At 44.2% G+C, this 121,896-nt stretch overlaps 8 protein-coding genes across 10 annotated transcripts; 5 read left to right on the forward strand and 3 right to left on the reverse strand.

Moving 5' to 3' along the window:
* The first annotated feature begins 23,528 nt into the window (after window positions 1-23,528).
* On the forward strand, window positions 23,529-45,125 carry nr4a3 (nuclear receptor subfamily 4, group A, member 3). 2 transcript variants are annotated; one of them, XM_080500627.1, is made up of 9 exons: window positions 23,529-23,868; window positions 26,956-27,126; window positions 28,061-28,142; window positions 30,943-31,778; window positions 36,845-36,974; window positions 37,998-38,161; window positions 38,264-38,463; window positions 41,882-42,060; window positions 44,201-45,125. In XM_080500627.1, exons 3-9 carry the CDS (start codon window positions 28,079-28,081, stop codon window positions 44,461-44,463), a joined length of 1,836 nt encoding a protein of 611 aa, XP_080356753.1. In that variant the 5' UTR covers window positions 23,529-23,868; window positions 26,956-27,126; window positions 28,061-28,078; the 3' UTR covers window positions 44,464-45,125. The 2 variants fall into 2 exon arrangements, with proteins under 2 accessions (XP_080356753.1, XP_080356752.1); XM_080500626.1 differs by lacking the exons at window positions 23,529-23,868; window positions 28,061-28,142 and adding an exon at window positions 25,890-26,215.
* A 4,414-nt stretch (window positions 45,126-49,539) lies between these two features.
* stx17 (syntaxin 17) lies at window positions 49,540-60,801 on the forward strand. Its single transcript, XM_080501111.1, has 7 exons — window positions 49,540-49,704; window positions 51,235-51,428; window positions 51,551-51,616; window positions 54,231-54,524; window positions 55,171-55,221; window positions 56,847-56,933; window positions 59,450-60,801. The coding sequence occupies exons 2-7, from the start codon at window positions 51,306-51,308 to the stop codon at window positions 59,699-59,701; spliced, it is 873 nt and encodes a 290-aa protein (XP_080357237.1). The 5' UTR covers window positions 49,540-49,704; window positions 51,235-51,305; the 3' UTR covers window positions 59,702-60,801.
* Window positions 60,802-63,239: 2,438 nt separating this feature from the next.
* Window positions 63,240-72,403, reverse strand: erp44 (endoplasmic reticulum protein 44). Its single transcript, XM_080501483.1, has 11 exons — window positions 72,268-72,403; window positions 68,842-68,914; window positions 68,113-68,152; window positions 67,805-67,920; window positions 66,800-66,984; window positions 66,211-66,326; window positions 65,937-66,111; window positions 65,422-65,533; window positions 65,165-65,306; window positions 63,485-63,587; window positions 63,240-63,390 (listed from the first exon to the last, which is right to left on the reverse strand). Exons 1-11 carry the CDS (start codon window positions 72,325-72,327, stop codon window positions 63,280-63,282), a joined length of 1,233 nt encoding a protein of 410 aa, XP_080357609.1. The 5' UTR covers window positions 72,328-72,403; the 3' UTR covers window positions 63,240-63,279.
* A 133-nt stretch (window positions 72,404-72,536) lies between these two features.
* invs (inversin) lies at window positions 72,537-94,376 on the forward strand. Its single transcript, XM_080500982.1, has 19 exons — window positions 72,537-72,661; window positions 73,402-73,508; window positions 79,626-79,725; window positions 80,129-80,295; window positions 81,618-81,791; window positions 82,382-82,549; window positions 82,771-82,951; window positions 83,243-83,352; window positions 84,262-84,433; window positions 85,313-85,468; window positions 85,562-85,683; window positions 86,706-86,813; window positions 86,902-87,008; window positions 87,092-87,301; window positions 88,392-88,603; window positions 88,765-89,323; window positions 89,885-90,036; window positions 93,592-93,678; window positions 93,773-94,376. The coding sequence occupies exons 2-19, from the start codon at window positions 73,506-73,508 to the stop codon at window positions 93,886-93,888; spliced, it is 2,904 nt and encodes a 967-aa protein (XP_080357108.1). The 5' UTR covers window positions 72,537-72,661; window positions 73,402-73,505; the 3' UTR covers window positions 93,889-94,376.
* An 88-nt stretch (window positions 94,377-94,464) lies between these two features.
* tex10 (testis expressed 10) lies at window positions 94,465-103,528 on the reverse strand. Its single transcript, XM_080500983.1, has 16 exons — window positions 103,399-103,528; window positions 102,959-103,158; window positions 102,685-102,872; window positions 101,963-102,289; window positions 101,667-101,879; window positions 101,305-101,557; window positions 101,085-101,197; window positions 100,231-100,478; window positions 99,609-99,744; window positions 98,971-99,140; window positions 97,995-98,172; window positions 96,878-97,094; window positions 95,709-95,789; window positions 95,395-95,579; window positions 95,000-95,210; window positions 94,465-94,915 (listed from the first exon to the last, which is right to left on the reverse strand). The coding sequence occupies exons 2-16, from the start codon at window positions 103,139-103,141 to the stop codon at window positions 94,793-94,795; spliced, it is 2,826 nt and encodes a 941-aa protein (XP_080357109.1). The 5' UTR covers window positions 103,142-103,158; window positions 103,399-103,528; the 3' UTR covers window positions 94,465-94,792.
* Window positions 103,529-103,997: 469 nt separating this feature from the next.
* Window positions 103,998-110,514, forward strand: LOC308133942 (uncharacterized protein). 2 transcript variants are annotated; one of them, XM_080501505.1, is made up of 12 exons: window positions 103,998-104,086; window positions 105,134-105,221; window positions 106,204-106,234; window positions 107,138-107,215; window positions 107,502-107,641; window positions 107,734-107,859; window positions 107,969-108,014; window positions 108,257-108,319; window positions 109,295-109,677; window positions 109,778-109,882; window positions 110,035-110,134; window positions 110,221-110,514. In XM_080501505.1, the coding sequence occupies exons 2-12, from the start codon at window positions 105,150-105,152 to the stop codon at window positions 110,262-110,264; spliced, it is 1,188 nt and encodes a 395-aa protein (XP_080357631.1). In that variant the 5' UTR covers window positions 103,998-104,086; window positions 105,134-105,149; the 3' UTR covers window positions 110,265-110,514. The 2 variants fall into 2 exon arrangements, with proteins under 2 accessions (XP_080357631.1, XP_080357632.1); XM_080501506.1 differs by lacking the exon at window positions 106,204-106,234 and having other exon boundaries at window positions 104,034-104,086.
* Window positions 110,515-110,805: 291 nt separating this feature from the next.
* rbm12ba (RNA binding motif protein 12Ba) lies at window positions 110,806-112,664 on the reverse strand (the record flags this gene model as incomplete). The annotated part of the gene is made up of 1 exon (XM_080500334.1): window positions 110,806-112,664. The coding sequence occupies one exon, from the start codon at window positions 112,662-112,664 to the stop codon at window positions 110,931-110,933; it is 1,734 nt and encodes a 577-aa protein (XP_080356460.1). The 3' UTR covers window positions 110,806-110,930.
* A 1,722-nt stretch (window positions 112,665-114,386) lies between these two features.
* tmem67 (transmembrane protein 67) lies at window positions 114,387-121,552 on the forward strand (the record flags this gene model as incomplete). Its single annotated transcript, XM_080501333.1, has 28 exons — window positions 114,387-114,591; window positions 115,393-115,481; window positions 115,569-115,659; window positions 115,764-115,863; window positions 116,475-116,538; window positions 116,615-116,686; window positions 116,787-116,849; window positions 116,948-117,102; window positions 117,209-117,317; window positions 117,431-117,517; window positions 117,741-117,806; window positions 117,914-118,067; window positions 118,158-118,278; window positions 118,373-118,478; window positions 118,561-118,617; window positions 118,705-118,803; window positions 118,886-118,984; window positions 119,293-119,379; window positions 119,493-119,592; window positions 119,690-119,829; window positions 119,916-120,056; window positions 120,140-120,220; window positions 120,307-120,423; window positions 120,521-120,637; window positions 120,728-120,835; window positions 120,939-121,041; window positions 121,132-121,274; window positions 121,358-121,552. The coding sequence occupies 28 exons, from the start codon at window positions 114,387-114,389 to the stop codon at window positions 121,436-121,438; spliced, it is 2,955 nt and encodes a 984-aa protein (XP_080357459.1). The 3' UTR covers window positions 121,439-121,552.
* Between the last annotated feature and the right edge of the window lie 344 nt (window positions 121,553-121,896).

Raw genomic sequence — 121,896 nt, forward strand, 5'->3', positions numbered from 1 at the left:
GTGTGTGCGTGTGTGTGTGTGTCTGTGTGTGTGTGCGTGTGTGTGTATGTGTGTGTGTGTGTATAGATGCAGATATCAAAGTAAAAAAAACCTACTAAATGTGACTTTGAAGAACACATTGCAGACATTAAGTTCAGGAATTATTAAACCTTGAGATTAGCAACTTGAAATTCAATTTGAGGAATTTAAATTTTACTGTTGAAACAATTTGAAAAGTCAACATTAGTAATTAAAAAGATGTACACAACAAGCAGAAAGTCTGCAGACAGTACCAGAGGAGGGGAAACACACACTCAGACAGACAGACACAGAGGATGCTGCTTTCTACACAAACACTGATTCTTTTTTTTTTTTTTTTTCCAGAAGTCAAGTCTCACACATACACGTACACAAAAACACGAGCTAATCCTCAAACCGTCCTGAGGTGCCCCTCCAGGGGGGTTAATGGATGCACTCACTCACCCTGATAGTTTCCTCCCCCAAGCTCATCTTCCATTGCCCCTGTCTTCCCACTCCCCTCCCCCCCCCCCACTCCACAAGTATTTTCCACCCCAGTGGAAACAGGGAAGGGTGGGCAGCAGCGGGGCTACTCACCAACGTGTCTCCAGTGAGCACAGGAAAAATGGGTCAGATACAGGATAGCATGGGAGGGGTGTGGGGAGGGGGTGCCTACCCGGAGGGTGGCATCACCTCCAGGCCCATGCTGCGAGGACTTCTCCCACAAAGACGCAGTCTTGATGTTTTTGATAATAAAAGAAAAACATCTCAATAAAAGAAATGTCGTCATGTAAAGAAACACCAAATTTGAAATATGGGTACGCTGCTGTTTTATAGATTAAACAGAGTGAAGGATTTAGGAGCTGAATTTCTTTCATCTCTTGCATCAGTGTAAGCAGGGAAAACAACACAAAAAATGTTACCTCCCAAACATATAACTCTATTTTGACACTTTGTGTGTGTGTGTGTGTGTGTGCGTGCGTGCATGCATGCGTGCGTGCGTGTGTATGTGTGCGTGTGTGAGTGCGCATGAGTGAATGTGTGAATAGTGTTGATGCGTAGGAGACAGCTACGTGTTTTGGCTTATAACATGGCTGTCAATTGAGTTGTCATGACAATTTTTAGAAGGACTTCACCATGGTGACCATGACTGGACACACACACACACACACACACATAAACACACACACTTTTAATCCAATGCCATAGAATATTTCTTCAATAGGCAAATGACACACTTTTGTGTATTATTTCTTTTTTCTTTGATTTTTTTTTTCTTTTCTAAATGTAGTTTTGAGTGACCCACTTTTTAGCGTAGATCTTTCTATTCTTTTTTATTATTAAAAACAGCTCCTTGTGCCCAAAATCAACTCCAGTTACGATGGAAAGATTTTAACTCCTTCATATATATAGATATGAACTGTAGCTCATTATTTGCTCAGTCTGTGCCCAGTAATAAACATCTCGGCCTGGAGCCGAGCTGGCCAGGTCTTAGTCATCTAAAGTGTAATCAGCCACCATTGTAAAGATCGCCTTAAGTCTGAAGTGCAAGTGTCCGGATGCCACATCTATAAAATGAGTCGATCAACGATGACTTGTTTCTTTGAACACATGGAAAATAAGAAAAAAATCTTGAAAGCTGCCACATTTGAACTTGTAAGACTTTGGTACCTGTGCTCATTCAACGTGATACAATGTTCATGAAAACCAATTCAAAAATGGATTGGAACACACCAGTCACCCTTCACTCCCAACAAGTATCAGTAAGTGTTGGTTGCCTATGACCCTCCTGCCAGGTCACTGCCACTGACCACTACAGACCGGAAACACTGTTGACGCCTGAGTGTTTGAGATGCTCCCGTCCAGTTTCCAAGCCATACCATCAGAAATTCTCAAATACCGTCAAGTCCTTGCACTTGCCTCCTTTTCTGCTGCCTGATAAATCCCACCCACTATTATGTGCCATGATCAGGAGATAGTGTAAGTGGTCACATTGCTATGGCTGATTGGTGTTTGTATATAGTCTTCTGAGTCTGGAGAGAGCTGGAAATAAATTTGATACACATGATTGAATGTTATAAGAACTAAAAGTTTGAAAGCAGAAAAACCCAATTACTTTGATATTTACGGCTCATCCCTGGTTGGTCAAACCACCAGTAACGCAGCAACCCTAAATTTCAGAGGTAATTTTGGGAAAATGTGAATAAATATCAAATGTTTCCACTGAAGTCAAGCTTACTTTATATTAAAAGACAATCTTTTCAAACTGAATACAGTCTTGCAGCCCATCTCAAAAGCTTGATTATAACTTTTTGTTTTTCTTCATGTACCATTCAGAACATGTGCTCAAGACATGTGACCTTAACTTCAAACCACTATGGTTGTGTTTCATCTGCATGGGGACCGGGTGACTACCGTGTGTGCCCCGCCACTGTGACACACGTAATCCACAGCAAACGTAAGAACTGCAGCGTGGGGTAGAAGGTCACAGCTCAGTTCACCATTTTGTCCGAAACCATGACTCTTTGTGGCACAGGGTGCAACAGGCACCTACATCACAGCTCCCACATGTGCGAGAGATGCTCAGGCGTCAGCCAATCACACACAACAGACCTCTGACATCATGGCTGACATGACAGCTAAGCAGGGACAGCTGTGTAGTAGTTACGGACCACACCACAGGACAGTGACGCAACAGCGTGTGCGTGTGTGAAGTGAGTGCGTGTACGCGTAGGAGTGTGTGCATGTAAATGTGTGTGTTTTTTTATATGTCCATGAGACTCTAGGTCAGCAGTGAGTCTGTACAGGATCGGCGGCACTGGTGTGGTCAGTGTGGGAGAGATGAGTCACAAGGTCAAATCAAAGTTACATTCCAGTGTAGGGGGAAGAAGAGGAAAAGAGAGAAGAAGAAAAAAGTCAGAGAAACTGAGTGCAGGAAAAGTCAGAATCAGACAGGGAGGAAAAAGACAGAGTTGAAACACTGTCTAGATTTTTGTGATTTGGTAGCACATCCTCGTGTAAATCAATCTTTTGGTCGAGATGGCCGAAGCAAATATGCGCACACAGACAGATGTGTGTTTCCATGCTGTGCTACGTGTTCATGCTGCGTACCGATGGTTGTGTGTGTGAATGGTCGTCTCCGCTGGGGGAAAAGAGGGAATCCTGCCCGGACATTCCATGGCACAGATTCCCAAAGAGTTTCCACTACAAGCAAGACACACACACATACACACACACACATACACAGGCAGCCTCTCAGGATGAATTCCTGTCTAAAGTTCTATGAGAAACAAGGAAAAAAAAAATGAGCACAAGGACAAACGAGAGGCACAGGACACACTCTGGCCGCTAATGGCCTTTCTGTCAGTGTCATGAAAAGAGACACGTAAGAAGAAAATCCTGCAAGTCACAAGAGAGGAATTGTACACGGTGCTGCAGCCTGTGCACAGCATGCAAATCCCTGCCGAAGATCGACTCCAGAAGGGGCTTCCCACCATGCAAAGTGAGGGCAGTCCCTTCTGAGCAGAGGAAACACTTCATTCTGCATTGTGAAACACACCGCATCAAAACACATAACCACTTTCATGTTTCATCAAACAAATAACGAGGGGAAAAAAAAAACCTAAAGAATATTGTTTTTAGATGTCTTATCTTAATCTGTAAAACTCAATCGGAACAAATAGACGACTAAATCATGATCGGTATGATTAATTGTTTTCTGTGGTAGGCATAGTGCTGTTGCCTCACTGCAAAAACATTCCTGGTTGATGCCCAGGCCTCTCAGATTTCTGTGTGGAGTTTGCATGTTCCCTCTGTGTGATGTCTGTTTAATAGCTATAATTTAGAAGCAAATACTTTTAGCTTCTTTCTTTTACCACCTAAACTTTTACGCAAACTATCACTATCATATCAGTACGTACAACACTAGTTTTGGTTTGACTCGGTATTGGATCGGAATGGATATTGGTGGTATCGCACATCACGAGTGGACTGATTGAATGTAGAATAGCGCAGGGTGTGTAGCTTCTGAACTCAAAGAGTTTACAAGGAATGCAGCTTGCTTTCGGGTCAAAGAGGCTCCGAAAACTAAACCCGACAACGAAATGGACAGTGACAGTGACTGGAAACAAGGTGTTTGCATCAGACTGAAATGAGCATAACTTTCCCCCTCTTATTCTGCACATGCCTTGAGATCTGTAGCACTGTTGAACAACTTCTCTAATCCACTCAGTGCTCCCATCCATCCATCCATCCATCCATCCATCCATCCAACCATCCATCCATCCATCCATCCATCCATCCATCCATCCATCCATCCATCACTCTGCTGGGTGGAGGTGAGGGGCTTGTAGGGCATTTCCACAGCTGCGGCCAGGAGAGCTTCCAAGACGTCAGAGGCCCACAACTGGAAAAGACTCAAATACTCAAACAGAAACATGAAGCACCAAGAATTATGTAAGGATACCTTATGTAAAGACCCAGATTTTCATCAAGAGAAAGAAAAGTTTCACTTTGGAAAAAGCATTTGCACACCTTCATAATTCGAGCTACTGGTTATTGTTGAGGTAACGGCACGGCGGTTACCTCATGCTTCCTGTTTCTATTCCTGTCTGCTTTGAATGTGATGCATCCTGTGTTTCCTCTGGGTGTGTGTGTGTGTGTGTGTGTGTGTGTGTGTGTGTGTGTGTGTGTGTGTGTGTGTGTGTGTGTGTGTGTGTGTGTGTGTGTGTGTGTGTGTGTGTGTGTGTGTGTGTGTGTGTGTGTGTGCATGTGAACTCCTACCTACGTGTCTTGGTTATCCATTAATGGGAGCCATTTATAGCAACTGTCTTTCAGAAGTCTATCAGGAATAACATGCACAGAGGGACAAATAAAGACCTCTGCTTTGCATGTCACAATCTCCATCGGGATCTTTGTCATTTGCGTGCGAGTGCCCATAACTGCACACCTAAAATACAATCATTTAAATAAACAAGAAAAGTAAATATAGCAGCAAAAAAGTCAGCACGTGATAAACAGTTTTTTTTTTTGTTTTTTGCACCAGCAGCTGAAATGAATGCAAGAATAACTATCAGATGTTGGGAATTACACTCACTCATAGTTTTTTATGTTGGCAGTTTGGTGAAACCTGACTCAAAGAGATCAAGAGTCTCTGAGGGCCGAGCCTCCTTGTTCCCCTCGTCAATAAAGATTGCTCCTATTAACCATGACTGTATGTTTGCAGTCATTGGCAGGCTGCAGAATGAATTTAGGATAGATCTGATGTGTCCCCAGTGGTATTGCAGGGAGAATTAGAATCCAACAATTCAGCCCCAGCTCCCCCTCCTTCCCTGTTTGGTGTGGAAAGCAGTTAGGAGAGTGATTATGTTGCTGTGTTTCCACAGTGGAAGCCTGTTCTTGGAGAGAGGCTGCAGTGGAAGTTCCCCCCTCAATGGAGCGAGGGAACACAGGGAAGGAAAGACAGAGCAAAGGAAGAAGTGAGTGGCGAGTTTAAAGAAAGGGCAGCAGGGAGAAAGGAGACTTCACCGGGTGACAACAAGACAGCGACAGGAGAACAAAGAGCGAGTGGGAAGGAGAGTGGAGCAGAGGGGCTAAGTGGTTTAGTCTGAGGTCGTGACCCGCCGTTGACCTGCGTCTGGTCTGGCAACTGTCTGAGAGATTACAAGAGAGGCCTCTCTGCTTCACCAGCATGTGCAAATACACATAGAGAGAAGAAATTAAACGTATTCTTTGGGGGTTTGGACCACAAATGGAGCAATGGTTTGATTGGCAGGCTGGGTTTTTGTTTGGCTGTGCGCTCCGGTAGCACAGATACAGCAAAATGAAGGCAACCACTAAAACAAGACATTATTTTCTAAGACATTGGAGTGCATACAAATGTTCCAACACACAACGCAAACACTACAAACAGAATAGAAAATTCTTTCACCTGGTGAAAATCATTGATTTTAATGTTTGTCAATATGATATCTTTTGGTCTTCTTTTTTTTTATAGTTTAGTTTACTGATCACACAGAGACAACAAGGCATGTTTGATGACTACAGTGCAATACTCCATCCATCCATCCAGATTCCACCTTGGACCGGTCACCAGTCCATCACAGGGAGACACAGTGAATTAACATGCACTTCAGGTGATCAGATCACATGTGGCGAGCCCCGACTGTTTACACTTGTCCGTATCATACGTTCCAGGCACCACTTGAGATCAGATTGTGTTTTGACCTCTACTTCACTTCCACTAAATGGCCAGGCGCACAATTGTGAGCCATCCAGCTCGTTCTGGACGGTATCTTCTGCCCAGGTACAAGCATAAGGCACCGTGTCTCTGCAGACCCCCAGGCATGGTCATCCACGTTCTTTATCAGAGTTTCGTTGGAACGTTTTAAAGACTGTAAAACTCACTGTGCGCACTGATGATGTTCACATGGTCCCGGGACACATTCGCAACACATGTTGTTCACACTACAAAGGCAATGTGGTCAGATGTGTGCCCGATCACCTCTAGAAGTGGTTTGAGTGAAAGCACTTTTGTGCCGGTTCACACCTGACTGGAGGCCTCGCCACAAGTCATCAGTTCAGACGAAATGCATGTTAACACCAGGTCTGAATGGGCCCTTAGTGTCACCAACTATCCTCAAATGCTTGTCTATAATCTGTGATAAAAATCCAGAATACCTTGGTGGGAAAAAAAATTCCCACGCATGCAGAGGGCAAATCATGCAAACTTCCTTCCGTCCACAAAACCAACCTGGACTTGATAGAGGAACATTGCTTCTGTGAGGCGATAGTGTTCACCACTACACCACTGTGCATTTATTCTCAACATGTGTCACTAATTACCATAATGTTCACACATACTCATATGCTGATTAAACTGTGGTTTATTAGTAATATCTGTACTTGATATAACACTTGAGTCAGTTTTTGTCCTCATAGAAACAAACTAAAGACAGTGAAGCATTCAGTGTCAATCTTGTGTGAGAGGAGGTAAATATGATCTGTATCCAGCATAGATATGAGTCTTTCCCACGTACTTTCTTCTGTCTTATTCAAACGTCGTCAAAAAAAGATCTTTCATGCGCCTTTAAATCAAAGCTGTTGATTTTCCTAAATCAAAAGAATTTAGCATTTTAATGAGAAGCCTGCAAGTGACCTCAGTTTTTGCTCAAGAGTAGATTGAAAACTGAACCGCATACCTGACCCACATATCTCCGGGCAGAGTGTGTCGGGCAGGGTGTGTCTATCTTTTGCATATCTGAAAGTGTTTTGGTTAACACAAAGCCAGAGGGGGTTTAGCAGCGAGACAGTAGCATGAAAATGAATAAGACTGCGCACTTCACTTCAACCATGCCAGCATGAGTCTGAACAGGTTTGATCTGTGGTTTTTTTTTTTTTAGTTTAAAATATAATATTGATAACGCACTTTACATTTAAAACATTCTCAAAGTGCTACAGGAAAAATTTAAATGGTAAGTTTAAAAAAAAAAAAAAACCTGTTAAAAATGTAGGGGTTATTGAATACAAAAGGTTTTTCAAAAAGGTAGGTTTTTAGTTTTTGTTTAAATTATTTGTTTTGTTTAAAACATGTGCATTTGTATGTACGAATAGAAAAACAAAAACTCCATAAAGTCACCAAAGCCACAGAAGTTATGCAACTAAGCAAAATGTTTGAAGTGGGAGACAACAATGGACAATGTGCCAAGTACTGTGATGAAAAAGAAATGTGACTAAAGAATAAAATGTCAATGATCAACAATATAAGTGATCATGAAATCTTTCTCAATGTAATTCATTAAAAGTACACAACACAAGTACCCAACAGTTAGTTAAATCTCAAGGACACAATCTATACTGGGACACAGCAGAGTGTTCTAGGAAACTCTGCGGTGTACTGGAAGACACCCAAACTTTTGATCAGAGGACAACCACCGATGATCAAGACCATTACCAAAAATACTACAAACACAGTGGACATTATTCGTAATAACTCCCTCCTTTGAATTATGTTATCAAGCTCATGTCACGGCCATTTAGCAGCCGTCAACACTGTAAACATCTCCTCAAGTAAGTTGTTCCCTGAACAAACAGAGACTTTGTCATGTCGGGATAAATGCTCCTTTACAGCTGCAGCATGGAGGGTGAGCAGAGGTTTCACTTGATAAAACAAGAAGCCTCACAACGTAGTTGACCACGACATCTGAGTGACGCTCGCACTCCAGCCAATGGGGATTTTCTTCCCCCCGCGGTCAAGATATGAGCTTAAACAAAAAACGTCACCCTGCGTGAGCAAACGCATCCATGCTTTCCTTAATGACCCACGCAGCTCCTTACTGAGGGACGATATCAAAGCAGAACAGCAGCCGGCCGGGCCGAGGCTCTGATGGAGTTATTTATCTCACTGGCGCACAACTTTCCAAACATTACACAACATTACTGACCAAACATTTAGACGACAGAACCTTCTTCCCTAACGGAGTGAGTTAGGTGAATCACATCCGGTGAGTAAGCAGATTATTCAACCCAACGGGAGGGGAGGATGGCTGACTCCATCGTCCCAGCGACAGAGTTGAAGCTGCTCTAATTTTCACTCCTACTATCGCCACAGGACTAATAGCGCACGGTTATGGTCACAGATATCTCACTGGTGACTGCAGCATTAATAATAGCTTTTGAAATAAATGTAGTCCTCTGATGTTTTTGCTTTTTGGTGTAATGCATGTATCCCCCACCTCAAGGTGTGATACAGACAACGGCCTGAGAGCGACGCTGCAAAGACTAATGGTTTCACTAATCATATAGTAATTGTCCAGCTTCATATCATGGACTTGTTGAAAATAAAGAGAGGTCCCTGTATTGCTGAGTATTTGTTGTTTGGTTATTTTACCTGCTATTAGTTGTGGTGGGAAAGCAAAAAATATAGCGGGTGAGCAGTTAGTGGAATCTTGTGAATTCAGCTGTTATTTAAAGTGAAACTTTAAATCTCAGTGAAAATTTACGTTCTGTGCCTCACTATGTTCTCCCAGTGTGCACATGGGTTTTCTCCATGCCGGGTTCCGTCCACAGTCCGGTATCCTTCCTTCCCCTCCAGCTAGCTGGGATTGGCTCCAGTTTATTGTTGTCCAACTATACATTTGATAAAGTGGTATATAAGATCTTTCATTAAACTATAACTGGAACAATGTCCTGCAGATCTGTCTTGTGTTTAAGACAAAAACCAAAACAAAAAATTATAATAATAATAATGTAGAGTAGCTGAAGTTTGCCAGTGCTCAATAAGTAGTTATTTGGTCATTTTTCTTTTTTCTGTGTTTTTTTTTAAGTAAAATTCCATATATGGTTTAGTTAGTGCTCAGATTCAATTTCCCCCTCCTAAGTCCTCTGTTACTGTACGTTTCAGGATGTCTATGAGGAGTGTGAGAGGAAAATCAGTGTCCTAAAATGATGCAAAAAGAGATGCTGGGTTTTTATTCGTTAAAAAAAAAAGAAGAAGATTATACTTGGCTTCGGCTGCGCAGGCTCGTGGGCGTACTCACAATGGAACAGATTTTCAATTTCCAATATTCCTGAAAATGATTGCATGACGGTGGAACTCTCTGATCTTCTTACATCAGCATGAAACTATGTCAACATTTTTGGACAGTGCACATCCTCCCACACACACACCAAGTCAGCACTTCCAGTCATGGGAGCGGCATGCGTAAATACTTGCTCTTCAGGTATGCTGCTGGCTCAGGATCAGAAGGGAAGTCCTGATGTGGCTCATTCATTGAAGGAAAACTTTTTTGGATGATTTTATGGGAGTGTCTTGAGCACCGAGGGCTTTCGGGAAGATGACAATGGCACCCATGGGCGCTTTGAGGTAATTGCTGGTTGGTGCCCACGCAGCTGCCAGGATAAGCCAATATGCATATGTCGGATTCCCGCACACAGGCAACTGAACCCAATTCCTCGGCCGTGAGAAGGAGTTGAAATTTAAATGTCAAAGTTGAGAGGAGGAGATTCATAATAGGTGAAGTTTTTCAAACAAAGGTCAGAGGTAAGCCTGAACTAACATAATGCATTCACTGTTGCAAGACACGGCGAGATTTCATTAAAAAAACAGGATGTCTCAATGTTTCTGCAAAACCAACAACTGGGAGTGCGGTTACAGGACAGATACAAAGCAAAACGAGGTTGACAGGCGTTAAAAGTCAGAGTTTAAAACACGACAATTCTTGTTGGCAGTTGTGGCGATGACGCTGGCCATAATGAAGGCACCAGCAAGAGGTTACTCAGGGTCATTCTACTCATTTGAGGTCACATCAAACATTTTGTCTATAATTACCCTATAATGCAGATGCATTACATTTGAACCGCTTGATATGCTTTATATATATATATATACATTTTGTGTACGTGTTGCTGTAAACAATAATGACAAATGCATAAAAACCAATGGATTATCAGTTTTTCAAGATTGGTTAAAAAAAATTTTGTGTAAGGTGAATTATCATAATCAGTGTCATTTGAAGGATGTTCTGATGTTCTGAGCAATTATCTTATTAAGTACATTTTGTGTTTATATGCCCACTCTTCACACAGTAGATGATTTTTCGAAATTTCACCCAATGCAGAGCTGAAAGCAACTGGAGAACTAAATGTCCACGACAAATGAAAGCATCCTAAAGATTACGCACAAAAAAAATATTTAATTTACATTTACAGATAGTAGTAACAGCATTACTTTTAATGAACAACTCTAATAAATATCCACCTGGGTTACTGTACCTGTGGATATGAGTCAGCCATCAGCAAACTTTCCACTGCGCTTCAGTGTTGACCATAAAACTATACTGATGCATTACAAATTAAGATCAATCTCATCCACCCACACCAAGTTAAATATCAACATGTAATTGGGATTGTGACAAATCACTATACATAATGAGTCAACTCACAAAAATGATAAAGTTTTAAAGTGCATGTAGAAGCAGGCATCCCGGTTCATATTCTCAGACAGCCACAGGCAAAGACGTGAAGAGGCAGGTTTCTCTCTAAACTCTGAAATTTGCTCTTGCTTCTCACTGAGCAGAGGTGCACAGATCTGTTGTAGAAACTGATCAAGTCTTCATAACATACGAAGTAAACATTTGTTGTTGGATCTACAAAGGATTTTGGAAAATACCCCAAAAATATTATAATATTAATAGAAATGTTCACACAGATATTAAGTGTGCAAAGTACAATCAAATGGGAAATTAAATCAAATTGTTATTTATAAAAAAAAAATGTCCGCCACTGTTAAGATACATGCTGTGATGCAACACACGAGGGACATGATTCCTCTTATTCGCAGCGTGGGATATTTTATTGCAAAATGATTTTGACCTTTCTGAGTTTTGGGAGATTCACCTTTTATTGCCGTGATGCTTGTTCACACAGTTTCCCACCTGAAGCGCGCGTCACATTGAGATTTTTACGTGATGAGCAGCTCGGCTGGAGCCGGGGAGTCGAAATGGCAACCATTTTCCTAAATATATTCAGATCATTGAAAGATCAACTGATTTTTATAAAAACAGCTCGATTCACTTCAAAAACAAACAAGGCAATATTTTTATATTACAACAACAATGGGCAAAAAAAAAGCTAAAAATGAGGAGAATTTTTGGGGCGGTTATTTTGTTTGGAAGATTTCTGCTTCAATTAAAAATGATTCAGGAAAGTACTTTTTTGATTTGTAAATTATTTATTTGAAACCCATCTGTTTAAACTGACAAACTTCCTGGAATTATTCTTTCTGTTGCAATTTATCATTTCATTACACTCTTCATTTTTATTTTACTTTAGCGATGCCTGCAGTGTCCTTGAGTGTCCTTGAACGTGCTTTTAGATTTAAAAAAAATGTGTTATATAATTTCACAAATTGGTCCCAAAATGTTTTGAAGTTACTTTGCCATTCAATAAAGTGACTCGTATACGAATCCGTCTATCTTTGTAAAATATAATTCTTTTTATTGTGTGTGTGTGTGTGTGTGTGTGTGTGTGTGTGTGTGTGTGTGTGTGTGTGTGTGTGTGTGTGTGTGAGTGTGTGTGTGTGTGTGTGTGTGTGTGTGTGTGTGTGTGTGTGTGTGTGTGTGTGTGTGTGTGTGTGTGTGTGTGCAAGACTACAACAGTCATTCCCAAAATTTTGATTTGATTAGAAAACACTTGATGAACATGTTAATGATCAACAATGAAACTATGTAACAAAGCATTAAGGTAGAAATGGAAAATAATCTGTAAATGCATGAAAACGTGAGATAAACAAGTGCTAAACAAGGATATTATTGTAAGTACGAGTCAGGATAATTCTGAAATGTAATTATTGAATATTGAGGAAATGGAATCTTATTCCAAGTCTGGTACTATTAATTAATATTATAATTTGATTGATTTTATAACCAGTGCTATTTATTATTCATTCAAGACTGAGAATAACAAGCTTGTATATTATTTTTCCGAGACTTTGTTTTATTTTGTAGTGTCTTGTTTTGTATTTTCATTAATTTTCTTTTTTTTCCTCTGTATTTATATTTGGACTAAATGATCATCCACCACCCATCATTTCATACTGGCATTGACAATAAACAAAATATAAAAGTAAAAATATAAAATAAAATTCTCATGTAAAGTGTGTAAATTAAGTAGTTGAATTAGTGACGCTGAATTGAATGCGGCTGCTTTAGCGTGTCAGAGGTCAGGTTTTGTTTGTGCAAGGTTTCTGTCGTGACTTATAGTGTTCATGACTCACTTGAATAAATCAGCGAAACCATTAAGGTTAGCTGTTACAACAATTTTCCTTGTATGACAAGACAGAATGACTGCTGTGAAAAAAATCTATGACAAACCAACATGCATAACACAGTTCAGGGAATCGCCCTCAAAAAGAAAATTGTCAGGAGGAAAAGTGATTGCAACAGCTGGCTCTGCAGTGTATGTGCATATGCGTCGACTTGTTTGAATGTTATTTGTTAAAATAGCAAAGTGAAAAAAAAAAGAGAGATAGGATGTCTGTTCTCTGCTGATTCGACTGAAATCAACTGTCCACCACAAGCCGATCAGATATTGCACTGAAGTATCAAAGTAGGGAATAGCCCCAAAAAGGGAACTTTCCACCTCTGCCCACGACTGTGACTCACGCAAAAACGCAACCACTCGATCATCTATGTTGCATGCGGGCGTTTGCCCATGTACATGCCCAGGTTGTCAGCGTGTGACCCGCGCTGACACAGTAATGATCCGCTTGCAGCACGTCAAACACCAAGCACATATTTATACGCCATACGCTGAGTAAAAATTCACAGAATACCCACACGCAGACACACTCTGCTGCTCAAGTGTTGAATCTTTGAAGGGTGACAAAGACACTGACTCAGCGCCCAAAATGTCATCACTCCTTTATACTAAGTCAGGCTGAACTGCAAGCTGCCAAGCAGATACCTGGGCTGAAGACGTGGGTGTGGAATGAGCGGAGATGAAACTAATGGAGGCGTGCAGGGCAGCCAGCCAGATGGCACAAGCGTCTCTGCAAAATCTCGGCCCAGATGTGAAGGACAAAGCATCAACGGTTTCTCACACAGATAGATATATAAATGCACAAATGCATAAATACCATAATGCATGAATCCAATCATGTAAAACATGAAAAAAAAAAAACTTTTTTTTTTTTTTCTGGATGATTGCAGGTGATCATGTACTGATTGTATACTTGTTTTTAGTTTTACTTGTTGCATTGTTCATCGTGTGTTTTCAAAAGCCACTTATTACATCTGAGCAGAAACTGCCTTTTTGTCTGACATTCTACAACCTTTGATCTGATAAGGCAAAGGCAAAACCTCACTGCCCACACTGGTAGACAGGCACCACCTTGAACCATAACAATATAACCACCGAAAGGGTAAGTAATTAACAGTGGTCATCTCTTCACCGCGGCACTCTTCACTGAGTATCATTTATTTGACAGTCCATGTGTTAGAAACAGGAAAATTGGGCCGTTCTAAGGAGTTGAGCCTCGTCCATATATTCCAATCCCCCCCCCCCCCCCCCAAAAAAAAAGAAAAATACTCACTGCAGGAGTCAATTCTAGATTGACTGTGCAAGAATGCAGTTTGCAATATGCAGTTAGTTGCATATGGGGCAGCAACAGGGGGACTTACAAAATATTAGACTGGTGGTTTTAATGTTACGGCTGGTTTGTTGTATACGCCGATGCATGTTATTGTTTCTTTGGTGTCCTAGAAAATGCCCTTTAAACAACTGCCCACACAAAGGTGACTCATACACCCACGGTTCACATATTTCCACACACGATCTTAAGAATTACACCCACTCACACTTATATTCACTACCAGGTCTTAAGTTGTAAAGTTAATAACAGCGGTGATGCAACTTTATGCTTCCAGTAACCTTGCATGACATGGCACCGGTTTGGCTTTTGATCAGCAGGTGCACAGGTATTGTCGAGTGGGATCTTTCTTTTTTTTTTTTCTTTCTAATGACGGGAGGGATGATAGATATGAAGCAATGTTTTGGAAGACAAGAGATTCGATATTCAAACATAAGTCTAAAACTCAAAACAACTGGAGGGCATGTCCTCAAAAAACTTCACCTGATGGAATTCCTCAAACAAAGGTTAGTAAATCTCAAAATCCCGTTCGGGTGCATATGATCAGCGTTGCTTTTACAGTGTGCATTCAGACAGTAGAGACTGAACAAAGACGACAAGCTCTCAGCATCCTGTATGTGAAGTTCTTATTAAGGTATATTAATCAGATAAAATATTTATTTTAGTGAGGAAAAAAAATAATCTAGGTCTCCTTCATAAAACTGAAGATGGTGTTGTTATTGTTAACTGAATTTTTTGAGTTTTCCTGTTGCATTTTTTTTTTTACACATGTACACTGGTCTAAACAGTTTTGTAATTTTCAGTGAGTATACAGCTATCCTTTCACATTCCAATGAAGCCAAACAGTAACTCTCAGGAATAAACAAAAGCACACATTTGTAATTAAAGTAAAGGCCACTTTTCAAGATCGACTCTATATTTTAAAGGCTAATTCAGTTTTGTTTTTTTTGTTTTTTTACACCTTACAGTAGGAGAAGTCCTTCACTTCCACCTAACATTGTTTGTGGGGTCAGGACAAGACATACAGTAACCTTAATGACTTATGACAGAGGAGGAGTTCCCTCCTCAAACAAGCCTTTCTTACCCCACCTAGAAGAATTCCCTATCATCAAGCCGAGGGAGGGAAAGCCCTTCCAGTCCATCCGAACTTAGCAGAGATAAAGTGCAATTAAACTAATAACTGTTAATGTCCTCGTGTCACGCTGTCCTGCTGTCATGACTCATTGGGCTGTAATTAAAAATTGGTGGACAGAAACGCCTTTTAACTTGCTGGTGTGAAAAACACAGCCGAGTGTTGACGCCACTGAATGTGTAACTTTCGCTTTCAGGGGATGGATACAGGTCAAACTCCTCACACACAGAAAGTCAAATTCTGTGTGACTTCAGGTGAGCATCTCTCATGCTTTCATGATAAAATCTTGCTCAATTTGTTTCTGCCACTTATTTACCGTCAATGCTTTTTGTTTGTTTTTTTTTTTAACCGATGAGGCATCTCTGTTGTTCATAGCCTGTTTAATCCGTTTAAACAGGCTCCGAACAATGAATGACATGTCTGACAAGCCAGTCCATCAACAATCCATACTGCACAATGCATCTTCACTATAAAGATGGCCCTCCTGCAGAACCTGGTCAAATGCACAATGACTGGGATTTTCAATTAAATCCCAAACTAACTGCACCGGTCTAAGATGTCGACTGCACACTTTTGCAGACTGGACAATGGTGGAGACCTGTACGTGTGCAGGCATACCCACTCTGGAGGTGAATAGGCAAGTTGTATTGAAAGTCAAGCTGATTTATTTGGGGGGGTAACAGGAGAATAAGTGGCTCCTTAAGAGGGTTTGAAATAGAATACACTATCATGTGCTGTGGCGTGCTGAATCCTGCCTGACGCACACCTGCGGCACACAACTGAGTGTGCTCGTGCGTCTGATATTGCAAGATATGTGTACAGCTCCTTTCATGCAAAAGCTTAAAGAAGCTTCTGTGTAAGTGCTTCAGGAAAGATTTCTGGGCTGATGTAAAGAGGTTGTCTAGTCACACAACATAAGGTCCTTTTGGCAATATTATATTCACTGCTGTCAGAAAAAAGCCTTCCAGTCTATTTCGCCTAATGCTGCACAAGTGTAGCAGAGATGATCTGGTCTAGAGAGTAGAAATGCATGCTCACATTCACAAAGAAAAAAACAAACAAAGCAAAGTAAACAATAACACTGCTGCTTACGTACCAAAATTAATTTACACATACAGCAGTCTCTCAAGTCACCATCCTTCAATTGTAATACTCGATGAACATTTAATGAGACTGCAGATATTTTGGGTTAATTATTTTTTTAATTAAACATTCCCACATCAGTAGAAATATGATCTCGTTTTTACAGAACTAACTGTTTTGTGAGGTCCTTCACTGAAATGAGTGCTAAATGCTGTGCACTCACTCAAGCTCGTCTGCTTTCCATGGCAGCAACAAGCACTGAATGACTGAGTGCAGTTGGGGATGATGCTAAAAAGATTAATAATGTGAAAGAGCAGAGTCCCTCACCACAAGGAGACGGGGAAATTAGGCGTAGAAGCTCAATGGATGACGATTACTTGGCTTGTTTTTGGACGTAGAATTAAAGATTTGCGGTTTCTGTCGATTCTCACATCTCCCTGCCTTAACTTGAACTTCAGTTGGAAATCAAAGTTTTTTTTTATTGACCCTAATAATTATAAACACGGCTATTCGAAAAGACATCAGCTCGATGTAGGCACAAAGTAAATGAACCAACACGGGGCCGGGTAGTGTTCACACTGCCACCCCTAGAATCCTGCAGTGATATACAGTGTACCTCCTGTGTCAGGGTTCATGGAAACACTTCTCTACACTCCTTCCTCCTGTTTTTGGTCACTGGTGTGATAAGGCAGCGCTGGCTTGTATTACTTGGGTACTCCTGAGGGGAATCCCCTGTGGTAGCAGTGTGTGTGTGTGTGTGTGTGTGTGTGTGTCCCTGCAGAAGAGGAAGAATGCCACCATTGAGCGTCCTGCCATTGCGCGAGCATTGCTCTCCCCCGCATCCACACCCCCTCCCGTCCTCACTTGCACTCTGACGTACAGTTGGAGCAGATTTGGTGACACGGAGATAAAAGCCTTCCACTGTTTCTCTCTTTCCTCTTTCTCCAGTGTCACCAGAGCGCTGAGTGCTGGTGCCTTGGCCGTGGACATAGAGAGCTCATTCAAAGTGACACAATCACTTTTTTACTTCTGCTTTGTGATAAGACAAAGTTCACTGTGTCCCAGTGCAATATGTCCGCCAGCAGCTCAGCATAGGAAGCCCACACATGCTTGACCGCTGTATGTACAATAACTGAGATGGGCAACGCCTCAAAGCATTTTTTAATAAGAAATACGCAACTTCCGCTGCCATCAATCAGAGAAGTGACAAACACTGAATGGTTCTATAGAGAAGCTTGCAGACTGCCTCTCCATAGACGTCACTCAGCCCTTCACTTGTGGACAACGACCTGTAAACACAAGCACAAAGGTACGTTTCCTTCAATTCGACCGCCACGAGACACACGGAGCATTCATTTAACATGTTACTGAGGTTCGGGGCAAAAGATCATCTAGGTTCTATTTGACTCTAAAGAAAAAGAAATCCAAGACAAATGTCAAGAAAATGTCACCTGCAGGAAATGTTGATGTTTGGCTATTTTTGTTCATGCACTGTGCCAACATGGATGTGCGGATTATGCTCAAAAGCTTCACCTGACTTTAATGTCATCTGGACAATCTAATTCTAATCTGGCTGAAGTATAATTCTGCAGTGTGGACCAAGATGTGAGCCAGAGTCCAAGACGTTGATTTCCAAAGTTGTACACACACCAACAGCACACAGACTTAACTCCAGGGAGAATTTGAACACAATGTTTGGTCCCTAAACTGCTCCACTGGGATTAAGCATGTATTATTTATCCTCCAGACCCTACGAGGAACTAGTGCCAACCAAAACAATTTCCTCACAAGTGGTTATTTGTTTTGCTTGTGTGTGTGTGTGTGTGTGTGTGTGTGTGTGTGTGTGTGGGTGGGTGGGTGAGGGTGTGAGTAAGTCACCTGACGCGCGACGCTGGTGGACGCAGTTGATAACCCACAACGTCCAATTCTATTAAAAGGACACGGCCATAATCTCTAATCACTTCCATGTCTGGTGGAATAAGAGAGCAGGTTAATCTGGATTACACGTCACCGTTATGAGGTCCCACAGCTGGGACGGCTGACGAGGCCAGAGAGAGCAGGGGAGGGACCAGGTGAAAAACAAGGGATGTGGGAAAAAGTTGAAATTGGTGACAAATAAAAAACATTCCCAGCGACGGATGGAGAAGGAAGGAGTTACTGACAGGTGAATGTAATGTAAGACAGAAGGGCAGCATTGGTGGAGTATTTTCACCCAAAACAATATCACGAGTAGGAAGGTCCCTTCTGACAAAAAATCACAATAATAAAAGATCCATTTATAAACGCTCACCCGAAAAGACCCAGATGTTAATTTATAGTGCTGAGAAGAGACAGCAGCATAGGCCATGCAGAGAAACTTGTGATCTATGCCTATAGGACACATTTCCCTCTAAAAGCCGTCGGGATTGAATGGTCCCGACTCAAAATTTGTTGAAGATTCCCATGATAGGATGACACGTGAGGCTCAGATAAACAGACACAGCTGAAAAAGACAGAATGATCTATTGCTGGTGACAAATGTAATATTTATACAGCATTTACCCACTCAACCAGAAACAGTGGAATCCAACGAAGTAGACTACAAAACACTGCAAACTATTCACAACAATGAAGGAGTGAGAATGTGTATTACGAGGGGGAAGTATTTAAAAATTAATCCCAAATAAAAATAAATAAATTAAAAAAATAGACTCCCTGGAAGACTGCGACTTGGTGGCATGTGATCTGCATTCCTCCTGGCTTATCGTGGCACGGTGGGAATGACCAGCGTTTGGCAGGATGAAGCACAATTCATACTTTCAGATTGTTGAAAACAAACGTCAGGAAAACATTGGAGTCCGGGATCCCCTGCTCACGTAGCTGCAGCTTACCTCGGCAAGGAGCCAGGAGGGTTTGAGTCACGACCCGTTTCGCTGGACCAACTTGCCGTTTTCAGAAAATCTTTGGCTTTTCGATCAGAAGCTCCAAAGAGCGTTAAATTCAAGGTACAACACAGCACAGATTACAGGGCTTACAGGGAACACATGAGCCAGGTGCATTTATATTTATTGCTTAAACATGAGGAGTTATATGTCCTTCCTCTAAAGCACATTTTGCACCTAAAGTTTATATTATATTACGTTAAATATAATTTTACATACGTTTTTTTTTTTAGATAGTGATAATCTGATGCTTTCTCGACTACAGGTGCTATATAATACCAGAATGATCACCAGTATTTGGCTCCCGCAGGCTTTTGTTTTTGTATTTTCACACATACTTTAATTCCACGGGAGAGACTATTTCAAGTTTGACTGTCATTGTGCAGTTTGATGAGACAAGGATGACGCAAAAATGTAAGAATATATATTAATAATTCATATAGCCTTTTACACATACATTGCATTGTTTCACCTGCAAGGGGCCTTTCTCTGAAGGTGAGTAAGGCCTGCTACAAAACGGTGTGATTTTTAACAATTAAAAACGTAAGCCTCCACATATGTGAGTCGAAGTGATTGCTCAATAAATAAAACGTTCTAAGCGTGCCGCCGTCCATTCACGAAACAGAAACTAGCGAAACATGAACCGCCGAGTAGTTTCATTAGTGCGTTTGGAGCGAAATCCCCCAAAAGAGGCGAGGCTTCTGCTGCCACTCCTCTAACGAGGCCGTCTTCTTGGGTTCCAGCTCACATTCTAGTTGCAAAGCAACTATTTGGGTTTAGCGCTGATCAGGTCGTCATTTCATACTGCATTTCTATTGGGTGGGTAGCTGACGTAGGTCTCGGCAGCGGCCGCGATCACCCCAAATTGCTGACACAGTCCGAATTTGTATTGCAGGTGATCTTTGGTCGCAAGGTCATGACAATGGCCGTCCTTGAGCGGGTCTCACAGTGTGATGTCGGCCCACCGATTTAGAGCCAAGACCAAAGATATCGCAACAATTCTCACACGATTGTCTTTTTTTTTTTTATTTTGTGACAATGGGAATCGCCTTGTGTAGCAGCGTTAAAGTCGCACACCTAAACATGGATAAATCCACCCATTCAGCTATTTCCTTCAGTACCTTTTCAAACTAAAGGCCGCACGGTGTGGCAGCACCCAGGTCACTATAGGTGAAGGCAGGATATAACTTTGCCGGTCACCATCGCAGGGCAAAGACAGTGAGACCAATACGCACGTCCATTCACGTCAACACCTTTTTTGGAACACTTTCATCCATCATCCTGCTCGTTCCACCTCAGAGTGACGGGACGCTGGAGGAGGTCCCAGCGAACTCCGGGTGAAGCGAGGGCACACCAATCCATCACGCCCAGGTAAACGCAGAGGCAGTCAAACACACCCTTCCTCACTCCTGAGGACAATTTATGCCCACAAATTCTTGTCAAGCACATGTTTTTGGACTGTGAATTACAGAGCAAGCCACACAAATATGCAAGGGGATCATGTAAACTAAAGAAAGGCCCCTAAAGCCATTTCTTGAGTGACGTTTATTTGTGTTCTCCCATCAATGTGTGGATGACAGAGAGTTTATTTGATATGGACAGGTTTATTTGCTGGCAGAATATTGGCTGGTTTTTACTGTGTTTGATATTTGGTGAGAAATTAGCAAAGTACTCATGGACAACTAAAAGAGCTGAAACCCTTAATAAATATCATCAATGTATAAGTTACACTCAATTCTTCAATTTCACATATGAAACTTTCAAGTTTGGGATAGGGAAAAAATGAGACTTTTACACTTATAAAAGTTTTGTAAAGCATGTTTCCCCCTCATACTATTTACATCCTCAGCTCGAGTTGTGCGGCTTGGCTAACTTCCAAGGTGGATTTTAAATAGCGAGTGTGCGTTATTCCACGTCGCAGGAGAGCTGGAAGCAGCGTTGGGCAAAACTTTTGGTTGCGGCGCGTGCAGCCTCGGCTCAAAGTGTGAAGAAGCGGCGGGTGCTGTGCGAAGCTGCAAAGCCATCCATCACATCCACAAACCTGTTGAGTGTCTGTTTGACGCCTCTATGGTGCTTTCCACCCCTTATCCCTCCCCGGGGAGACTAAAGTCGGGGAGGAAGAAGGAGAGCCTGCGCCTGCCTCCCTCCACAGCTCCTCTCTCTTTCTCTCTCTCTCTCTCTCTCTCTCTCTGACTGGACTGACCATCACCTGACTGTAAAACTACCCTGCTGCTGCTGGATCACACGTTAAGATACTCTTTGCCACAGCTCATGGCAAAGAGTATCCTATATCAGCCAGGTCGCCTTCGCCGAAAGAAAACGGGGACACGCTTTACGGCTAAAAATACCTGTCTACGACTATATTTGGCTTGGCTGGATCACAATCGCGGGGCTAAAATAGCCGGGGCCCGCCCCGGCACAATGAATGGGCTCTCTCTCGCTATCTCACTCTGCCTCGGTCCAGGGGCTAAATTTAGCAACAAGGCTTGCGTCAATCACGAGCCTCAGTGCGTCAAGGCTTGCCCCGCCCCCCGAGACTCGTCATTGGACAGAATGAGGACGTTGGCTGAAAAAAAAAAAACGCGCCTCGTGATTGGCCGTCGAGGATTATTGTGCTCGGCATCGGCAGCGGCGCCTTTTAACTTTGAGGTTGCCGAGTCCGCTGGCGGGGTGGCCGCGCGCCACTATTCCGATTCTGCCTTACCACGTTGTTTACCTTATTTCCTCACGCGACAACGTTTGTTTAGACTATTTTCAAAACCACTTTCAGGCCTCCGGCCAAGAAAAGCTTACTTTGGCACACTTTCTGTAGGTTTAAAGGTGTTGGCTGATGGGTCTCGAGGCTGTTTTACATGATAACTTTATGTATAAACATAAAATCAATGTTTAAAGTATAATAGCTATTTTTAAATAGATAAATAGATAATTATAGATCACCCCTTTGACATCCTAATAGTTAACCACTTTAGAACTACTGTAATTTTGTTAACAAATCCTGAACACATGCCAGTGTTCTGACGTGTTAAGACAGGAAAACACTATTTAATTCTAGTTGATAATCACATTTAAATAAGCCTATTTGTATTCAAAATAGGATTAGATCATTTATCACTACAATTACAGTTCTTGCAATGATAAAATAGCATAACAGACTAAATATCATGTATCATCAAAGACTTGGGTTTCAGAATAGTCCATTTTTGAAAGAAATTGATTAATATTAGCTGCATTGATACTCTGTGCCTTGACAGGCTAATACATGACCCATAACTATGACTGAGTCTGGATTTCAATATGCACATCCAATCTAAATAATAGCTCAGGTGTCTAAGGTTTTACCTAAGTAGTTAACTGATATATGTACTATCAGGTAATTCAATGTTGATGTTTTGATTTTGGTGTTTGATTGAGGTCAGCCTTGTACACATTACAACACAATGACACATTAACTGAATATTCCAAAAAGGTACAACACAAATGAAATAGGATCAGGACAAGATTACATTTATGTTCCCATATATACACACACTTTGTTCAATCGATGGTCATAATAATTACTCACACTTTGTGGTTTATGAAAGGTGATGAATTAACTAGGACATAATGCACCATCTCCATGTTATTTCAATGTTCTTTATATAGACTATATATTCTTTATATATGTATAAGTATTGTAAATTCATATTTGCGTATTTTTTTACTCACCATTGTGTCCCTATAGTTCGAGTTTTGGATGGTTTTTTTGTATGAGTTTATTTATTTTTAATCATAACCTGGCTCAAGTCCAAAACATACTTGGCATTTAAAAAACCAAAAACGGATTGGCTGAGAAAGGATTGTTGAGTCTCTTTGAACATGTGTTTTATGTATTAATATTTTATATCCGTTATGAACTAGTAAAAAAGGCAAACGGTGTGGTTTGTGATGTGAGGTAGCGCGTGAGCTCGCCCGCCTGCTGGATCCCCCTCGGCTTCCTCCGCTGCAACCATCAAACCAACTGCCTCTCTCTCTCTCGCTCTGCGCGATGCTCTCTCGGCCGCCCTCGCTCTCTTTCTCTCTGGCACGGCGCGCGGGGTTTATGTGTGTCCAGTACTGTACGGAGGGAGAGAGAGAGAGAGAGAGCGAGGGGCGGTGACGTCACCTCTCCCATGGCGTCACATTGACGTAGCGCATACCAGGCGCTCTATGTGGAGGCAGAGCCCACATAAATGCTCTATTTGACTTTCTCCCCTCAGACGGCGCACATAAACAAACCCGCGTTACAACCTCACACTTTGCAAAGCACCCATCAGCACCGACACGCTCGGTGCACGGGGACGGACGCAGACACGCTCCTCACACTCCGGAGTCTGATTTTTATTTTTATTTTTTTAGATTTCATTTTCTTTCTACTTTTTTTTCTACTTTTAGAAAAAAGTAAGAGGAAGAGCGCGAAACTTTTTAATCTTATGCCTCGCTAAAATAAGTCATTATTCTTTTTTTATATTTTTTTATATCACTTCAAACTTTCGGTGATATTCTGGATGGAGATAGGATATTTCATACGAGGTTATTACCACATGTAAAGACGGAACCGCTACAGCAGACCAGTAAGTCAACTGAATGAATGAATGAATGAATGAATGAATGAATGGATGGATGGATGGATGGATGGATGGATTGATGGTGGACTGCCAGACTCGTGCAGAACACGATTACCGTCTCGTGTGCTTGTGTGTTCATGCCTTTTTAATAATTTAATGCTGTTTCGTGCTGATGTTGCACTCTGTCTTCCACGAGTCTAACTTTGAGCGCCTCTAACCTGTTGATATGTCAGGCTCCGCGTACAGCTGCTCACGCTGCCTGTGCGCCTGTGAGAGCAAACCAGGCTGGAACTGAATTTAATTTGCGGCAGGGAAGGTATCATATCCTTTCCGGTTGTCATGGAAATGAGATGTCTCTCATTCGCACAGTGAATAGTGGAGTTAGACACACAAATGGTCTGAGTGGTCTAACCCACATTCAGACAGGAGCCCAGAGAGAAGAGTTAATGCTTTTTCTTTTTTTTTTTTTCATTTTATCCCATGTATGTGTGGGTTTGTTTTGTTTTATTTTATTTTAATGCGATATGTGTTTTCAAGGAAGGTCTGGACTCAAATGAGTGTTTTATATATACTGTGTGACGTGTGTATGCGAGTGTGTGGAAAAGTGGGTGTGTTTGTGTTGATAAACCATGCCGCTGATAACTCACTTTATGAGTCGCTTATCACGGAACACCTTTGATAAGCTCAGCCTGCAGCTTCTCGGGATTAAGACCGCAGCGCCAATCTCGATTCATATACACAATATTAATAAGCGGGTCAATCTGGTGATTGACTCCACGGGGGCACGGCCTCACTTCTTCCATGTGACGACACACTGAATAATAAAGCGATGCCCAGATATTTCCTGGTGTGATTTAGAGAAAACACGTGGTATTATTTAACAACTACGCGGTCACTTGCCTGTCAGTATAGTTTATGATAAGGTGCTGCCATTGCTGAGTTGAGGTAACTTCAGTAACTTGCTGATTTTACACCCCCCCTCCCCAAGCTCCTCTCACATCCTGAAGTTTACGCACGCACGCGCACGCAGCCACGCACACACGCAGGCACTTCTGACAGTCTCCGAGCTGATTTACAGTACTCACATATTTCCCTGGTCACCCCTTTATGTCCTCTCCTTTCTCTGTCTCTGTTTGCTGGAAGCCTTGCGCTGTCCGGGGTTATTGCTGCGAGGGGCTACCGGGGGCTACCGGCGCTCCGGGGCGCGTGCTTTGCAGCTCTTCTGCGGTTCTCTTGGTTACCGGTGCGCGCGGGGCCAGAGCCCCAGCGGCCAGCTCCTGTCTGAGAAGAAATCAAGAGGTGGATCCATTTGTTCATTAGAGAAGACATGCCGAATGTGTCAATTTACATCAAATTTAATTTCTCCTCCGACAAACACAATTTGGCTTCATTCCGTAAACCCACGACCCTTTTACGCACGAGTTTGTTCAAAAATAGAGGCACTGACTTATGACGATTTAATTTCTTCTGTTACGATGACAAATTGATTATTTCGGTCGTAGATGGTCTGTGTGTGTGTGTGTGTGTGTGTTGTCAAGTGGCTCCATACAGAATTAAATAATGGTTTAACTGTATTAAATCAGATTTAATAAAACACATGTTACACAGCTCAACTTGTTTGTTTACTCTTATTTGTTCAGTTTGTTTCAAAATACTTTGAGGTTCAATAGATCAGATATTTATCAAAAAAAACAACAACAAAAAACAAGGAATCATTAAAAGGGGTCACTGAGGTCTTGGTGGGGGTTTTTTTTCTTTCTTTCTTTCTTTCTGAGAACTGGTCTGCAAATTGAGAGTTCAGGGAAAAGTGGTTGTGCTGGATTAGTGTGATCAGTTAACAAAAAGCTAAAGTACACAGCAGGCTGCAGGTGCTGGTGAGTATATTGTGGTTTTAGACGCACACTGGAGGACTGAGTGGTCTCTCGCAATGCTGAGGTGTCTGTGTGTATACTGTATTTCAAGAAGAGAGGGAGAAAGAGACAGAGAGAGAGAGAGAGGAGAGAGAGAGAGAGAGAGAGAGAGAGAGAGAGAGAGAGAGAGAGAGAGCAAGAGAGGGAGGGAGAAGGAGGGAGAGAGAGTGCGTCTATATAACTGAGTGTGTGACAGAAAGGGGGCGCTCTGGGCCTTGAAATCCGACCGCCACGGCGAGTCCTTCTGCAGTCAGAGGGAGTTGGAGGCGCACGGCGCACCGGAGTCCGCTCGTGATAGTTTCGGGTCCGACTCTCCAAAACATTTCGAGGTTTTGCGTGTCTATCCTGGATGAACCCTGAGCAGGCGAATACGGTGTTTATCAGAGGCAAGAGAAACGATGGCCTGGCGCAAACTGCTTTCATAAAAGTTGTCACTTTTGTAGGTCTGTATTTTTCTTTTCTTTTCTTTTAGTACTTCGTTTGTCTGATTTAATGTATGCTTTGCAGAATTTAAGTTAAAAAATAATAATAATAATAACAGCGTAACACTTTAAAGTTAGAATGAAACTTGCCGCCCACGTAAATGTAAGTTTTGAAATGAGCCAAATGTCCTTAGTTGTGGGTTGTATTACACTTTGTTCGTAGCATAGATTTAATGACAGATCTAATGCCAACTTCAGTCTGTTAAATCCAAATGTGTAAATATTCACTTTTATTTAAGATTCAATCTGCACGAGCAGCCAGAGTCTCCTCTATAGATCACTGTTTCGGCGAGTACTATCTTGTTTTGACACGCGCTCAGTTTATGTCCACTTTCATCTCTCCCTCTATTTTTCACTCATTTGCTGACACTACCCGGTCGGCATGGTGGTTTGTTTTTATTCAGAGTCGTCTATTTTCAGATGAATAAACTATGTTTAATATTGTTAAAACTGCTGTCTGGCTATAATTGTGGTTTTATGGGTTAAGAATGTTTTCCAACCTCACCTGTACTCGCAAAGTTTGTAAAAATCAAAAGAAAGATGAGTTTTCATGTCTGGGGGGAAAAAATTGAAAAGATCGATTGTGGCATGGGAAAGACAGTTGCATATCTTTTTCTTTCTTTTTTTTTTTTTTTAATGTTTCTATCTTTTTATCTGAGACTCAAACCGGGGATTTAAAACAGATCTAATCTCTCCCGCAGGCACAGGTTCGGAAGAGCGCGCCCGGCCGAGCTTGGAGCCCCAGCGATCCGACACTCCCTCTGCGACGCCCGCCGAGTCCGCCTTGCTCCAGGAGCCCTGTCACGGCCGCAGCCACGCCACCCCTAAACCCCGGACACCCAGCACCATTCAGCGCGAAGCTCTTTCACCAGGTACACGGAGGAAACCGACGCTCACACACTTTCTTTAAACTTCAGCTTGGCTTTTTATCATTTTGCTTTCTTTCTTTCTTTCTTTCTTTCTTTCTTTCTTTCTTTCTTTCTTTCTTTCTTTCTTTCTTTCTTTCTTTCTCTCTCATGTTTTTAAGATCCATGTAGAAGCTGCTTATTTTCTTATACGCAATCAGTGTGGCGGGTTTGGTGACGTGAGTTTGGTGATAATTTATTCCACAAAAATGACCAATAGTCCAGAGTAAAATATACTATACAGGTCAAATTCAGTCAACAAGTACAGTTTTGTTAATTTTTTTTTTTTTAATTTTGGTAATTTCTTCTTTTGTAAAATCAAACTCGAGATGAGCATGTGCAGAGATTATTTTCTTTTAGTGTTAGGTTTCCGGTTTATGAGTCCGCGTGCGTTTGTGTGAGTTGGCGTTTGAGCTGGCAAGTGCGGACTGAGTTGACATTTTATTTTGACCTTTTACTCACCAAGATGAGATACTTGTGAGACTATGCACACCTAAATACATAATCTGCGGACTATAAAAGCAAGTCAGTCTTCGATCCTCTTTGTGACTCAACGAGGCTTTTGAAAAGTCCTTATGAAAACTTTAAATTGTGGATTATATTTATGTTGCAGCATTTCGGCAATATTTGTAATTGTAGCCTATTTTTACGCTTGGCAGAAGCGTTTGCATATAAATGTGGTCCTTGCTAAATTAAACACCTGATCTGGCTTCAATATAAATTACCCCAAAAACTCACTGATGATGTAATCTTGTCTTCGTCTGTTGTGTGTCGGCATGAATGAAATTGCTTCACTTTCTTTATTGGCGAGCATTGAATTCGAACGGTTTGCCTCGTGAATCACTGACAAAGAAATGCATTTTTATATTTATGTCTGCTGCTTCATGTTTTCATTTGTTAGATCTATGGCATTCTGACAATGAACAAGCGCACTCAGTTATTGGAACAGCTGCAGTTTGTCCAGTTGAAATGCACACCTCGAGGTTAGAGACTGTTTCCCTTCACCTCACTATGCTGCTCCACCTGTGTTGCTTGGGTTGTCTGTCTCCCCTGCTTATGCACGCACACGCACGCACACACACACACACACCCACACACACACCCACACCCACACACACACGGGTGCTGTTGAATGACAGATGATGCAAACCTGTCAGCGTGTGTGTGCGTGCGCGCGCGTGTGCGCCGTTTAGTGGAGGCCAGGTTTGTCGCCCAATGTAAAGGGTGAGACATTCGTAGACACAAGTGGTTTTACAGGTTCCTTTCAGGATAAGGGTGAATGTTTTTAGCAGGATCGGTACATACGGTCCTGTGTTTACATCTGGAACACCATTAACAATGGAAGTGTCTGTACATGTGTATCACACACACACACACACACACACACACACACACACACACACACACACACACACACACACACACACACACACACACACACACACACACACACACAGAATAAAAGTATTGAATTGTGCAATAGTTGCTGGTGAAATACCCTATATGACAGGTGCAATAATTCTTGAACACATGTACAAACACAGATGCCTGATGATCTGAGGTCTGACCTACTGACACAACACACTGAGCCACAAAGTTCACCACTGTACACGACCCCTCTCTCTCTCTCTCTCTCTCTCTCTCTCTCTCTCTCCCACCTGATTAGTTGAGGAAGTTTTTTTGGGTAACCCACAGCCCAAAGAGGCCCCATGACGCCATATGTCACTTCATGCGTGTACCCTTTTCCACGTGGGCTGGTCACTTAAAGACCAAAAAAAAAAAAAAAAAAAAAGTTGATGGCGTCACGTGCACGTATAGCCCACGGTTTGACTCGTATTGCGAATTTCGGATAATCCACCAATTAAGCTTGTTGATAAAATAATAAGAAAATATTATATCCACTTTATTTATGTTTGTTTTTCGTCCTTAAACAGAAAGCTTAGATTGAGATTTGGACCATATGCTTTTCATTTCTGACGTTCAAAGTCTCCACAGAAATAAATAAGAGAGGGGGGGAAACATAAAGTTAAGTCGGTGAATATGCTGTATTGAATTTTTTTTTCTTTACTTAATTAACGCTTTGAGTCATCCTTTTGTTTTCCGAGCCCCCAGAGCCGAAACGCACGCTACCCCCCCCCCCCCCCCCCCCCCCCCCCCAAAAAAAAAAAAAGACTTAACAGTTTAATTGTGTTCGAGCGAATAAATAAATGTGTCACTCTGCATGTATTCCCCGTAAGTGACGTGTGTTATTCAGAATATATGACCTCGCGTTGAAGGTTTCGGGCTGTCTTGAACATTTCCTATTATAACTGCATGTAAATTGCAATTCATGCAAAATAGAGTAATTGCGCTCTTATGACGCTTAAGGCAGATAAGTAGATGCTTTCTTTAAAATACCTAAAATGTCCTTTTATCCGCCCCCCGCCCCCCCATTTATGGGTCTAAGTGAGTCCGCATGGATGGAATTTGTGAGTGCTTCAACAACAGTAGGACCGATCGGTCCCGTATTTGACTAGACAAACATGACGCGCGGTGGAATAGGGGCGATTACGGCAGAGCGCGCGCATGCTGGGCGTCAATGGGAGCAGCGCTGTGTTGACAGTTCCCTGCTCAAGAGCGACGAGCAAACACCACAAAACCCCGGCTGCGCCGACACTCGGGACCGATTAAAGCCTCGCACACACTCAGCGCGCGGGCGCGCTCAGGAGGACGCAAGCAGACGCAGGTGTCTCGTATTACGTAAGAGGTTTGATAAGAGGAGGCCGCGTGCAGCACGCACACACTTAAGAGATGATGGGATGGGGTTGCCTGTTGCTGGGAGTTCAACTGAATGAAAGTGTGTGTGTGTGTGTGTGTGTGTGTGTGTGTGTGTGTGTGTGTGTGTGTGTGTGTGTGTGTGTGTGTGTGTGTGTGTGTGTGTGTGTGTGTGTGTGTGTGGCAAGCATCCAGCACCACCATGGGGTTCCATTGTTTTTTTTTAATGTTATCTCATCTGCTTTGCCATCTGACTAACCAGAGTGTGCACCCACACACGCACACACACACACACACACACACACACACACACACACACACACACACACACACACACACACACACACACACACACACACACACACACACACACACACACACACACACTTGCTTCGCGGGCTTTAACTCAGCATCGTGTGCCAATGAGCCACAGCTTCTCTAACCAAACTAACTGCGGGAGATTGAGTAGTGTTTGGGGATTGTGAGTGTGTCTGTGTGCTCCAAACCATTCTTCTATGCTTTTTTTTTTTCCAGTGTAAGTGTACGAAGAGTTAATGCAGGAAAGTGAGGCAATACATGGAAAGAGTTGTTCAAAGCCTGTCATTGAAAGGTGCATTCAGAAAACGTTATTAGCATCATGCAATCTGTCACTCCCCAAAAGCTGAAAAAAAAACCCCACTGCCTGTTCCAATAGAGCTGTGCAGAATTTTTTTTAGACGTTGAACGAATGATGGCACAGACTTGAAGTACCTCTGTATGCATGTGCCTGTAACGCAGTCTACATACACCCTGTAGTTTTACAGTAAAATCTTTTCTATGCTCTGCTTCTCTCAGTGATCTTTTTTTTTTTTTTTGTCAAGTCCTGCTTCTGTGTTCAAAAAAAAGTTTGTACGCTTGTACGTCAACGAGCTCTCTGACTAATGATTGCTGTGTCCTCACTAACATCGGAACCGTACTGTCAGAATGAAATGTTCGTGGTCTGATGTGCCACGCGGCTCTAACCGGTACGTGTGCTCTGTTTCCCGGCAGACATGCCCTGTGTGCAGGCTCAGTATGGGCCCGCCCCACCAGGCTCAGCCTACTCTGGCCAGTCCTTCAGTTACCAGGGCGACAGCTACGGCTCTGACCTTATGACCTCCGACTACACCAAGCTGGACTTGGGTGGGGGCGAGATCTCGGCCGCCGCCACCACCTCCCTCCCGAGCTTTAACGTCTTCGTGGAGGGGAGCTACGAGCCCAAGTCCTCATGCCTCTACCAGATGCCCACACACAGGCCCACCATCAAAAAGGAGGAGGAGAGTTACCCAACTGCTCCTCCACTGGAGACCATGGCCTCCTCCGCTATGTACTTTAAACAGTCCCCCCCTTCCACCCCCACCACCCCGTCTCTGCCACCCCAACCTGGCTCGTCCTTCCTGTGGGAGGAGCACTCGCTGGTCCCTCCGTCGCACCCCCACTCCCTGGGCTCCAGCCTGGACACGGGAGCCCTCAAGTCACCGCGCTTTCCGCATTTCTACCAGCACTCGCCGCCTCACAGCGGGGGCAGCATCGGTGGCTACGAGAGCCTGGGAGGAGGGCTGGTCCGCACCTCCTCTTCCTCCTCTTCCTCCTCCTCGTCGGTCTCCCATCCCCACGGTCCTCCTCTGGAGCAGCCCATGTACCAGCTGCACCGCGGTGCCGGTGGCAGCAGCCTCGCCTTCCGCTCCCTGGCCCTCGGGCCCTGCGGCCCCCTATTAGGAGACACCCTGCCCTCGCCTCCCCAACGCGGCCCCCAGGGAGAGGGAACCTGCGCAGTGTGCGGGGACAACGCAGCCTGCCAGCATTATGGCGTGCGCACCTGTGAGGGCTGCAAGGGCTTCTTCAAGGTAAATGTCTTTAACGATCAGAGGTTCCACTTTCATCTCCGCTTCCATTCTATTTCCATCTTGTTTCCTTTTTTTTTTTTTTGACCTTTGTAGAAACAAATGCACTCACCACAGACATAAACCTCCTCAAAATATCCCACAGTGTCTGTGACTCTACTGCACACTGACTGATGGGATTATTTGGAGCAACTCTGTTGCCTTCGTCGTTGCTCCCACACCGCGGCCTCTTCTGCATCGCGCCGATCACTTTCTGAAGTCACTGGGAACGTGCAACACGCCCATGGGTCGTGTCTCTCTCATCAGTCAAGTGGGCAAAGTGCGCACGTGCGTGGTCTCCGGGCTCGTAGGTCTTGCAAGAGAACGATTAAAAGTCATTGTCAGATTGTTTGACGCTCCGGAATGAATAGCGGTGAGAAGTGATCATGAAAGGAATCCTCTCTTGTAATCAAAGTTTCCTTTCGGCATGTTTGCTATGAATCAGTGGCCACAAAATTGACCACATTTCACTGACAGAATGCAGGGACTGATATGAGTCAGTCCGTAATTCAGGCCGTCGAATGAGTTAATCTCACACTTTCCTAGTTATTGTACACGTGCACACACACACTTGTCATTACCAAGAGACGGATTTTAGTCACTAATTTTTTTCCCTCTTTTCTTTTGTTCTTCATAAAGCACGACACACACATAAAAACAATCATGAAAATATATATTTCTCTACAGTAACGTCATATTTACATTCCCACTGTCAAATCATTTCTTTGCAGAACCCCCCCCCCCCCCCGTTTTATTTATTTATTTTAAATTATAACAATTTCCAGCACACTTGTTTAAGCATTCTACTGGTTGCATGGGACATGAGAGCGCAAATTAAGAGACAGCAAGAAGGAGGGTGCAAACACGGAGGTAATTGAATAATGCCTCTGGTAGGTGGAAATGAATTATCCTTCTTTTCAATTAGTTTCACAATTTGTTTTTATTTGGTAATTAATGAAAACATCGTCTGGTGGCAGCAGGCTGCGGGCTGTCTGCTCTCTGCCGCGCTCTGCAGCCACAACGCCTGTCGAGCCTCGCCATGTTTCCTCTATGCACGCATGCAAACGCAACCGACCATGCACTCAACATATGCGCACGGCCACGCAGGGAAAAAAAGAAACGTAAAACATGAAGGCGTTTTTCTGTCTGTTGCACAGCCAGTCGGGGATGCAACAGCAGAAACTGAAACATGCTATTCACACACCTGCTGTTTCTCATAAATTCTCAGGTACATTACCTCCATTATCCTGATGGTCTTATTGTTCCCCTAAAAATATTTTCCTGATTATATTTAATTATCCATGAATAGTTATTACACATTAAACTATAGTCGAAGCCCGCTGTGAATTATTCTTATTTCATTATTGCAATTTGATGCACATTTTCCTTGTGAATTAATTTAGGTCTTTAATAAGTGGTGTTTCCTGTGTTTGTTTTATTTTGTCTGAATAATGTGTTCCATTCACTGGTTTCCATTAATTTAGAGGACCTATTCAGAATTAGAATTTTTTAAAATTAAGGACTATCTTAGCTGCAAGTATAAAACATTTTGTTACAAACAGCAAGGACAATGAAGCCACCTGTTTTTATGCACTTACTCCCAACCGGGGACTTGCTTTAGCTGCTCTTTTATCCGCCAAAATTCACATTCACCTCAACTCAACTGCACAGTTTTTATATGCCATTGCTTGCACGGCACGTCAGGTACAGCTGAGAGTCGTCTGTCTAGTTTTGAAAGAAAAACAAGTTTTCATCACTTGAATGCACATATGGGGCGAGCACATTAATACACGTACCAACAGAACATACTGTTCGTATACGTCAGTGCATGCCTCTGGAGTTTGAATGAAAGTTATTACTACAAACAATTTTGGCTCATAGATGCTTACCTATGTTTTTTTTCCCACTTCAAACACTTTTTGCTAAGAGAGACAGAAAGAGAGAGAGAGACAGAGAGAGACAGAGAGACAGAGAGAGAGAGACAGAGAGAGACAGACAGACAGACAGAGAGAGAGACAGACAGACAGACAGACAGACAGACAGACAGACAGACAGACAGACAGACAGACAGACAGAGAGAGAGAGAGAGAGAGAGAGAGAGAGAGAGAGAGAGAGAGAGAGAGAGAGAGAGAGAGAGAGACAACAATAGATCTAAGGCAAGGGAGGGGATGGGATTCGGGGTGAGGGTGGACAAAGCCCCTAAAGGCATTTCATTTAAGCATAGGCTATTAGCACATGTTACATGTCAAGAATCTGTCTCTGCTTGCCTCCATGCAGCCCCTACGACGATCACTGCATGCTCGCCTCTGGTAGCATCGTGTGTGTGTGTGTGTGTGTGTGTGTGTGTGTGTGTGTGTGTGTGTGTGTGTGTGTGTGTGTGTGTGTGTGTGTGTGTGTGTGTGTGTGTGTGTGTGTGTGTGTGTGTGTGTGTGTGTGTGTGTGTGTGTGTGTGTGTATTTCTTAATGTGCTTCAAGTGCGCATAATTCATTGCTGCGTTCTGAGTCTCAACATTTTACTGAGCCGTTTTTTTACTTCATTTAATGTGTCCACGTGAAGTTGAAACAGAGAACAGATGAATGTGTAATTAAAATACTGCAAAGTATACCTTACACTGGCTCATTCACAAACTGCAATGAATGAGCATTCAACTTAGAATGTAGAAGAGTCATTTGCAGGGTTGATAATCATACTGACGTGATTTGTGTGTGAGACGCTCTTTACCTGTGCATGTGGAAGAAGCACACAGGAACCTCTGGCCCTAACTGGTTGTATTTGGTCAGACAGGTCGTTTCTCCGATGTGACACCAGCCACGTACCACTCTGCGTTCAGAGAGCAAAGAAAAGTCACATGAATTCAAGCCGACATGCACGCACGCATGCACGCATACGCCGAATAGATAAAGACAGTAAACAGCAGGAGACAGACCGGCACTAACTCATGAGAGCTCAATTTATCTGAATTGCAAACAGGCATTTCTAGGAAACTGTCTATCTTATAAATGAAGCCCTGGGGTCAGCAAGAAGAACAACGTCACCCTCACACAAGAACCACAACTCAGATACATCTCTTTCACCTGTGACCTTTGTACTCTGTGCACGGAAACACATGTTTTTTGATGCTTAAAACATTCCACCCTAAAATCCATTTAAAAAAAAAAAAAAAGATTTACAGTACTCGAGTATATTGGATTGAATGCGAATGGTCAAATAAATGCCTGTGTAGATAAACATCAGCATGGATTTTGTGCACATTTAACTCCTGATTTCAACAAAACAGATTAAATTTTCCCTCGACCATATTAATGACCATAACTAACTTATCCTTGCCTGCACGGGTCACTGACCAATGAAGGGATGAGAGGGAGACACTCACAGTGATCTGCAGTGCCATGACAACGACTCCCATCCGGCGCTTGCGCCTATTATGCGTCAGTTCCGCACTGGCGTCGGAGCATATGGAATAATTGGTGTCTTATTGGTTTCCCGGGGGCACCAGCATGTGTGGCGCAAGGGGTTCCTAATTGGATTTGTTTTGATGTGTTTTAGAGGCGTTAAAGAAAAGAGGATGCTGTAGCACTTTCCGGGTGTGGAGTTTGTTTAAATTACACTGTTTATCCAGGACTGGAGTCACAGCTTAACAGCATATGTAATGTAAACACTCTGCAAATCAGTGTATTTCCAGTGGAAATGTGAGTTGCCTATGTAATCAGTTTGTTCACAGATTTGCACCCCAGGTAAAAGCTTGCACTGGAGATGGAATGTCGTGTTGAGTCAATTGCAGGACTTTTAGTTACTGTGCAGTCAAACCCGCAAAGTTTGGTACAAAGTTGTAGCCAATCAATCACACTGGTGAATGTCAAAGAAACATGGAGAGAGGGACTAGATATGAAGGTTGGAGGTAAAAGAAATTGAAACATGGAAGTGGGGGAGTCAGTAGATAACAGACAGCCAAGGAAAGGGATCAGCTGATACATAAACAACAGAGCAACAGGCAGCCTGAAGCAGTAAAATGAATATGAACCGAACTAGGGTTAACCAATAATGGTTAAAAATAAACTACTATATCCAGAACAAGACTGTGATGTGGAAAGACAAGACTCACTGAGAGAAACGAGACTTGTTAAAACCCAGAAAACCCAGAAGACGACACATACCAGGCAGAACTCACTTCCTGAAACAATCCATCTTGTCAAAGGCACCTATAATCATTGGCAGCATGGCCTGCAGGCCTCACTTGGTTTGGTCCACAGCTCCACGCCAAACTGATCATATTAGTTTGTGGTTTCACATTAGGAACAATCAGCTGCTTCACAAAGAGCAGCCCTGTTCTTGCCCACCGCACCATGATAGACAAACCCAGGCTCCGTGTCCAACTATATAGACGCAACTTATTCCACTTCAAAGCTGCTCACTTCTTCCCTCTCCTTTTCCTCAATCAGATTTTACCCAGGGTAAAGGCATTTACTACTCTCTCAGTTCTTATTGTCTTTCATTCACGCAGCGCGCTCACCCCCACGTGGCCCGTTTCTGATTTCATTTTAATAAGGTCAGTAATAATCGCGCGAGCCAGCCAAGGAGAAAACAGCTCCCACGGGGCCCGTGGAGAGAAGGCGCGCGGCGCGAGGCCCCGGAGGTGCCACGAGCTGACCCGCGAGCTTCACAAACAATCTGATCACGCAGCTCTCGCGGCCGCTGTCTCCCCCCCCCTCCCTCCCCATCTCGCGGGACCCGCCTCGGCACGCCACGCGCCCCATCCCCATTGTCAGCTCCGGCGCTAATAAAATTGTCCCTCCTGCAGGCGAGGCATGTTGGAAAATTAATTTTATCTAATTATACTGATGTCACCGTCGCCTTTCAGCGCGTAATTAAAATCTGACCTGCGAGCTTCTGCTTTCATTCTTTGATGGAGAAGAAGAGGGGGGAGAGAAGGGGGGGGGGGGACTAAATTGAATTAAACAAATCAAATATTAGGTGTTGATTGTGTTTGGAGGCTGATTATCTTGCGCTGCCTTGTTTCTTGTTTCTCCAGCGCACTGTGCAGAAAAACGCCAAGTATGTGTGTCTGGCCAGTAAGAACTGTCCTGTGGACAAGAGGAGACGCAACCGCTGCCAGTACTGCCGCTTCCAGAAGTGCCTGAGTGTGGGCATGGTGAAGGAAGGTAAGAGCCCACACACCTGACATACACGCACACACATCTTGATCACGCAACACAACCCTGACCTCCACGCGATCCTCACAACTTACGCCTCTGCAATCAGGGTTTAATGGGCCGGTAATGATATGGCCCGTGGTAACATCACACACGGCCATGCAGGAACTCCATCCTCTCCTCCGGTGGGAAAGAAAATAGGAAATGCAGCCCGCCAATTAGGCCCCAACACGATTTAACCTCCTTAACCCGGGATGGGTATATACGAATAACAAGAGTAGAACTGACCACAGTAGTGCAGTCGTTCGCACTCAGTGTGTGGAGTTTGCAACTTATACCTGTGTGTGGGTCTTCTCTAGGAGCTCCAGTAGATCAGGCTGAATGTGAGTGTGTGTGTGTGTGTGTGTGTGTGTGTGTGTGTGTGTGTGTGTGTGTGTGTGTGTGTGTGTGTGTGTGTGTGTGTGTGTGTGTGTGTGTGTGTGTGTGTGTGTGTGTGTGTGTGTGTGTGTGTGTGTGTGTGTGTGTGTGTGTGTGTGATGTACAGGAGGCGACTTCTCCATAGTGTGGCCTACCTTCACCCCTCTTGTTCAGAACTGATGCTCTGTTGATGTGGAGCGTCAGGCCGTCCTTGTATCCAGACGGTTCTCACCTGTCTCCTGTAATACCCCCTCACCACCACACACAAATGTGCACATAAACCCAAATAAACCCACACATCACACACACCTTTCTTTTCTTTTTTTTAAAACTTTGAGCCTGCAGCTTGTGGAACAGCTCCACTGCCATCTGCTGGCATGCTGCCTCCTGTGTTGGGACAGAGGTGCTGCTGGACAGCTGACATGGAAAAAAAAAAAAGAAAAGAAAAGTATTTTCTTGTTTTAACTCACAGTTCCACTACAACAAAATACTGATATCAAGCCAATCAGAGGAGAAACAGGAGTCCGTTGTGCATGCGGCACTGGTTTTATTATCGCATTCAGCTGAAATAAACACTTTCATTGTTGCCTCTTCTGTCTTTCCTCTCGCTCACAGTGGTCCGTACTGATAGCTTGAAGGGGCGCCGAGGCCGTCTGCCCTCCAAACCAAAGAGCCCCCTGCAGACGGAGGCGTCTCCTCCTTCGCCGCCTCTCAGTCTGCTCTCCGCTCTGCTCAGGGCTTATTCCCACTGCACACCCCGTGACCTTGATTACAGCCAAGTACGTACATCACTTAATTACTCTCAGCGAAGTGGCCCCTTTTTGTTTGCTTGTGTTTTTTGAATTCGATTGAATGGCTTCGTTGCTCTCCTTGTGACACAGTTCAGCGCTGCAGACCCCCCGTCCTCGTCATCAGATGTGGATCACATTCAACTCTTCTACAGGCTGCTCACCATCTCGATGGAGACCACGCGGTGCTGGGCTGACCGGCTGCCCGGCTTCTCCGAACTCCAGCGTGACGACCAGAACCTGCTCATCGACTCGGCCTTCCTGGAGCTGTTTGTCCTGCGATTGGCTCACAGGTAAGGAGGCGAAGATGAAGCCTTTCTATCAGCAGCAACACCCTCATGACGTCATGGGGAGAAGTTAATGTCGCACATCGACACAACTCTAACAAAAAAGTACTGAGTGACATCTTATTAGGAATCCCTTCATTTGCTGGGATCATTTTGCACGTCAGTGTAAGAACAAGAAGCGTCTAAATATGCCTTACAGTACAGCATGTAACTGTGCTGGAAACACTGTGTGCTGCTGTGTTGGTGTATCTCCAGAGTGGGTGGAGTGGAGCTGAGTAATCGCCATATGAACCAAATTATGAATGGAGTCTGTAGCTATGACAGCAGCTACACCCACAAAGTTCCGCTCCTCTCGTCCGATATCTGACGCACACAGAGAGCTCTGTGTGTGTGTTCAGCAGGCTAAAACTGTGCTAACATTGTGAACTGTGAATTGACAGGATCAATTCCATCTGAAAACCAGTCAGCTGAGAAACTGAAAAGGGCTGTTATGGTGGCAAGGGGGATACATATTCGGGTCAGCTGACTTGAGACAGGCAAGGAAGTAGAATGTGCGTGCGAGCGTGCGTGCGTGCGTACGTGCGTCCTCGTGGATACCTGTGGTGCCGTTGTGACTGCCCCCGGCCCGTCTTTGCCTCAGGGTTACCCCGGGTTACCGCTCTGCTCTTGCAAGGTATGCGGCTGGTTAAATTTATGGGGAGTAGGGGGGCCAGGCTACAAGCTCATCCTTTTGTCTGTGCTGTCGTCTAGGGCAGAAGACCAAACATGGTCAGACATACAAGCGCACTTACTCTCACACACATACACCCACACACACACACACACACACACACACACACACACACACACACACACACACACACACACACACACACACACACACACACACACACACACGGATGATGTAGAGTCCCCGCCTTCCTCTTCCCCGTGTAGGTCCAGGTGCATGGTGGGTAGAGTAAATGGGCGGTGGCATCACAGTCCCAGCAGGAGGAAGAAGGAGGGGGTTCAGGCTGGGACTCTGAGTCACTGATAATACTGAACGCATCAGGGCCTCAGTCAATGTGCGCAGACACGTGCACGCGCACGCACGCACGCACACACACACACACACACACACACACACACACACACACACACACACACACACACACACACACACACACACACACACACACACACACACACACACACACAATGCTCATCTTTCCATCTTCCAAACTCCCACTGCACAGTGGAAAACACACATAAAAGCAGCACTGTCTTCCATTCTCTGTCTTCCGTGAGAGCAGAGGATGCAGCCGACTCTCTGGTCTGGTTCCTGACGCGGCCCTGCTTTGACCCCGCGTTGAACTGAGATGCCTCGCAGACTCCTCCCCATTGCAGGCGTGTGTCCTGTATGATTCTGTGTGTGTGTGTGTGTGTGTGTGTGTGTGTGTGTGTGTGTGTGTGTGTGTGTGTGTGTGTGTGTGTGTGTGTGTGTGTGTGTGTGTGTGTGTGTGTGTGTGTGTGTGTGTGTGTGTGTGTGTGTGTGTGTGTGTGTGTGTGTGTGTGTGTGTGTGCGTGCGTGCGTGCGTGCGTGTGTGTGCGTGTGTGTTCAGCGTGCAAAGAGTAAATTTGCCCCACTCTTCGGGGCCGACATTGCTGTAAGCGTCCCGTTACCAAACAGTTTCTGTGGTTATTGGTCGAACGCCGTGGTGACGGAGTCGTCAGGGGTGAGAGGAATGTGTGGCAGACATCCAGCTGTTTGGCTGTGTGCGTGCATCTGCCTCGCTGCTTATCTCACAGTCTGTCTGGAGACGTTTGCTCATGTGCTACTATCAGACTGAGGTCAAATAGTAGTGTGGAGAAGAAAAAAAAATTAACCAGGTAAACCTATTTGAAAGGTAATTAGTCACTTCCTAAAATGCAGACTATGTTAGCGAGGTGGAACATGATACTTGTGGCTTTACATTTTAGATGTAATCTCTTGACGTCTGTGGGACCACCTGACAGTCGATCACTGAAATATATTGAGTCCACAGAGTTTTTTACATTGCAAAAGCAGTTTCAAAAATATTGTAAGTTGTACGACTATCATCGTAAATTTAATGGTAATATAACGGAGTAAACTTGTGAAACTGTCAGAGTTCATGCTACTATGTTAAGTAATGGGAACTATCCATAAAAGTTGTTAGACAACAGACTTTTGTTTCAACTTTTTTTTTTTTTTTCCATGTCAAAACTGTAACTTGGGCCTTTGCATTTGTTTTTGCTCTGCATCATCTCCCAGCACATGCCCATTAGTTATTCCCTCATTTCCTCTCTTAATTTTTACATCTTTATATGTCGCAGACAAACTCATTTTAACTTTGATAACTGCTGTTAACGGCTTTTGTTTGTGTGTAAAACAGAGAAAATATATTTTTTATGAATGTTCGACAGAGTTAATGAAGTGCAAGCCTCTTTATGCAGGCGTCTGGCTGAGAGTGGGTGGAGTACCTCTTTTAAATCGTAGTAACGATAATTAGACACAAATGGTATCACATCTTAAGCTCCTGACTGTTAAAACCCAATGTTTGCACAGGGTATAATTTGAGTTCCCCCCCCCCCCCCCCCCCCCCCCCACCTTCAGTTCCTGGACTCTCTGTTCTCACATCATCTGTTTTCCAACATCACACTTTCTCCTCCCGCGCAGCATCCTGCGTCCCTTTTAGCTTACTCTGACCCTTCGCCTTCCTCCTGTAATAAACACTGTAGCAAAGAAAACAATGCATGTCTTGTGATCGCTAATAAGGACCAGTCATCACCGCGCGCTCTCTCTCTCCTTCTCTGCTTGATGATGAAGAAGTGGGATGTTGTGTGTCGTGAGTAAGTGATGGTTAAATACATCTGAAAAGCCTTTTCATTTCCTCATTAAAGCTCTGCGTTTCCACTGCACACCACAGTCTGGGCACATTAAAGCCATAACTGTTACCTATCTGCAAATACACACGCACACACGCACGCACGCACACACACACACACACACACACACACACACACACACACACACACACACACACACACACACACACACACACACACACACACACACACACACACACACACACACACACACACACACACACACACGCTCAGAGCAGCCCTCTGCCCTAACCCTTCACCCCACCCCACCACAAGGAAACACAGGAATGTTTTAAAATGCTGTAATTTGGAAAACACAACGTTAATCAGCTGCATGCTTGTGTTTGATGTGTGTCTCATTTGTGTGTGAGTGTGCACACTGCCAGGTTTTCTCATTGTTTTTTATAGTAATTGTTTCCTTGCCCCGGTATCTTAAGCGATATTTACAATACGTGTGGGGAAAATACAGACTTCAACTGGAATGGAGATTTAACCAGCTCTCCACCCCCCCATCTCCTCTCCTCTCTCTGTTCCCCAGGTCGACGCTTTCAGAGGATAAGCTTGTGTTCTGTAACGGCTTGGTGCTGCACAGGTTTCAGTGCCTTCGTGGGTTCGGAGAGTGGCTGGACTCCATCCGTGACTTCTCCACCCACCTCCAGAGCCTCAACCTGGATGCCTCTGCCTTTGCCTGCCTGGCTGCCCTCGTCCTGCTCACAGGTACCAACACATCTCCAATCAAAAATGATCGGTGGCTAAAAGTAAGACTGGAGGATTAGAAGAATAAAACCCAGCAACCCTTCTTTTCTTCTTCAGTGTTTCCATGAGAATGGGAAAGATTTTTATTGCCTGCTATGTTCAGCATCCAAGGAATTTGTTTTGGTTTTTTGGGGGCAGCACTGAATAAAAACAAGAATAGACGAGGACACTTTGCACTCACATATAGTCTCATAACAATTCCATTTACACATTTTCACATGAAGCCCCATTAAAACTTATCAACGATAACAATAGAATGGACATATTTACAACATATATAAATGCTGCTTTAGGTACAAGTACAGCCGGATTCACTCCACATAAATACTGCCCAATCAAGCAGAAAGAATACATGAATATACATATGGACGCCTCATCTTTTCCTTTGTCCAGAGCTTCTTTTTTTTTTTCATGTGGGATTCATCGTCATGGCTAGCAGGTGGATCCATCCACTAACGTCACACATACACTCAAAGACACACACGTGCACTCGCACATCTCTGCCTCAAACTAGAACCCGATACCCAGAAGCACCTGCTGCACCTGCCACACACCTGGTTCCTATAATCAGTGCTCATGTGTGAAAACTAGTGAAGGGAGAGTCAGCATGCATTCTGTGAACGCACACATGTGACAGAAGTAGTTGTCAGTAAAATGCAAAAGAAAATGTAACCCGGCGTGACAAAGTAGATGCTGCAATTGAGTGTTCACGTTTCCCTTTTTTTTTTCTTTCTTTTTGTTTAATCCTTTGATATCATAGTCAGAATCGGTGCATTATTAGGCAATAGGTAAACCCCCTCCCAGCCCGGCTGTCCTCAGCTTCCCCACCTCCTCTCCCTCCACTTTTTTTTTTTTTTTTTTTTTTTTTTTTATGTCTGAGCCCTCCGACCCTGTCCTCACTCTCTGGGGGAGCACTTAACTCTGTGCCTGATCGACCTCCTCACCGTGGAGCGCGGCTCTGGAATGGCATCTGTGGCGTTCTCAGTGGCGCTCTGCCACCTCGGCAAAGCGCACAGCACAGAACCACGGCCGAGCCGCCAGAGCCACCAGGCGATCGACCACTTCAGAGTGGCCTGTGCAGAAAGGCTCCCATCGATCCCCCGGCAGGAGCTCACGCACATAGAGAAAGGAGGGATAGCGAGAGTGGGAAGAAAGAAGACAGGGAGTCAGGAGTGTGTGAGAGGTCTGAAAGCCGTAGTGAAAGGAGGGTTGGAGTGACTCTGCACCAGCAAACACAACAAACAAAAGAGTCACCATAAACAAACAATAAATAAGCTTCAGATAATGGATACCTCAAAGTGAGACTGGTCTCAGTGGCAGCCTCCCTGCGGAACACACCAGCTGTGTGTGTGTGTGTGTGTGTGTGTGTGTGTGTGTGTGTGTGTGTGTGTGTGTGTGTGTGTGTGTGTGTGTGTGTGTGTGTGTGTGTGTGTGTGTGTGTGTGTGTGTGTGTGTGTGTGTGTGTGTGTGTGTGTGTGTGTGTGTGTGTGTGTGTGTGTGTTTTAGGGTGGGGGTTGGACACTCTGCAGAATGAGTTAGTGTCACATTAAGCCTGGTACGAGTGCCACTGGAGTTGCCATGGGCACATAGTGTGTGTGTGTGTGTGTGTGTGTGTGTGTGTGTGTGTGTGTGTGTGTGTGTGTGTGTGTGTGTGTGTGTGTGTGTGTGTGTGTACGCGCGCGCATGCGTTTCTAATTTCATTTGGCTGCTCACAGGGCAAATAATCGGCTAATTGTTGAGCACTTGTGTTTCCGTCACAGTTCAAAATTTTTAAATTGCAGAGATTCTGTGTTGAGGGTGTGCGTGCACGCGTGGGTGTGTGTGCGTGTGTGCGTCCATGTGTGTGTGCAGGCAGTGTGCTGGGGGCTTATTAGGTTAGACTGAGTATTGATCTGTACTGAATGAGGCAGGTTAAGGCCTGTTAAGAACATGAGCCATACAGGCTAATGAGGTGGAATTCAATATAAAAGAAGATGTAGCTAATGTTCTTTCAGCTGAATGAGATCTGATACTTGTGTATAACGTGTGTATTTCTTCTGTGCCCCGCTGACTTAATCTTTGGTGTTTAATGAATTGTTCCCGTCTCCTTGTCTATCCACAGAACAAGTTCCAGGTTTAAAGGACTCAAAGCGGGTTGAGGAGCTGCAGAATAAAGTGATTTGTTGTCTTAGAGACCACTTGGGCTGTGGCCCTTCTTCCTCCTCATCCAAGGCCGCGCCCCCACTGAGTCGCGTCTTGGGTTTGAGGGCAGAGCTCCGCTCCCAGAGGACCCAGGGCCTGCAACGAATCTTCTACCTGAAGCTGGAGGATCTGGTACCGCCCCCACCGTTGATTGACAGGTTCCTGGACACTCTGCCCTACTGACGGACCGGCAAAAAGAATATACGGAGAGAAACCGACGTTACGTCCTGTTCTGGCGCCCACGTCTCGCCCACCACCACCCCCCCCAACCCCCCAACCCTCCAAAGGAGCATGCACACACACACACCCAGGAGAGAGAGACACGCTCCCTTCTGACCGATGCAAAACTGAGAGAACCGATCGTGTGCTTCTCCCCAACAGGATAATCAAGCTCGAGCGCCTTTCACTCTAACGGACAGCCACATAACCGCTTTTCACCTGTATAGAAGACATTTATTCCAACGCTTTACCACTTTTTATTTGATTCTCCTGTTTTTCTCACGCGGGAGGATGATGCTGCTGAGATGGACGAAAGAGAAATGACTTTTTGACTGTCCTCTCTGTCCCGGTGGCAGATCAATTGGTTAAAAAAACAAAAAAGAAAGAAAAAAAAAAAAAAGACACAGGGTTTATAAGTCTTGTTTATCTGTGTTTTCACCTGGATCGTTCAGCCCCGGGGCATCTTTCTAGAAAGTAGGGGAGGAGAGATGTCAGTGTGCAAGAATGTTTTTAGAGCTGTTGATGTTGAACTGAAACACGAGTCACCTCCTGCTGAAAGGAGGAAGGTGGCATTTTCATATTGAGACGTACGGAAATGTCAGAGGTCAGTTATCACATGCCCAGATTGGGAAGGGTGGGGGGGTGGGGGGGGGGGGGAATAAAACATAAAAACATTACAACACAACACACAGATATTTTAAAGACACATGAAAGTGGCAGTTGAGGTGGGCTCTTAATAACAAAGTGCAATTTCTTAAGTGCTATCTCACCACAAGTGGAAGAGACGAAGAAGGAATGGGCTAACTTCAAACTCTAAATTATTTTAATACAAAGACTTGTCGCGTACTGTCGGTAGGCAAAAGAAAGAGAGCCAGTCTTCATTTGGCTTTAGACAGCAGAGGAGGGTACTGTGCATCAGCGATCGATGACTGAGTCACCCAGACTTGAACTTACTCTACGTTATTTTTAATATTGTTTTTTTTTGTTGTTTTTTTTAATTAACTCATTTTGCATTTTAAAGTCATAGGTCAATTAGGAGTACAGAGGAGCAAAAACATGGAAAGATTTAGCTCTTGAAGCACTTCACCCACGAGAAGGGCTAGAAGCACAGACACACACCCGGCCGGCTCGTTCCGTAGGACGACGGCGAGTCGGGGAGCGGAGGGTGCTCGGCAGACAGCTGTACGTCCAGGGAGAGAAACATTCCACATTCATTGCTCTTTTTTTTTTTTTCTTCTTTTCATTTCTATTGTGGAGGCTGTGTGAGAGTTTGAAGGACACGGCTGCATATCGTCTTTGTTTGTACGCTTAGGAGAAAGCCAGGATCATATGCATGGTGTGTTCTAAGCTGTCAAAAGCTGCCATAGCCTGTTGCAACGGCTTGACCTGTGTTTGTGTCTCCGACTGCAGCTCTATGGGGATTTCCCCGGGCCTCCATCACCCACTCACACACTCATGGCAGCCGTTTTAAAAAGAAAGAATTCTATAGATATAAATATAAATATATACATAAATATAAATATATATATATATATATATAAATATATATATATATACAAAAACTAATATTTTGAAGTGTTTTTAGCTTTTTCAAATATTGTGGTACGAGTTGTGCATTGTTTTTTGAAGAAGAAAAAACAAAAAAGAAAAAAAATTGCTGTTTTTTCAATGTCCCTCTTTGGTTAGGGTTTCTGTTGTTTTTTTTTCTTTCTCTTTGGTTCACTGGATTTTCTGTTCAGCACTTTGAAATCATAAACTAGTTCTGATTATTCTGACCGACTGCCTCTTGTGTTTTGATTCTTTAACATAAGATTTCTACTTCATATTAACAAAAACAAAAAGCTAAATGGGAATGAATTTAAGCCAATTTTTTTTTTTTTTTGAGAATGCGCATGTACGAGTGCCTTGTCAGACACAAAAGCCTCTTGACAAGGCCTTGTCTCTCTCCTGAGGTACCCTTGGGCTCTCACAGAAAGTAGAGGGGGGATTAGGATGGTTGGGGGGGGGGGGGGGGGGGGGGGGTGGGAGGGATTCATGTTAGCATGAGGTCCAGATCAGCCTCCAGCCTCGTTAAACACCATCGATCGCTACGGTGACATTTCACAGCACATGCCGTCTATACTGTCACTGCCATCACTCACTCGCTGTCCTGCACAACAGCGTGAACACACGCACACACACACACACACACACACACACACACACACTCTCTCTCTCTCTCTCCCTAACAGCCAGGTGATTGATAGTAAATGTGGTGGTGAAACTGTGAACAGCTCTATTTGTGCGTGAGAAAGAAAAGACAGAAAGATGTGTACCAAAGTTATGTCCATATGACGAGAACTGAAGCAGTGTACCACACACTTCAAGACCAGATTATCTTATCCAATGATTCATGACCCTTTTTGAATTAGAAAGTTTTAGACTCCAAAAGCTTCATAGGGAGACGGTCCAGAAATGGCAAATATGAATGCATTTCTGTGATTGTCATATTTCCCCAAAAAACTGTCCGTCATGTCAACAATCTTTCAGGGATTGTTACATCTCAGTGTTTGATGAGCATGCAGCACAAGACCATTCACACCTCTTTTCAAAAGTGATCCCAGCGTGTATGTGTTGAGATGAGTACATGTTAATCACCCCTTCTTTGAAAATAGCATTTCACAGCTAGAAGTAACATAACATGACATGAAGCAGAGCGACAGAAGAGCAAAATCCGCACTCTCCGACACACACACACACACACACACACACACACACACACACACACACACACACACACACACACACACCACACACACACACACACACACACACACACACACGACGAGCTGTCAGTCTACAAGCCAATCGATCAGTGCTGGCAGATAGCAGATATCCAGAGTCTTAATTAGAGGTCCCATTAGAACACACACACACACACACACACACACACACACACACACACACACACACACACACACACACACACACACACACACACACACACACACTCAAAACAGGTATTTAATTTATGTTCCCACGATTTCAGATCTGATCAGAATTGTATAAACACCCCTTATGAGAAAAAATGTATTTAGAAAAGTCTCTCATGATCAAAAGGAAATAAACAGTCAATATATTAAAAGAACCGTGCAGAGTGGAAGTATGTTCTTTCACAAATGTAGTTTTGCTTTTGTGAAAATATGTTTTTTTCAGCACACAATGTGACATGTACCAACAGGAAAAGCAAATAGAGCAAATAAAACCAGTGGTTGATGGTTCATGCAGCTGCTCTAGATTCTGGTCCTGGGTTCACTCTCAAAACGCTACAGCTTTATGGGACACCCTTGTAGGAAACGTCACATTGTGAGTATTGTTAGTAATACATGTGCTCTACCAACAGTGACATTTCAGGTTGTCGACTGTGAAAAAAGGCCTGCATCCACTGAGGAGTCAGGATGTGCTAATCACACCTGCTCTAAAAACACATTCAGGGGGTGTAAGACGGAGCCCTACTGTTTTCCTCTCCTGCTGACAAACTTCCCGGATTAGACTGAAACAAATGGCACCTGAACTCACCCTGGGCTCAATACACACAAACATTTATCAGCGTTACAGTTGCTTTACAGCAGTGGCTCCCAGCCTGGGCTCCAGGACCGACTTGGAAAGATTTTCAGTGAAGGAGGCATCGCCTGCTCTGAGGTTTGCTGTACATGTAAACATGTCAGAAAAAAACAACTGAATTTGACTTTTTCCAGGAGCAAGAGCAGACCTGAGAAACCACCGAGTGCTATCATGTTGACAGCTTCTGCTTTTGAGAGTTTGTAAAACACTGAAGCAGGAAGCTGATTTTCTATCTACCCTTTAGGACTGCAACTTTTGGAGTTGCCTGAAGGTGGACAAACATACACAAACAGAATTGAAAGCACACACACACACACACACACACACACACACACACACACACACACACACACACACACACACACACACACACACACACACACAAACACAGACAGTCACATCATGTGCACAGCAGCAGGGGAAATCCCCTGCAACTGGGGTTGTGTGTTTTACTGTGGCCTCTTGCATGGAGCATCCGCTGAGGGAAGAGTGTGTGGGGGTTTGGCCTAAATGTCAAAGGTAAAGGGTGCCACAGAAGAGAAGTGGAAACATGCAATAGACCCACTCACACAGGCAAATCTCAGAGGAGAGGAGGGGGAACCCCAATTTTATGTCTCTGCCCCCCCCCCCCCCCCCAAAAAAAAAGAAACCCAAAACAAACACACACAAAAAACAAAGGTAACATACAATGACTGATACTGTTTATTCAAGAGAAACACTGAAAAGTTCCTCAGAGATGATGAACATATAATTTGCGAAACAGGCATGTTTAAAGGAGCTCACTTATCTGTTCACTGTAAAACAGTAATAACTTTTATTTGTTGCTTAGCACATTCTAATGTTCAGATGATCGTGTTTGTTTTGCTGTGATGAGGGTTTAAGACACATTTGTAAAGGTCAGACATTCCCTGCTGAAAAAAATTCCCCCAATAATGATAAAAATAAATATGACAAAGAAAGAACAATTGCACTGCTATGTAATTGTGTGTTTGTTTCTCTGTTTATTATTATTATTATTATTATTATTATTATTATTATTATTATTATCTCCCTGTTTTTGTTGTTTGATTCTTTGCTTTGTCTTTAAATCACAGACAGGCTACAAAATGTCATTTTTGTATTTTATGTATTGGCATTAGATTTGATACTTGAAAATAAAAGTAAAAATGTTTCTTTTTTCTCTTTATTTCTTTTTTAGATCTGAGCCATTGTGAAAAAAAAACCAAATCATGAAACATTCAATAGTCTTTTTCTAACCCAATGTATCAGTGACTGAGAAAACAAAATCACAATATATATAAATAAACATCTGACAAAGTAGAACTGTTTCTTGTTTTAGTTTATCCTTATTATGAAGCCATCTTGATCGATTGAGCCACGATGACGAGGAACACAATGACTTCTGGGTGTTGGTGTAGGTCGGAACCTTTTCGGTGACGCACTCGGGGAGAAGTTGTTTACAAACGAAAATTGTCCTGAAACGAGAAGAAATATTTGTCTCCGATCATCAAATGTAACGAAACGTCCGTTTTAACGACGCCATGGAGGTTGACGGCTGCGTTTCTAGAAGATAAATGACCGTTTCGAGCGATATTGTCACTGGTGAGTCAGTCAGCCTGGGAAGTTTGGTGTTTCAGCAGCAGTTTCGGTTTTATCCTGTGACTCCGAGGATCGTTTAATTTCATTTACACACACACAGACGCACACACGCACGCACGCACGCACACACACACACACACACACACACACACACACACACACACACACACACACACACACACACACACACACACACACACACACACACACACACACACACACACACACGGCGTAATTAAATCAACAATTCAGCATATCTACATAGCATGTTGTCCTGAGTCCTATAAAAAAAAGAAGAAGCCAGATCAAGGTGTCTTTGCTTGATGTTGACTATCAGCTGTATTAAATAATATAGTATTCTTCTTGGCCACAAAGCGATTTAACAAATATCTATTTCTTTTTCAGCCTTGCGTAATCAAAGTCCACATAACTTAACAAAGCTGGCCATTAACTGATCAAATATGTTCGTGTGTGTCATTATGGTCCAACAACATATTTTTCTTTATTTTATTTACTTGCACAAAATACGTCTGATGACAAGAGAAAAAAAAACTTGTTGAATGTCTGAAAGACTATGTATATTATTAACAAATTTCCACATGAATATGCATGCTTTTAGCCTGACCAGACCTGGAGAGTTTTTATTTAATGGAGTCATGAAGGCCTTTATAATTTTATGTCACTAAATTCTTCACATTATGAGAAGACTTAAAATTCTCCCTTCAACCTGTACCCATACTGCCAGTATTTTGATTCATCAATCTAATAAACATCTGCAGTATAGCTTTCATACAGGATCAAGGATGTCTTTATGACCACGGTGGGACCGTTTCTGCTCCAATCAGCAATAAGACCTAACAATACAGCCAATAATAGTCAATAAAAAAGAACCCAAAATCCCGACTTAATTACAGTGGGCAGATTAAAGGACTGTTAACAATAAATCCAACATGGTATAGAGTCATTTAAGAGGCTGTTTGGTATCTGGGACAAATTAGTCACCTTCTCCCACATTTTGGCAGAGTGCTCCTGCACCCAGACGGAAACAATTTAAACTACTTGAATCGGAGCCATGTGTGATCAGCCAATATCGACTGGGATGCCTTCATCAATACGGCACCGTACTGATTAAACGATCAGTTGTATTTTAAATAAGTGAACAACTGATGATGTAGAAAAACCCGAGAAATCTCCAGAGCTCGTCGTGTTGTCAGATAATATAAAACAGGGGTAAGCTGTTTGTTTGTTTGTTTGTTTGTTCAACAACCGATGTCATTATTTAATCATCTGATATGGTAATAATTTTTTTTTGTCCATCTCTAACAGTTTTAGTATGGATGTTTGACCATCAGTACACCGTATTTCACTTATTCCTTTCACCAAGAGCATGCTGGCAAAGAGACAAATATCCAACGACCGAGCTGCCAGTTTTAGACGTGTGGGCTGGCTCGCATGTGTCACCAAGTTTATTAATTTGATTTATGTATTTATTAAAATCCTACTCTGCTGTATTTACACTGTGTGTGGGCGCAGTGAGATAAAGCTGAGCAGGTGCAGCGTCCAAGTTCCACAGAGGTGTCGGCTGTGGGCCGTCAGCGGGACACATGGCGGAGGAAAGCAACAAGCTGACACTGAGGCGCCTCGAAGCTCCCATCCACAAGTTCATTAAAGTGGCTCTGCCCACGGACCTGGAGAGGCTGCAGAAACACCACAATAACATACTGAAGGTGACGACTGAAATCTGTCGACGCACGCCATCGCAGTAATCAAGCAGTCCACTTATGAATAAGTAACTCTATTTCTTTTTCTTCTTCTCCTTCTTCTTCTTCTTCTTTTTCACGTTTGACAGTACCAACAGGGCCAGCTATGGGAGCGCCTTCATCATGAACACGTTAACGCCAGCAGGACAGTTCAGGTACGGCACGACGCTCTCCGAACGCCGCCCTTTCAGCAGGCGAGCGTCTGTTTTCCCAGTGAACGTGAGGGATTGTTGTGCCTCAGCGCCCCTTCGAATTCCTGAAGGCACATGGCTCTGAATGTGCACCGTATCGTTTTTATGTCCCAAATTGTCTGGGCTTCACTGGAATCATGACATTAATTCACGTCTAAAAAAAATCACAATTTCAGACCAGTCTGATGACATTAATGAAGGTTTTTGGACCGTGGGAGGAAACGAGAGTACCCAAGTGAAAACACGAATAGATTCTTGTGTGACTCTAAAAACAGCCTTTTCTTTGATTAAATTACAAAATCCAGACATACAACGTACTGTATACAATATTTTTTCCTTTCTTTTTGCAGCTCCTGTGTATTTTTAGTCGGTTTCCAGAACACACATGAGCAACAATCGTGACGCTTTCCCTTTTCTTTGTAGCCTAGGAGTCAAATTAAAATGTATGGATATACAGTATATTATTGGCCTGACAGGTGAAGAGGAGGAAAGTCATTTTAATCACATTTGAAAGTCATTAAAAAAAAAAAAAAAAAAAAAAACTTTCTAATTACGGTTCAATGTGAAATGTAAATGTTTTCTAAAATTAATAGCTATAATTTCTGATAACGCTTCCCTTCCAGTCTGTTCAGGCCCTTTATTCATTGCTGTCGTCTTTCCTGCACTGGCAGATATCAGTTCTCTTGAAAGGATGTCTGTGTTGTTTAGGTCAAGACTTATTTCTGGCCACTTTAAAATAGTGGATTTTCCCTTTTCTACCACATTTTTCCGCTCCCGATTGTGTGTCTCGGCTCATTGTCTTGCTCTGGACTTTACCTCAAACCCACTTTTCAGACCCTGCAAAACAGGTTTCTCTCCAAAAAGCCAAATTCATTTTGAATTTGATAATTTAATTAACAAATTCCCTGCATCCAATCTGATGCAGAAACATTGTAGTGTGATCAAATCCCCAGGATGTTTTACAGGTGCTAGAGTGCAAATGCACTAAAATGACTGGAATTTAAGCACAAACCTCCACTTTCTAGTATTTTTTTTCCATATTTGTAGTCATGGGAAATACGCCTGACAAATCCTGTCAGGGTTAGAAAGGATAAGAGAAAAGGGTTGAAATGACTCCTACTGGTTTTTATTTTCAGAAAATCTGTACGTGTCTTTTCAGACGTCCTTCGATTCACACCCAGCAAATGTTTAAGCAGTTTTATAACAGCGAGCTGTCTGAATAACTGCTGAAACTGTACTTCTGCTCTTAAAAATTAAAAAAGAGTATCCGTCCTACGTTTGTCTGAAATAGAGACGACAGGATGCAAACATATTGTTTTATCTGGAACAAAAGTAAAACCATTAAAACCCAGATTAAAGAAATACTTCAAACAAACATTCATCGGGAGATTGAAGTTCCTCTTGCATATTGCCTGTTGTTCACAAGCGGATGCAATAATATCGAAATAATACATTTTGGCCTCACATATAAAAAAGCATCCAGAAATGTATGAATCCTGGACATAAGCTGAAATAGTCGATGTCAAATGCTTCAATATTTTTGCATTGAAACTCAATTTTTCAAAGGAAAAGGCGGAAATCAGGGCAGGAAAAGACCAACTGCTAAACCTCAAATGCGCATCACTCAGTGTGTGTGTGTGTGTGTGTGTGTGTACTTGTTCACATGGTGGGTGTGAAACGCCTCGGGGGGATGTTGTTGCCTGGAAGCCACCATGTCTCTGAAGGTGAAATAACTCCAAACAGCCACACACCTATCCTCTCACCATTACCCTACAACCCCCCTGGGCACACAAAGAGTGCTTTCCCATGTCTTCTCGGCGTTAATCCAGAGTCGGGGTTCGTCTGCTCTGCCTTCCATGTGGGTGAATGTGTTTTTTTTAAATTTTATTTGTGTCATGGGCAGACATCATGGTCAGCAGGAACTCAGATAATAGGAGGCGTCGTTTGTATTTTGATCACATTTCTAACTATTAAACATGTTTTGTCTTGAGTGTTATTTATCCACGTCGGTCCTTTCTCCTTCTTTTTAACCCTCACCTCCATACTTGTAGCCTGACATGTACTCCTCCTAGCGTGCACCAGACGAACCCCCGAGAGAGGCAGAGAAAAGCTCCGGCAAACTGAGAGACAAGAAGTGGAGTCTGTCCTGTTTCGTCATCATTATCTGTCTCTGTGTATTTGGATGCGTTGGAACCACTTAATAGTCAAGATTGCTTTCGGTGTCTGAGCCAGCTGTGTCGATCAGCATGTTTATCATTTACTCACATATGTTAGGAGCATACAGATGTATTTTTCTTCATGTTGTGTAAATTGGCAGGATGTGGGTCATGATGGCCGGGCCACTCGCGCAAATGTCCCCTGGACAAGCGTACGAGGCTGGAGCGGTCAGCACGAGCACCTTGCTTCCTGTTTTAGTCGGAAAGTTATTTGATGTCATAGAGATCAAAAAAAAAAAGTGTCTTTAGCCTCCATTTCACACATTTATATCACAACATCAGTTTGCTTCTCCTTTGCCTGCAAACCAAGCGTCACACCAGTCGCCCTCAGAACCTCACTCTCTGAGCGTCTCTCTCTGCAGCAACTGCACGCAAACATCAGGGAGATGGAGAAGCTGTGCGCTCGGGTTCGCCCCGACGACGCCGCCGCCCTGGAAGCGCTCGTCAAGCCGGTCCGGGACCGAGCGTCCCAAGCCGCCACAGATTTCCTGCTTTTGCACTCCAAACCCGAACCTCCGCCTTCGGAGACGCCGCCGTCTCCACCCGCCGCTCAGCCGTCCAGCTGTGCGTCCGTGTCGGGCAGGCAAACTCAACTCCAGCTGCCGGACATCCCCCCTGATCAGTGTGCGGCAGAGTCCTGGGATCACCTGGAAGAGGTGCGTTTGTCCGTGTCCCTCCTATGCCGCGACATACAGAGATGAGATTTGAAATCTTTAAACCTGCTTTTCCTCGAAGGATTCGACAAACCTGTGCATGTGTGTGAATTGTAAGCCGAGTGCAGATGGACTGGAACAAACGAGGCATACAACAGGTCGCGCCCCCCCCGACACACATTTTGACTTGTAATCAGAAGGAAATCATACCACGGCGCTGTCCATGTCCTTATTAAGTCGTGTGAATGTAAACCAGGAAATCCTGAAACTGAAGATACTGGTTGGGATTCCGTCAATATTCATTATTATATTATATATTATTATACCACATTTTCGTGTGGAGAAAAGTTAACATAATGTACAACAGGAAAGTTGTCGTGTCAATTAAAAAGAACTAAGCAGAGTGTAGAAATATTACTTATCGTATTAAAAACACATATTTGTAGGACTTTGCTAGTTTGTGTGATGATGACCTGAAAATTTTTAAAAGATATTTATATAAATACACAATTATAAACAGTTCATATCGTATGTACTCATATTACTAAAACTGCCATGTGTTGAAGTCACTGACATTTTTTTTTTCCCTTACTGGTGCTTTAGCTTTGTGTGACAGTGAAATAAAAGCAGTTTTTTTTTTGCCTCTCAGGATCTGAAGGCGCTGAGTGGTTTGGTGATGGAGTTCTCGCTGCTCGTTCATGTGAGTACACTCAGGCGGGCCTCCCATGTACGTCCCGGCTAGCGCATTCATATCTCAACGCCGGACGCAGCTTTCTCTCGCTCTACATGTGTGCACAGCCGGCTCCGCCAACGAAAGCAGTGTGACAGTGGCTGTTCGCCTATAGCATTTCTCGGAATCAGTTTGTGTGTGTGTGTGTGTTTGACCAGTGTGTGCTTGTGTTGCCTGGCAAGGCTCCTCCGAGACGAGGTTACAGAGATCCACTCCGGAGAACCGCCGGGGCCCCAGAGGCCCTTCAGCGAGGCCAAGAGGAGGGAGAGGGTGGATTTTAGAGGAGGAGGAGGGGGGTGGTGAGAGGGGGGGAGCCGACTGTCGCAGGGGGAGGAGAGGGAAACGAGGGATCCATCAGAGCAGGTGGAGAACAGACGGTTCAGATTATCACGCTATCCTCGGGGATGGAGGGAGAGGAGCAGAGAGGCTGAGCGAAGAGATTAACAGTGGAAGAGAGAAAGAGTGAAGATGTAGTGGGGGGGGGCACAGAGGTATGAGAGGGGGGTGGCAGAAAGAGCATAGACATGTTGTGGTGTCTCGGGGGTGAAAGAGGCCGTTAAGGGAGTGATATTCCAACGCTCAGCCTCTGTGGAAATACTGAGTGAGAGCGTGGTGAGATCGTCGCCTTTGTCTCGGTGCTCCTGCTCTTACCTGAACGCTTCAGTTCTCAGTCTCTTCTAAGAAGGTTAACACAAACAGGTCTGTATTAGACGACCTGTTAATCAGAGGAAATGTGAGGCACGCTGATGGAGCCGTGTTGCCATATAGATTTTGAAATGCAAAATTTGAGAAAACCCTGAATGGAAACCGTCAGGACTCGTTTTGATGTGACATAAAAGACTCCGTGAATCAATTTGTTATTGGTGTCGTATTCAAAACTGTATTAAAAGCAGTAGTGAGACTGTCCAGCTCCCCTCTCAGAATCAAACCAGGTTATTTTTGTTTAATTTTTTTAAATGGAACAAAGATTTAAACAATTCCCAATGTCTCTACCTCTAACATCTGGGTGATCTAATGCAATACCAAATTTGAACGAAATCAGAGCGACAGACGAAAAAGGTAAAACGTGTAAACTGTGGTTTGGCGCCGTGTGAGGAGGCCGAAAGAAAAGATGGCGTTTTGAGGCGGAGCAGGGGAAGGAAAAACATGCTGGTTGTTGTTTGGTCACTATGTCCATCCAACCCTCACGTGGAGAGAGACAGCTGCCACTCTGAATATTTCATGAGACACACACACACACACACACACGCCTTTATGACCCCACCCTCAGTGAAACCTCCCTTGAATATACCTCCAGCCTCCACACACTCCCCTCTTGTGTAACGTGTGCCGCCGGGCTGGATTTGGCCAGGTGAAATATAAAAACTTTGAGCACAACAGGTGGTTTGCTACTTCCTGTGTGTGCGTGCATGTGCATGTGTGCGTGTGTGCGTGTGTGCGTGTGTGCGTGTGTGCGTGTGTGTGTGTGTGTGTGTGTGTGTGTGTGTGTGTGTGTGTGTGTGTGTGTGTGTGTGTGTGTGTCAGTCAATATGCTCGCTTGAATATGTGCTGGTGCTAATACGTGCTCGTCTGTGTGTAACCCCCGTGCTTCCCAGTCCCAGCAGGAGAAGATTGACAGCATAGAGGACAACGTCAACACAGCCGCTGCCAACGTGGAGGAGGGGACCAGGAGCCTGGGGAAGGTATGTATAAGTGTGTGTGTGTGTGTGTGTGTGTGTGTGTCGGTGTGTGTGTGTGTGTCGGGATGATGTGTGTGTGGTGTTTGGGAGATGGGGAGATCGATGGCACTTTGCCTCCCAGCCATTCCACAGCGTTTGTCCCTATTGATCCGTTCGAATACGGAGGAAAGCTGCAATTAAGGAAATAGAGAGAGGAGAGGGATAGAGAGGAGTGGAGGGGAGGGAAAGTGATAGAGAGGTGGGATGAGAGCGCTGACGAGAGCCGGTGTGTGTGTGTGTGTGTGTGTGTGTGTGTGTGTGTGTGTGTGTGTGTGTGTGTGTGTGTGTGTGTGTGTGTGTGTGTGTGTGTGTGTGTGTGTGTGTGTGTGTGTGTGTGTGTGTGTGTGTGTGTGTGTGTGTGTGTGTGTTAGCGCAGCGCCGAGGAGAGGTTTAAATGACTGCTTAATAGTTTTTCAGAAGCAGCATTGTCAATTCAGCACGCCCGTCCACTGATGTGAGCCCAGTGTAAGTCACAAGGCGACTCAGTGCCCTTCACACCTACTACACACTTGAAATGTTGGAACTTTTTTTGTGTCCAGAATGAATCACCTGTTTTTGTCAAGCCACCACACACACACACACACACACACACACACACATCAGTGCAGACAACACCACTTATTTGCCAAACAGTAGAAGAATATTCCTGAACTGTCCGTGGTGTTTTGAGGATTAACGGAAAAAGAAGGATGTGCGCATCTGTTCAGCTGTGAATTTAGATTTTTGTTGTTCAGCTTCACATTTTAGGAACATAATGGAAGTGTGAAGTAATTCGGCTGCAATTACCGGCATCCAGCGACAGTGTCAAAGCTGTCGGTGCTAACCGTGGACTGAAAATAAACACACATGAAAGACTGTGGGTTTTTTTTTGTTGTTGTTGTTGTTTTGTTTCGATTATTTATTTATTTAAAAAAATTTTTTTTAATCATTTCACAGCTTGACAGAGTCATCGGCCAATGCTGCCGCTTCCAAATGACAAAAACACCACAAGAGTAGTATCAGCTCAGATGAATACCGAGCTGTCGCCGTTACTGAGCTCTCATTTCTGCCACCAATGATGGAGCGTTACACCACATTCTGATTTCTTTTCCTTTGTGTCGTAAACAATCACTTACTTCAGTTACTTCAATAACCAGTTTTGGTGCTTGTGAAATGTCATAACGTAGTTTGCTAGTGCAAATAGTTTTTTTTTTCTACAAAGCCCAAGGTGAAGTTTTGAAGCCTTGAATCAAAACAATAGATCAATTATTTTACATGTTTGCTTTTTGTTGTTTGTTTTTTTTCTTTCATTTTATGAATCCCAAATGTTCGATAGCAATAAAATACTTCTTTATTGTCACTGTGGAAGCAATGTCAAAAAGACATTGTCACGGTGTCCTCTCTGGCTGCGATACACAGAGTGACAAATAATAACATGAAGTGAAAGATAAATGTATATTAAAGTATAAAATAGGAACTATTAAAGAAAGAAAAGAAAATGATCCTATAATGTGAAAAGACTTCACATCAACATTATTCAATGAAGCCCAAGCGCAGTTAAACTCCACTAATTGTGAAACAGAAACATTTTGTGTTTCATTTTGACCTTAATTAAACGATAAAAAAAATAAATAAATTATTTTAATAATTATTGACCCAAAATGGGAAGACAAATGCTGACTGAGCGCTCTGCGAGGTCTAGTGGATGGAGTGGGCTGCACCATGGATGGGTGGATAGGGGTGGGTGGGGGGGGGAAATCAGATGAGACGGATGTCAGATGTTTCAACGTGTTTGAAAGCTTGTAATCTGTCATCAGGTCAAACTGAGACACACACACACACACACACACACACACACACACACACACACACACACACACACACACACACACACACACACACACACACACGGTCACACGGTTCCCTCCACAACCTGAACCCAGAGTCCCTTTTAACTCGGCTCAGATGAAATTAAAATTCCCTTAACTGCCACAGGGGCTGGGACCAGCAATACTCGCTTTTGAACTAGATTAATTTAATGCTGAAGTGTTAATCAAGTGAGTGTGCATGTGTGTGTGTATGTGGGTGTGTGCGCGTGTGTCTCTCCACGTGTGTGCGTGTGTGTGAGGCCGGTCAGAGAATCAGTCATTAATTGCCATCAGCAAAGAGCACCTTCCACTCTGATGATAACGCTGTAATAACACACAGGCCACATCTCTCTGATTCCTTGCAAATGAAGATAATGAAAAGGCTTTGATGCAGCCATGGAAGTGTCGGTTTACATTTACACATGCAGACTTGTTTACAGCTTCTTCTTCTTCTTTTTTTTTTTCCTGTGGGTTGATGTGTGATCATGAAAGGATAGACACATCCAAACTATCGCAGTCTGTCTTGAAGCCACAAAGTGTGTGTGTGTGTGTGTGTGTCTGTGAGAGTGTGTGTGCGCGTGTGCGTGCGTGTCAAATTAAACTTGAACATATCTCTTCCTCCTGTCTCTCCAGGCGGTGGGCTACAAGTTGGCTGTGCTGCCGGTTGCCGGGGCGATCCTGGGCGGTGTGGTAGGAGGTCCTCTCGGCCTGCTGGTTGGGTTTAAAGCTGCAGGGGTGGCCGCCGCTCTGGGAGGGGGGGCTCTGGGCTTCGCGGGGGGCAACCTGGTGCAGAAACGTCGCCGGGCCCAAGTGGACCTGCAGATGAAACGACTGACGGCGCCGCCGCCGGCTGCACCCGGACCGCAGCCAGGCAGAGAAAAATAAATGGAAGCAACAAAACTCCACCTCTGGTCGCATGAAAGAGCCTTAAAGAGACTCCGTGTTCAACCAAACGTTTTTCTGTGGAACTAACATGTAACAACAGCCTTATTTCATGAGTCTGCCTGGACATAAATGTACTTGGAAAGACTTATTTACACGACAGCCTTGTGTGCAGAGCGTGACGTCACTGTGAGCTCAGCTCTTTTCTGAGAGAAACTTAAGTCCTGCTCGTTAATCGTAACAAGAGCAACAAGAGTCTGCTCCTTAAAGGGCTCATATTACACAGGTTTTCAATACTCTCACACGGGTTTCATTGATCCAAAACCGTTCATAGGAGCTGCATTCAGAATCTGCTGTGTCTGGCGTGAGCTGGGCTGGCTCCGCCCACACATGCCCATCTTGTTAAGAGGAGGACGTACTTCCTCTCGTGAGTAGTATGTGCCAGAGCTGAGCTGCCAAATTGTGGGAGGGTCTACCTTTATTGGGATTGGCTAAACCCCTGATGACACTATATAGGGGTTGAGTTCTGATTGGCTCGTTGGAGCAATACACTTTTTTTTTTTTTAAATGAAACAAGCCGGGGAGAGAGACTATTCTAGATAGTACTGTTGGAAAACCGTTAGTGAATTTTGCCTAATGTGACCCTTTTAAAGACCCTGTGAAATAATACCATAAGGATATTGCACATATTTCTATTTATGTATTTGTGGACATTTCAGATTTGATTGACACTTTATAATGTAACCCAATACCAGTCATTATAAGATAACAGCTCTAGAATCAGACATTTGGCACAAAATAGATGATTTAAATATCGAAACATGAACAATTCCCATAGACGAGATAAAAACTGAAGCAATAATTTTGATTTCACAGGGTCTCTGTCATTGTTGCGTGTGTGTGTACGTCAGGTCTAACAGTGGCCGTTTCAATATTTCTTCATGTAGAAAAAATTGGAAAAAGTTCCATGTACACTGAATCCCACTGTACCTAAGTTGCACTCAGAGCCATAGTGCCAAAGTCCAGAAGTGACTTGACTGTGTAAACCTTCCCCGCGTATCGATGACGCATCTGCTGCCAAATAAACTGTTTTTTCAGTCGTCCATTAGATTAAGTGGAATCATTACAAACACACAAAACGACTTTTGTAAAATGGTTTTTAATTTATTTTTTCATATTTACTTTTCCCTCCCCTCTGAGATGACTGATTCTAGCAATGGCGTCACACTTTCCCACCGTTGATCAGTACGTGGGCTGATATGTCACTATGCAGGTAACGGTTGGCCTCTATGGAAGGGCGGGATGCACAGTACAAACTTAGCAATCTGTCCCCATACTCGTAGTTTGAGCGCTCCGCCTTTTTTTCTTTCTTTCTGACTCTCGGGAATTTAAAACTTGTACCAAAACCTCGAAGACATATAAAGAGACAAAACTGGTTTAAAGAGAACTCGTATAAAGTGGCAGACAAAATTTCCACCATTCATCTTAAGGATTTCCACCCTCTCTCTCTCTCTCTCGCTCGCTCTCTCTCTCTCCACACTTTCAACCTTTGTTTCAAAAGTTTGAAAAGGCGCAGTTGTTTTTCTCCCAGTGGACGACACATTTGAAAACAAGGAAACGGCTAAAAACAAAACAGTCATTTCAGAAATCTGTGATCATGTTAAAATACATCATTTCAAACATGTTTTTACCTTCTATTCTGATTCACATGAACACAACCTGCACTTATGGATATACCGTGGCTATGAAAAGTACCCAGCACCTTTTGATCTACTTAATATTTTACCATTTTACAACTGTGGATGTAATTAGAATTTGTCTTCTTTGGGTTGGCAATTAAAAAAAAAAAAAAAAAAATGCACAAAAGCACATGTTTATCCATACATGAGTTGCAGTTTAAAAATGTTGGAAGATTTGGCCCCTTTATTTTCTCTTCTAGAACTTTTTTTTTTTTTATTGCATGTCAGCCTTCCATTTTAAAAATTACAAGACATCGACGGCCACTGCGATCCATAGAACTCTCCTCATGCTCATTAGATGCTTTAAATTTGAACTAAGTCTTTATATGTAGTCTGGAGCTGTCAATATCTATTTTTGTTGTTATTTGTCACTTCTAAATATTTGGTTTGATGAAATAATCCAATTTATCATCCAGTTTTAATCATATCTTTAAAAAAAAATAATGAGAGGTTCTGTGATGCTGTATTGGAGAGGCCGGCCTCAGACTGAGGGGTTCAGAGAGCTACGGACATTAAATCACAGTATTTATACCAATAAGACCGTTCTGTCACTCCCACACTCACATCCCTCTTTGCTTAGTCATTCTACCAGATTCAGGCTTACATTGAAGTCGTTTTTTTTTTCTTTTCTACAATGCAGGAAAGGCTACGTTTCCATTTCCCTCCTCTGCCGTTCATTCGGCTTCTAATTTGATGTTCAGATTTTCCCGCAAACACGGTGCCGACCCCCAGTCGACTGTCGCACGGCGTCCTGGGCGCTGCAGCGAGCCTTCACACAGCATGACACTGCCACCACCAGGCTTCATGCTGGGGATGGTGTGTTTTTGGTGTTTCGCTGAGCTTACCAAGCACAATTTGTTTTTGTATTAATGTGATTGGTGGCAAAAAAAACAAACAAAAAAACAATTAATGATATCCACTAATTATATCCATATATTGTAAAAAAAAAAAAAAAAAAAAAAAGTAAAGCACTGTAAAAGACATCATAATCTAGGCATACCAAGGAGAGACAGGGTGCATCTCAACAGGCTGAAGTAGCACCGTCTTTTTATCTTCACTCATGAGCAATGATTTAAAATAATGCTACTCCTATCAAGTATTTCACCTAGTGTGTGTGTGTGTGTGTGTGTGTAGAAGATAATGGAGATGACGCTACTTCAAACAGGCTTATCCGTTCTAACTTGTGCTCTACAAATGAATTAGGAGTTGGTCGTATTGAGATGCAGCCATGAGGTCAGTAAAACTAAACACGCATCTCCTATCAGACAGCCTGAACTGGACTACCCACAGATAAAGAACCGTACAACTGGAGTGAGGAAACTGCTCTTTTTTTTTTTTCTTCTTCTTCTACAAAAAGCAGGGTGATGAAAAAAGAAAATTAATAAAATAAAGAAAACTCTGCATTTAATTTAGACCAACATTGAGATTCCAATGCAGCACAAACATATTTACAACCTCCAAGAAATAAAAGTAAAAAGACTTGATGTCCTAACGCCTCCACCCCGCCCCCACATGTTTTCGTCTCCATCCCCCCTCCCTTTTAATTCAAAATAAAATATTACAGGATAGAGTTATGAAAATATAGGTTATTCCAAGATGGCTGTGTCATGGGCTGCACTCTCCACCACCTCCTGTTGTTCTTCCCTCCTCTGTATCCGTCTTCCTCTCTCTCCACCGCTCTTTCTTCAGTAAGGGTTGTTGGGTGTTGCTGTTCTGTCCCGCTGGCCTGTCCCAACCCAAACTCCCCCCCACCCCCCACCCCTCTCCTCCCTCCCCCCCCCCCCCCCCCCCCGACCCTGGGGCGTGGCATTCAGTCACAGGATCACTGGAAGGCCGCTGAGGTCACAGCTCGTCGCGGTCCCGTCCCAGGATGGTGTAGCGAGTCTCGCTGGGCGCCAGCTTCTGGAAGGAGCTCTCTGGGGGACTGCTGGCCGCAACGCCCGCTATCTCCTCCTGGAGGGGGGGGGGAGGGGCAGAACCACAACAACAGTCCAATAAACAATAAGAACAAAAACCTCTCAAGAGCGTGCGGTTCCCGCGGCCTGACCTGTCCAGGCGTGCTGTCCGTGGGGTCGGGGCCGTGATGAAACTCTCTGTGGAGTTTTCCAGAATGGAGGTCCAGAACAAACTGCCTCAGCTTGCCAGGGATGCTAGGGGGGAAAAAAAAGAAAAAAAAAACACACACAGAGGAGAAAACACATGAAACAGTGTTTGTAGTTTCATCAAAGTCTTGAAGTTTGTTTATCTGTGAAAGACGTAAGATATAAAATATATTCACCACGTTTCAACTGAGATGAACTGTGCTTTCAGTTTTACAGAGGTACACTCACAACAATGTTATTAAAGCAGAGATGAGCTTTAGTTTTTTCAGAAACATGAAAAATGACTATAAATATACATCATTGATCTCACTGCATCAGTGTTAAACTTCCCCTTCGAGGTCAATAACTATCTATTTAAGATGTCCACATTTTGGTAAAAACTCTTTGAACCCCTTTAAAATTTAATGCAGCTTAACTTGTGATTGATGTACATCAAGTTTACATTTGATTCACTGTTTTCCAGTGACGTTCTGTTGGAGCGCATGTGGCCTGTGAGCCTGTACGAGTGGACATTCATTCATTCATTCACTCACTCATTCATGCATTCCAGCAAACAAATCCTACGCTGAAAGCAAGTCCGCTCGAGTTAAGCAGAGATACGGGACCAAACAGCTGATGGCAGCGGCGGAGGACACTAGTCCCAGAGGACATGTCAGCAAGCAGCATTAATCCATATCAGCGTTGTCCTGTGAAGTGTTCTTATTAACGACGGGTCGCGAGCTGCGGCGTTATCACCCGAGCCCAGAGCTGGCGCCGGCTCACAGTGAGGCTGGTGTGTCAGAACAACACAAAAAAAACACACATGTACGGACGTATATATATATATATGTAGAACGCAGACCGTGCTAATGTAATTACAAGCTCTGTGCCACATGCAGTGGTTATGTGATGTAATTAGGTTGTGCGAGGCGAGTCAGTCCTCGGGGCTTCTGTCTATCTGATCAGACTCTGATTGGGGATCGGGGGGGGAGTGGTAGTGGGGGGGGGGGGGGAATAAATAAGATTAAATTAGATTAGACTGGATTAGTTTAGCACTTATTGCTCGTGCCAAATCATGTCACATTAGCTCCAGTGTCCTGGCCCATTCATAAAGGACAGATTTTAGGAGGTGTGACATTTGTCTGCTGTTGAGAGCTCAGTGGATTATTGTGTGCAGGAGTGTGCGGGAACCAAATCTACCAGAGTTTTATAAAAAAAAAAAAAAAATGTATTTAAAAAAAGCAGATCACATTAAGGATAATTACGCAAAACGGAAAAATTATACAGATTTAGCTCGCCAGCTTTGAGCAATGCCTCATGAAAAAAAAAAAAAAAGGATATTCCTAAAAGAATTAACATATTATTGTTCCGACATGATGTCTAGTAACATATTTATTGATTTTTGTTTTACCTCAAAGAAATTACAAGTCTTCACTTTCTTCCGTAAATATGTTTTGCTTACATTTCCAAGAGGGTGACGTCACAAAGAAACCACGTGTATTGGTATTGTTTGAAAAGACCATGCACCTGCATGGTGTGAACTTGTGTGTGATTGATTACCTAATCAATCACACACAAGTTCACACCGCCAGTCTTCTGCCCAATTGAAAGAACTTTTAGAGGAGGGGGAGGAATGTGCCACTTACTTGATGTCCTTGAAGTCTGGGAAGACGTACATGTGTCGGAACGAGTCTATGGCGATGACGGGACAGTCGGCCGGCGTTTTCTGAATGTGCAGCAGAGGATGGCGGAACTTGTCGCAGTCCGCGTGGAGAAAGTTTATCGACCCTGGGGGGAGGAAGGGAGGAGGAGGGGGGGGGGGAGCAAACGCATCTGATGAACACAAACTTTGCTCTGCGAAGGGCTTTCGGCGTCGGTGGGACCAAAGGCTCACACGTGTTACCTTTCTCGCTGATGAGCTGGCGAGCGACTTCTTGCTGGAACGTCTCTAAACTCGCCGCGTCTTCTTTAATATGGAACAAAATGAGGAAAGGGATTCCTTCTTCTGTAAGCTCCTGCGAGAGGGAACGCAAAACACACGGAACGTTTCAACGACAAGTCACAGCGTTTTCTGCAGCTCAGCAGATGGACGCAGGCTTCATGACTACTTCTGGGGCAGTTTTCTTTTTTCTTTTTTTCTTTTTTAAAGCTGCACATGTACAGCGCTGTGCTCAGGTTTTTATTGCCTTGTGTAATAGAATATCACTCATCTATCATGTAATGTAAGCAGGAAGGCATCTGGTTGCTTGGAAGTGACGGTGCAGCGCCCACAGAGAGCCTGGTCTGAACATAATCAAGTCTGTCTGGATGAGCATGGATACAGAAGGATCCGAGCCAGACTACATCCTCAGAAGATCCTTATTTAGTCGTTAATAGAAGCTTTTTTTTTTTTGTGTGCGCAAAAATGCGGCTACCAACCTCTCCGTTTTCGAAGGTGATCTCCCTAACCAGAGGCACACACTTGTCCTGGGCCCAGGCGTACGTCAGGTCGAAGTTGGTCAGTGAGCCGAGGTAGACCATGTCGGGAACGTTCTCGCCGAGAGGCTTGTAAATCACATTGTCTCCGCTGAAACGCTCGGAATCAGACACGGCTCTGCGGGAAGAGAGTTCAGGGGGAAATGCTGACGACACCTGAAGCCACGAGCGGCGAACAATGGACAGGCGGATGTGGAGGGAAGTTGTTGCGTCTCACCCGAAGGCCGCCAAGAACGTGCAGTCGTCTCGAAGGATGTTGGCAACTTTTTCGTACGTGTGATAGTTATCAGAGTCCTTTTTATCAAAGTAACCTATGATGTTTCTTTTGCCCCGCTGATGAAGAAGAAAGAAAAGATCACATTAAAATGCAAATGTGTGGATTATTAGAATTTTTTTAAATTGTTGACATTTGAAAGGTGCAGCTAAAGAACACAATGCATATTTGAATGCAAACTGTGAGGCTTACATATATTTTTTTATTCATTGTACATCAACTTATTATGATGATACGAATTATTATTCCATTATTATAATTATGTGATCAATTTGTTTTATTTGGCACAGTTGTTATACCTGATGTTGTTTATCTCAATCGGAGCAGTGGGGGGGTTTAGTGCCTTGCTCACCAAAACTTCTCACATGACGTATTATCATGAGAACAGATGTGTTGTTTTTTATATTTTATGTTGTTTAAATGATCAAAATGAAAAATGCTTGAAAAAAAACTTAATCCATGTGTTCCGAGTGCAGAAAGAACTGACAGAACGGTTAACTCTTCATCAATATTCTGCTCGTTGGCCTCTTACATCCAGGGTGTTGAGCTCCTCCATGGAGGTCATCTCCTTTACAGGGTCGACCTGCTGCTGGCGGATGAAGTCGGCGATGGCCGTCACCGACCTCTGACCTCGGTACTCCCTCTTCATCATCATCCCGTTGCGGAACAGCTTCAGCGTGGGATACTTGGTGATGCGGTATCGCTGGGCGATGTCCGCTGTGGCAGAGGAGAAGGTGAGTAAAGAGAGACGAATCAATTGATGAAGAGCGGGTAGGCCGGGGAGAAAACACATGGGGATGAGGAGGATGAGGAGGGCGAGGAGGGTGAGGAGCGGCGCGGCGACAGAGGCGGCAGCTAAAGCTCAGGCTGAAAACACTGGCTTCAGTCGGCCCCGAGCTCTGATCTCCCACATGAAAGCGGCCCCCCCGCCAAGAGTAAATATTCTCTGAGCACACGGTGGACCGGTGTGTGCGTGCGTGTGTGGCAGGTGTCAATCTCCCGGCGGGGGGTCTCTAAGCCTCCAGTCTTCACAGGAAGCAGCAGTTTTGTCATTAGTCTTCAAACAGTTTGCAGGTCATCAATAATTCTCTTTAATTTGCTTTATCTCAAAAGGCTGAGGCTGCTGGTTTATGTGTCTGTGCTTTGGTGTGCCGGGCATCTATGTGTACATATGTGCATCGAATATATAGGAGTATATGTGTGGGCCTTCTTTTTTTGTTTTGTTTTGTTTTCCTGTATATAGGAGCAGGCTGACGGTTTGTGGCTTTAAAGCAAACAACAGCCGCCACATGTTTCAATGCTAAAATAACTGGAATATTACTATCATCATTTACGTAGGCTGGAAAATACAATTTGTTAAATTTGAGTTGTTGTTTTTTGGGGGTTTTTTTAAGGGCCTAATTAATTCATACAGAAATAGTATAATCAACAAACAGAAACTTCAAATGAATCCCTTGGGGTTTTTTGTTGTTGTTGTTTTTATTTGCCATCATGTAAATAGAAAACAAAAAAAGATGAGTAAATCGTCGACACTCACAATGTTGGTCACAGTCGACACGGGCGAACACCACCTGCTTGGTGTCAGGAAACTCCTCCCTGACGATGTTAGACGCCTCCTCAAAAATTGGATGGAGCATCTGACTGAACCGGCACCTGGAGGAGGCAGAAGGGAAAAAAAGTATGTTCAACCATATGAAACACCTTTGCAAATGAGAGACACATGAGGTGAGGAAAGAATATTGATGGCCTCATGTGACATGAGCAGGAAGACGTTTAATGAGGGGTTCCATGATAAACCGTATGCAGCAGTGGGCGTGGACGGCGAGAGTGAAATCACACACTTACCAGTCTGCATAAAAGTTAACTAATGACACCCCAGCATTATCTGCAAGGGAAAGAGAAAACAAACAGAATAGATCAGGCACATTTACACACATTTTAAACCAAGTCCAATGATTTCATCATGAAACTCAAGAATGCTGAGTCGACGTAATAAATAAGAAAAAGTATCCGAGGGCATCATATTGTAACGATGCATACAAAACCAGAGATCTTTCACCAAATAGTTCAATATCAACGTTCATTATTGTAGGAATGCTAATCGATACATTCAAAACAATACTGAAAGAGATCTTTCTATAAATAATTGTATATTATGTTTCGAAAACGTCACACCACTTGACTAAATGCAGTCTTTAATCCCTGGAGATATTAGAATTCTAAATTGAACATCTTATCGACTCTCCTGCCGCGACGTGGACGTGATATCAATCCTTTGCCCTTTTGGTAAAACATTAAACTGAAGACCAGCGACTGCCAACGTGGCCACACCTGCTCCACTGAAGAGAAATACTTCTTTCTAGATTATTCCTTATTTGCCGACGTCCCTCGTGGAAACGCACACAAAAAAAACAAAAAAACCCATCCCCCGTTAGCCTTAACTAACTCACTGGAACCTATTCATGGACAGTTATGAGAATCCCATTGACTTTATGAATTTCTCCAACTGGTCTTTCCGGGAACGTGGAGCTTTTCTTGTCAAGCTCCTCGGGAGCAGACGGTGGGAAGCCTTACTTAGGATGTCATCAATGTTGCCCGAGTCTAAACTGGTGATCTCTGCTTGTCCAGGAGTAGAGAGGCCCATCACCTGCAGGCACAGAGAGCAGAAAACATCAAACTCACACACATCTTTGTGTGTTTGACTCGAGGAACTGGTTTCACTCTCCGGTATTTGTCTTTGCACCAACAGAAAAGACTTTATATTTAGAAAAACAAACTGGCATTTGTCCTTTGTGATAAATAGCCTGAATCTGAATTAACTAGAGTGAAGAAACTTAAATAATTCGAGGACACAAGAGGATTGCGGTATGTTGATAAAGCCACCAAGATTAATTTCATCTTTATTGAACTGAGGTTGCTGTCTGGTGTATGTTACGCTTAAAATAAATACATAAATAAATATCACATTCCTATTTAAAAAATAACAATACTTTTGTTTGTTTTGGAATACTTTTACTGAAATATCCACAGATATGAACGAGCAGAGCACAAACTGCAAACTGAAGCACTTATACCACCAAATTACTACTTCACACGTTCTTATCAGTGGAAACAAGCTTATTTTTGCACGCCTCTGCAAACTGCATGCATTGTTATGGAGAGCAATGGGGCTGAGCTCAGCAACTCTGCAGAATATCCCTTTCCGATTCCTTCATTGGCCCTAAAAACTGCCGTCACCTCTCTGTGGTACAGAGTTAAATATACAGCGATCAACATCTCCTTCACCCTCACGCTGCAAAACCCGACAACTACAACTTCTTGGCAACTGTCACAACTTATTATCCAGGTAGCAAACGCTGCTCATGTTCACAGTGACGGTTCGAGGCTGGAGCCTCGCTCCGGGAGACCCCATCTCTGTCCAGCCACATGAGGAAGGCCAATGGGAGCAACTCAAATTAAACGTCGTCCCAGCACTTGTGCAAATTCTTTGGGGGTTTTTCCGTACATGTAATGTCACCTACAGCAAACTATAATTCATTATTGTTTTTTGTGTGTATACACCTTTTTTGGCAAGAGCACCCAGAGAAAAACATGGATGCACAGGTGGACTATGCACCCCCAGCATAGAAAGGCTCCCAGCCCAAACATGAGCGGGAGATATTGCCGAACACTACACCTCCGTGCAAGCCTACCAAAGTGTTTAAACAGACATTATTTTTAGCATCGACTGGTATTTAAACACCTCAGAACAGCATGGCATATCCTCGCATCTCTAAAACGCATAGTTTGTAATAATGAGGCACATTTTTTCACAACCTGTTTTGGTCCGACATTTTCTCTGACAACTGATCTGCTTGAAAAACTTGTTTGATAATGATAATGACATTCCGATAGAAAACCAAGTGGCGCATTCCTTGAGGAGCTTCAAAAATATGTTGGGTTTTTTTTTTTTTTATGTCAGGTGGTCAAAATCGTCACAGTGCACCGATTCATTACACACTAAATGACCCTAAAACAAAGAGCGTGAATACCTTTCAAACCCTCAAAGTGTGCAGTAAATGGTCCCACTAGAGTCACTATCCTTATCAAAGGTCATTGACACAATCTAAGCCTTTAGGGGAACTTTATTGCGTCTTTGCAAGAGAGAGAAAGAAAATCTTTCCAGTCTTGATTTTTCTTTAGTGCAGCTTTTGAAATGGAACAGTGATCAACAACATGCTTCCAACTGTGATATGCCAACTGGCAATTTATGAATCTCAGGTGAGATTGAAATAATACAACAAGAACTCAGCAGAGAGAAAACTTAAGGGGCCAATGACAGTCGCTGGACAGCAAAACAAGAGAGACAATATTAGTGGGAAAACAAAGTAAAAAGTGAACAACAAATTTCCAACATGTAAATTATATATTTGTATCATGACAGAGAGCAAACTGTTAAAGCCACTTCTTGAACAAGAAGTAGCTTGAACACGCCTTGTGCTATCTCGCAAATCTTCAAACAGGATGTGTGACAAGTCATCCTCCGCCGACAGTCAAAAATCAACACAGGCTCAAGGACAGACCGCAAACCTTTGAAAAGTGACAGTTAGAGAGCAGCCAAAACCTGCTTAGGGAAGAGTTGATACTACATGTTACTGTAATTTCTTAAGGTAAGACAACAGCAATAACGGTAAAAAAAAAAAAGTCATGGCAACTATCATTTCTATTCCGTATTATCATCTTAAATAGTTAATTAATAATCAAGTCAGTGTCTCATCAATAAAGTGTTAAAAGTTACAGAAAGAGGTTTAAAAATGAAAGTTACATATTCTTGTATGACAGTTACAGTAAAGCTATCAAGGATAAATTGCTTATCGAGTTTTGCGAATCTCAAATTCTCTTGAAAACCATACTTTTATTGTGATGTTTGTCCACACACATCACTAAAGATATTTCATCCATATTTATGGATATATCAAGAACTATAAAGGATGTTTGCAGTGAAGCACATATATTTATATATACTATCACAGCATGATGCATTATGGATTTTGTTTTTGAAACGTTGCAACGAGTTGCAGAATCACCTTGTAGTCAATTTGATATTGTGGAATTCCTTATTGTTTTATTACTAACAGCTCTGCTACTTGTTCAGATGGTAAAAAGAGCGGTGCCCATAACTTCCATCACTTTCTAGATTGTCTTCCGTCCCTGAAAGTCACGGTATATTTACAGCTTGCAGGTGCAGACCGATATGAAACGACACGGTGTCCGTGGTGGAAAAAAATTAAAATAAAACACCTTGTTCCAAAGCTAACAAAAACAAGTCTGAAGTTTTCCTGCCATGCAGAACTGCTCTCCAGCTAGTTCCGGGTTCTCAGCCAATGAGAATGAGCCACAACAGAGGAATTCACCAACTGGTCAGCATCATTTCAGAGACACACGAAAAGGGAGACAATAAAATCGAGCGTATATATTTGATTATGTCCATGAGAGCCACATGTGGAGCCTGGTCTACTACTGAAGCATCCGACAAAAAGCAGTGATTCATAAATGGTGCAAGCAATTACGTGAGGACTGTCATGTTGTAGCAGCTGATGCTAACTGCCTCCACACTCAACAAAGTTGGCTTCGCTCCAACTTTATTCCTTAATTTCAGACTTTACTGTACACGTTGCGTGTTGCGATTACTATGTTGATTATACGAGGTGGATTATTACAAGTTGTAACTCTCAAGCTAGCGTTACTCAACAGAGCCGGCTAAGTTGACATTGCAGCAGGGTAACTTGATTAGTCCTGGGAGTTTCCGGGTAAATCAATCAAACGGCCTTCTCCGGGAACCTGCTGCACATCGGCAGCCCAGCACAGCCACTGACCCGGCTCCCAGTCACATTAAAACGGCCACGTCTCACGCACAGCAGAGCCTCGTCGGGTGAGCTAGCGGCTAACTCTCTGCTAACGTTAGCGCGCTGTGTGTCGCCAAAAGCGGCGGCGCTGCGAGGCTGAAAAACACACGCTTACCAGCAGTACAACTGTGACGAAGCGGGTATCGAGAGAGGGAGGTATTGTTAGCAGTTTCATTGTATAGTATAGTTATTAGTGGGAGGTGGTGCTCAGTCTTCCCGGTATGTCTCGACGCCTCTCTTCTCGCTGCAGCAGGAAACCGACGGAGAACCAATCTCACGGTAACCACGGAAGCCTGGCGACACTTCCTTGTATGCAACAGGGCATTGTGGGTAATGCAGTTTTTTGTGCCGACAAACGGTGCGTTTGACTCATGGGAGGAAACTACAACCATGGCGGTGGGCGTCTTTATTGTTGTAACGGGAGATGTAGTATTTTATCCCCCAGATTCAACGGGACGTCTTGGAAGAAAACTTTCCAAAGATTTTCTGGGAGACAAGTAAAGCAAACGGTAAATATAACACCGACTATGAGCAGCGGCAAATAGCAGCTTGTAAAATGCCAGTAGCATTAACACTGTGCTGACAAGATTTATTGTCACAACTTTGTTTCCTCTAACTTCTCTGCTGCTGTTATGAATAACAGATTTCTCACTATACGGGAACGTTGCATCATTTTGCTTCAGTTTTTGCAATCGTATTTGCAGCCTTTTACCCGTCGACATGCCTCACAAGGCAGTGTGCAATGTGTTTTTGTTCAAAGAAACTTGTTAAAGTAAAAAACAAAACTTCAGTCAGATCCAAAATTTCCCCAAGTATGTACAAACAATCCACATACAAAAAGACATTTCTTTGCTTACTGTTGGTTATTCAAATACCATCCCTAAAACTAAGAATGTATCTCTTTCACCCTGTGACTTTACATTTATTACTGAGGAATTTGTTTGAGACATTGTGTGTCAACTATGAAACGCTTAAAAAAGTCACAAACAATACTTGGGAAAAAAAATGTGATTAAAATAATTGCCCTTCCACTTTTCCCCTTAGTGAAGGCATTAAAGCTTTTTGAAAGATCATTAGCTGGTTTGGATCAGTTGGAAAGCATCTGAATAAAAGAAACAGAATCAACCTGTCAGATATCCTGCCCCCTCGTCTATTATAAGTACAGTAGCTGTGATATGCTGGCAGTTATTTGTGTGAACAGGTGGGCTGGTCTCAGTGTGTGAGTGAGCATCTTTCTCTGCCCTGCCAGGAGCCGGGATCAGGGCGAGTAGGGGACCTGGACGTGCATTCACACCCACCGAGGATGCGCTGAACTGAGAAACATCTGCTAAAGTGTCCCCCCTCAATGCAGATATGGTAAGAATCCAATACACAGGGAGCAGCTCATCGGACCTACTTTGGTGTTTAAATTCCAGAAGTGGTATTTTTCACACAACTATTTATATTAAACGTTTGTCCTGTTAAGTGATTGTTCCCTGAGCCTCCGGTTTGTGATGCTCTCAAGAGGCAAGACTTTGGAGACTGAGTAACAAAGCTCACTGTGTATGTGGCAACAACCTAATTGTTAAGGAGATTAAGGTGGAATGTTGAATTGAATCCCAGCATTAATATTTAATCGGCTAAATCTGTCCATAGGGGGTTCACAGTGTGTGAGCAACTCACAGATGGAGTCAGGAAGATTTCTCTCTGGTGAAGAGAAGAAGGAGCAGGATGTACATGTTTGATTATGAGAGCAGGTATTAATATGTAATGATTTCTCTTTAAAACAACTATATATATATATTTATTTATATTTCTTGAGTTATCATGTTAAACATTTTTTCAGAATCACTTTTCAAATTTATGTAAAAACTGAAAACAATTGTCAAGCACCAATCCTACAATAAAATGGAGCTTGAATAAACATATAAAACACGCACCCAGATAACAAAATGACACTCACACGTGTGTTGTTTACATCCAAACTGTTTGAACCGAATAGACCACGTTTATGAAATGTATTTCTATATCCAGTCTGGGTGTCACATCAAATGAAATAACATTTTATACAAATGCTATAAATGCGTATATACAGTATATCTAAAATGCACCCATTCATCCATCAGTATCATTGGCCTTAGACACGTAAAGGTTGCAGACGGCAACTGGAAGTTAAATGGAAGAAAATAGAAAAGAGTCGATTTTCACGACACTGAAAACAAAACAAAAAATGCAGGGTGATATGACAGGATTGATCTTTATGTCCGTTTCAGAGCATGTTTAGATTGTGGAAGGAGAGCAGGTGAAAACCCCACACATGCACAGAGAGAACAACACAACACAGAATTGAATTCAGTGCCATTTCTTGAGTGGCTCCTATTTCCAAAATCTAAAGTTCTGAAACGAGACCAAAGAGGTCACATGCTTTCCAAAGATGTATGTATGTATTTAATTATAATTACCATTGTTCACAGATTATTCACTCGCCTGCTGAATTATGCAAATGTGATTGCATCCATCCAGAGAGAATAACAGATGTTTTACAGGCTAAAAATTAACCAAATGCGACACACCTCAAATCTTTAACAACGAAAACATTTTAAACTTCTTGAAAAGTCCTATTTTCTTATGTGTCACTGCTTCAAAACCCTCGATTTTAATCAATGTGTCACCATCAAGGTCTGAACAAATCAAGCCACACCTTCCATTTTCTCCAAAACATGCAGGATGGACACTCTCATTTAAGAGGATAGGACAATGCTCAGTAAACTGGAGCTTGACTCATTCCTTTAAGGTTTCAGTGCTCCACACGGCCTATATGACTTTTTTAGTTTTACGATTTGTAAAGTACAGCATGTCTATAATGTTGTGAAATCAGTCAGAGTAGTTTGTTAATTATAACATTATAACATAAAATATAGTCTTGCAAAGCCTTTTCTTTCTGAGGGGCCTTTTTTTTTTTTTCACCATATATGTAGTATTTAGTCATGACACTACAGTGTAATGTAGAACACACCCACCCCACTCTCCCAGCACTGATTGCATCTGCCCATCCTCTCTCCATTTTGCCCTGTTTTTCCCTTTTCTGTCAGCTCCATCTTTTTCCATTTCGCATCGCTCCCATTGATTTTTTTGTTTGTTTTTCCAGCTGATTATGTCCCTCTACTCTGATTCGCCGGTGGGCACGCTGCTCCCTGCACTTTAATTGGACATTTAATTAGATCACAGTTTTAGTCCAATTAGACTCAGAGATGTGGGGAAAAGGGAATGGAGGGGAGAAGAGGAAAAAGTCCCCGAGCTGGTGTCTCTGTCTCCCTTCCCCCTTCCTCGTTCTCGCCCCCTCTCTTCACTCTTTTTCTTCATCTCCCTTTTTTGTCCGCCTCCCCGTCCCTCCCTCCTGAGGGTGGCTCATTAGTGATATAATGGGATGACACAAAACACACAGCTCCACTTACTCTGAGAATGTCTTCAGCAGGACATGAACTGCACAGACGAGGTGACAGCGATTCAGGTTGCTCATTGTTGGAGAAGTTGGGTGTGTGTGTGTGTGTGTGTGTGTGTGTGTGTGTGTGTGTGTGTGTGTGTGTGTGTGTGTGTGTGTGTGTGTGTGTGTGTGTGTGTGTGTATTTTTTGGGGGGTGGGACTGTTTCTGTTCCTCCTTAAAGCCTTACAGATAGTAAGTGTTGACAGTCCGCCAGTCAGAGCTGCATTGATCAGTACACACTCTCACACACACACACACACACACACACACACACACACACACACACACACACACACACACACACACACACACACACACACACACACACACACACACACACACACACACACACATTAATGACTTGCTGGGCCGAACCCTATCGACTCAGTGGAGTGCTCCAGTATGATATCACAACACCTAATGAGACTAAGATAAGCCTCATTACCAGCAGTGCTCGATTACATGCCAGTCAAATACGCGGCCATTCTGCACCACTTTCAGCTGCTCTCTGGTTCCACCGTATTCCTCTTTAGTTGTCGTCGCCTTTCGCACGGGCCCAAGACTCCGAGCACAACAATGCTCCCCGGCGGGCTAAAACACATGGGCAAGTGTAAACACAACGCAAACATACTACCGAGATGTATTCAGGTACGCACACACCTCGACTCAGGTGTGAGTCCTCGGAGGACACAAGCCAATCTCTGGAGTCCCCCGAGCAGTCGCACACCACCTCCGTTTCTGACTCCTACCTCCTCTCCACCCTCAGGAGGAAGATAGATAACCCGCCTGTAAATGTGTGTCTGCACACACACACACATAATGCCCACACTTCATATCTGCCTGTCTAATCTGCAGATATACATATATGTGTGTGCACGTGTAGGTGCTGTATGAACGGCAAGCGGCGGGCGGGGTGTTTTAGCCACAGGCATCGCTACCTGACCCCCGTGGCTGTGAGATTGACAGCTGTGGTCCCGCCTAATTGCATTACTCTCCCAGGTGATTGGCTCGCACCCTGGGGGCTCATTTGTCAGGATGCATTGTGGTAATGATGTAAATTAGTAGATCTGTGTGTCACTCAGCCTTCTCCCCTCCCGCTGATTGGCCCCGCTGTGCCCCGGGGTTCGGCCCCCAGCTGAGGGAGGCAGCTCATTGGTCCTTGGGGAAACGGGACGTCCCCCAGAAATAGGGCTTTACAGATTGGGCGTCCCTGAGGGTTGATATTATCCTTCCTTCTTACGTCTTCACCTGTCAGTCAAAACCCAGGTGCCGATCCCCGCAGCTTCTATCTTCTATCTGAGACATAGATACCCTCACACACAGGGACATGGTGCCTGTACGGACCCATGTTACTCACAAAGGAACCTGGACGCACGAACACACAGTCGAAACTGTCGAAAAAGTAGCATGTTTGTGCGAGTGTGTGTGTGTGTGTGTATGTATATGTATGTGTGTGTGTGTATGTGTGCGCGCGGTTGTTGGGAGAATTGAAATAAAGGCCACAGGCTCAGGCTCTGTTCCCCACTGCTTACCCAGCATGCCTTTGCTGTGGCCCCTATCAAAAGCAGACACCTTCACAGACAGCTCGAGAACCATGCAGACAGACACACTGTGCACAAACACACACTCTGACTCCCCGGCTTCTTCGCCTGTTTGTCTCAATAGCATCTATTGAAGTGTGGGTTATACTACGTGTGTGTGTCAGGATTCAGCAGTATTTAAGTGTGCAGCTCTCCCGTAGTGTTGCTGAAAGGTTTTGTGGGAGTGTCTAGATTCTTTGTTAAAATCGCTGCAGTTATATGAGGCCGAATATGAATAAAGACTAAATAATGTCAGCATCAGCATGAATCAATACTCATACAGATGCACAATCACTTGGTCTGGACCTCAGCCTTTGATCAATAGTTTACTCTGAGTTATTGTCTTCATATTAACAAGTGGAATGCTCCCCGAGGAACTGGTATGAATGGGTAAATGAGAGCACTCCAAACCTCTCAACAGGACCTTGTGTTGTTTTTACCCCTCTTTTGTTTGGCTGCAGACACTGCATCGCAAAAGCCTTTTTAGCCAAATTTGGATGCACTGTAGGTGTTTCCAAAACACTCAGGTCCTCATGAAACTCTAATTGCCTGCTCATGGCGATATGAATGTCCCTCACATAGATTTGGATATTGACTCTTGTCCCCCATGTCAATGTTTGGCCAAATTATAACTTTCTTTTCTTGCATCTAAGATTATTCTGATCAATTCATACTTTTTTTGTCGGAGCAGCTGGAGGCTTTTAGATTGACTTGGAAATGCAAGAGACGGTTCAGGCTAAAAACCCCCGAAGTAAAGAAAAGTTTGAGCGAAACGCCCATGACTGAACAGAGGCACAATGAATGTCAGATTGTCCCATATGGACACATGACATGATTCAGCGGCGGCATCGCCGCCATTTCTGCATGTGTTAAATATTAGTATTCGCAGACTGCATGTGTGTATGGGCATTTTCTTGTGTGCGCTGCCGACTGCGTAATCATCGTGAATTAAAGTTGTTTAGAGAAGTTTGTGGTTGATTTTGGTAAAGCCCCTGTAAAAACTCTCTCTCACGGAAAATCACTTCCCATGACGTGGCACATGTGCCAAACACGCACACACCAACGCACTCAGACACACCCCTTTAGGTGCCACTACACCCCCCCCCCCCCCCCCCCCCCACCCCTTCTTTGCACATGCAGAAACTTACTTTGCAGTAAATGTGGTAACTAACCTGTGTTAAGTATCTGCCCCTATTTGGCAGAGCGTGAGAAAACAGCGAGCATGATGGGTAATTGCCGCGCTGCACGCAGTGTCGACAGGAGCACTCTTTATGAGGTGACCGGAGGGAGGAAGAAGAGGATGGAGGACACGAGCACGTTCCCTCCTTCCTTTCTATTCCGCTCAATAGTTCTAAACTTTTCCAGAATGATAATGGAGTATTCAAGCGGCTGATACGTGATCGTGGTTTCTCTTCCGCCGTGTTTTGTAAAAAGAAAAAAAAAAAGAAAAAAAAACACCTTTATGCAATAATATTCAGCCGGATCGCTTCTTGCCGATGCTGATGAAAACATCTTGGAGGAATCTCTTGATTGTGGCATGAGTTTCTGCCTCCAGCATTTATGTGTTTAGGGGCAATAATTGATTTCTGTGTTGTGCCCCGCAGGGCTTGTCCCACATCTCCAAGCCCAACACACATATGCGTGCGCACACACAACCACAGCAAGGCATGCTGCAGTTTTAATGACACATGAATAAGACATGAAGAGAGACCCCCCTCTTACACGCTCACACAGGGTCTCCCCCTCCCCAGCTGCTTCCTGTCTGCAGATTACCCAGCTTTCACTGGGCTCTGGTTAAGTGGGGCCAGGAAGAGATTTAACCCCCTCAGCAGGAGCAGAAACAAGCAATACACACACACACACACACGCACGTACACACCAGCGTGCACACACTCCCCACAGTCAGCATATATTAGCTCCGTTATTATGTTATCGGAAAGTATGTGTTTTATTGTGTGATTGACTGCTAACAGAGCTTCAGGTTCTTTTTTTACAATTTGCCTCAAATTGGATGCATGTTTACGTTTGAAAGTGTAATTTTATGCCTTTCTGTGGCTCTGATCTGTTAGTTTAGGCAGCAGGGGGGAAAAAAGCAAGCCAATAGCTCGAGCCTTGTGGCAGAAATATAGTCAAGTTGATTTGTTTGGCACAATCAAAATCCATGGAATCGGCCGTTGGTTACCATTTCTTTTATGATCTTGTGATTCCCTGTTGCTCCTGAAGTTCAATTTTTTGCACATATGTTAAAATGTTAATAATCTGGTGCTCAGCATGAGCTACTCCAGCCAGTAGCAGGATGAGCTTGGAATCATGAAAATGAAAGGAAACTGTATCCACACAGCTTAATGTCATTGAATAAAGCATTGGTAAGTGAGGGTAGTGCGTGTTGCTGCAGGCTGAGCCGTGACCTTCCAGCTGTTTTTATTCCAGGCCTCGGTGACGTCCAGCGCAGGACCGGCCTCTCTGAGCTCCCAGGTGCATGCGGCGGCTGTCAATGGTGACCGGAGCGCTCTGCTCAAACTCATCGCAGGTAAGCAGCACTCAAGCAGTCAGCCAGTGTGCTAAATAGTCCACAGATTGTATACGCTCCAACATATCACTCCATCGATTTCTATAAGAAATCTTTACTGCAGTAACGTCAGTCTGCGGTCCGAGGGGAGGGGTCAGCTGCTGCACAAGTTGGGTTTTTTTTCATTCTTCACTATTACTTTGCTATTCTATTAAGTTGACGCCATGATCCTTCTGCTGTTGGAGACTTCTGCAAAGGGTTAAGATGATATGATAACGATATCCAGAAAAATGACAATACTCTCGTGTCAAGTATAATGTCCGTCAAATCAAACGTCTGTTGACACAAGTGCTGATTGCTGTTATCGGTTACCTTGTGATTTGGGTACATTTATGGACGTGTGTGCATGTATGTGTGTGTGCAGCGGAGCCCTCGCTGAGAGATCGCGAGGACCAGTTTGGCCGAACCCCTCTGATGTACTGCGTGCTGGCCGACCGCCTGGACTGTGCAGAGATTCTGCTGAAGACCGGAGCCTCGGTCAACAAACCCGACCACAGCCAGAGAACGGCTCTGCACCTCGCAGCTCAGAAGGTTCACACAGACACACACTTGGAACACCTGCACAACGATGTGACCAAAAAAAAAAAAAATGTTTTCTATTCTTTAAATCAAATTAGAATATAATCATTTATCGCATACAATAACCTTTTCTCTTTGAGGTTAACGAGCAGGAACATTTTTGACAGTCCCTAAGCTTTGATGGCAGTCTAGTGCCCTCTAGTGGCTTGAGTGAAGTTATAGCTTTCTGGCTTGTAGAAGCATTTATCAGCTGATTTAGTATTTATTTATTTTTTTTCCAATCCTTATGCACTAGCTTTGTCGTCATGCATTTCAAATACACACATATCCTCCTAATGTCCTCTTTCACTTCAGCCTGGACTTGCAGGCATTTGGAAGAATATGTCAACAGATCTGTTGCGAGAGAGTCAGGGCGAGGGGGGGGGGGGTGATAAATATTACATCTTAACATGTTTATTTATTGAAGGTTCCTCTTAATGGCAGTGTACTGATATGGGATATTCATATCACTGAAAGAGGGAGTGGTGGTAATAGTTTATTGGGATCCGTCTCACAGATGGAGAGCGTGTGTGTGTGTTTGTGTGTGTGTGCGCGTGTGTGTGTGTGTGTGTGCGCGTGTGTGTGTGTGTGTTGGGAGGTGCTAGTGATGAGAAGCCTTGTCTCCTTGACACCTGATCAATAAGTGGCTGAGACAGCGAAAGAGGCCAGGGATTACTGATCTAATTGGACTGAGAATAGAGAGGACAGGAACACGCACACGCACACACGCTAACACACATTCTCGACTCACAGTCGAGATGCATGCTCACACACAAGATAGATCTGTCAGACGGTGGCTTTGTGGCCATAGAAAGGCAAACATACAAAAACACACTCACACGCGTCTGCCGTCATGTCTTTGTGGACGAACACATGCTGCAGCTCAAAACATCACCCAGTGGCCTGGTGGTGTGAGACACAAACTTGAGGCAGGTGATGATGATGATGATGATGATGATGCTGATAATGATGATCTGAAGGGAATGACATGAAGAGCCTGGCGCTCGGTCAGACCGCCGGGACGCTTTTTACTGTTTAACAGCTCATCACAGGCACTGAGGAGTGAGGCAGGAGGAGGGAACGAAGATGGATGACCTGCGGATTGAACCAGACGCCGCTGAAAGCCTGGGGAGTCTGTGTGTGGGAGTGTGTGTGTGTGTGTGTGTGTGTGTGTGTGTGTGTGTGTGTGTGTGTGTGTGTGTGACATCGCTGCTGGTTCATGACTAATGTTGAAGAGAATTGATGATTTCTGAGCTCCTAATCAGCGCAGTTTGTCCTGTGTATTTTTGTTGCAGGGGAATGTGCGTTTCCTGAAGCTGCTGCTGTCCAGGCGCGCTAACTGGCTGCAGAAAGACTTGGAGGAAATGACCCCGCTTCACCTGGCCACCAGACACCCCTCCCCGAAAGCTCTCGCCCTGCTCCTCAAATACATTGGACCAGGAGAGGTTGACACACAAGACAAGAACAAGGTCGACTCTCGCACTCACATAAAAGTCATTTTCGCATGTTTATAATCGCTAATCAGTCCGAAAGGACGTCGAACCAATCATTTGCACAGAGACAACTGACTTAAGATGGTTTGGAAGAAGTGGTTGGAATGTAAAACGCGGAGACTCACTCCCACAACACTTCATAGTTTAACAATCTTTGTCTTTGTCCCAAGCTCTGCAGATACAACCACAAACACACAATCCCCTCTCTCTGTTGGAGCCGATGTCTATCTGACATCAGTAGTTCGTTTTGTAATAATCCAATATGCATCATCGTGTCAGATGACAGTGGCTCCGGCAAAAACTCAGAATAGCTCGGTGGCCGTCATGGAGGCCGTATCCCAGTTCAAATCTACACAAGTCTGCTGGTCCATCTTCAATATGAGCTTTGTGCGGCACATTCACTCATATTCCCCTGTCGTGTTATTGTGAAACGAAAACCTCAAGCCTGCCACAACTTTTTTTCCAAGCTTTATTCATTGATTTGTGCCTTTTCATGTTTATTTTCCTCGTTTGTTTGTGTGTGTGTGCGTGTGTTGTTGTGTTTTCTTCTTTTTTTTTTAAATCAGCAAACTGCTCTCCATTGGTCAGCGTTTTATAACCGTCCGGAGCACGTACGCCTCCTCATCAAGCACGACTCCAACATCGGCATCCCAGACAGTGAGGGCAAGATCCCGCTGCACTGGGCCGCTCACAGTCAGGAGCCCAGCGCCACACAGACGGTTCGCTGCATCCTGGTACCTGCCGCCGCGCAAATAACACACAAACCCACAGTGACTATTGTTGTCATAATCTCACCATCTCACCCCCGCCTGTGTGTGTGTGTGTGTGTGTGTGTGTGTGTGTGTGTGTGTGTGTGTGTGTGTGTGTGTGTGTGTGTGTGTGTGTGTGTGTGTGTGTGTGTGTGTGTGTGTGTGTGTGTGTGTGTGTGTGTGTGTGTGTGTGTGTGTGTGTGAAGGAAGCAGCTCCCACAGAGTCACTGTTGAACTGGCAGGACTACGAGGGTCGCACACCCCTGCACTTTGCCGTCGCCGACGGTAACGAGGCGGTAGTGGAGGTGTTGACATCTTACGAGGGTTGTAATGTCACAGCTTACGATAACCTCTTCAGGACGCCGCTGCACTGGGCAGCTCTGCTGGGTGAGTGTGGACAAACTGGAGGGGAGTCACTGCACGGGGCCTTCAGCCTGCTTTAAAATAATAGGCCCTTCTTCGACACGATACATTTTCATTCTCATCAGCCTCTTGGAGTGATTCCTGCTGGGTGCAGCAATCCCTAGGCTTTTCCTCATCCTGATTAGTGACAGATGTTTGTTTGTTTGGGGGCTTTTTTTTTTCACCGTTTATTAACTGTGAGAAATGTGACGGTGTGTGTTTGATGAATTTTCCAAACTCTTCACATCTTTGTCTCCCTCCAATTTATTTTTTCAGGCCACGCCAAGATTGTCCACCTGCTGTTGGAAAGAAACACGTCAGGCACGATACCCTCAGACAGCCAAGGAGCGACGCCGCTGCACTATGGTGCTCAGAGCAACAACGCTGTGAGTCAAATACACTCAGAAAGCACCAAATTGATGCGTCAGTGTCATGGTACTTTGTCCAAAATACAAAAGCTGCCTTCTCCTCGTGGTTCTGCGGCTGAGGGAAAATGTCAAAGCACCTTGGGCTGTTCAGGATCTGAATCCACAACAAAAGAGATTTTTTTTTTTTTTTAAAGAAGGTCATTGCCATTTGATGGTGAAATTTAACGTTTGAGTATATACACTTGTCATAATTGTATTTCTTTGTATTTGCAATGTCTTCCAGTGTGACATGCTTTGGTGGGGACTATTATGGGTATAATGTCTTTGATCCATATTTTATACTACTGTTAACACATCAATGTTGGAACACATGTTCACTCTGAGTGATTAAAATGATATTGATAAGTAAAGGGTCATTTTGACCGTGAGAAGCTCTTGACAGTCCCTTTTCTTGAATTTTCCACACATTGATGCCCATCCCAGTGGCTTCATGTTTGACTGATTGTTGTTAATGGAGTGTATCAGGACAGCCTGGACTTAAATGTTTTGGTCACATTCCAAAACACGGTCCTTCTCTATATATACTCCAAGAGTCTGTATATTTTATTGTCACTGTTATCCGTAAAATCAATGCTTGGCAGAGGCATCCATCCATGTATTTCCTATTTAAAAGCACTGGTCAGTTCACCAAATCAAAACATATAACTTCTTTATTGGAAATTTGTGAGTGTGGCCTTACGTTGCCTCTCATATTATCTACACAATTCCTTCCACTTGAAGACAATTGTGGGTTGTTGTTTCTTTAAATGGTGACGTACAAATACTTGTTTGTCTACAACATCCATGATATAAACCATACTTGACATCTCAACTCTTTCTCACAATTAATCCCCCCCCAAAAAATGATCTGCCTTTCTGTGTGTGAAGGAGACAGTCGGGGTGTTTCTGTCCCATCCATCAGTAAAGGATGAATCGGACCTGGAGGGGCGGACCGCCTTCATGTGGGCTGCTGGGAAAGGCAGCGACGATGTTATCCGCACCATGCTCTCCCTCAACCCTCACATCGACATCAACATGGCAGACAAGTACGGCGGCACTGGTGAGCTTTGAACTCTGAAGCCTTATGCTTTTATTCCTCCCTGAAAGTGGTTGTGTCGGCCAGTAGCGTTTGGTTCTGTGAGGCAGTCTGGCGGTGGGCGAGATAGTGCTCTCGTAAAGAAAAAAAAAAAAAGTTTGGTAGCCTAACGAGACTCTTTGTTTGTTCCATAGCATGGCTCGATCTCCATTTTTTGGATTTGAGTTGTTGATGACATCACAGGGAATTCCCCCTGAGGTGCAGAGTGGATTAGGGAGACAAGGAGCTGATACTGTCAGCAAAATTAGTGATGGCATAATGAACAGACTTTGCTAGTGCCAGTGTGGGTCTTGCATGCAAGCACACACACACACACACACACACACACATACACACACACCCACACGCGCACGCAACTTCACCTCCACGATCGAACCCCCGGGGCTGTTTGGACATATAATCTCCATGGCCCCCTCTGCTCAACCATGCAGTCGTTGTTTATGCATGGATAACATGCAACGGTTGAGTCATTCTAATGAGACAGTGTGAAGGGCAGTGGAACTGACTGGTGCCCCGATCACTTCCATGCACTGTCTGGGGACTGGACCGAGGGGAAGGAAGGGGGTGTCCTCCACATGGATTAAGTGCAGCGCTCCTCATTAAATTTCACTGCCTGTTTAACCATCCATTGACCAGGATTTTGCCACAATCCAGAGAGGAGCCAAGGGGATGAAGGAACAAAGAAGGGTCAGACGACGGAGGAGCAATTGTCTCGAGGGTGTTTATTGTCCAGTTAGATTCCAGATTTGGATCTTTATGTTTTGTGTGTGTGTGTGTGTGTGTGTGTGTGTGTGTGTGTGTGTGTGTGTGTGTGTGTGTGTGTGTGTGTGTGTGTTTGGACAGCACTGCATGCGGCCTCCCTGTCGGGCCACGTGAGCACCGTGAAGCTGCTTCTGGAGAAGGGCGCCATGGTGGACTCTCTGGACGTTATGAAACACACGCCACTGTTTCGCGCCTGCGAGATGGGATACAGAGATGTCATACTCACACTCATCAAGGGTGCCAGTGCCGGCAGTATTAACACATTTCGCAGATTTCTAGCTTGGATAATGTTTCAGGGAAAGTCATTATTTCTGGTTGTTTGGGTGGAAGGCTCAGCCCGCGTGGACCTGGTCGACGTGGACGGTCACACTGCTCTCCACTGGGCGGCTCTTGGAGGGAATGCTGAGGTCTGCCAGATACTGATGGAGAGTGGGATTAATCCCAACGTGCAGGTATACAATAACAATCTATACGGCGGTAAAATTTCGGATTGTGGTCGCCTGGTGAGAGCACACTAGGTCACGAGTTCAAATTCCTGCTGTGAATATTAAATTGCCCGGGTTGTGTCCTGAGGCAAGGGGGCATACTGGTGAAGTGCTGCTTCAGATGAAAGCATCTGCTAATTGACATGAGAGAAAACATCATTCATTTATTACACACAGCCGGGCTTTGTCTGGTGGATTATCATTTACTTCATGTTTCTTTTCCATTAAGCATGTGACTGCAGCTATTCACCCACAAATCCTGAGCGGCGCGTATAAGACAATAGCGTTTGACCAAAGCCAATAATAAACAACACTGCAGGAGCACATCATAACCAATCAGCTTTAATTTCCCAACACACTTCAAGTCTTAGATTTTTCTCTCATGCGATGCTTCCTCATTTGTACATTTAAGTTCAACAGCTTAATTTAAAAAGTAAAAACTACAAATGTTTTATTGTATAATGTGAGAAGCACTTTAAGCTGTTGGCAGTGCTACAAATTTGAGTGCTTCTTTCCTCACCCAACGAGCAAAGACTGTGAGTTTGTCTGCAGGAGTTCAGGAAAAAAATAGGTACTTAAATTACAGTCTGAATCAAATAAACATAAACTTTGTGAACTGTAACCAACACAAAATGATTTTGTGGTTTACCATGTACCTTGTTGGCAAAACGAGCGAGATTCACCGCCTTGTTAGACCGCCACCCTTGGTTTCGATCACGCTGTAGCAGAGAAAGTGCAGCAGCGGAGGTCGAGTCGGCCTGATTCATCGATCGCTTGTCTGACTGGGGTTTCTGCAAGTTAGAATCTATGGCCTCAACAATGTCTCTGAAATAGCAGCAGGCCGACTGCGCTGTGTATAGATAAGTTATATTTAATTGACGAAGGCTCCCATTCGCTTTGCCTTAACAAAGATCACCCGCCGCGAGTAAGCGTATAATCGGGATCGGCTGCAAAGTTTCTTGAGCTCCAGTCTACGACTTTTGGAACAGGATCAGGCTGGACGGACTCCCCTGCAGTGTGCCGCTTACGGCGGCTACATCACCTGCATGGCCGTGCTCATGGAGAACGACGCCGACCCAAACGTGCAGGACAAGGAGGTGAGTGGTGGCTCACGTCTGCTCGCCGCTCAGACTCCCGAAACAAGAGTACCGTTTAAAAGCAGGACGGTGTTTTTTGGTTGGCCAGGGGCGGACCGCTCTCCACTGGTCGTGCAACAACGGCTACCTGGACGCCGTGAAACTGCTGCTGGGCTACAACGCCTTTCCCAACCAAATGGAGCACACCGAGGAGAGGTGAGGACGGGGACGGCAGCAGACGCAAGGACACAAGCTGGAATACCGGTGTTTTGAGGGACACGTTATTTTTTTGTGTGCAGATACACTCCTCTGGACTACGCTCTGCTGGGGGGACACAGTGAGGTGACACAGTTCATGCTGGAGCACGGCGCTCTGTCCATTGCAGCCATCCAGGACATCGCCGCCGCCTCCATCCAAGCAATCTACAAGGGTTACACCGTCCGCAAGGCGTTCAGGGAGAGGAAACAGCTCCTCATGCGCCACGAGCAACTGCGCAAGGATGCAGCCAAGTGAGAGATGAGAAAATAGACACACGCATTTAGACACACATCGTTTCCACATGTGTAATTTAGCTTTGCTCATTATGCAGTCACCATTTGCGTTCATGCCTCATTAGCGCCCCTCTGACTTTCACAAAGTGCCTTCAATTTATTCGTACGTCCACATGCTTTCCGACAATCTCTTATTCTTGCTTCAATCTTCATTATCTGTCTCCGTCTTGCTTTTCTCACCCAGATAAGAACAGTCACACCCAATCCATATCTATCTTTTTTTGCTGTCATCCCAGCACACACATACGTCTTCCCTCTGTCTTGCCTTTGTCTCCTTCCGCCGTTGTCATTTGCTCACCAGTTTCACCCCACACGACGCTTTATTTGACATGTAAATCTGTTTTAAAGAGGATACGCCACGATCTTTCATGAAAAGTTTTAGTCTTTTATATGATGTTTCACTTACAAAGTCAGGTAAGTATTGTGGAAATTGTCATCTGTGCTCTGGATTCTTATCTAATTCTTCTTTTAATAAAAAAAATTAGTAGAAAGTAAAGTTTTTCCTGCGCAAACTGCTAAAGTTACAGGTTACAATGAAAGATAGTCCTATAATTCTTGTGCCGGCTTCTTTAGGAGACGAGGCGCAAAGATTACTATCCTAGGCATCCGTGACTTGTCCTGCACCGTTTGGGCCACGGAAAGAAAAAGCACATGAAAACATGCACAAAGTTCAGGAATAAATCGCCTTGACTTTTGTTAGTGATTTGGCTGACCGTTTCCGAATATATCGCAAAAGATGGCAAAAACGTTTCCGATACAAGGCGGATAGGAGAGAGACCTCATGGAGGAAATCACACAGCGATGTTGCTACGCTACCTGACCTACCGAGTTGGCATCGATATGAGCTCATGTCTCACATGCGAGCCAAAGAACTGTGGCTTTTTCAGATGTAAAAGAGTGATTAGATCTCGATGTATGTAAAGACATACATTTTCCACTCAGTATTTATCTATACCACTCTTTTCTATTTTCAGTAGTTGTAACATTGGATGTTTCACTGCACATACAGTGGTATGTCGCTTTAGCCCTCGCTTTTCTTTATGCTCAGGAAACGAGAAGAAGAGCAGCGGAGGAGAGAAGCCGTGCAGAGCGTGTCAGCGCCCGCTGCCGAGAGACGGAAAGTTTCACAGACGAGAGTGGAGCAAGAAAGGCTCTCCTTTGAGAACATTGTAGGGAACTTATCCATTAATGATGCGCCGGTGGAAACTCAGAAACCAACCAGAACGGAACGCACAAAGAGCAAAGAAGAACGACACAAAGGTACTGAACCACAGAAATGTTTGAGGTCGCTTGTACCGGTGGAGAAAATGTCATCTACCTGCACGAGAGTCCAACCCGGCAGTAAAACTGATGATTCGCATGGCGTTGTGGTATATTCTCACGTAAGGTAATCGAGAGCCTTTTAACTTTTATCCCATCAGCCCACAAAAGCAGGTCGTCGCGAAGAAGTAAAGTGTCTGAGCCGCAGGAGGCCCCCGAAGCTTTGGGCCACGGCCGTGAGAGCGCCGACGCTGCACCTGGCGCTCCTCAGACCACCAGGCTGGAGGAACTTCTGTCTCCTGCCAGCTGCAGACAGCCACCCAGCCCGAAGCCCACGTCCCCCTCCACGCGCAGAATCGCGGTCCGGCCGCCCTCGAGCGCGTGCACCACCTCTACCCCCCTCCCCGCCGCGGACCCCAGCAGCGAGGCCAGGGCGAGCGAGTGCGTCCCGCGAAAAGACGCAGGCGGTCGCATCGGCAAGACCGATTCCCACGCCTCTCCGAAAAAGCAAAGGAAACACAAGGAGCAGACTGCGCAGAGGGACAAGGCTCCCGTCGCCCCACTGGGAAGTAAACCGTCTTTTGATCACAAGAGCCCTCCGAGAAAGACTCGCTCCGCTTCGCGTGCGTCCGTGCCGGCGCGCACGCACAGGGAGCACAGCAAAGAGCAGCGCAGGCGGAGGAACGAGGCCGCGTGCATCATCCAGCGGGCCTGGAAAAGGTGGGTGGAGAGCTTTGCTCGGCGCGTTTTGGCACCTGGAGAGGCGTTCAGGAGTCGAGGCTTCTTTGACAAAAGAGAAACCTGAAATGTGCCATGTGGTGCCCACATGAGCCCTCACCCATGCCAAAGGGTTCTCACCCCCCCCCCCCCCCCCCCCAGTTTAGTCTGGTTGCCATCAACACTGGAGCGAGGAGGGGGGGGGGGGGGCGTGGGAGAGGAGACGGGGGACAGCAAGGCTATAATCTAAAACTTTCATACAACTTTAACAAGAGGCTAAAAGTTCAATCGGGCTGCTTTAATAGCTACCAGCAGCTTCCCTCTGCCTTCTGCTCTCTTTTACTTACCCTGCGTTTCTCTTAGCGGCTGCCAATCCACAGCAGGAGGTCCCCTGTTCCTCCTCAGTTTTCACAATTAAATTGTGTATATGCGGCCTATTAACTGCCTTGAATAAACTTGTTTATTTTGTTTACGCTTAGTGAGCATTAGTGCGAGGACTCACCAGCGTTCGGGCGCTTTGAACCCCGTCTGAGAGGCCTAATTGAACGGCGTGCGTCTCCGCAGGTTCTGTGCACGCAGGCGGGGAGAGGTACACGCCCACCAAGAGGTTGAGTCAGGTGAGGCCCACTACGCCCAGAACGCCAGGAAGACGGACATCAGACCTCTGCTGGCTAAACCTGCGCAGAGTAAGACGTCTGTGCTGCAAAGCATCTACGGTAAGGCGTCCATGCGGCCGACATTTTTTTTGTTGGGAACGCTTTGGGAGATTGGAAACAAACTCCCTTAAATTACCAATATAAAACATGTTATGATTTGAGGCGACGGGAAAAGCTGAAATAATGGATTTTCTGTTTCCAAACTTCCAAGCTGAACATGTACGAGCCGTTGACCTGTGACGTCTACAACAGGAAGCTCTTTGCGTGAGCTCTCAGGGAATGGCAGTAACCATCGATCTGATGGCGATCCAACAGCAAATTACTTTTTTTGCTTACTTGACAGTAGAAGGGACGAGTGGAGATGAATGATTAAAGTTGGGCAATGACGCAAACTGAAGTGCTTTGGTCAAATCAGGGAACCGTGCAACTCATAGTTGGCGCTTTATATCTGGGAGCCAGAGACGCCCCGTAACTCCCTGTGTTTACGCGACAGTCAAAACAACACAACACTACATCTGCTAATGATACGGGGGAAACGGCAGTAGTTCTCAACTCGCTGCCATTGTTCTTCGTAACGACTGCGCAGTCAGACGCGTTCTGGAAACGGGTTGGTATTGATCGAGGGACTCTTGACATCATATCCAACCCCAATGATTGCAATCAATGGCGTTGAAACCGGTGTGAAGGAGGTGCTGTGACTTCTGACAGGGACGTGGCAAAAGGTGCAGACTTGTGTTGCAGTGTCCTGCTCAGAGAGCAGCAGCAGTTTTCAGGTCTTCTACCTTCATAAAAAAAAAAAAACAAACAAACAAAAAAACAGCCCAGAAAAAGTGCTTGTTATCGGTCATATTTCAGCATAGAGTCTTGTGAGTTAAATAAATAAACACACACTAACCATTAATGTGTTTGGAACATTAATGTCAGTTGAAGTGCAGCGCTCCAGCGAGTCCCAAAAAAAAATAATGGAATAAACAACCAATGTAGATGCAGATGAAACTAAACTGAATCAAAAAAAGATGTAGTCAGCTGGAGATATTTATATCGCAAACATCCTCGGAACCGTTTTTGTTTTTCACTCATTTTGTTGAGGCCATTATCTCGGACAACACTAAGAGACAATCAAGCACACGATTAAGGACAATTCCTCCGAACGAACAGGCTTGTTGGTCTGCCCGGGGGGGGGGGAGCACAAGAATATCATGAAAACTCGAGAGAGAAATACCCAAATAAAGAGTCATCTCAGTGTATCCTGTTCAAACGCTTCCTCTTCAGTTCTTATAGTCACCCAGTCACACCAGGAGAAGGCTGCTGCTGCAGGAGAGCAGATCTTGTCCTTGCTCAAGGCCTGGCTGTGGCAGCGGTGAGGCGGATTAGAAACGGTGGCTTTTATTTCCCCTCCTGGAAGCTCTTGTCGCTTTAGGGATCGGCATCATCAACTTCCAGTCACAAGTGTGCTTTTCTAACAATTAGGACGCCACTCCTGTTAAATCGGTCGAAGGAATTTGTACTGGCTCCCAATATTTTATCAGTGTGTTTTTGTAGTTGGCTACATGTGACTTTCGGATCATTTCGGTGCGTCTCATATTGCGCCCTCACATATGTACTGGAACACACGCCTCCATTGTCAAACCAGGGACGCTGTCGGCGTCCGATAACGGAGACGGGAGGAGACTGGAGAGTCACAATCGTTATTTAACCGCACTCAACATGCCGGTGTTGCGGGCGGTTCTGGTGACGGGGGGGGGGACCCGTGTAAATGTCTGGGTGACGCTTCAATCCGCATACCTGGACAGTATCAGCCTGGTCTCGCTCGTGGAGCCTCTGCTGGGTTTCGCTCCGCCGACAGGACTGACCTTCATAACACATCACCAGGTGATGATGGGAGGACGGGCAGGAACTGTGTCGCGCCAAAACATACAAGCACACGTGCCCTCGCCAGTCACGGGGGGGGGGGGGGGGGGGGGGGATAGACTCTGCGGTCCAACCCAACCTTCGGACGTGATTCCCCCCCCCCCTCCTCGCCCCCACCTCCTCTCGCTCCCTCTTTCTCTGCTTCTCCCTATCTGACAGTCCTGGCACTGTGAAAAGTTCAGAGCTGTCAGGGGGAATGTCAGACGACTGCGTAGAGCTATCTGCTGCACACACACACACACACACACACACACACACACACACACACACACACACACACACACACACACACACACACACACACACACACACAGCCCCCCCCCCCCACCCCCACCCCCACAATACACCACACACATGCATATGACTTATTTTCTTGCTCCCTCGTCATTCATGTCTAAGAAGTAGTTGGACATTTGACTACAACTGTAGACTGGGTTTGTGGCCTCACTTAGTTTTCATTCATTTTTGGGATTTTTTTTTTTTTTTTATATAATTGTCCTCGTAACTGTGTTATTACCAATATGAACAGACGTACAAGTTTGTGCAAAAGTGACTTGTTCACTCTACTGGTAAAACTATTATGCACTCAAAGTTTAAACATTGAAATGGTTCAAGTCCTTTCATTGTAGAGTTTGCATGTTCTTTTCTGACTTTTCACAGAGGTGTGCCAGCTTCCCCAAAGACATGGATTTAATGACTGGAAATTGCCTGTGTGTTTGTGATGAAATGGTGTTTACCAGGGTTTACTCTCCCCCTGTCACTTTTAAGTATGATGAAGCTTTATGGAAGATGGATATATAAAAAAAAAAAAAACCTACAAAATAACAGGATGATTGTACAGAGGGAAGGACAGAGACTGCAGCTGTGCGGTGAAGAATGCATTTAACATTCTCCCAAAAAGTCATAAAGTAACATATGTGTCTGTCAACATTAAAAAGTTTGGATATTTGTGGTAAACAACATTTTCCAATTCAAAAATACTCGAATTGCAACTGACGTAGAGTAACAGGGTGGTTATTCAGTGTTCGATAAGACAGTGATCACACTGCAAGAATGCTGCTGATGGGAATCAGTTGTTTTTGCATCACAATCTTTTTTCTTTTAAACATCAAGTACAAAGAAGTGCTTTGAGGAAGTTCACAGGAACTTGTCTTAAAATGACATTGATTTTGTCACTGCTTGTGTAAACATCAATGTGATCGGCCTCTTTTATTGCCTGAAAACACGTTCGTCTCCGCTTTGGGGCATCTTGATTTAACGATAGGAATTTCGTCAGTAAGCCACACGGCTTTTCACAAATTCAAGCAGCAAACTATTATATATATAAACTGTATTTCTTCAAAAAGAGTATTTGGACAAGGCCCCAGCGAGATTTGAACTCGCGACCCCTGGTTTACAAGACCAGTGCTCTAACCACTGAGCTATAGGGCCTGTGCTACTGTCATGTGTTTACATCGTCTGATAATCTCAGTAATGTTTCACTTGGACAGTTGACCTTGGGCGTGGATCCCGACGAGATGAACCGGTTCAAGGAGCGGCCGGATCTTTGTTTGCTTTAGTGCGCTTGACACAGAAATCATTTCCATTATGCTCCCAAGAAATCTTGGGTTACAAGACTGACAAGTTGATTTATGTAAATAAGAGTTTTGCCACCCCTCGGACAGTAAATTGACCATCTAAAATCTTTCCGCCACTGTCCTGCAGGCAGCTCCATGGCCCGGCGAGGGCGTTTGTTTCGGGGATCCCAGTCTCAGCTGCTCTCAGACGTCCCTCTACACACACAGAGCCAGCGTGAGTTCACGTGCACAAATTTAAAAAAAAGAAAAGAAAAAAACAGCATTTCCATTCGGTGAAGGTTTTTAAGATTCGACGCTTTCCATTTCAGTGAGCGGCATCGACTGCGTGCACCTGCCCGACGCTGTGAACCAAGCCAGGCAGTACTCGTACCACCTGAGACCACAGAGCGCCGGACAGGGGACGAGAGGCCGGGGGAAACATTGAACACACACACACACACACACACACACACACACCTCGTGCTCTTTGATGTTTTCTCAGCTCGCTGGCAAGTCTTGCCTCTATAGAATTACTCTACGCATTGTTCCCTCCATGCGCTCAGCTTTCTAAAATTAAGCCATATGACATCAGAGCCATGACCTCACAGGGTGGGGTTAAGTCGACAGAAATGGTGTGTGTAAAAAGATAACCTTTCATCCATTGTGGAGGGATCACATACACACTCCGTCTCCCTCGTTCTCCATAGCGCTCGCACACACACTGAGATAACCTTTCCTCCCGTTGTGGAGAATGAGGCAGTCTATCAACAGCCGGTCATACAAATAGCCCACCTGCAGCCACCGACACACACACACACACAGGAAAAAAAAAAAAATCTGGTCTTTAAGTTCTGTCCCTCTCAACAGACATGTATTTTTGAATTCTGCCTTTTTTTTTGTTAACTTTTATTTGTACATGAATCATTTTTATGGTGTTATTTCTCAAAATATATATCTTCTTTGTCTATAATAATGTATGACATAAAAAAATTTTTTTTTTGAAAAATTAAACCCAGGAAGTGCATTTTTATTGGACTTTATTCGATTTTCTTTTCCCCAAAGTCATCAAGTACCCCAGCAAACACTGGGTTGGCATTCAGCGCCGACAAAATTTGCATGAAGAGACGAGGGAAAAAAAAATAAAAAAAGAAAAGGAAAAAAAGACCAGGATAAGAATGAAGCTGTGAGTTTAAGAGACAAAAAGGGAAGTCTCCACTAGAAAGGATGCCAGTCGGAGGGTTTCGTCCTGTGTATATCTCTCAGCCGTCAACCTCGGTGTTTGGTGAACCAGAAGGTGTTGGAGCAGGTGAACTGAGAAACACACCAGGTACTTGTTTGTCGTTGCCTTGTTAGTACATGTCTCGAAGGCCCAGATTTCCGCGGTGAACAGAGGAGCCGTGAGCCACGGTGACGCTGTAGCAGTAGAGCAGGTCCCGCAGCCACTGCTCCCTCGTGGCGCCTCGGGAATACCTCTGAAAGACACGCGCAGAGCAGAGCCACGTCACTTTTCTACGCGTCCACGCGCGCCCGAGAATACGCGCGGGTCGGCCGCGTACCGTGAGCTGCTGGATGATCTCCTGGAGCAGAGTGGCGTTGGCCAGAAGGTGGTTATTGAGCGGCGTGTGCTGCAGCAGCATGGAGAGGATCTGCCCGAGCTGCGGCAGCTCGTCTTCGTGCAGGTTGCCGACGCGCAACAGCTGCAGGACCATCCGCAGCATCCGGGGGACGGTGCCCAGCGCCGTGACGCAGGCGCCCCAAATCGCCTCCCTGCGACAGTTCAAGGGAAACACAAAGCTCAGGGCGTTGGGAAGCTTTTCAAACTTAAGGTGAGAACTTTCTAATTCAGGATGTAATGTTATAGCCCAATATGATGAATATATAACGAAGCAGAATTCAACAAGTGCTGGATTATTCACCCACTTAACAGGTGAAGTAAAAGTTGTGCTCGTACCTCTTGTGGTTGGTTTCGGCAGGCGCCTCCTGCTGCAGGTTGGCGAGCAGAACGAGCAAACTGAGGCAGCAGTGAGACAGGAAGCGCAGCACGGGCTCAAGGGGCAGCATGGACGGGTCCAGCAGTCTGGAAACGGCTCTGAGGAGTCCGGCTGCCATGCTGTCAGGAACCACTGCCAACTTCATCTGCCACGCAACACACAGCAGAGGGGGGGTCATACAATTGGCGAACAAAAAACAGAAACTAATAAACAAACGAGCATGAAAGTGGAAAACGTTAATCGATATTTCTGCTTCATGGAAGCAGCATCTTACCAAATATTTGCAAATGCCATTTTGCAGGACATCGAAGCACTGAGATTTTGAACCCAGAGTCTCCAGACAGTGGCACACTTCCTGCAAATCAAATTCATGGTTTTCATTGACTTTCTTTGTTACTGCTCTCGGAAAACGTGAGCAAGCAGTGTCGTAAAACAACTGCTCTTAACAGCCAACACCCAAAGAATTAACAATATCTTGCAATGAAGTTTTGTGATAATCGTTAAAAGTCAAATAGCAACTGAAAAAAAAAAAAAAACCCAACACATGACCTCCAACCAGGTTTAACCTGCTTGTTCTCACACAGCTTCTCCACAAATCCATTTCTGTACAAATAAAGCGAGAACTTTCTTTCACCGCGGCTCAAAAAGAAAGTAACATTTCGATTCTGATAGGAGGCCAGTTTCAGGCCAAAACCGTCACGCTGTCAACTTTTTAAAAGTGAAAAATAAGGCTCAGCTTTTTCTCATTAACTTGGAAATCCAAATCAAATTTCTCATTAGCTTTTATCAAATTGAGGCGTGTGTGTGTGTGTGTGTGTGTGTGTGTGTGTCTACAGCCGTGAGTGCGACCGGTGTGTGTCTGAACAGTGCACCTGTTGGCATTCTCGCCGTCATTAAAAACAATCCTGTCTCATTAGTCCAACCAGAGCTGACACAGTCCGTCCCTTAATGCCCCCCCAGCCCGTCACCACACCTCCCCCGCCTCGCTCCTTCCCGCCACTTGCTTGTGATTGACTCAGACAGGGAGATGAGAGAGGCAGGATCTGAGGCCTTAATTGAGGAGCTGAATTAGTGATTATAAGCCCCCCACTTGCTCACACGCTCGCACACATTTGCCCCAGGGCACGGCGATGTTAACGGTAATTTCTGTGCAGAAATGTCACACTCCCATCATGCCATGGGCTCTCATTAGCATTTGTCCATATCCGCCATGCCCGATAACCACGCATCTCAACCTGCGCAACGCGATAAAGGTTCCCCTCTCAGCCGGAGTGCCACGATAAAGCTTCCACCCTCTGAGCTCCCTCCGAGAGACGGAGAGCGACCAGGAGGGACTGAAAGACCACAGCTGTGTCCAGAATATCAATACTCCAACAACCCCCGTCAAACAAACGTCTTCCGCCTCCGTCACTCCCTGAATATCCCAAGAGTTTGCCGACGCACCTCAACCACATCCCAGTGGTGTGTGAACTGCTCCAGCGGGGTGGGGTAGAGGTGGAGGGGCGAGAGAGGGGAGGGACTCGAGGCGTCTTCGGCCTCCTGCAGCGTGGCCAGGTTTTCGGACGAGAAGCCCGTGAGCGTGGAGAACAGGAAGCTGATGTAGTCCACGTCCTGCAGAGCGGGTTCCTGGCTCCCAACCGACCAGCCACTCAGAGACGACCTGGAGAACACGTGGCAGCGGCAAGCACAGCGTCAACTGGAGAAGCAATGTCCTCTTCCACACCTTTTTTTTTTTTTTTAATAAAACCTGTCACTTTTTGGGAACAACAACCTGATTTACTCAAAATTTCTAACCAGCACTTCATTTATTTCAGTCATCACATTTTTTGGGGGGTTTTTGTTAAAATATAGTATAAAGTTGTGTTTTGTACGAACGTGGCGTCATGAATTGGGTTGCACGCAAATACAGTTACGCAAACTTCTTCCTTCTTCCCGAGGCGGGGATAAATCAGTGGCAGTAGGAAATGTGTGTGAATAACAGTGTGTTTTGCGCAGCCCGCGAGGCACAGTTCTCTCGATTCTCCATGACGATGATGCATTCCCCGCCTCCCAAAAGAGCTCTTTGTATCGTAGCCATTACGCACACGTCCTATCCCATATGAACTTGGTGCTTCCTCCATTAGAAATTTGTATAACACTGCCCCACTGACACAAGGAGGTCAGAGACACGTCAAAACTCGTGTGTAATCCCAAGATAACGTAAGCTGAGGATGAGTAATGGGGGGGTTAAGATTGTCATCAACAACCTGAATATCAAATACACAGCGCTTTCATAGCAGCAGTTATCAAGCAGGTGGGAAATGAAGATTAAATATCAAGGATTGTTTCCGTTAAAGTGCAACACTGCCACCTGATGGTGATCGGTGTACGGCTGATTGAAAGCTGTCAAACTTCCATCCAACTTCTATACTGCTTTGTGTAACTTAGGCTTGCGGGTGAAGCCCCGCAGCAGCCGTGGGAGGATGAACACGGAGAACATGCAAACGCCACACAGGGCGGCCTTTCCCAGGTCTGGCAGGCTTGGCCGTTGTTGGCTTTTGTTGGGGTTTTTCCAACTCACCTAAGCTGCACGATACGAACCACCGAGGCAGCGAGGCTGGCAGAGATTCGTCCGGCAGTGCAGCAGCAGCTCAGGTTGGCCAGAAGACGCTGAGGCATCTCGGGGAGGAAGTAGAGCAGCTGCACCATACGCTGCTGGGAATCGGCGGGCAACAGCACCACAACGCCGTCCTGTGGGTCTGTGCACACCGAACAGAGGGGTTATTGATTGACACCTCTGGGGGGTCATACGGGACACTATCGGCAAAATTAGGGCGATACTTAAAAATGCAGAAAATGAGTGGGGGTAGAAAAATGAGAAGGCAAAACAGTACATCTTTAGATAATGTGTCTCTGTGTGGTATTCTGTCCATCTCTGACGCACATGCTGATGTCAGAAGCCGTCAGACAAAAGAGGTCTTGTGATGGTGGATTGCTGGCTCTGCGGCAGTTTCTGTCAAAGCCCCCCACCCCCCCCACCCGCAACACCCACTCCACCTCGGCCCCCACCCCCTCTCCATCTCACACCAGTCTAGCTATCTGACTGTCCTCTGAGCCACGCATCTCGTCTGGCCTCCAGGCATGTCTTATAACTGCATTCCAGCCTTTTGGGAGTCCAATTTGACAAAGTTGTCTTGAGCTGAATACATGGAGTTATACTGCCTCCTAGAGGCACAGTCGGTTATTGTCATGGCTTATCTGACTCCCACAAAAGTTTCTTTGCGCAGAGATTTCCATATGGGACGTGAACATAATTCATTTGCTGGTCCTTTCTTCCATTTTGAAAACATAATCTAGCCCTCAAATCAGGTTTCTTCTTTATCTCGCTACAAGTACATGTCCAGGAAATTGACGATGAAGCGACAAGAGTGTAAAATAATTTTAAAAATCGTACACTAAAACCCACGTTAATAATTTTTTGGATGACAACTTTAGTGTAATGTGTACGAGATCACAAAATCCGCTCTTCCATTTATTCCCTAAAGGCGTATGCTCACCGTAGAGCTTGCAGGCATGAGTTTGCAGACTGCAGAGCAGATCTTTGTTTCCTCGAGAAGCTGCAGCCTGGATGGAAACGATGAGCTTTGCCGAGAGAGACGGGTTGCGGTGGCCCAGCTGAGACAACTGTACAGGGAGAGACGCCAGCCAGCGACACAGCACCTTGCTCCTGTGGAGAGTCGGTGGTTGGAGAAATGTGCGGAAGATGCCAGTTAATACAATGCAACAACTTGAATTAACCACTTTAAAAAGGCAATTGTCATTGTAGCCGTGGCGGTGCACTGAAGATAAACAGATTACAAACTGGATTACATACTGGACAGCTGGTGTTGATGCATATTCCCCCCAATACATTTAGAACAGTAATGCCACACCTCAAAAATGAATGAAGGTATCAAAACAGCACTGTGAGCCTTCATCAGCGTGCTCTTATAGGTAGTTGGTCCATGCTTGTTCAGACTTTAATTTGGTGTTATTGAACCAGAGTAAGTTTGGAAGAAAACATTTTTTTTCCCATCATTATAAAACCGGAACATCAAATTATACGGAGCAAATCTCCAGTTCAAAAAAAATGTTCCACAGGAGCGAGAGTGATTATAGTTGTATAACCAAGTTAAAAAAACAAAACAGAAGCTACCTCGCTATGTGAGCATGTCCTTGCTCCTGCAGGTACATTTTGCTGTAAAAAGACAGCAGCAAAGATCGTGTCTGCAGAGGCAGGTTCTTCTGCTTGTAGTAGATGTACACCGCTGCCAGCAGGTCCTCCGTCATTGCTGCACACAAACACGCAGAATTACACTCGGGGAGCTGGAACACAGTTTCATGTTAACCCAATATATCGACGACTGGATTTCAACAATGATGCAACCAACTATCTAAGTATCTACCTAACCAAGTATCTCATTTCTGGCCATGTTCTCTAATACACATTGTCAATTTTATTAACTCTGCGGTCTTGGAGTTCAAGCTTCTACTGTTTTTGTTTCCCACATGGAGCATTTGTTTTGCATAAGACAGAATACTGGATAGACGACACAAAGAGGCTCGTAAAATAAATCAACCGCCAACAATAAAAGCACAAGGATAGTATAGTCACAAGAAAATATCCAACTGTGACTGATCATCCGCCATTTCTAGGTTTATTCATTAAACGAGAGAGCAATTAAAGTATTTCTACCAGTTGTTGCTTGTACCGAGTACAACGCTTCTGTGTTCATTACATCAGTTAAAAGTTGAAAATCTCCAATGCACTTGCTTACTTTTGCTCTTCTGCGTGAGCACGATCTTCCACACGGTGCCCAGGAGCATGTGCAGCTGCCTGTAGCTCAGTTTCACTCCGTTTCCCAGCGTGTCTCGGACAAACGTCCTCAGCGGTGTGAGCCAGTCTCCGTCTGCCTCTCGACTGGCTCCCTGCTTCTGGCAGAGCGACACCATGACCTGGCAAAGCGTGATGTTGAGGGCCAGAGGCTCCACGGTCGGAGCGGGAATGGCTGCTGTCTGTTTACTCCTGAGGGGGAGAGAGGAGTCCACACCAATATTCGTCACTTTTGAAAAGGAGATCAAAAAAAAATTTGAGTTGGAAAAACAATTTGGCAACATACAGGTGAGAGCAATGTGGACAGCTTCTCACAAGGGAAACATGAGAAAATACGATCAAGAAGTCCTTAATACGCCAAAAACTAAGTTTGTGTAGACTGTTTGGGTTTACATCTTTCCTTTCTTTTTTAATGTTGAATATATAATGAGTTTCTTTGCTCTCTATTTAACCACCGTGACCACATACAGAGTAAGCAGGAAAGAAAAAGGCTGGATGGATAAATGAGTATATGAATTCCTAAACCAACAAAGACAAAAGGTTCAGAGATATGCTCTAAAGCAAACTCAACAAACCCACTTACATGAACACATTCCAAGAACAAACACTACTGATGCATTTCAATAATTTATGAAAACATCTTAGATGCATTGCTCAACATTTCTGTTCATCTTCTCTTCAGCCAGTCAGATAATTGTTATGCTACGCTGCTAATGCCACAATCTGCCAGCTAATAAAACAGAATGAAGCCAAGTATTTGAGTATTATAACACATGTTTGTTCACATATAATTCTTACCTTTTCAGTTCAACTTTCTTTTTATGTTTGGGTGTGTCCCGAGCGTCGTACGGAAAGTTCTTCATGAAGTGCTGTTTAAAGTCACCCAGGTATTGTTTACGAAACCATGCATCCTAAACAAGGATGACATGAATTTTAATTTCAACAAAAAACAAACAAACAAACAAACAAAGAAAAACAAAATAGAAATCCACTGCGATCGATGCACGCTTCAACTTACCAGTGCATCCTGGTTCTCCTGCTGTGGTGCCAGTTTTCTCAACAGCTGCAGAATAGAAAGGACCTGGAACATTACGGACATGGCATCTGGGGTGAGCAGGTGAGCGCCGTCTGTGTTGCTCCAGGGGCAGTCAGCGGTGCTGGCCTCAACCCACACTTCCAACAGCAGAGGCACAAGGGTGGCCGCAAAGCTCAAGACCGTCTCGACTGAGTCGAGACCGCCACTCACAGCGGTTCCTTGGTCAACCTCAGATCTGTGCATTGAAGACAAAAACCAAAAAAATAAACAAACATGCTTATTTAAAGATAAACATTTATATTGTGTTCAAGTGTGGCTCTGATTCTAACTCCCTGGTCTAATACCTGAGTCTGAAGGTGGAGCGTGGAGTTGGTTTGGCCCCAGAATTTTCATACAACTTAACTTCGACTTTACTGTAAATGAGCTCTTCCCAGTTGAGATAAATTGTGGACAGTCTGGCGTTCCCACTTGAATCAAAGACATCTTCACCAGGGGCAAATATATCACTTTCCTTGATTGGTCGCTCTTCAGCGACTGCCTGGAGAAAGCGCCCAAGCCTGACACAGAGGAAAGATCAAGGTCAGCAGGAAGCATCGTCAAATCAACTTTGCAAGGTTTCGTGTGCAAATAGTCTTTGTACCTGAGGAGCACGGAGAGTCGCCACTGCTGACTCGTCACACTCCGGTCTGGGTTGACCGACAGTGCCCACGTCCGCCCTTTGACCTCCTGAACTTTTTTGGACCCGTTGCGGCTTTGCTTATGAGAGATCAGCTCTAGAAAGTTCGTGAGGAGTACTGCGGGCCGCGCAGCAAGCAGGGCAGGATAGTGCTCCAGGAAGACATCGAGGACGTTCATGGCGTCCTCCTGGATGCCTGTCTCAATGTGGGTCATGGCACAAGACAAGTGAGCACTGAGGAGGGGGAAAAACGGAGCCACGCGCTCTGCAGGGACAGACTGTGCAATAAACCTGGAAAAAGTTTGAGACAAGGCGTTATTTGAAATGGAAGCAGACTTTACGAAATAGCAATGCATGTTAGATGATGTGCAGACGCGCAGTTGAGATTTGAATACGGATCAATACAGAAAAGAAATCTCAGCTTGATCGATTTCACTATGCGAACATCGAACCAAAAATACACAGCTGTATTTGGCAAATTCAGAACCAGTTGGCCTGTTTTGTTTACATATGTCAAAACCCATAACTTTAAAAGTTGATTTGGAAACTCTTGGAAAGTGGGTAACTTGTTTGATATTCAGCAGACTTAAAAATCTCACTTGCATCAATGATTATCTAAACAAAGCATCCACACCCGACTTGAGCCAAACCTGCCATGATTGAGTTGTGTCACACTGTTCACACACCTGAGCACACGTGTAGCTGCCATACGAACGTTCCCATCCTTGTCTGTGAAAACAGCTGCCACTTCAGAGAGCATGCGTGAGAGATGCTGCTCCAACAGGGAGGGGTTGATGGACAGCAGCTCTCTCAAACCCAACAAGGCAGTGTGTTTCACATTGGCGTTGTAATGATGAAGCTGGGACAGGAGATCCTGCAGGGGATAAATTAATAACGTTGAGAAAATGTGTGATTTGCAATGTTAATTTGCTGCACTAGTGTGCAGACATCAGGGCTTACATTGATTCCCTGCTGTCTGTGTGTTGTGGGGCCACTTGTGTCTTTCTTCAGCTGTTCAGGTAGATGGATTCCCCTGGAGCGGAAGTTTGTATTGGTAGCATTGTCTGCTTGAGGCTTCTTCTTTCCCACTTTCAGCTTGACCTTCTGGAAGTCATCCTGTCTCTTCTTCTTCTTGGACTTCATCTCTGAAGACTAGCCGACTGCCCGTGTGTGACCACATGGAAGATAACAAGGAAGAATGAACCCAATACTGTAAACTAAATACAACCTCACTGACCGCATAAACCAATTTAAACCGTGACAAGCGATGTATAAAATACACCGTTTGTCAGAAAATGAGAGAAACACTAATACATTGCACCCCATGTTACCTTGGTTAGCTTGTGGCTAACGTGTATCTCGGCGCAGCATCACGCAAGAGAGACGTTTCATTTACTCACCAACGTGAAAAGGCTCAGCAGCGACTGTCAAAGATGTGCACCGCATGCAAAAATTCACCCCGTATCTTCAGTTTGGGAGTATTCACGCCAAGTGAAAATAATAATAACAGAAACTAGCATTCATTCTTTCTCGTGTTAATGCATTGGGTCCTCGAGTTTTGAGTTAGCTTGTTTCCCTCACAACGCTCAACAGCTGTGAGGTCGTATATACTAAATATATATATATTGCAAGGTTTTTTAGCAGCCTGAACCTTATTTTCCTCAATAAATATTTTTCTGAAAACAATGTAAAAAAACTACACACTGGAATGTCCCATAAATGCAAATATTTAGAAAAATGTCATTCTTTCGGCTGCCTCGGTACTAAAATCAAGCGCACTATATAGTTGTCCACAGAACTGCCTTAAACATATTAATAAAGTGTTGTTTATTTCAAACATTAGAAAATTAAGATACACTTATTATGGCGTGATTGATTTATAAAGTTTTTGATTCAGCACTATATTAAATCATGAGTCTGAATTATTTGGAACCTTGTTTTTTTTTTTTTATTATTAATATTTGTATACTGGCATGTCGTTGTCCTCCTAGCTTGGCCGCGAGCCCGCTACCGCTAATGCTTTCGGCTACTACGGATCGCAGACCTTGTGTGTCGCAAACAATCGCAATATTTGTTGAACTATCTCAGGTAAGACCGATCACTTTATTTAATCATTTTGGACAGGCGACATATCTTTAATATGCTGCGTTTGAATATCCCGTTGTGCTTTTTGAAATCAGCCTAGATTAGTCTAAAAACATAATTGGGCCTTCTTGACTCCTATCTCGTGTGTGTTGGCCTACATTCAGTTCACAGAAGTAATCATCATTTTGTTTCCAACAATGATATGAAAAGAATATTCCAACCAACTATTCTTGCTCTAGAAACGATCAAACGACCCTTTAATTGTAATCTTGCCATGTGAATATCTGTTTAAAACTATGTACTTGAGGTTTCAATTCGAGTATAGCAAAACAAATAAACTCAACAGTGAGCTGCTTGAACCAGCTGAAACCCCTTCAAAACAGGTGAACTACAATAAAGAATACAGAAGGATTTACAAACACAGGCCAACAAAAAGCCAGGCGAATGATCCTTCTCGGGGGTCACTGACCTCAGTTTTGTCAATTCCCACAACACAATTAAATTCTTTGTATAAAGCACCTACAACATAGTCATTTCAAGGCACTTTTACAGAGAAAAACCCAACAATGGAGCAAACGTAAGTAGCAGTGGAAAGGGATAAACTACAGGAAGAAACCTGAAGAACAAAATTCAGAGGTGGTGGTGGATTGTTGCTGTTCCGGTTGGGTTGAGGGGATAAAGGAGAGAAAAGGATTGGACTGAGAGCAACAGGCAAACAGTCACGTAATAGTGAAACATTATGATTGAGAAAGGAAAGAACCTCCATGTAGGTCCAGCATGACCTGAACCAGCCCTAAATGTAAACTTTAGTAAATAGAAAAGTCTCAAATCCGGCCTTAAAAGTGATTCCACATGAGGAGCCTGGCAGCTGAAATCTTTGCCAATCATTCTACTTTTAGAACATCTTGTGTTACTTAACCATGCTTGTTGTGAACTTGGTAAAAAGTAATTGGGCATCCTGCTATTAATTTTGAAAAAGAAAAAAGCATTACATCCAGTATCACTGATCAGCCAGAATTGTCCGTTTTAACCGTTTCGTCTCGTCCACAGTGATCAACCTAAGGAAATGGAGGCACAAGCTCAGGCAAACCGACCTCCTGCAAAACATGGACCCCCATATCAAAAGAAATTCCCAAAAGTAAGAATGCAGAGTGCATGGTGACTGTACTTTAACACCAAATGCAACTTAATGTCGAGTACTAAAAACCTCAGAGATATGAAGGTACATCTGTTACCTCGCACAGACGATGCTGGGTACTCATGAAGGAATCATGATTTCTTCTTGATGGGTTTTTTTTTTCTATAGCGATATATATAAACTAAAGTGACAACGTGGTGGTGTTCACTGGCCTTTGTGCTTGGTGGAGAGCCAGGTTGCAGGACATGGACTTTCTACCTGTACATGTGCCCGCGGGCCTGCTGGTTCCCGGAAGCTCTCAATCAGTGATTTGGCCTCAGATCTGAGGTCAGCCGTCAGTTTTGGTTGACTTTTTTTTTTTTTTTTTTGGTGTTCACTTTTGAAGCACATCTTTGGTGTTCGGAGTCAGTTGTTGCATTCATGGGTCAACATTGAATTTCCTCCCTAAATGGATTGTTTTCTTTTACGATGCTCAAAGAAAAGCGTGTGATGATTGATGAGCAGGTGGCTTTGGATCAGGTGTCTTGTTCTTAAGCTACAAAGTTTAACAAGACATTCATGGGCGTCACTCTCGCTATGATGATGTGTATTTAGCTGTTTTCAAGTAAGTCATGATTGTTGTCCTTCAGGCGGAGTGCAAAGTGTTATTTCATGGTGTCTCTTTGGGCCTTTGACTTAATTGTGGCAACCATTGATTAGATTTTGCAGTTTTTTGTTTGTCCTCATTCGTCGTAACAGAAAAATTAATTTACTCCCCTGTTAAATGAGTTGCAATGTGTTGTGTTGTTCTGTGTTCTCATTTAATGAGAAACTTTGACCAGACAACATCATTTAGATAACCGACGGACGCTTCTGTGACGACCCCTGCTTGATGCGGGGGACATGAAGACATGAACGAGGCGTTCGGTCTTCTGTGTCATCCTGTTACTAATTCCTGTGTGTGTCTCTCTCCTTCTCGTGGGTTTATTCCCTTTGCTGACAGAGAAAGCAGCCGCAGCATTCTGCTGACATAGGTAAGTCTCTTCACACACGGCGCCACACGCAGTGCAGAGGGTTGGAGCATGAGACCTTGGTTTCCTTGCTTCGAGCCATCCGTGGTGGCATGTTCACCACTCTGTGCGACCCACACTCTGATATGGGTGGGGCTGTTGTGGTGCCATCTATGGTATTGGTCTTTGGAGATCATTGCTGAAACAATTTCGCCGACATGTTTCCCCCCCCCCGAGATCTTTCTCACGGGGTTTCTGTTCAAATCGTTTTACCGATTTAATGGGCGATGCTGAGCTACTTTCCAAACATTTCTTTAAGCTGCTTCATTGCAGGCCAGCACCATGAGCTCCCATTAGACCCCATTGGAAAAATCCTGTTTTTACAAGAGCAGGACATCAAACAGTAACACAACCATGCATCTGCAGTGGTTGCTCATGACGTTTTTAATGCACTTTTTTTTTTTTTTTGTGCTGCCATAGCTGTGCAACCATTTTGGCACTGCTGCATGTAGTTTTCTGTTTTTGGACCATTTGCCTGTGTTACCCTGGTTTTGACTGAGTGGAAGCCTTCTCTGCTGCCCAGAGGATTTTAAATCATTGGGCAGTTTTACTGAGCACTTGCAGAAGGTTTGCCTCGTCCGTGCAATCCAGAAGCAGTGAGGCTACTGTGGCTAAGCAGGGATCTGGCATCCCCGCTGTCACGTGGGCTTTGGGTGGCTAATGGTTGCTCGGCAAATATAAACTATCCAATTGAACATCGGACGCTCCAGTCAGTCTGAGAAAACGGCACGCAGTCTTTCTTCTGGTCACAGTTTGCAAGTTTCTCCCCGGAAATTTGCTTGATTTTGTATTGGAATTATTTGTTTGCTTGTGCATATATCATTATATGGCCTTGACTTGGGGCTGACCACTGTTGTTCTTTGCCAGTGTTCTCCAAAGGAGCTTCCATCCATACAATGCCCTGTCTCAGCAAACAGTTGAAGGGAATGACAGAATGCATCATCGGTAAGTAAGAAGGGCCTCATACACACCTGCTTTTCTTCACCCACTAGTCCACAGGAGTCCCTAACCTCTAATCCTCGTGTGTGTGTGTGTGTGTGTGTGTGTGTGTGTGTGTGTGTGTGTGTGTGTGTGTGTGTGTGTGTGTGTGTGTGTGTGTGTGTGTGTGTGTGTGTGTGTGTGTGTGTGTGTGTGTGTGTGTGTGTGTGTGTGTGTGTGTGTGTGTGTGTGTGTGTGTGTGTGTGTGTGTGTGTGTGTGTGTGTGTGTGTGTGTGTGTGTGTGTGTGTGTAGGCCTTCAGTACATATGGGAATATCGCAGCCCAAGTAAATCTGTCCCGCCACACTACCAGTGCAAACTGTGCTCCATGTCCCGCTTGCAGCACGACATGCTTGATCACATTAAAGGCTGGAAACATGGCTTCCGATACATGGTGAGTGATGTTGGGGTTATTTTGGCAGTCTGCCTCAAAAGCAGCACCACGCAGAATCTCCTCGTGACGCTTTTGCACATCCTCTTGAACAGAAAAAGGTGCACCCTGACAAGGTTATATGTGAAGAGGAAGATGCTGTCAAGGATCCCGCTGTGAGGAAGGCTGTTAAGGATGCTGCTGCTGAGGTGGAGCAGACGGAGGGGCGGGGACAGATCAGGGTAAAGAGCAGCAGTGTACAAATAGCCACTGCTTTTTGCCATCTGTACAATCATATCGAATATCTAAAAATGTCTAAGACAGGTTTAATTTGCTATGAAACTCTTTTAGGTGATACTGAAGGAGCCGTGTGAAGTGCCAGCTTTCAAAGGACTCCGTAAGTCACTCTGCTGTGGTTACCTTGCGTTAAGTCATGAGTACACGATCAAGACACGTAGACAGAATGAACAGAACCAGAGTTGTTCTTCAACTAAAGGCAGAGAGAGTTTTCAAAGAGCTCAACATCCTTGTTTTCACAGATATTAACTGTTGTCCAGCTTGACCTCGGCTGCTGTCTTTTTAGTGCTATGTCATCAGTCTTCCAAAGATTTCTTGACAAGTCTTTCAATCTCCAAACAGGTTCAGCTATTCCAAGACCTGGACCTTCACCTGGACTGGGAATAATGGGACCGCCCCCTTTTGGTGAGACATTTGTTAAAAACTAAAGGTTTTCAATGTCGACAAGTGATATTTTTAATTACCGTATTTTCTGCCCTATAAGGCGCACCGGGATATAAGGCGCACCTACATTGATTGACATAATTTACAACTTCATTCATATATAAGGCGCACCGCCCTATAAGGCGCACGGAACAGACCAGTGGTCAGCAACATTTATAGCTCAAAGCCATTAAGCTACATTTTCCATTGCTTCTAACACCCAGAGAGGTGCACACGCTTCATTTTGATAGTCCTACCTGCAGCCTATGCCAGTACCACACTACACACAAAACCTTCTTCACTACTGGTTGACAACTTACAACTACCGGTAATAATAATAATAATAATAAACTAAACTACATGAACTAAGCAACAAAAACACAACACAATTATTACCGACACCACAAACCAAATATAACCCCCAATAATTGCATTTAAAACACCACAAACAGCTGCAATGAATTATGGGAGTTTCTATCGGCTGCACTGAGGAGCTCAGGTTGAATTTGTCGCTGCAAGGCATGATGTCCCATCATGCCTTGCAGCGACAAATTCATGTTTTGTGTTGTTGGAGGTTATTGTGGCTCGTTGTTGGGCTTGGTGTTGATTGTGTTTATGCTGTGTTTTTGTTCCCCAGTTTAGGGAGTAATTATTTCATCTAGTTTATTTTGGTTTGTTAGAACGTTGGTGTGCAACCATGAGTGATTAAGGTGTTGTGCGGAGTCTCGTCCGCACTGAAGATCCGGTTGCAAAGTTAGAGTTGTCAAAATAAAAGCTTCTAGTTGTTCAGCTGTCAAATAGCAGCCTGGAGTAGAACAATCGTCCATATATAAGGCGCACTGGGCTATAAGGCGCACTGGCAGCTTTTAAGAAAATTTGAGGTATTTAGGTGCGCCTTATAGGGCGGAAAATACGGTAGTCATATGAACTGAAATGTAATTACATTGTGACTTGTAGGTCCAAGGTACCCTGGAGACTTTCCCCATGGTGGTCCTCCCTCTGAATATCCACTCGGCGAATACAGAGAACCCGGCTTTGGAGGCTACGCCAACAGGCCCGATTTCTCTGACCCCGGTATGAATCCAAGACCTTTCCCCGACGGTATGGGTCGTCACCCAGGCATGGGGGGAAATGGTTTCGGTCCAGGTGGGGAAAGAGATGGCTTCAGAAGGAGTGGACTGCTGGAAGACCCATGCAAAATGCATCCCGACGATTTCAGAGGCGGCCCAATGGGAAGAGGCATCATGGACAAACCAAGGCCCAAGCCACTGGACAGGCCAGGACTAATGGGGGCAGCTCCAGAATCACATAGCCTCCCAAATACACTTCTCACATACCTGGTAGGGAAAACATCTTGGCAAATTAGCACCAAAAAAAAAAAAAAAAGAATTCTATTGTCATATGTCTCTTCTGCATTCAGTAGCTTTGCTGTGATTTCAGGATTCTTTCCGGATTGAGAATGAAAGCGATGCACAGCTGGTACTGAAGGTGACACAGAAGCTAACGGACGTGCTGATGGATTACAGGCTGAGGAGCGTATCTGCTGTATGAAGCCTTTTCTTTCTCTTCCACATATAGTCGTGTAAACCTTCCAGCTTCCATACTGAGCAGCAGTATGGGTGTTCATTTTGTTGGTCCATGAGGGCAAAAAAAAAAAAGGATTAAAGCTCTGTTTTGTGGCTGGATTTTCTCCGCAGGGTTCCAGTCTGAGCAGCATGTCACTGAGTTCCCCAAGCTTCTCCTCTACACCCGCCAGGCTGCCTGGAAGTAGCAACCGATACTCAAATAGTTTCTCAGGTACATAAGCTTGAAGCCTTCACTTTAACTATGTTTGATGTATGAGTTCATCCCGTCTCCAACTTGCTTATTACATCTTCTTGCAGGCCCATCCAAGTTCTCCGATGGTCCATCCAGGTACTACAAATGACCATCAGAAGTGACACCTCGGGTTCCGCATCCCTCAGTCTTACATTCGCATTGTTAAAAAGACACTTTTTTTTTTTAATCCATCAACTTTGTTGCACCGTTCTCTTGCTACCTAGTAGTTTTCCTTTTTTTTTTTTACTTCTAAAGATAAGTTTTACATTAGACGATTCCTCTATGTTCAACAACTCCAACTGATCATTTCCTGGTGTGATTTTTGTTCATTTTCAAAAATCTAATAAAGAAAAAAAAAATGGGAGAAAAGGAGGCGTTGAAATGTGGTGATTTTACCTGTGAACATACCAATCATCGAAGAGCTGATTGAGATCCCAGTTGACCAACAGCAGGTAGGAGCCTCAATAGATGAGTATTTCTTGGAGTAGTGGCAGTTCCAGTACACAATGTTGGGGCTCTTCACATCACCCCAAGTTGTAGAGTTGTGGGTATTTCCTCCTTTTACCCTATTGCAGCAGGATTGCTGCTGTTTGAGTTGATGAATTGAGCACACGAGTTATTACAGAAACATTTATTTTGAAGTTTGATGCATAGAAAAAGGACACACATGTTTTCAGAAACGAGTAAAATTAGTGCAAAGAAGTGGCACAGCGGTCATTAAAAAAATACTAATAGTTTGGCTATCGTGCTATTGAATTTTTACTTTTTTATTTGCCTAGTGATTTTTCAACATGTCCTCCATCTGATTCACGGTAATGAGGGTGAGGAGCAGGTTTGAGCCGAGGAAGCTTTTGCCATGGATCTTCTGCGCCTGCTGTGCAAGGCTCGCCGATTCAAACTGAACCACGGCCTCGCCAATGCCTTTCCCATCGATGTCGTGTAAAATGGTTATGTTCTCTTTGGTCACTTTGTATTGCTTGAAAAGTGTGTCGATTTGATTTTTCCGTACAGCTGCGGGCATGTTTCTGACGAACAGGCAAGTCCGAGCCGCCGAGTCCGCTTTCATGCTCGGTGGTTCTTCGGCGTATGAATGACTCTTCCCGTGAAGTTTTTCTCGGTCCGTTATAGAAAAAGGCTTTCCGGATCCAATGCGGTTTTTGGAGATCATTTGCCTCATTGTGACTTTAGTGATTGGCGAAACCTCGATGGCAGCAGCACCCACATGGCAGCCCGAGAGATTCAAAGCGTAATCGTAATCTTCTGCATGGAGAAAAATAATAAAGGCTGTGTCCGTTCTGTTGCCGTCTCTGTCAAGCAGATGGAGCACATTTTTGTGTGGAATATCTTTACATCCAAACAATTCCTTAATTTCAGTCTTGGTCATAATTTTGGGCAGATTGCTGACCATGACAACTTGTTCCCTTTTTGGTGAAAACGGCAATCTCGGATCACCGTCAAATTTCTGTTTTTTCTGGGGGTTACAAGGCAGCTGGCTGGTAGGTTTCCTTTTGATTTGGTGTGCAAAAGTAGATTTTTCTTTGTGGTTTGCACTTCCGTTTGAATTGTTCTGCTCGGGCGGCGCTTCCCGTTCTATAATAACAGCGTTTGTACATTCTCGCAACACGCTGTTCCACATCTTCTCGGTTGCTCCTCGAACCTCCACACAGATGGCGCCCAGGAACCGCTGGTTGAAGCTGAGAGCGTCACACGCATCCTGGTTGCTTGCAAATTTCACAAGGCAGCCATGACTGATCCCCAACTCCACATTTACCAGGGCTTCCTGTACGGTCAACCCCTTGAAGAAGTTACAGATGTCATCTTTTGTAGTTGTAACTGGTAATCCAAACAGCCTGACGTAGCCTGGCCTCGTTTCCACCGTTTGCTCAGGCACTCTGTCCAAATCAGGCGCAGCAGATGAGCCTTTAGCCTGGAGGTCGACCATTGACAGTAGATCGGTGATTTCTGATCGCTGGGATGACTGGAGACCTTGCAGCACGGTACACACCCCAAGAAGAAACGCAGCCCTGGAATCCATGTGATGCGCATCCGAGGTTTGAACATTTGTTGTGTTCAAACTGACGTCCTGTGCATTCACATGTGGCCCGTTAGCAGTATCGGGGTCCACAGAAGAGGCAGGAGAAGGAGAAAAATGTACAACATTGCCATCTTGAGATGGCGATTTTAAAGAGTGCGTTGCAGCTGGCTGTGGCCTCTTTGCAGAAAGCGGGGAGTTTCTCTTCCTCTTCTTTAACAAAAGCTCCAATTTGTGCTCGACCTCCTGCATGCTGCTTACATACAGACTGACGAGAGACCCCCTGAGGTAGCTTCCAGTCTGGCACAGGGCGAGCTGGGCATCTTTTTCCGAATTAAAAGCTATGAAGGCCTCTTGCCTGCTGCCTCCAAGAATGTAGACTCCTCCTTCTGGTATGTGCAGATTCTCAAAGAAGGTACGTATATCTTCAATCCCTGCCTCCAGACCCAGGCCAGTCAGTCTCAGGATTATGGTCATTCTGTCCCACCGAGCCAAATGTTGTCTGTGAAGTAAGAAAAACTGTGCTGGAAAAGGTAAGACAAAAAAAAAAAAAAAAAGAACAAATGACTTATTAAATCCAAGTATCACCACGAGGCCGAGTGGGCCGACAGACATACCAAAACTCCAGCGTCATGCAAACTGAAAAAAAAAAAAAAGTTTCCTGTTTCCATTAATGTGCTCAAACACTCACCAGAGCTGCTCACAGCAGATAACCACTTCACGGGTGGTTTTGAGCGCTTTCAGCCGCTGTTTTGTCTCAACTTTGCCACGAGGAGACACCGGAGGAGGACACGTGCTGGCCTCCCAGCGTCTTTCGGAGAACTGAGCACAAAACGCAGCTTTTTTTCCCTCCTTTAATGATGCATCGGCTCCGGCCCGAGACTCCGATGCATTACTGCCCTCTACTGGAGAGGAGTATGACCTGCACGCTGTGGTCACTTGTCTGTAATCAAAACTAAATAAGCTGAACGAAAATAAATGCATAGAAAATTCTTGGTCCTATTCCTGTCTTCATGGGCTCCCGATAAAGTGTATTCTCTTTTATCTTTTCAGTAAAAGCCTTATATTTAAAGATTTCACTCACTTGATCTTGTTATATTTTGTCTTTCCTGGACTGTGGAATCGCATTGCACTGCGCTCTGGGTGCAGTGAAATGAGGAAGTTGTATCTGCATGGCGCCACTTCATACTTCCTGACGAAAGTCTACTATGACTCAGTCACCTCACACATATAAAATAGATCAAACCCAGGAAGTATTACTTTTTTTTATACAAAGTCTGAATTTGTCAGAAAATGTAATCACTCACAAAAAACTGATGTCTCTGATGAATTAAGTATATACTTTACAATTAAGTATCAACTGTACAGACAGACTGTCTCTTCAGTTTTTAAGACAGTGTATTTTCATCAATTAAACACATTATTTAGGGTTTTTAATTGTGCATTTTCAAGTTGTTATCTTCTACCATGGACCTCAGTGTGTTGTTATAAAGCTCAGCAAAAGTCTTATATTGACACATTCATTTCAGATCAGGTGCTTCAGGAGTCGAAATTCAAACCATGACAGCAGAATAACTTCCCACATTTAGCATTGAGCAACACTGTCGTTTACCCATTTTATTAACCCTCATCAAGTCCAGTTTCTTTTTAATTACATTTCCAACTTAATTACAGTTCATCAGTAGATATGTTTATAATTTCATCCAGACCAACATGGTGGAGGGTGTGTGAAAGAAACGTGTTTGAATAAGTGACAGTGTGATAAGTGATAAGTGTTGGAGATCTGCCACAAACTCTGTTATGATTAACACTTTCCACATAACTTTCATCTGAGCGCCTGTCAAAGACTCTAAGGTGTTATATCAATATTTCCAATGGAGAGTCCAATATTGCACTACATGAATATGTTGATGTTTTTATTTAAACAAACTTGTATTCTTATATTTTTAACTAGAACGTTTAGCCCATGAACAACCTTCTAACTCCGTTTCAACAAAAAACAAAACAAACAAAAAAAACCTTAAAGTTTAAATTTGAAGGTTGTTATTGGCTACAGAATGCTTTTAAGGCCGTTAGTGGAACCCTTTCAATTCTAGCATTTTTATATATATTTATTTAGACGTCGCGCGTGCGTCTCCTCTGAAGACGTCATCACGCTCCCGCAAAGGATTGTGGGTATAAACAGACCGCTTGTTTACCATGGCGACGGGAACGCTCCGGCTGGCCACCGTCTCACACAAAGTGCCTCTTGCGTTATTTCTTCTCCTATACATAGACGTGCTTCGCGGCCAGCAGTACATTATCCCCCTCAAGACGCCGCTTGACTGCGAGCCGGGCGAGTTTTTCGACATTTCCAGCCTGTCGTGCGCGAGCTGCGGCGCGAACCAGCGACGGAGCACAACAGGTCGGTCCATGTTGGCCACGCGATTTAAGGGCGTTAAGCTGCTCCGACATCCAGAAAGCTCAAACACTCGTTTTCCCAAAACCTTCAGTGCGAGGCAGTCACATTTGTGACCAAGATTATTAGCCAAACAGCAATCTAGAAACGAGCTAACAGCATTATGGAGATCGACGTTTAAGGGAAGAATTGAAGTGTTTATTAGTAGATAACAGTATATTTGGGCAGGAAATGTTAGATTAGAAGATCTATCTATCTATCTATCTATCTATCTACCTACCTACCTACCTACCTACCTACCTACCTACCTACCTATCTATCTATTTATTTTCCGTTTTATTTTCTGTTTCCCCAAAAAAAATCCCCCAAAATTGCGGGAGAAAGAATTTCCCATACTAAACAGATGAGAGAGGCACCTCATGGAGAAGGTCAAAAGAGATCAGCGGCTGTTGCCATGGAGACGTTCCATGATCAAGTGTTTCACTAAGTATTCTATTCTGAGTTGAGAAAATAATTTCTATTCTTTTCTATTCTAATACTGTATAATGTAAAGTGTGTTAATCATTGTTTGATCTTCCTCATCATTTCTACCTTAAATAAAATCAATTTCCCATTAGTAGTTTATCTTCTATGCAAATAACCTCAGCGTCTCCAAAGGGAGAAGTTTCAGGTTTACAACTCGCAGGAGCACAACTGCTGGTTTTCTTTCTCGTAGTCAGTGACTGCATCACAACACCATCACTGGACACGTCCTCCGACTTGCAGTGTCTCTTGATGTTCACCAAACTGGTTTCATCTGTTTTGCAGGGCTGAGCTGCATTTGCCAAAACGGGTACCAAACCCTCACCACCGATAAAGTGTCCATCGACTGCCAGCAGTGTCCCGCTGACAAGCCCGTACGTCCATTTGCCTTCAACATTTCAGCGTTCATGCTGAGTGGAGACGCACAGCTTTGATAATGTCTGACGCGTTGTTCTCTATAGGGAGTGACAAGAGACGGGTTTGGGTGCATTCGCTGTCCAGGGAGTCTCAGCGAGGATGGAAAGTGCCAGTGTCCCGATGGAAATGTCCTTGGTGAGTCAGCTGTGATTTCAAAAAACTTATAAACAGTTGTTCAGGTAATTGTATGTTTCATAGAAAGAACGAAAAAAATACAGAGTATGACCTTTTCCCTGTAGTGGAAAGGGACATCAATGGAACGTTTCTGGAGGAGGCCAGGTGTGACGCCTGCATTGGAGCCAGCCCTGCTTTCTCTGTTCCAAACAGCAGTGGAAACAGGTATCCTATCTCATATAGTAACCTGTCGCGCAATTATTTATGTCCAGGCACCAGTCCAAGACATTCAGACTATTACATGATTTGGTGATTTTGTTTGCGCCATAAGCTTTTGCTGCTGCTGCTGCTGCTGCTGCTGCTGCTGCTGCTGTTGTATGTTTTACAAAACAGACCTTGTGTTGGCCATATTCATTACTGGTAAAGAAGGCTCAATCATTAGACAACCGGCAAGGCAAAGCCGGTTTTAAAAAGTGATAAAGAACTGCATAATTCATGGGCAAATGTCATATTTAAAGAAGGAAATGTATTACTTATTACTGCAAGCACTATGGAACATCATGAACCCATCAGCTCAATAGGTTTTGGTTGTTCACGATAGTTAAACTGAGGTTTCACGCAAACTGCGAGTTGAAACTCAAGGTTTTTAGATAAACCATGTGCTCGCTTTAAGCAAGCACAGATATTATTCTGTCCATGGTATATTTGCTCTTAAATAGAGGATAGAGGCCCTAACAACTGTCTTACTCTTGGTTTATGTGCATAATGCTCACACTCTTGATTTAGTGCCGTCGGTGTGAGAGCTAACAGTCTCAAAACAACACCTTGTTTTTCAGCTGTGAGAGGTGTCAGGCGTCCTTCATCGCCACTTCCTGCACGTGCAAATCTCCTAACATCTTGGTGAGTTCGGTTATTTGCATCTCACACTCATACTCGTCACATTTCATCACTTGTTCATGGTGTGCTTTCTTTACAGTCGGGGGGGTTATGTATCCCCCCAGGCAGCCTCTCCACTAATGTAAATCCCAGCGTAAACTTCGCTCAGTTGGTAAGTCACCATCTCTTCACATCTCAGTCAATTCATGATGTTCACTTTACGTTCTGGATTCCTGTGTTAACTTGTTATTGTCCTTGGGTTTGTGTTGTAGAAGTCCAGTGTCCTGTCTGCCTGGTTCGTGGAAAACCTCTACTCGTCCTCAGCAGCCTGCCTTGTAGGTCTTTTCAGTCGTAGCATAAGTATGTTCAAGCATTAAGATTTCACTGAGGCACATCACATGTAATTCATGTCCGAATGTTCATGTGTTTGCAGGCCTTCTCCAACCTGACGGCGTGCCAGGCTCTTGGGAACATGTGTGTGATGAACATGCACTCCTTCAGCAGTGTGTCCACCGACGCCTGTGGACTCTTTAACACAATTTTCAGATCAAGAGCTGCGTTGAGCTCAACTCAAGACATTTCCTATTGGTGATCATCCATCGACTTACTTTCCTTTGCAATTACAAGTAGGAAAACATTTAGATGGCAGGAGCTCAGACTGAACTTGAACAACTGTTGCTCCTTCGGTCTTCAGGAGAGCGACTCTGCCGTGGCTTTTTTATGGCGACGAACCGGGACTAGCCAGTCGAGTGCTCCAGACCGATCCTGTTCCCATTAACTTCAGTTTCCGAGGAGGAAAGAAGGTGAAAAATGTATATGGTTAAAAAAAAAAAAAAAAAAAAAAAAATGTGCATGATGAGAAGAAAGTGTTTGTTTTTTTTGTTTCTTTGACATCTCTTTGTGGTTTTTGTGTCAGAACACAGACATCACTCTGCTGGCTGCTGTCTATAATGTGAGAGGAGAGTTCCTCAGATGGGAGTCAGTAGGAGAAAATAACCTGCAGGTAAGAAGCCAAACAATAATATATATGATACTTTATCCTCAATAGAGATATAGTAGATTATTATTTGATCCCAGAACAGTTGCTTGATTTATTTGGAAAGGTTGGTAGTAGAACCTTTCCTATTGTTATATTTCCACTCTCGACATGACAGATGCAGTCGATGCATACAGAATATACACAGTTGTCGTTTCATGAATACTCCGTACACCCCGCCTTCTTTCAGCTCTGCCCAAAACCCGCCTCCAAACAGGCAGCAGCCTTCAGCTTTGGAACTGCTTACCAAGAAAGTGTAAGTGGGATTATTTAATTATAATCATTAACTTCCCATTCTGTTTAGCCCCGACCACAAAATAGTCCAAACTGTCTATTTGTAAGAGTGCCTGTGTTTTTTTGCAGTGTGATCTTTCAGTAGAAGAACTGTTCGGTACGCACCCCGAACCGTTGTTCTATGATGTCTTTTTGGACCTTGGTGGAGAAGAAACCAGAAAGCTTCTTCCACTTCCCACACTAGTGACAAACCAGCAATACAGTGGACGGTTCATCAACCAAGGTAGGAGCACACACTCACGCACACACACACACACACGTGTGTATGAGGATTGTTTTTCACTGTTGTTGTTTTTTTATCTTCTTTTTCTAGAGAGCATCAAAAACTGGTACCTGTCTCGGCGAATTCTCCTCGTCGACATGCTGAGTGGCAGAGAGAAAAGCCTAAGTTCCCGGCCTAAAGTCATTCGTGTAGCCAGCAGTATCAAAATAAAGTACGGTCCCGGTGTACGCAGACTTATTCACAAAACACAAATCCATTTCAAAGAAAGTATAATCTATTGGTGAATGGATATGTGCCTCTGGTAGGTTCCAGCTGGTTCCACGCACGCAGGAAGGACAGGTGTTCCCCCCTCTGATGACGGTGACATACACCGACGTCCCCATTACAGACCTCAAGACTCAGACTGTGTCGGTGAGTTGGTCAAACACAGACGCCATCGTCCAGTCGCACACCGTTGCCGATGTCGACTATCCCAACACTCTTGTGTTTGCAGACGACCTTTGCCGTGGAGTATAAGATGGAACAGAAAGAAGCGCAAATAAAGACGGATGTAAGTTGGAAGCGTTGAATGGAATGACGGACAATGACGCGTGCCGCTTCAACACGTGCGTGTGACCTCTTCCCTCCTCGTGTGCAGACGGCTCTCGGTGTGATGGGCGGCGTGGCGGTGCTCTACGCCCTGCTGAAGACCGTCAGCTGGAAGAGGAGGATCGCCTCTCCCCTCATCGACGCAACGGTGAGATTTCTTCGTCTCTTCATCGGCGCCCAGCCACGTGTTCTCTGAAGCTCATGTTTGGTTCTCCGTCCCGCCGCCTCAGACAATGTTGAAGTTCCTCTTGTTCTACGCCGGAGACCTGGCCAACGTTTTCTTCGCCGTCACTGTTGGAACTGGACTTTACTGGCTCATATTTTATAAGGTATCGGTTATTCCATTCCACTTTCGATTTTAGTGTTTTTTTTATGCACGCTGGAGCTTTAATCTTCATACTTTATGGGGCTTTTTCCTTTAATATTTTCTCCTTCAAATTTTCCACGCAGAATGTTTCTTTTGTCTTTGCATGAACCTTTACCTCTTTTTTCCTCCTATTCTGCACTTCTGCAGACATTAAAGGCAAGTCCTTCTTTTGTTTTTCTCACTCCTTTAGCTTTACTGACCTGCTGTTTAATTTAAGATGTGTTCTATCGAGTAGCTTACTTAGTTTAGGTTGTTAATTTATCTGTTTAGGCCCAAAAGTTTGTGTCGGTGCTGCTGCCACTGCCCGCTCAGGAGGAGCGCTTCGTCACATACATTGGCTCTGCGTTTGCTCTCAAGGTGAGCTGCGTCCTTGTTCATGTACCCGTATCGGACATTTTTCCAAGTCGGTGTTCAGGCTCCAGCAGACGTATTGAAACTACTGTTTTGTGCGTTTTTTTTTTTTTATTCAGGCAATCCAGTTTCTCCATAAATTCTTCCTCCAGGTGTCAATCGACATGTTTCTTATTGACTGGGAGAGGCCTCGCAGTAAATCCACCAGAACCGTACACGGTACGAGCTCTTAGTCTGAGCCTAACGTTTTTTCTTTTCTTTTAATGAGTGTGATCAAGCTGTTTTATTCCGTCCGCCATACTCACTGCCATTTCAGCTGCCGGTGAGTCAAAACGTGAAATTCCTCCGGTCAGCATCTGGAGAACCTACTTCGTAGCCAACGAGTGGAACGAGATCCAGACCATCCGCAAGATCAGCCCTTCTTTTCAGATCATGGCCGTGCTCTTCTTTCTGGAAGTACGCACAAACTTACATGGTCTTCTCTGCAGCTTTTCCATGTCGCAAACCTGTCGATCTTGACCCACATATCCACTTCCGCTAAGGTACTGGGTTTCTCCAACCTCGCCCTGAGGGACCCCTTGGCGACTCTACAGCGCCCCTCACAGGCGTACACCCCTTCATACAGCCTCATACTGCGTTACGGCGTGGCAACCTCACTGTGGCTCTGCATTGGGGCTCTGCAAGTAAATGTTCAGCATTGCTTTAATTCAGTCTCATGTTTCACCTCTTTGTTTGATTCTTATGACGCGGTCCTTCCCGCCCGCAGGTCATTTTCTTCACCGTGTTTCACGAGCACTTTGTGGAGGACAAAATCCGCCAGTTTGTCGATCTCTGCTCCATCAGCAATGTGAGTCGCAAATTGTTGTGAAGCGTCTTCTCAGTCAGGCAATTTGCACCAGTTTTTGTTTTTGCTTATCTTTGTTTTCTCCGCAGATTTCTGTGCTGCTTTTATCCCACCGCTGTTATGGCTACTACATCCACGGGCGCTCAGTGCATGGACATGCTGACACGAACATGGAGGAAATGAACAACAATCTGAAAAGAGAAGCTGTATGTACAAACCTTATTATTATTATTATTATTTAAGTGCAGCTTATTATTAGTTTTGTAATCCTGGTTATTTCTTTCTCTATTCCTCTGACTCTAGGAGTCACTGTGTGGTCAAAGGGGATTGCTTCCAAACACAGAGATTCAGACGTTTCAGGTGTCTCTCACTAATCGTCTCAGGTCGCAGTATGACAGCATACGGGATTCACTCATCAGGGTTGGTGTTTGCCTGAGTGATGATTGCTTCTCCTTTATGGCCTTCCCAATGCTATGTTTACATGTTTTTTATTTTCTTTTGCACTCTCAGAGGAACAGGCCGTCACGCCTGATTGATGCATCCACAGCCAGCGTGTCTGAACCCCACTACAGAGCGTATCACACCATGAACCACTTCCTGGGATCCATTATAGACCACGTCAGTATGAACACAGATTGAGGCACAATATCCCCATGTTGGGTAGATATAAGTTATTTAGGTCATAAGACTCTATCTCCCCGTGTTGTTTTGTTTACGTTAGGCTCACCCTGACATGGACTATATAGTGAAGGACAAACTGATGTTTGAGAGACTGATCGGGATGGAGTTCCTGGAACCCAGTGATAGGAGCATCTTTTACAACGGTAACAGAATCCTGACGTTTCAACACTTCAGCACAGTTTCTGTGAGCGTTTGTGAACGTGTAGCGTCTGTTTTTGCGTCCCTCACTGCAGACGAGGCCCACTCCTTCAGTGACGTGTTGTTCTATGGAAATGAGGCGACGCTGTTGATCTTCGACACTTTGTTCTTCTGCGTCGTCGACCTCGGATCGCAGAGCTTCGTACTTGCAGCCGTGCTCACATACGTACAGCAAATGGTAAGTATTTATTGTGCGCACGGTATGTTGCCTTCACTGTCATGCGACACGTCGACGTGCTGAAACCGTCTTCCCCATTACAGATATTTCGCATTCTCCGTAACAGCCTTGGAAGGAAGAACCTCGTTAGTAAGACTCTGGTCGATGAGAGATTTCTAATCTAAAACGCATCGATTGATTGTAAATGTATTTGATAGTTTCAGTGTTTGTTTTTTTTTATTTTGTGCATTTTCTATCGAAGACAGTTTACTGCTCACAACTTGTGCATTCTTTTTTAAAATATTGATACTGACATATACTGTATTTTTACTGCTGTTTCAAGATGTAAATATATATTTTTGAACACCATTGATTAAAATGATTTTTATTTCACAAATGATTGTGTTTTGAGTTTTGCTTTGAGTAGATAATCTTTCCCTTTTCTAGATATAATATCACAATCACAGATTGTGAAAATTAATATAATATTTTTCATGCTTTGCTGTGTTTGAGGCTATTGTGGATAAAGTTTACAGTGAGCAACTCTGGATTTGTAATATTATTTAAAAAAGTAAACATGCATACTTTGATAGAGGAATTTGTATTAGATATTCTTTAGGGAGCAGTACGATTATATTAAGCT

The sequence above is a fragment of the Blennius ocellaris genome (genome assembly GCF_963422515.1).
Source record: "Blennius ocellaris genome assembly, chromosome: 8".
NCBI lineage: Eukaryota > Metazoa > Chordata > Actinopteri > Blenniiformes > Blenniidae > Blennius > Blennius ocellaris.

Coding starts and splice junctions, on each gene's coding strand:
- tex10 (XM_080500983.1), bottom strand. CDS start 103,141: ATGAAGTCCAAGAAGAAGAAGAGACAGGATGACTTCCAGAAGGTCAAG. Junction 101,558..101,666: donor CGCTCCACCTTCAGACTCAG/GTATTAGACCAG, acceptor TTCAATGCACAG/ATCTGAGGTTGACCAAGGAA. Junction 94,916..94,999: donor AGATCATCCAGCAGCTCACG/GTACGCGGCCGA, acceptor CGTGTCTTTCAG/AGGTATTCCCGAGGCGCCAC.
- erp44 (XM_080501483.1), bottom strand. CDS start 72,327: ATGAAACTGCTAACAATACCTCCCTCTCTCGATACCCGCTTCGTCACA. Junction 66,112..66,210: donor ACGTTCTTGGCGGCCTTCGG/GTGAGACGCAAC, acceptor CTCTTCCCGCAG/AGCCGTGTCTGATTCCGAGC. Junction 63,588..65,164: donor CCAGACTTCAAGGACATCAA/GTAAGTGGCACA, acceptor TTTCCCCCCTAG/CATCCCTGGCAAGCTGAGGC.
- invs (XM_080500982.1), top strand. Junction 81,792..82,381: donor ACACACAAGACAAGAACAAG/GTCGACTCTCGC, acceptor TTTTTAAATCAG/CAAACTGCTCTCCATTGGTC. Junction 93,679..93,772: donor TCTACACACACAGAGCCAGC/GTGAGTTCACGT, acceptor TTTCCATTTCAG/TGAGCGGCATCGACTGCGTG.
- stx17 (XM_080501111.1), top strand. CDS start 51,306: ATGGCGGAGGAAAGCAACAAGCTGACACTGAGGCGCCTCGAAGCTCCC. Junction 54,525..55,170: donor CCTGGGATCACCTGGAAGAG/GTGCGTTTGTCC, acceptor TTTGCCTCTCAG/GATCTGAAGGCGCTGAGTGG. Junction 56,934..59,449: donor GGACCAGGAGCCTGGGGAAG/GTATGTATAAGT, acceptor CTGTCTCTCCAG/GCGGTGGGCTACAAGTTGGC.
- LOC308133942 (XM_080501505.1), top strand. CDS start 105,150: ATGGAGGCACAAGCTCAGGCAAACCGACCTCCTGCAAAACATGGACCC. Junction 107,642..107,733: donor AACATGGCTTCCGATACATG/GTGAGTGATGTT, acceptor CCTCTTGAACAG/AAAAAGGTGCACCCTGACAA. Junction 107,860..107,968: donor AGGGGCGGGGACAGATCAGG/GTAAAGAGCAGC, acceptor AAACTCTTTTAG/GTGATACTGAAGGAGCCGTG.
- nr4a3 (XM_080500626.1), top strand. CDS start 26,122: ATGAACCCTGAGCAGGCGAATACGGTGTTTATCAGAGGCAAGAGAAAC. Junction 36,975..37,997: donor TGTGGGCATGGTGAAGGAAG/GTAAGAGCCCAC, acceptor TCTCGCTCACAG/TGGTCCGTACTGATAGCTTG. Junction 42,061..44,200: donor TGCCCTCGTCCTGCTCACAG/GTACCAACACAT, acceptor GTCTATCCACAG/AACAAGTTCCAGGTTTAAAG.